This window comes from Heptranchias perlo, chromosome 1, assembly GCF_035084215.1.
Source record: "Heptranchias perlo isolate sHepPer1 chromosome 1, sHepPer1.hap1, whole genome shotgun sequence".
In the NCBI taxonomy this organism is placed as follows: Eukaryota; Metazoa; Chordata; class Chondrichthyes; order Hexanchiformes; family Hexanchidae; genus Heptranchias; species Heptranchias perlo.
The window spans coordinates 50831006-50975184 of record NC_090325.1 but is presented as its reverse complement, the minus strand read 5'-3'; the positions used below and the strand labels follow the sequence as shown (position 1 = coordinate 50975184).

Below are 144179 nucleotides of genomic sequence, written 5' to 3'. Positions count from 1 at the left end.
AACCCAGAAGTAGGTGAATTGGAGCCAGGATGTGGTCCTGCTCCAAAGAGCTGTTATTTTAACCTCCCACCTCCCAAAGCTTGCCAGCAGTAAAACACCGATGAATTAGGCAGGTGACAGATGCCTTGTTCATCACAGCAACTTCCTTCATTAATTTCCCCATAGAAACCAACCAGCAACACGAGGCAGCCCTGTTCTCTTACCACGTGGCATATTTCCCCAAAGTGCAGAGCATTGTTAAAGACACACATAAGACCACACAAGCCTCACTGCCCAATCACATCACCTTCGTGAACAGAAAGTGATTCCACTCCATTAATATACAGCTGGCCTGTGATCATTGGTGCAGAATCATGCACATCAACGAATGTTACCTTGGTTTATTATTGATATATGGCAGGCTCCCAGCGAGGTTCCTGCCATCAAGAGGGAAGCTGCCATTGGCCCCGAGTGAAATGCTGGCAGTGCTGCAGTCCCACAAGAGGTGGGGATGAAATTAATGGGACAGAAGTGCCCCGAATATGACAGGAGCTGCAGTTTCGTAGCCTTATCAAAGATCAAGATCTACACAGGTAAGTTAGTGGGAGTGCAATGGAGGGAGGGGAGGCTACTACAAGGCCCTCTCTGTCTTTTAGGGGCACCTCAGAGTCATTTCCACCGCTTTCTGGGATTCCGCTAACTTCCCCATTGCTGTCTCTGGAAGCAGCAGTAACACGGGTGGGTTTAAAGGAAATCTGCTGGGAACCCAGGATCTGCCTCTCGATTCCCCCCCCACTGATACTTAAGGAGCATCCAGCAGTGGTCCATGTAGGGAAGGGCAAAGGAAATCCTGGTCGGGGTAATGCAGTAAGCCTCACTGTCTGAATTTTCCTTTTCTCTCCACCTTTTCAGGCAGGATCACGGAAGATAATTCCGGACTACAAGTCCTGAGCTTATGGTGACTTCTAACTCCTCCCTCCTGCACTCTTTCTTTTCCCTCTGGCTGCATAATTGGAAGGGCCCTTTTCTCTTTTGGGAATCATTGGATAGGGAAGCCCCCTTTTGGTGTGTACCTGCTTGTGCCTGTTATGCGTGGGCTTCTCATGTTTAAAATGAGGAAGAGCAAAGGCTAGGCTCAATTTTCCTCTTGACCTCTATGCTAATGCAACTTTGGCGAGATGGGACTTCTGCTGCCATCCCATGCCTGTACGATGATACCAACTGATGTCATGTTAATAAATTCAGTGCGCTCCTGGCAAGATTCCTATGTACACCGGTGAGCCCACCTCGGGGAAGAGAAAGAAATCTCGGCTGTGGTCCTCGGGAACTCGTAACTACATATCCTGGCTTCCAGCCTCCAAGCCAACCAAAGTAAATCAAGTGGGGCCAGAGGAGAGAGAGCCCCGTGATTGATTACGCACCCTTGGGGAGATTTCAATTTTAAATCCCCCTCTGTACACCACTGCAACTTTGTACACCAGGAATGCATGGTGTTACTTGAGTCCAGAGTTGCTATGGTGCAAATGACAGGTACCATCATGTCATAAGTTGAGGAAGGCCATCTTAATTCATCCATCCAGAAAGACTCTACACTCCCGCCATTTCAGCATCCAATTGTTTCTTAAAAGGTTCCAGGGTTTTTGATTCTGCTACTTTTCCTGGATATCTATTCCATTTGTTAATTACTCCAGGCTTAAAAATCCACAGAACCAACAGCAAGTCGGGCACAACAGGCCTGGCAAAGACAAGAATCCTGGTGGAACCCGAAAAGACTGGGGCACTAAATTGGGCCATGTAGCGTCTGTTGTTTCGGCGCTACGCGGCCTCTCAAACATCCAAGATGGCATCTTGGCTGTGCACATACTTTTCTGGCATGACGTGCGCCGGATGCCATCTTGGTATAGGAGTTAGCGCCTGCGCAAATACTGAATGCCGGAAGCATGTAAAGTAAGGACAAAATGGATGCAATCAGTGTGCAAAGCTGATTTAAAATGATAGACACCATTTTGGACCTTAACGCTCAACTCAACACACAGTCTTAACCCCGACCATCTGAACGTGTCTTACAGTGCCTGGAGGAGCCCCCCTACCAGTGCTATTCAAAGGGAATAACCTGCAGGTGTTGCAGGTTTGTTGCTGGATTATTGCTTCTGGCTGTAGGTGGAATGGGAAGTGTTTTTGAAGCTCCCTACAGTTACTGAGAGTTTCTGGAGTACATTTGAGAGTGGTTTGGCAGGTACTGCCTTACGGTTCGGAAAGTTACAACCGTGGTTGAACAACATTCCTGGCAACCGTGGTCTGCTAGGGCTCCCGTTGGGCATTGAGCACGACTGGGAGCATGCAGAGAGGCCACGCATAGCAGATCAAGCTGCAAGGAAGAGGGAGGATGAGGAGGCGCAGGGCACTGAGCAGGAGGCCATATCCAATGACGGCTTTCCGGGAACAATTCTCTTACCTTAATATGACTGAGGAGGATTGCATCCGACGCTTGAGGTTCACCAAGGAAGCCGAGATCTGTCAACTGGTGCGGCCACAACTGCAGCCTCAGAGCAGGGCGAGGGCAGCATTGCCTGTGGCTGTGAAGGTCATCGTGGCGCTGAATTTCTACGGCTCAGGAGCATTTCAGGCCTTTGCCGGCGACATGTGCAACATTTCGCAGAATGCGGTGCACTGCTGCATAAGGGAGGTCACAGACCCACAGTACAAGATGAGGAACAGGTTCATCACCTTCCGTCTCGACAGAGACAAGCAGAACAAGCGAGCACAGGGGTTCGCCCACATTGCTGGCTTCCCCATGGTGCAGGGTGCCATTGACTGCACCCACATTGCCCTGCGTTCCCCGCATATTAACTCAGCCATCTTCGTCAACCAAAAGGGCTTCCACTCCCTCAATGTGCAGCTGGTGTGCAACCACACGCATCAAATCATGGAGGTCGATGCCCGCTACCCTGGGAGCAGTCATGACGCCTTCGTCGTGCGGCAGTCCAACGTGCCAGCTATCTTTCACCCGCCTCGGCAAGTCAAAGGCTGGCTACTGGGCAACAAGGGCTATCCCCTCTCGCCGTGGCTCGTGACTCCAGTCAGGAACCCACGCACACATGCACAGCAGGCCTATAATGAGAGCCATGCTGCCACACGCAACATCGTGGAGCACACCATAGGCCTCCTCAAACACACATCCACTGCCTGGACCATCTGGAGGAGCCCTGCAGTACTCCCCTGAGCAGGTGGGCAGATTTGTGGTGGTATGCTGCATGCTGCAGAACCTCGCCATCATGAGGGACCAGCCTTTGCCAACAATGATCGGAGAAGACCCTGAGCCAGAGGTGGAGGAGGAGGAGGCTGAGGAGGAAGAAGCGGAGGAGGAGGAGGAGGAGGGGGTGGAAGAGGAAGTGGAGGAAGACGCAAGGGTGCAACAGGGACCACGCGCCTTGTCTGCAAGGGCCCTGCGTGTTCGCCTGATCCGTGCCCCTATCAATAATATCAACTACATCCCCCAACTCACCAACAGTCCTACACTCCCCACCTTTCCGCTCCCACAGGACAATCAATTTGCCCTCCATCTGATTGCACATTGTTTTCCCCCTCAGCTCATTGCACAAATAAAAACCACCACCAAATGCAAATTCAAAGTCACATTTCTGAATGAATAAATGAAATTATGGAAACAGAACAGAACTATTCACCCTTGTGCATTCCCTTAGTGCCTGTTGCTCGTCTGCCTTTACCTATCCTAGTGCTCCTACGAGGTGCTTCCCCAGTGGCTGGAGTATGGATGGTGGGAGGCTGCAGGCCTTCAATTGAGGAGTAGGCAGATGGCCTTGGAGGATGACCTTGAGCAGCTCTGGGCCGGAAGGCCCGGCTTCAGACTGCACCATCTCAGCCTGGGCTGCAGCAGTTTGGCCTGGCTGGCTGATAGGCAACAACAAGGGCACTGGAGGAGTGGCAGGGTGGGAGCAGGAATGCTGTCGTCCTGAGAGAGAATAGCAGGTCCGACGGCCATGGAGCCACTGCAACTCTCCCGGGGTGGCGCCTCGGTAATCCTGGTGATCAGCTGGAGAACGGATTGCTGGAGGGCTGTGACGCCCTGGAAGTCCCGTTCCATAGTGGAACCCAAAGCCATGATAACAGCAGTCTGAGCTTCCATTGCAGCAGTCTGAGCTTCCATTGCAGCAGTCTGAGCAGCAACCATAGTTTGCAGACCATTGATGACGTTGGCTTGTGCTGCAATGGAAGCCGTGACATTGGCCATCAGACGCTGCATCATGGTGGGTTCCACAGGTACGATGGAGGTGACCACCCATTCCATATTGGAAAGGATGGGCTCCAAGCTTTGCGCAAAGTCCTGTGCCAAGTTGGAGCTGGACTTGTCCATGCCCCTTCTCATTGTGCACAGGCTTTCTGGCAGGCTTTCCAGTGCCCCAAGCATTTGTTGGTCTACATCCATCAGCCGTCTTCTGTAGCCTGGCCCATCGAAGTCCTCATCTGACTCCTCTGCAGCAGAACTAGTGAGCGGCCTTGCCCTCCAGTGAGCTGGCACCTGTGGTATCCTTTCCCCCCGCCCCGGCTCCTGCACACTTGTGCCCGGTGTCTCACTCGCGTGCAGATCCCTCCTCTAAACTAGCCTCTAATTGATTTGTAATGTCAGTCTCTGAGCTGGTGGAAGCAAGTGTCAGATCAAGTGATGGTGTGGCTTTAGTGTCCCCCTCCTCATCCCCCTCCTCCTCCTCCGCCTCAGATGGTGCTGCCACGTGTTCTTGGGTATCTGCAATGACAAAGGGAAACAGGTTGAGTTGTGGAGCGGGGAGAGGAACAAGTAAGATGAGCATGCCGACAGCATCTGCAGCACGTGAGTCAGAAAAGATTATGGGAGGAGGGAGATGTGGGAAACGAGAAGGAGCATTAGATATGCAGAGACCTCCTTCATCGGGACCTCCAGCGCGGCATGTTGTCACGGCTGCAGCGATGGCCCGCCCAAAGATCCGAAGAACCGTCTCCTCTAGAGGGGTGAGGACGTGTAAGCATCCCCGTCCAGCCTCAGGTCCCTCCTGCTGCCGGGTGTTATACACCACCTTCTCCTGCAAGACAGAGGACAGTGTGTCAGTGAGTGTCCTGCAAGGTGTGTGGGTGATATGCCTGTCGTGGTCAAATACCAGTGTGTGTGACCTGTGAGTGGTGGTTGTGTGGCCTGCAAGTGTGGTACTATATGTGGGTGAGATGCAGCATTGTGTATGGATGGGCAATGTTTGTTGGTGGGTGGGTGATGGGGGGGTGTGATGCGTGGAGCAGTGGGGCAGTTGGTAGGATGTGCCACTTGACACTTGCAAACACTCACCTTGATCACTCGTGTCAAATCATTGAACTTCTTTCGGCACTGCACCCACGTGCGTGGTGCCATACTCCTGGCGTTCACTTCCTGTGCCACAGCCTGCCAATGCCTGCGAAGCTGCAGTCTGGATGGTCTCCTGCCACCCTACGAGTACATGTTGGCCCTCCTTTTCATCACTCCTTCCACCAGGGCCTCCAGTGCATCATTGGAGAAGCATGTGGCCCTCTCTCGCGTCGCTCCTACCATCCTTGAGGCCATCTTTCCCTCTACCTAGTGGACTGTGCATGTCCCATTTAAAATGTGCACCTGCACCTTTAAGAGGTGCAGGCTGCCGATAACGTGCGCTGCCCATTTCCTCATTCTTACCATGATATCTCCGTGCAGCCAGCACTACCCGTGGTGCTGAGAGGCTGCACGGAGATATCATGGTAAGTAGCAGGCAGTTTGAAATTCACGTGCTGCCTGCGTAGGGGCCATTGGGCGCGGGATAATAGTGGATCACGCTATCCCCGCCCGAAAATAGGCCCTGTCGAATTTTTTCCCCCTGGGTCTCCACCCACAATCCCAGTGGAAGCTAATTTCTGACAGGGACTGGCAGAATCTCCTTCTAACCAAAATATGGTGGGGCTGAGTGGAAGGATTAACCACACTGGGAATTTCCTCATCCTGATCTCCCTACTGCCCAGTGACCTGGACATTGGCATGAATCCAGCATACTGCTCAGGTAAGTGGAGGAAGTGGGGACCATAGCAGGCCAGAGTCATAGTCTGGAAGACCCTGGAATTGCAGCAGTCAAAAGTTTTGATTGGCCCTCCTATCAAAGGGGCTGATCAGTGAGCGAGCCTGTACCTATCGTGGGGGCAGGGGGTTCCTGTCAACAGACTCCCAAGTGATCAATTGGTGCAGCACTTCCCATCCACATCCTTCCCCCACCAACCCCCTCCCTAGCAGTTGCTCAAGATGTGCCCATACTTGCATTGATGCCTACATTACATATGCAGATTACATGACCCCGTCTTAACCCCAGATGCAAGCTTGAACTAGTATCCCATTGTCCTACACTCGCAATTTAACTTGAAGTAATATTCCAGATTAGCCTTTTCTAATGCCTTAACTATCTCATATATAAGATCACCTCTCAGGTGCCTTCTTTCCAGGCTGAAAGCCCAAGTTGGTCCAGTCTTTCCATATAACTCAAACCCTGACTATAGAGAGCAGCCTCGTGGCTCTTCTCTATACAGCCTGCAGCGCTTGAAACTTTCCTTTAACCCTGACTTTAACTCGGGTCGGCAGTTGTGAGGGAGGGGCTGAGGCAGCCAGCAAATCATTCTGACCTTGGCACGGTGAGGCCTGGGAAAGTTTAATTCCCCATGCCTCATCTGCGCAGGCCCCCGTCAGTCTTGTGTCCAAAACTGGCGGGAAGCGACAGCTGGCCAGAGGACGGGAGTGGCATGTTGGGCAGCAGGAGGCCACCGCCGGGGACCAGAGGAGTGGCCCTGGCACTCAGGTAAGTGGCTGGGAAGACATTTGGGAGGGCCTCATGGTCGGGGGAAGGGGGAAGCCCAGGGCATGGGAGGCCTAATCTTTCCTTGTGGGTCCCAGAAAGTCAAAAAGAAGTAAAGACACTGACCTTTTTGGGCTTCTTCTGGCCCCAACTCCTCCTTCCACTAAGTTGGCCGGGAGGGAAACCCACAGCAGCTTCCCCACACAGGCCTCTGGTTAAAATAGCACTCAGGCCCCAATGATGTCACTGGGGCCCGATCTGCATATTTAAAGGAAGACGCCACTGGTTTCCAGTGGGTGTCCCTCTCGCCTGCTTAGAAGAGCGGGTTAAAATTGGAAACTGCTGTAAAAGAGCCGGATCTCAGAGGATAGGTCCAACAGGCGACCACCCGCCTGATTTCTGCTGGGCTGACAGGGTTAAAATTGCACCGTTTTTTGACTCAGTGACCAGAACTGGACACAATACTCAAATTGCGGTCTGACCAGAGCACTTTACAGTTTGGTCACAACTTCTTTTGACTTATATTTTACTGTTTTGCCTATGTAGTTCAACATTCATAGAATCATAGAATCATAGAAAATTTACGCCACCGAAGGAGGCCATTCGGCCCATCGTGTCCACGCCGGCTGAGAAACGAGCCACCCAGCCTAATCCCACTTTTCCGCCTTTGGTCCGTAGCCCTGCAGGTCACGGCTCTTCAGGTGCACTTTTTAAATGAGTTGAGGGTTTCTGCCTCTACCACCCGTTCAGGCAGTGAGTTCCAGACCCCCAGCACCCTCTGGGTGAAAAAAAAATTCCTAATTTCTGCTCTAATCCTTCTACCAATCACTTTAAATCTATGCCCCCTGGTTATTGACCACTCCGCTAAAGGAAATAGGTCCTTCCTATCCACTCTATCTAGGCCCTTCATAATTTTATACACCTCCATCAAATCACCCCTCAGCCTCCTCTGTTCCAAGGAAAACAACCCCAGCCTATCCAATCTCTCATCATAGCTAAAATTCTCCAGTCCTGGCACCATCCTCATAAATCTCCTCTGCACCCTCTCTAGTGCAATTACATCCTTCCTGTAACGTGGTGACCAGAACTGTGTGCAGTACTCAAGCTATGGCCTAACTAGTGTTTTATACAGTTCCAGCATAATATCCCTGCTTTTATATTCTATGCCTCGGCTAATAAAGAAAAACATTCCATATGCCTTCTTAACCACCTTACCTACCTGTCCTGCTACCTTCATGGATCTGTGGACATGCACTCCAAGGTCCCTCACTTCCTTTACACCTCTCAGTATCCTCCCATTTATTGTGTATTCCCTTGCCTTGTTTGCTCTCCCCAAATGCATTACCTCAAACTTCTCTGGTTTGAACTCCATTTGCCACTTTTCTGCCCATCTGACCATTGATATCTTCCTGCAGTCTACAACTTTCCTCCTAACTATCAACCACACGGCCTATCTTTGTGTCATCCGCAAATTTCTTAATCATGCTCCCTACGTTTAAGTCCAAATCGTTAATGTATACCACAAAAAGCAAAGGACCTAGTTCCGAGCCCTGCGGCACCCCACTCGAAACAGCCTTCCAGTCGCAAAAATGCCCGTTGACCATTACCCTTTGCTTGCTGCCACTGAGCCAATTTTGGATCCAATTTGCCACATTCCCTTGGATCCCATGGGCCTTTACTTTATTGACCAATCTGCCATGTGGGACCTTGTCAAAAGCCTTGCTAAAATCCAAGTAGACTATTTCAATTACACTACTCTTATCGATCCTCCTTGTCACCTCCTCGAAAAATTCAATCAAGTTAGTCATACATAACCTCCCCTTAACAATCCATGCTGACTGTCTTCGATCAGTCCGTGCCTTTCTAAGTGACAGTTTATCCTGACCCTCAGAATTGATTCCAATAATTTGCCCACCACCGAGGTTAGGCTGACTGGCCTGTAATTACTCGGTCTATCCTTCACTCCCTTTTTAAACAACGGTACAACGTTAGCAGTCCTCCAATCCTCTGGCACTACGCCTGTATCCAATGAAGTTTGGAAAATGATTGTTAAAGCCTCCGCTATTTCCTTCCTGGCTTCTTTTAACAGCAGGGATACATTTCATCCAGCCCTGGTAATTTATCCACTTTCAAAGATGCAAATCCCCTTAATACTTCCTCTCTCACTATATTTATCCCATCCAATATTTCACACTCCTCCTCCTTAACTTCAATCCCTGCATCATCCATCTCCTTTGTGAAGACAGATGCAATGTATTCATTTAGAACCATACTCACATCTTCCGCCTCCACACATAGTTTACCTTTTTGGTCTCTAATATGCCCTACTCTTTCCTTAGTTATCCTCGCTCTTAATGTATTTATAAAACATCTTTGGGTTTTCTTTGATTTTACCTGCTAATATTTTTTCATGCCCTCTCTTTGCTTTCCAAATTTCCTTTTTATCTTCACCCCTGCACTTTGTATACTCCTCTAAGCTTTCTGTAGTATTGAGTTCCCGGTGTTTATTATAGGCTTTCTTTTTCTGCCTTATCTTACCCTGAATGCTTCTTGACATCCGGGGGCTCCAGATTTGGCAGCCCCTCCCTTTTTCTTTGTGGGAACATGTTTACCCTGAACCCCATGAATCATCCCTTTGAATGTCTCCCACTACTCTGACACTGATTTTCCTTCATGTAGCTGTTTCCAGTTTACTTCTGCTGAAGTAAAATTGGCCTTTCCCCAGTTGAAAACTTTAACTCCTGCTCTGTCTTTGTCCTGTTCCATAACTATGCTAAAACTAACTGTATTATGATCACTACCACCAAAATGCTCTCCCACTGCTACTTCTTCCACCTGCCCCTCTTCATTTCCTAGAACTAAATCCAGAACTGCACCATCCCCCTCTCGTTGGGCTTGCTATATACTGGCTAAAAAAATTCTCCTGTATGCAGTTTAAGAATTCTGTGCCCTCTATACCATTCACTCTGTTTGTATCCCAGTTAATTTTAGGGTAGTTGAAATCCCCTACTATTACTGCCCTATTGTTTTTGCGCTTCTCAGAAATTTCCCTACATATTTGTTCCTCTATCTCCCTCTGACAGTTTGGGGGCCAATAGTACACTCCCAGTAGTGTGACTGCCCCTTTTTTGTTCTTTAGCTCAACCCATAAAGCTTCATTTGATGCTCCTTCTAAAATATCATCCCTCCTCACAACTGTAATTGTTTCCTTAACCAAAATTGCCAACCCCTTCCTTTTTTATCCCCCTCTCTATCGTGTCTGAAAACCCTGTAACCAGGGATGTTGAGCTGCCAATCCAGCTCCTCTTTAAGCCATGTTTCTGCAATAGTTAAGATATCATACTGCCACGTATTGGCTTTGTTGGTTGCTGCTCTGCATTGATTGGACATGTTGAGCATTGAGTCTACCAAGACTCCTCGGTCTCTTTCAGGTTTGTCCTTAGCTATTTCAACACTGTTCATGAAATAGGTTTGTCAATTATTTTTTTTCTTTCTACATGCAGTACTGTTCACTTTTCTGCATTAAATTTCATTAGACATTTTTCTGCTCAATTACATATTCCATCTTGCCGTCCGTATCCTAACTCACACTAAGTCCTGTTCACCCATCATCCCTGTGCATGCCGACCTATATTGGCTCCCGGTCCGACAATGCCTCGATTTTAAAATTCTCATCCTTGTTTTCAATCCCTCCATTGCCTCGCCCCTCACTATCTCTGCGACCTCCTCCAGCCCTACAAACCTCTGAGATCTCTGCGCTCCTCCAATTATGGCCTCTTGCACACCCCCGATTTTCATCACTCCACCATTGGCGGATGTGCCTTCAGCTGCCTAGGCCCTAAGCTCTGGAATTGTCCCCCTAAACCTCTCCACCTCTCTACCTTTCTCTCCTGCTTCAAGACGCTCCTTAAAACCTACATCTTTGACCAAGCTTTTGGTCATTTGTCCTAATATCTCCTTATGTGGCTTGGTGTCAAATATTGTTTGATAACACTCCTGTGAAGCTCCATGGGTCATTTTACTACGTTAAAGTGCTATATAAATGCAAGTTGTTGTTGTTGCTATTCCCCTTCGTGCCTTTAAGCTCCTCAAAACCTAACTCTTTGATTTTGTCTTCGGTCTTTGGTCAATTTTCCTCAAATATTTCTTTACCGCTCAGCTCATCTCTCTCTTCACTTTGAAGCAACTTGGGATGATTTATTATATTAAAGACTAGTAGAAATGCACATTGCCGGGTTCCCCCTGCGCTACCACGCTCCCCACAAACTCCCCACCTCCCTGTAAATATGTTGTTGATGTGGGATTTCCAATTAGGAATCAAAATCACTGCAGGGCATGAAGCACTGAGCTAGCTCTTGAATAGATCTGCACCAATAGAAAGAGAGCCAGAAGCCACCTGCCAATCTCTCTGTCTTTATTTTCTTCATCATATACCAGTTCTCGTGTTCTGAAATGTTCTGTTGCTGATACTAGTACTGAAAATGGGCTTAATTTATGCCTCAACATAACAGTGCAAATAAAAACCTCAGACACAACTGTCATCAACGGAACCAGCAAATCATCACTGTTCATCAGCATTATTGTCACAAGCGCACAATCACAGGTGTTTATAAATACATCTAACCTTGTAGTTTATTGACAGAATACTTATGGAATGTTATTTTCCACAACCCCCTTGCTCCTGCTGCAGTGATTTTGACACCTAATTGGAAATCCCACATCAACAACATATTTACAGGGAGGTGGGGAGTTTGTGGGGAGCGTGGTAGTGCAGGGGGAACCCAGCAAGGCCATGAATGTGGAGGTCTTGCCGAATTTAACGGCAGGACCTCATGATAATACTTTTCTTCCGTTTCCCACCCGCAACCGGCCAAATTGACAGGCTGGCCGGCCGCCGGGTGGGAAAACCAGTGGCAGGAGGCCACAACTGGGAACCATTGGGGACGGTCCCCGGCAATTGGGAGGGAATCATAGGCTGCAGATCGGGGCTTTGTAGGGTGGCGGGGGTCGATCGTGGAAGAGGCTAGAGAGATGCTGCAATCGGCGGAAGGGAGGTCGAAGGCTTCCTTGAGGGGCCAAGCGGAGTACTCCTGCTCCTCCTGGCCCACCAAGGATTGCTATAAAAAGCCAGCTGCTCCCGCCTCACTTTCGCTGCCGGGTTTCCCGAGCCCTGGGAATTCCGGCCGAGAGCAGCTAAATTTAAATCAAGCCTCCAATTGCACTGTGGGAGCCTGATTTAAATATTATGATGAAGTGTCCCGCCTCTCTAAGACGGGACACTCGCACAGCACACTACCCGCCGCCATAAAAATGGCTGCAGGCGCATACACATCAGGTTGGAGTTGCGTTTCGCATTTTTAAGCGTTAAACCCCCCCCCACCCCCCGACCTCCTCCCACCCGTCGAAACCCATAATTTCGGAGGAATTGTAGACAAGCCAAGCAAAGTCAAATTTATCCCCATCTCACCATGCTTTTTCTTATAAAAACACACAGTGAATTCCCAGGGGCCGAAAATCTGTAGGCTGTCCAGCCCACTCCTGCTGTGACTCTGTCAGAAGTGCACTGAAAGGGTCGGGCATTGGGTTGGAACATTCAGTCCCAGTCCTGCACAGGGGTTTCCATGAGCCTTGTAAGGCCAGTGATATAAGAAGGGTCCCTGGGGAACGGGGAGCTCACTATGCCAGGAGTTCCCCTGTACCCCCAGTTTAAGCAGGTGTACCAACTGCTTGAGTGGCAGAAGTGGGACACACCTGGGGATCCAGACTTGAATCAAAGCCTTGATAGGAAAAATGATGCCCCATTACAAGGGGGATGCCAGTCCTGCCCCCCCTCTCCAAAATAGTCAGCATTCAGGTGGCTTTATAGTCCCCAGGGCGAGGTTGACACCCTAGATATGTCTTCAGTGGTGCAGGCCCCCCATTATTTCTAAGCAAATTAAGCAGCCTTCTTTTTTCTGACCCTGGGAACTTGGGCAGGATCAGCGTTTTGTGTCCAGTTGAGGGAACATTCATTATTTCAAAAAATCCCACAATGAAGACCTTTACTGAATGAATGCCAGCAGTCCAAAAGTGAAAGTTTACTCAGGGGCACAGGGCTGGGTGTGTTCCTCCTCACCAAATTCTACTTTAACCACTGAAATTAAAACAAGAATTATCACATTATATCCTTTGATCAGCTTATTTGTCAAATATATTCTTATCTAGATGATGAGTAGGTCATAAACAAGAACTTGCACTGGTTGGTATAATACTTAATTGGCAATTAGGCCAAAATGCTAAATTTCTACAAACAAAGTAATGGGTGAAGAAGGGTCACCTATGGGATGAGTTTTTCATTCTCATGGAACTCTGGTCTCTCATCAGTTTCAAGAAACTAACTCAATATAATATTGGTCTATTATTGGAGGAAGCTCTGAGGGAAGCAAGTGCACAGAATGTACTCTGGGTAGGGGACTTCAATGTCTATCACTTAGAGTGGCTTTGTAGTACTACCACTGGCCGAGCTGGCCAAGTCCTGAATGACATAACTGCTAGAATGGGCCTGTGTTAGATGGTGAGGAAACCAACATGAGGGAGTAACCTACTTGACCTTATCCTCACCAACATAGCTGTTGGCCTTTACAGACACAGATATATAAAATCTATATATAATTAATCGATCTATATATAAAATATAGATAGGTTATTTATATATAGATTTTATATATAGATAGATGATCGATAGACAGATAGACAGGCAGACGGACAGACAGACAGAGGCAATTTTCTCACCCCTTACTTCTCTTCTCCTAAGGGTATTGACTCCAGCTGGGCAGCAGGTATAATCCAATACTTTATGTGTGCGCCTAGACACTAGGTGCTGTCAAGCTATTCAACCAATCTTGTCCTGATCGCTTTCCGGAAACCATTGCTGGAAATGTGCCTGTGCAGATAGCAGGTGAGAACTGGATCGTATTCAACTGTTATGCCCCCTAATGTCAAGTACCCTACTAACACTCATTGTCAAGGTTCACACATGAGTAATAGCTAGTCAAGAAAGGCACCTTGTATCCATGGAAAAGTACTCCAGAAAGGAGTCAACGTTTTCATGAAGAAAGGAGGAAAATTAATGAAAAAGCAAACACTCTGTCAGTGACTGATCAACAGATGGACTATGACAGTCACCTTGGTGAGATCTTTATCTCACTAAATGAGAAAACTTCATCTAACTTCCCCAAAGTGAGTATTTGAGCTACTTTGTAAATGGATTTGGTAGATTTTATTTCATTAAAGAAACCTAGGTAAGGGCCAAGGCCTGTAGCCTAGGACACACCAAAACTGAAGAGAGTGGAAAAGGTAAATCAGGAAGTATTGATTATGATTATAAGAATGAAACAGAGGAGATGTACTGGGGATGAGGGAGAGTGCAAACACCCCAGACTACTGAAACATTCTTGTGGGATTTTTCCTATGTATTTTACTATTTCAAGCAATCCAAGAATAACTACCATCTATTGATGCACCAACCAAATGCCTGAAAGGGTTTTGCACTGTCATCTGATATGTTGAAGAACTCATCCTTATCAAAAGGTGACGTTTAACCGACCTTGGGACAGCCAGACACTAAATTGTTTATTGTCTCTTTTATACTTTGACAACCTCTTCTTTTGAGAACATCCTGTACTTCTGTCCTGCGAAGCAGCTTTGGTAACTGATTTCTACACAGTTCAACCATAATTACTTTACAAACTTTAATAAGATTTGGTATCAACATTCTTTTATTTGTCATGATTTAGCTAAATGCTCTTTTAGTTAATCCCCACCCCTCTCTGTCAACTCACAGTCCATAATTAGCTTTACAATAGAGTTAATTTTCTACTCCAATGGTAGTTGACTTTGGAATTTAGTTATGGTTCATTCACTTGCAAAGCATTTCCATGCATGGCAGAGTTTACATTCTCAGCCTATAATGAATGATTTGGTAAACTTTTGTATATTATTATACTGTATATATTAATTTACAAGCCCTATATACATATAGCTATAAGCACACAGACACAAACAAAATTTCCAATAGTACCTTACAAGAGCTTATCTTATTTACTTTAATAAATGTATTTCAGCCTATTTGGATCAATGTAATAATATAAATAACTAATTCTCTCCATATTGACTTTAGTAACACCACAAGACTAGTACGGTCGCAAGTCTCAGTACATCCAATAGTGTTTATCAGTGGATGCTGCAGCTGTACCAGCTGTTGAATCCTTCCAACATTTTCCTCTTTATGGCAGCAGCTAACTTTTTTTCCAGCGACCACCTTACCTCAGGATCTCAGTGCATAAATAACAGGGCCCCTCAATTCAATGCCTGCCTTCCCAAGAACCTACAATTTATTTTTCCACCCCTTAAGTAATGCACTCTAATCTAACACCTTTATCTCAGCATTTCAGTTTCTTCTTAAAAGTGATTTTGACACCTTGAGCTGATTGTCCTCCTGTTGGTGAGTAAACAGCAGAGCGGGACTACTGCTTGCCCACGTGACTACTGCCCGCCCACGTGACTCCTCTGCTAACCTACTAACGTTTCCTTGTGTGCCTTCATATACAAGCATTGAAACCACTACTGATTGTACCACTACGGCACTGGGAGGGAGGGATGTTCAGTGTTGGCGCTGCCTTTAGAAGGCTGCATTCAGTAAAAAGGTTATATCACTTTTTGAGCAGCTGAGAGTGCAAGATATCTGATGGGGGTCTTGGGGGGCTGGGGGGCCAGGTGAGCAGCAGGTAGGGCTCCCAGATTCTCTGATGCATCCATGGAGGTGTTGCTGGATGAGGTTAGGGCAAAAAAAGGATCAACTATTGGACACTGAGTGTGGGGACCCCATAAGTGGCTGGGTCAGGCTTTATAGAGGGAGATTGCAGAAGCTTTCACCCCAAGAACTGCCGTGCAGTGCAGCAAAAGGTTCAATCACCTCCCAAGGTCAGTCAAGGCACTTTTATCAATGCACACCCTATACCTCTGATAGAACCTTCATTCAACTCCTTATCTTTCTCTATCAACACCCAGTCAGGGAAACTCACTAATGCAAAGGGAAAGCTCTGCCAACATTCAAGCATCATCTGAACTCACAAACACTCTGGAACAGAAATTGCTCGGAGCTGCGAACCAACACTGCTCACCGCTCCATAGATTTATACTAACCCACTAACTTACTGCGGTCTTTTCGACGGCCACTTCCTCAAATAAGAAGCGGAGAAAAGCCCAGCGTCAGTTCAGGTGAAGCTTGGACCCTGGGAGAAACGAGAGGAGCGAGCTCTCCCCTCGACCAATCAGATCGCAGCATTTTTGACACGCTGCGTTCACTGTCTCTGCCGGCTTGGTGCGTTAAACCAGGATGTGAAAGGTACAAAATTAAAATCAATATAGAAACAGTTATAGACAGCAAAAAAAGACAGGTTAAGAAATAATTGAATTAAATAAAAGAGACAGATGGGGAAAGTAAAAATAAATTAAATTTTTTAATTAAAAATTTTTTTTTTGATGACCAAAATCTATTAAAATAAGGACTAATGAGACTCCATATTTTTAAAAGTTAATTTTTAGTTGTTTGGCAGTCATTAGGACTTACCATGGTGTTACGGCTTAGTTTAGACCTGTATTTTTAAGCGTACCATACCTATTTTGTAACATAATTAGTTGCTTTCCAGCTGGGCAGATAAGCAAGTTTGCACTTTTTCAATGATTTCTCTGATTGCAGTGTGCGATGGCCCTTTAATTCGAAACTGTCATATTACCAGTGAATCAGTAGGAGCGAGTTCCGGATTTCTGCGTTTCACTGCACAGAACTTGCTCCTCCATTTCGCCACTAGCAACGAGAGTGTTGTTGAGCTCTCTGTTATTTCGCCAGTGATTTCTGCCCCTCTGTCAACTCACAAGGGGGTCTGCTAGTCATCACAGACACTTCATTTAAAGGGAACATGCACTTGTACCTCTTATTATCATGGGATGATTGCACTCGTATGAAGAAAAATAAGTCTCCATATCACTCACAGTACTTCAACAGTGTCATCTCTCCACACAAAGGAACGGTGGTATGCACCCACTGACAGTGAACAGCAACTGTGAGAAGAACACGAAGACTGAAAATCCTGAGCCTGCATGATCAGGAAGCTCGACAAATAATAGGGAGACAAACAGAAGAGGCCGTAGAAATTTGGTGAAGGCAGGGCAACGTGCCTCATAAGTTGTGTTAGATTCATGTGCTTTTCAAAGTATTGCAATGCCCTTACATCCATCTGCTATTTCTTCAAAGACAAATGTTACAGTGTGCACAGCGAAACTCGCTCTTCCGTGTTACACATCATAGAGGGTGCTGTGGAGGAAGAAGCTGGCCACTCTGATGACCACCCAGGCACTCTCAGAGACACTGCAACTGACACTTCCAGATCTGCAATTCCTGCCACTTCATCACTAACTCTGTCATGGCATCTTACCTGTACAAGCAGCAGGTCAGAGACACTCACTGGGGAGGAAGTATTAGGAGCTTTCACCGGATGAAGCACTGAGCAGTAGTAAGAATAAGAATGGAAGTGGAAGAGAGAGAGAGAGTGCCGTTCCTCGGTGGAGGGTAGAGAAACGATTGGCCTCAGCTGAGGAACCTAGAGACCCAGATCTCAGGGGCACAGTCTTCAAAAGAGCTATGATTCGAAAGCAGCAATCTGATGTGGAGTCAATGGAAACAGTTTCCATTCAAAAGGCTGACATGATAGAAAAGTTGGGTGAGTCCATTATCCACATCTGCAACACATTACAAGTAGTTTCTCACAATCTTTTTTTATTCATTCATTCATGGGATGTGGGTGTCGCTGGCAAGGTCAGCATTATTGCCCATCCCTAATTGCCCTTAAGAAGGTGGTGGTGAGCTGCCTTCTTGAACCGCTGCAGTCCGTGTGGTGAAGGTTCTCCCACAGTGCTGTTAGGTAGGGAGTTCCAGGATTTTGACCCAGCGAAGGAACGGCGATATATTTCCAAGTCAGGACAGTGTGTGACTTGGAGGGGAACGTGCAGGTGGTGTTGTTCCCATGTGCCTGCTGCCCTTGTCCTTCTAGGTGGTAGAGGTCGCGGGTTTGTGAGGTGCTGTCGAAGAAGCCTTGGCGAGTTGCTGCAGTGCATCTTGTAGATGGTACACACTGCAGCCATGGTGCGCCGGTGGTGGAGGGAGTGAATGTTTAAGGTGGTGGATGGGGTGCCAATCAAGCCGGCTGCTTTGTCCTTTATGGTGTCGAGCTTCTTGAATGTTGTTGGAGCTGCACCCATCCAGGCAAGTGGAGAGTATTCCATCACACTCTGACTTGTGCCTTGTAGATTGCAAAAAGGCTTTGGGGAGTCAGGAGGTGAGTCACTCACCGCAGAATACCCAACCTCTGACCTGCTCTTGTAGCCACAGTATTTATGTGGCTGGCCCAATTAAGTTTCTGGTCATTGGTAACCCCCAGGATGTTGATGGTGGGGGATTCGGCGATGGTAATGCCATTGAATGTCAAGGGGAGGTGGTTAGACTCTTACTTGTTGGAGATGGTCATTGCCTGTCACTTGTCTGGTGTGAATGTTACTTGCCACTTATCAGCCCAAGCCTGGATGTTGTCCAGGTCTTGCTGCATGCGGGCTGCTTCATTATCTGAGGGGTCACGAATGGAACTGAACACTGTACAATCATCAGTGAACATCCCCACTTCTGACCTTATGACGGAGGGAAGGTCATTGATGAAGCAGCTGAAGATGGTTGGGCCTAGGACACTGCCCTGAGGAACTCCCGCAGCAATGCCCTGGGGCTGAGATGATTGGCCTCCAACAACCATTATCATTTTCTTTTGTGCTAGGTATGACTTCAACCACTGGAGAGTTTTCCCCCTGATTCCCATTGACTGCAATTTTACTCGGTCTCCTTGATGCTACATTCGGTCAAATGCTGCCTTGAGGTCAAGGGCAGTCACTGTCACCTCACCTCACCTCTGGAACTCAGCTTTTTTGTCCATGTTTGGACCAAGGCTGTAATGAGGCCTGGAGCCGAGTAGTCCTGGCGGAACCCAAACTGAGCATCGGTGAGCAGGTTATTGGTGAGTAAGTGCCGCTTAATAGCACTGTCGACAACACCTTCCATCATTTTGCTGGTGATTGAGTTTAGGCTGATGGGGCGGTAATTGGCCGGATTGGATTTGTCCTGCTTTTTGTGGACAGGACATACCTGGGCAATTTTCCACATTGTCGGGTAGATGCCAGTGTTGTAGCTGTACTGAAACAGCTTGGCTAGAGGCGCAGCTAGTTCTGGAGCACAAGTCTTCAGCACTACAGCTGGGGTGTTGTCGGGGCCATAGCCTTTGCTGTATCTAGTGCACTCAGCCATTTCTTGATATCACGTGGAGTGAATCGAATTGGCAGAAGACTGGCTTCTGTGATGGTGGAGATCTCGGGAAGAGGCCGAGATGGATCATCCACTCGGCACTTCTGGCTGAAGATGGTTGCAAATGCTTCAGCCTTGTCTTTTGCACTCATGTGCTGGGATCTGCCATCATTGAGGATGGGGATGTTCACAGAGCTTCTTCCTCCTGATAGTTGTTTAATTTTCCAACACCATTTACGATGTGCAGTACACCCTGGAGAAAGTGACTACCCTGGAGAGTTCTTCAGCAACAAGGCACCAGGAGAAGGTACTGTGATGGCTTCTGAAGTGGCAGCTACCATTGCTTTATTAGATGCTTTGAACAAAACATTTCCATCTCCTCATTCGCCTCCTCTTCATAACAATGGATTAGAAGCATACCCATTGGGAAATCCATGTTCCCATTTCAAAACTATACTGTTGGCAGAGCTGACTAAAAGTATCCATTTTCACTGCAATAAGCACAGATGGATATGGTAGCCTAATGGTTATGGTATGATACTAATCAACCAGAGGTCATGAGTTCCAGTCCCACCATGGCAAGTTGGGAAACCGAATTCAATAAATTTGGTAATTTGTAGGTTAACACCAGAAAATAATGAACATGAATGTTGCCAGATTTTTGTAAAAATCCAACTGGTCCACTTATGTCCTTCAGGGAAGGGAACCTGCCATCCCTATCTGGTCTAGCCTACCAAAGGGGGCCAGAGACATTGCTTTAGTCTTCCCAATGTTTATCTGGAGGAAATTGTGGCTCATCCTAGGCTGGATGTCGGACAAGCAGTCTGACAACACAGAGGTAGTAGAAAAGTGGTGGAGAGATAGATCTGGGCATGGTCAGCATAAAACTGGAAGCTGACCACATCTGTAGATGATGGTGTTATGGAGTAGCGAGTAGTTGGGAGGGGGGAGGTAAGAAAACCTTTAGCCGGAGATATTCTGGCCAAAATTGGATAGGTAAGAGTGGAACCAACCAAGGGCATCCCACTGAACTGGGCAAACGATGAGAGGCATTGGAGGAGGATGGTGTGGTCAACTGTGTCAAAGGCTGCAGTGAGGACAAGGAGGATGAGGATGGATATTGTACCACAGAGGATGTCATTTGTAACTTTGATTAGGGCTATGATAGAGATAAAACCTGATTGGAGGGATTGAAATAGGGTGTTCCAGGAAAAGTGTGCACAAATTTAGGAGGCAAGGACCTTGGAGAGGAAAGGGAGGTTGGAGATGGGGTGTTGGTTTGCAAGGGCAGAGCGGTCCAGGGTGTTTTTTTTGAGGACGGGGTGGTGACAGCAGTATTGAAAGGGAGGGGGAGAATTGCTGAGGAGAGGGACCTATTTACTTGTCTGTTTACCTCAGAATCTTCACTCCTATCCTAGTTTAGCTCACTACCATGGATACTTTAGGTACCATGTTACCGTAAGTAACATTCGCACCAGACAAGTGCCAGGCAATAACCACCTCCCTTTGACATTCAACGGCATTACCATCGCTGAATCCCCCACCATCAACATCTGGGGGTCACCATTGACCAGAAACTTAACTGGACCAGCCACATAAATACTGTGGCTACAAGAGCAGGTCAGAGGCTGGGTATTCTGTGACGAGTGACTCACCTCCTGACTCCCCATAGCCTTTCCACCATCTACAAGGCACAAGTCAGGAGTGTGATGGAATACTCTACACTGGCCTGGATGAGTGCAGCTCCAACAACACTCAAGAAGCTCGACACCATCCAGGACAAAGCACCCCATCCACCACCCTAAACATTCACTCCATCCACCACCGGCGCACCATGGCTGCAGTGTGTACCATCCACAGGATGCACTGCAGCAACTCGCCAAGGCTTCTTCGACAGCACCTCCCAGGTGATGGATATGATCACTATCAAGTACTCCCTGGTTATGTACAGCAGAAGGCAGAAGAACTACTCATTTTAACAATGCACCTCCACTTTATGCAGTGATCAACCATTCCCAAATTTGGTACACCGCAGGCGAGATCCAAAATAGGGTTTCCCCACCAATGTTTAACATAATAACGTCCCCTATTTTGCACTTAACAATTCTTATATCCATGCCAGGTGTAGGGTACATCAGATCAGAGCACTTTCTACATTACTTAATATATCTGAACTACCCAAGCTCATTCTTACTATCCCACACCCGATTGAATTCCTAGAAGGACAAGGGCAGCAGGCACATGGGAACAACACCACCTGCACGTTCCCCTCCAAGTCACACACCATCCCGACTTGGAAATATATCGCCATTCCTTTTTAGCTGGGTCAAAATCCTGGAACTCCCTACCTAACAGCACTGTGGGAGAACCTTCACCATACGGACTGCAGCGGTTCAAGAAGGCGGCTCACCACCACCTTCTCGAGGGCAATTAGGGATGGGCAGTAAATGCTGGTCTCGCCAGCGATGCCCACATCCCATGAACGAATAAAAAAAACTTTAGGTACCTGCACATTACCTCAGGACCATGATCCCTTACTTTCATATGTCAAATATTATTTATAAAATAGTAATTAAATTACCAATGACTAACTAAAAAAACCACTTACTGACTCTACCTAGCTTTATGACATGACCAAGTTAATGAGTTAACAGCTTAAAAGTTTCTTATTCAAGTAAATTATCCTTCTTATTTCCTGCAACCCCAATGACCGTTCCATTACAAATTTCTGCCTAATTTTCCAATTCTCACACTTGATCCACATAGCAGATTCCAAATCTTCTTCCAGCTATACCATCCGCCTGTGTGCCTTGCTGTTGCTGGTCTACCTTCTCCGTCTCTTCCAGTTCTGGATCCTTCCACTGCTTTCTCCTCTTGCTCTACTTCAGCAAGTTTACCCTCTGGGGCCTAGGTAATTCCTTTTTGGTCAATCAGGATCAAAAGACCTATTCTGTCAAGATAATCACAAATTCCATGTTTACTCCCACTTGTCCTTTGGTATCAAAGTGAAATTTTAGTCTGGACCCTGCTGATGCTGAGGTGACCCTTGAGATCCTGGTTTCGGTGCTAAAAATATGATTTTTGGCACCTGGACACATACAAATGTACAAAAATATGGGTAAGAAGAGCCAATCAGTGCTTTCCATATCTTGTGCAGCATTATCACCAGAAATGCTAACTGCTGGAGCTCCAAAAATAGAGAAAACAGCTGGTGGCCAATTTCACGAAAAACTAGCATGTTTAAGATAATTGGCAAAAGGACCAGAGGGAAGATGAGGAGAATTTTTTTTTACACAGCGAGATGTAAAGGGCTGGAATATTTTATTATGTTAAAGGTACCATATAAGTACAAGTTGTACTGTCAGGAAGAGGAAACATCACTTACGGTCCTTGCTTCTGATTGTAGTCCAGTGACCTTTGCTGGAATGTGCTATATATGGACATTGGGTGAGATACACTGTGCTGTGTTGCCCTCCATTGTTGAGTAGGTTGCCAACATTCAGGCCAGGATGACTGTATGTCAGGACTCTCACTGGAGTGCAAATTGGATGGGTAATTTGGTTGACCTTCTTTCACTTGTTGAATGGAGCTGCATGCAAGTCTTGTGGAGACAAACAGGATTGCCAACAAAATCTGCCTCGATCCAGATACACTGGAAAGCAGCCCAGTTGGAGCAGATTTAGCTCAGTCAAACCTAATGCCTGCAGGTTTAGGCATACTGCCTGCAACAGACAGCAGGGTTCTGGATATTATCTGAATGCCTTCCTATAGGGAGTTACTGGTTTATAGAAACACAGTGACCCTTTGGATTTCTCTTTCACTCAATATCAGCCTTTTCTATTCCTAATTCTATTTCTAGAATTTCACCCTCAATCCACTCTGCTTTACCTTAGCTCCAGTCGCAATGCTTTTTTTCCCTTTGATTTACTTACTCTGTTTGTGAGCTGCCCACATCTGCCTTGTCCTTGGCCAGACACCCGACTGGACTGATATCTGACCTTCCACAGTGAGGACCCTTTTGAAGTGTTCTCCATTCGATGGGACTGAGGATTGCTTCCCCCGCCACCACACCCCCACCTTTTAGTTTCTTATTCAGCCCTTTCGTTTGTTATACATTCCTCAGTTTTCCTGAATACACTGGACCATTTAGATCCCCTCCAGGCCCCCATGTCAGTTGACATTGTTAACAGTTCACTTTAATCAGGCACTGTCACTCTCCCTTTCAAAACTACCATCATCACACCCCTCCTCAAAACACCCACCCTTCACCCATCTATCCTCTCCAGCTATCACCACATGTTTATCCTCCCTTTCCTTTCCAATTTCCTCGAACATGTTGTTGTCTCCCAGCTCCATGCTCATCTCTCTGTTTGAATCCCTTCAGTCTATTCATAGCTCAGGCCAAAGTCACACGTGACATCTTTTGTAACAGTGACCGTGTTGCATTATTGCCCCTTGTCCTCCTCGACTTTGATATGGTACAATATGCCATCTTCCATCACATCTCTTCCATTGTTCCGATCTGTGAGATTGCCCTTGCATGGTACCCATCCAAATGTGGCCAGCGCGTATACAGCAATGGATTCTCTTTCTGCCCTTACACTGTCATTCCTAAAGTCCCCCAATAATTGATCCTGATTTTCTCCTCTTCCTTATCCACATGCTGCTCCATCATCCTCACACATGGGTTAGCTTTTATATGTATGCTGACAACATCTAATTCTAACTCTCCAATACCTCTCTCAATTCTGGAATGACCTCCATGCTGTCAGATTGCCTGTCAGAAGGGACTATTTTATCATTTGGGCAGATAGCTGCTGGAACGGGGTGGTCAGCTGCCTGGCAGGTGCTACAGGAGGCCTGCACCATTTTGAGGGCTGGACCTCATTTGAATGGCGAGCTGCCCACCCCAAATTGGCAACCCACTGCAGCTCGCAGCAGCCCAGATTATTTTTGTGGGCCTCAGAGGAGCATTCCTGCAGGTGTTCTACCCAGTTGGCTGTAAAAATGGCTTTGAGGTCTTATCTATGTAATAAGACCCCAATTTAAATGTATTCCTGAGGCCCCTGCCTGAATCAGGCGGGCATCTCAGCTGCTTATTAAACCAGGGGCAGGAAGATGGCGGCAGGGCAGAAAACCAGCAGTAAGTCTACTGCCTTGAGTTTAACTCCCGTAGGGGGCGGAGGGAGTTAAATTTTTCCCATAAATGTTTAATGAGTTACAACTTCCTCTAACTGAACATCGGGTAGTCGGCAATGTTGCGCAGATGGAAATGCTGCAAAGCTATGGATTTGGGCTCTTGCAATAAATATCACTTCCGTGCCCCTGACTCCATTTCCCTCCACTCACTCAAGCTGAACCAGACGGTGCAAAACATCAGTGTTCTATTCAACCCAGACCTGAGCTCCAAACCCCACATACTAATCCACCACTAAGACCGCCTATTTTCACCTGCTCACATCCACCCCTACCTCAGCCTCTATGCCCCTGAAACCATTAACCATGCCTCCGTCATCTCTCATCTCGAATATGCCAATGTTCTCCTTTCTGGCTCCCTTTCTTCACAAATTTTAACTTACCAAAACTCGGCTACCTGTATCCTGTCCTACCACCTACTCCAGCTTTATATCCCCTCCTGTACCCTTTAATCCTCTGACTCTGTGTTTTTGTGAGTCCCCCCTCCCTTTGTCCCACCATTAACGGGGGAGCCCTCTGCCAGGCTCTCTGGATCTCCTTTCCTGAGTCCTTTTCCTTTGCACTGTTTTCTCCTCTCTTATCTTTTTCACCGATCTTTCAGCCTCCTAATCACTCTCTGCTTGGCTCATTGTCTGAATTCTCTATCTATTTTCATTTATGAATCGCCTTAGGACTTGTTTTTTTTACATTAATCATATTCAAAGGATATTTTATTAAACTAATTGCTATGACATTGCTTTATTGCAGCACATTCATTAACAATTTTTAAAATGTTAATGAAATGAATCAGCAGGACAAGAAAGTCTGCTGTTGCTCTTTAAGCCAGCCTACACTAGAAAATCACCTTTAATCCTGCACTTTGTTCCCACCACTGCATCAGTGTTACACAGCATGTGGGATCACATTACATTCTGTGGCTCTCCAGCAAAGGCTTATTTTCTGTCTGGCAAAAAAATGTAATGTGGACACAAGGACGGACTATCACCTTTAATTTTTAGTAGGTATTTAAGACAGCATGCCATTCACTTGACGTTGAACTCAGAAAACATTAGAGGAGACAGAGTCACTGAAACAGACCTTCAAAGGGCAGGTTACTGGAGTTCTTAATGCCAGTGAGACCACAAATTGGCTGAATAGATTTGGAAGAACCACAGGAGTTTGTGGAGAGCTCACTGGAGGCTTTTTATACTAAGGCAAAAACGTAGAACTCCTAATATAATGCAGAGATTATTGTTTCTGATACTGGCTCAGCTTTTAACTACTGGTACATGTGATACAAATCCAGGTCCTGAACATGCAGAAAAGCGTGAAGGTAAGATAATTTGTTCTAAAGATAGGCAATGTTATATCATTGATTGATTTATACACTCGTACGAGGGAGACAATTTGATTTCCAGTATTTGCTTGGGCGATCTTAGAAATGTACTTTAAGCAGCTAGTTGTTTACTTACAAACCAATGTCAAAGTATTCAACCTATTTAAATAAGGAAAGGATTGAAAATTTAATGATATCATTAATTTTTAGATTACATTTAGTACATTTTAACAAGGGGTTTTGAAGTACTCAGTTACCAAGCTATCCGGTTGAATGCTGTATTCAAAAGCTGTCTGATATCTAAAGGATATAGAACAGTCTGACAGGACCTTTGTATATAGTTTTTCACATTGTAATCATTCCAGTTGGTTGAGGCTCAAATATCATGCTCTAGAATGTAAATTGAACCTGCAAGTTTGAATGGATTTAGACATGCTTTTAGGACTGTTAAGAGACTTTTCTGTACGCAGGAAAATATATGGAAAGATTAACAAGTTCAAGTGCATAGTATACAGAAAGAGTAACCTACTTTTCCTTTTTCGTCATTATATATACAAAGTAATATAGATAGTAACCTTGCTTTGCATAAAAAGAGAGACAACAAAGGAAAAATAGAATACTACAGTTCTATGTACATGTGTATATATATATATATATATTATATATAATATAGATTGATAGATAGATATGCAGAACTGAGGGAGTAGTAAATTGTCAGAGGTACCATTTTTTGGATGAGATGTTAAATCAAGTCTACCCTTTCAGGCGGGTGTAAAAGATCCCACAGCACTACTTGAAGAAGAGCAGTAGAGTTCTCATGGTGTCCTGACCAACATCAGTAAAACAGATTTTCTGGTTATTTATCTCATTGCTGTTGGTGGGACCTTGCTGTGCACAAATTCTCTGCCACGTTTCCCTACATTACAACAGTGACTACACTTCAAAAGTAATTCATTGGCTGTGAAGCACATTGGGATGTCTTGAAGTTGTGAAAGGCTCTATATATATATATATATATATATATATAAGATCTAAGTATGTATATATAGTATGCACTGCACATAGCATCCATTTCTTTTTTTTTGTCTTTCATCTTTCCTTCTTCCTTAATATTGTTTCCTTTTTTTTGTGCTTTCTCTGCACGAGAGTTTCTTTGTTGTCTTTGTCTTTATATGCAAAGCAAGGCAAATCTGTAATCTTTTTTGAAATTGCACTTCCTCAGTGAATCTTTAAAACTCTCAGTAGCTGTTCTGGAACCCGATAGGATGGTAGCCCAAACCTTCGATGACTTATTTTCCATTTCTCTGTCCTTGTTTAGCTCTCTCCTAAGTGTAGTATCTTCCATTGACATTTGAAGGCTGGGATGTTGACATAGAGGGGTTGATTTTAACAGTGGGCGCATTTGGGGTGAGCAGAGGTGCGATGCGGGACAGAAACTCCTGTGGGAAGCTCAGCGTGAGGCCCGAGACATTTTAACTCCTGGGCCTCATTTGTATAAGGTGGGACAGCCTCCCGCCCGAAATGAGGAGTGACGTCAGGGTCGGGCCGGCGATCAGGAGCTCAAGATCGCCGGGGACCCAAGGGAATGGTTCCTGGCATAAAGTTAGCACTGGGGAAGGGGGTTCGCAGCTGATACCGGAGCTGGGAGGGAGAGGCAAGTCCTGAGCTGGGGAGGCCCAATGACCCCTACCGGGTTCAGGGGGAGCACTCCTGCTCCTCCTGGCTCACAATGATTCCACAGGAAAGTTACATTTTGCAGTTATCTAGGCTTCTTCTGACCACTCCGCAACACCTGCCATGGTTTGCCTGTCGTAGTTGGCCCTGAGCTGGCCTCCCAAATCCGGAAGTTAAAATGCTGTAAAGCCTCCAAAGACATCATCGCTTTGTGAATTTCTAATGTAAAGTAGGCTCCTACCTGCCAGGAGCAGGCGGCCCTCCCGTGCCTGTTCTCAGGTATGTTAAAGAAGTTGGGGGGTGGTGGGAACTCGTCAGAAACTGCCGTGCAACCACGCTCCCCGCTACTATCTTAAATCCCACCCCCCACCTCACCCACACTGTTCCCGCCGGGCATTGGAGGTTAAAATCTACCCCAAAGTTTCAAAGTACAGAAAAGAAGCTGCAAACTTAACAGAGTTACACAGTGCCAAAACTAAAATTATCAAAATTTGTAATAGATTTTGCCTGAACCTTTCCTGAACATTCTGCAGAATTTAATTTTTCTTTTACTTATAACAGCTGTTTAAAAGTAATCAATTGATTCTCCTGAACACTCACAAGGTTGTCGTTTTAGCATCAAAACTATGGAACTATCCCATCGTGCATTTTGTAGAGAACCAGAGTAACTGATATAATTATCTCAGTCGGGTCAAGCGTTAAAACCAGCTACCATAATGACAGTAGACAGTATTGTACTTCATTGGCTGTAAAGCGCCATGGGGCGTCTTGAGGTCGTGAAAGGTGCTAATTAAATGCAAGTTCTTTCCTTTCTTTCTTTACCGATGACTGGTCAATGCTGAGTGCCGGGTGGTGGTTAAATAACCTGACCACCTCCAGAAAATGCCAATGGCTTCGGGCGGATGAGCACCTGGAGGAAGGGAGTGGGATGAGTCAATCCTTGAATTAACCAGCTGCTATAAACTGCAGCTGCAGCTTATAACAAGTCAATGAAAGAGCAACCGAAACACAACACCAGAGTTCAGATCTCTGCTTTATAAAGAGATATGGAGGATAGCCACAGGAGCTCCGACGATAGTCAACCGATGATGATAATATAGTTAATAAAACATTGCAGTCTATAAGGTAACTGAAAAATGAACCCTGCTGCTAAAAATGCCACAGGTAAACACTGCAATGATTCCTTTAATTAACAGGAATTACTCTGCATATTAATGAAAATATGATTTTTTTTAAGAGTCAAGTAAAAGTACATGCCTTTCAAAATTCCAATCTTATTAATATCTTTACAGCAGCTCTTTAAAAAAAATCATTTGATTCTGCCTAATATTCATAGGGCTGTCATTTTAGCATAAAGACTCCATAGAACTAAGTTGCCCATAAGCAAATTCAACAAAGATCTGGATAAGTTTCTGGCAAAAAAATTGGTTGACAGATATTGTGGGATTTGATATTTCCTAGACACTGGGCCTGGCCAGATGGACTGCAGTGGTCTTGTCCGATCCTGAACATTCCTATGTTACCAGTAGATAGGTTGGGGCCAAAGTCCTCAGTCCCACTACGTCACAGGAGGTGCAGTGGAGTGGATGGAGTGGACCTCTGCTCCTGACCCTCTCAGAATATCTGGGATCTAAGCGGGGTCACTTAATTTGAATATTATGGTGCCACTTTGAGCGCCCACTAACAGAGGAGGGGCGGAAGCTGGGTTGACAATGGGTACCGGGGTGGGGGGGACTACCGATCCAAGCAGCAGCTTCCAGAATTTCCAGGCCAGTGGGCTCCACATCAACCCCTTGGCAAACCTGTATGCTGAACTCATCTTGGTGTCCAATTCACTGGGCAGCAGGCAGGTCAAAGCTGAGGAAATTCCCAGCATGGGATATCCCACCCTTCATCATCATGGGCCATATATGGGGGGGTGGGGGGCGGGGGCAATGAATGTCCCACCCATCCAAGGCCCAGTTGGAAATTGGAAGCAAATGGATTTCCACCCCCTTGTAATTAACTTCATAATTAAATTGAGAAAGTCTCAAGTACAGCAAACTATAAAAGAATACCCATTGCATTGTAACTATTGCAACAGCCATACTATCTTGTTTTTTGAGGGTAATAATGTGCTTGCGGAAATAAAGTTATAGATCAGTTGAGCGGCAGCTTTTTTCCCGAATGCACTGAAAAGTTCAGCTTTTGCAGTGGGTACAAAATCACAAGGTAAATATGGATCATAGAATCAAAGAAATTTATGGCACAGAGGGAGGCCACTCAGCCCATCATGTCTGTGCTGGCTGAAAAAGAGCCATCCAGTCTAATCCCACTTTCCAGCTCTTTGTCCGTAGCCATGTAAGTTACGGCACTTCAGGTTCATATCCAAGTACTTATTAAATGCGATGACAGTTTCTGCCTCTACCACCCTTTCAGGCAGTCAGTTCCAGACCCCCACAACCCTCTGGGTGAAAAAATTTCTCCTCAACTCCCCTCTAATCCTTCTAGTAATTGCTTTAAATTTATTGACCTCTCTGCTAAGGGAAATAAGTCCTCCCTGTCCATTCTATCTAGGCCCTTCATAATTTTACACATCTCAATTAAATCTCCCCTCAGCCTCCTCTGTTCCAAAGAAAACAACCCCAGCCTATCCAATCTTTCCTCATAGCTAAAATTCTCCAGTCCTGGCAACATCCTCATAAATCTCCTCTGTACCCTCTCTAGTGCAATCACATCTTTCCTGTAATGTGGTGACCAGAGCTGTACACAGTACTCTAGCTGTGGCCTAAGTAGTGTTTTATACAGTTCTAGCATAACCTCCCTGCTCTTATATTCTATGCCTTGGCTAATAAAGGAAAGTATCCCGTATGCCTTCTTAACCGCCTTATCTACCTGTCCTGCAACCTTCAGGGATCTGTGGACATGCACTCCAAGGTCCCACTGTTCCTCTATACCTCTCAGCATCCGACCATTTATTGTGTATTCCCTCGCCCTGATGGCCCTCCCCAAATGCATTACCTCACACTTCTCTGGATTGAATTCCATTTGCCACTTTTCTGCCCACCTGACCAGTCCATTGATATTTCCTGCAGTCTACAGCTTTCTTCCTCACTATCAACTACACGGTCAATTTTTGTATCATCTGCAAACTTCTTAATCATGCCCTGTACACTTAAATCTAAATCATTGATATATACCACAAAAATTAAGGGACCCAGTACTGAGCCCTGTGGAACTCCTTTGGAAACAGCCTTCCAATCATAAAAACACCCGTCGACCATTACCCTTTGCTTCCTGCCACTGAACCAATTTTGGATCCAACTTGCCACTTTCCCTTGGACCCCATAGGCTTTTACTTTCCTGACCAGTCTGCCACGTGGGACCTTGACTACATCAAATGCACTACCCTCATCAGCCCTCCTCAAAAAATTCAATCAGGTTAATTAGACGCAACCTTCCCTTAAAAAATCCATGCCAAGTGTCCTTGATTAATCTGTGCCTTTCTAAATGACGATTAATATGGTCCCTCAGAATTGTTTCCAATAATTTGCCCACCACTGAGGTTAGGCTGACTGGCCTGTAATTACTCAGTGTATCCTTTTCTCCCTTTTTAAACAATGGTACAAGGTTAACAATCCTCCAGTCCTCCGGCATCATGCCTGTAGCCAGAGAGGATTGGAAAATGATGGTCAGAGCCTCCGCTATTTCCTCCCTTGCTTCTCTTAACAGCCTGGGATACATTTCATCCGGGCCTGGTGATTTATCTACTTTCAAATATGCTAAAGATGAGAAAGACCATTCAGTCCATCTTAGTTCATCCATCCAGAAAGATCCTTTAATCACCCCATTTCAGTATCTAATCGATTCTTAAATAAATCCAGTGTTTTTGCCTCCCAGTACTCTATCTGGAAATTTATTCTACACATTGTTTTCTATTTGTGTGAAGAAGAATTTCCTGATAACAATCCTAAAATTACCGTTTACTAGTTTGAACCTGTGTCTGCCAGATCTTCTACAGTTTAAGGTAATATTCTGGATAACTATAGAGTATATAAGATAGTTAACTCCCTTAACTATCTTATATACCTCGATAAGATCACCTCTCAGATGCTTCCATTCAAGGTTGAAAAACACAAGTCGATCTAGTATTTCCTCATAACTTAGACGCCTGAGACTGGGGATCAGTCTTGTAACTCTTCTCTGCACGGCTTCTGGAGCTTGAATGTCTCCCTTGAGTATCAGCGACCAGAACTGGACACAGTGCTCAAGGCGGAGTCTGACCAGAGCACTAAACCGTTTGGGAACAACATCCTTTGACTTATATTCAACTATTTTGCTATGTAGTTCAAGAGTCTATTCGCTTTGTTGATTGTCGCTCTGCATTGGTTGGACATGTTGAGCATTGAATCTACTAATACTCCGGAGTTTTTTTCAATTTCTTTCTAAGCTACTTCAGCAATATTCATGAAGTAAGTGTGTCACCCATTTTTCCTGCCTTTGTGCAATAGAAGAATATGTTGATAGGGCTAGATGAAGAAGGGTGGGAGGAGGCTCACGAGGAGCATTAACACTGGCATGGACCTGTTGGGCTGAATGGCCTGTTTCTGTGCTGTACATCCTTTGTAATTCTTTGTAATTCTTAGGATTAAACTTCATCCACCATTGTTTTTCCCAAAGGCATATTTTGCCCAACTTATTCTGTAATATCTGAGCTGCCTCCTTTGATTCCACTGTCCCTCTTATTTTAGATTCATCTGCAAGTTTGATTAATTTGCAATGAGTTTCTGAAAGTAAAGGGACGATTTTAACCCTGCCCGCCTGGCGGAACTGGGAGGGCTGGCAGTTATAATCGCTCAGGCTACTTACCCGCCGACATACCGCTCTTTTTCCGCAGGCTTTGATTTTAACCTGTTTTTTTTCTGAACAGGCGAGAAGGAAGGCCACCAGAAACTGATGGGGTCCTTCTTTAAATATGCAGACCGGGCTCCAATGATGTTGGGGCCCAGCTGCCATTTTAACCATTAGCTTTAGCAGGGGAGCGGTTGTGACTTTCCTGCCAAGTCAACCTAGTAGGAAAACGAGCCAGGCCAGAAGAGGCCCAAAGTGGAAAGATTATGCCTCCCCTGCCCCAGCCGACTTAACTGAATGCCGAGGACCGTTCCTTCAGTCCCCGGCGGTGGCCTCCTGCCGTCTGACATTACGCTCCCACCCGCAGCCTGACTCCCATTCCGATTTAAATTTGGGCCTTGTTATTAATGTAAATTAGAATAAATCATGGTCTCAACGCTAAGGCTGTATGGCTCAGTACCACACCAACCAATGCATTCACCCACCAACTCACAGGGGAGCTATATCAATTACTTGTGTTACCCTACTTCAATGTGTGATACTGCTGATGCGTCGACGTTATCCTCGACTGATTATGAGACGAAACTCTCATAAGTTTTGGCAATCCCCTTTTCTCTGCTCCCATGCCCACAATGTGCTCGACCATTAATTGCTTTGCATCACTGCTGACTGCAATGACAGAAGCTGACTGATATGTCCGGTACTTGCATATTGTTAACTGAACACTATTGACTCCCCTGATGGGATTAAGCTATTACACTCCAAGGTCTTCTTGTATTGGTTTTGTTATTTTTTGACAGAATATTCTTAAGGGCCTGGAATTAAAAGCAGCTAGTTATTACCACACTAATTTGAGTGTTTATTTGGACACAATACTGATGCCTTGCTGTCACCATGCGCCATTCCATATAGCAGCCCAGCAGATAATGGATGAAATTTGTTTCTAAAAGTAACAGGCAGGCCTGGTACCAACCCACGAGTGTATGATTGAAAGACAGATGTTCTGCTGGGACAAAAAACATTTTATTATAAAATGTCCTTGTGATTCATTATAGAATAACATTAATTATATCTATGCAGTTTCCCTTCTCATTCCCTTCCTTCCCAGCAGCATTTTTGTGAGCACAAGTAGAGATTTAGAACAAGCAATCTGGTCTATCAGAGCCAAGCATGTTTTACTTGCTCACGGAACTATTGAAGATTAGGACTGTCAATTAATTATAGTTAACGTCTGAGATTAATGGGATAATTTTGGGGGGATTAATTTTTTAATGCACTTTAATCGTGGAAGTTATGCAGAGAATGTCTTGGAACCTCCTGCAGCCATCAGTACACTTCGCAATTCCTCACCTTAAGCTTATGCACATTATGTCCTTCTGCACATGTGCATAGGGTTGCCAAACCTTCAGAATTGTCCTGAAATCTCCAGGAATTAAAGATTAATCACCAGCAACGAACAACCCAGGAGAAAAACCATAGGGACATTTAAAAAAAATCGTGTGTTCTTTTTCATTTTCTTTGAACATTTTCGTTTATTAGTTATAAAAATATTGGAAATCGGGAGAAAAGGCTGTTTGACTGGGCAGGGCAGTTGGTGGCAGGAGGTCATGTGATGAAACCTCCAGGAATACATCCAACCAAAGTTGGCAACCCTATCTCCTAGTGAGAGTCCTGTCTCCAACTGGGACCTTGCCTCTGATACCTTGGCAACCTTACATGTGCGCCGTTGCCAAGTGCAGCAGTGCCAGTCAGCAGTGTTCATCAAAAAACCTGAACCCAGCTGCAGACCGCCTCTCCGTCAGCCTTGTGCCCCTGCTGGTCTGTTGCTCCATGGAGCGTCATTCATGACCTGCAGGCTAGAGCGTTGCCGTGGTTCAGATTCAAAGCTGTTCCTGCTCCAGGGCTTTTATGCTGGGCTGTTTTTTGGATGCTAATAATAGCATCAGTAACAAAATAAACATTAACATTTAATTTTCTTATTCGTTTGACCGCCCTACTGAAGATGCTTTATTTGTATATATTAGGTATAATAACAATCGGGTGCCAGAGACAATTGTAACAAGGGCGGATAGCTCATGAATTTGATTGTGGTGGCTGCTAGGAGCAGAGAAAAACTTGAAGAAATTGTTCTGGGGCAGCAACAACAACAACAACTTGCATTTATATAGCACCTTTAACATAGTAAAATGTCCCAAGGTGCTTCACAGGAGCAATTATCATACAAAATTTGAAGCTGAGCCACATAAGCGGATATTAGGACAGGTGACCAAAAGCTCGGTCAAAGAGGTAAGTTTTAAGGAGCATCTTAAAGGAGGAGAGAAAGGTAGAGAGGTGGTGAGGTTTAGGGAGGGAATTCCAGAGCTTAGGACCTAGGCAGCTGATCAACAAGCAAGCCATAGCCTAATCCACACTCTAGTAACCCTGGTTCAGCAACTGATGGTTGAGACTTTATTTGAACTTCTGACACAGATTCAGAGTTACAAACAACATTGTCTGGGAAAAAATTTCAACAGGCAGGAGAAATGGTATGTGAAGCATCGACTCTGAGATTCAGTCAGACCTTTTGGACTGATACAGGATGTAGCAGCGCAGCTGCATAAACATGGAAGTCTTCCTGTCCTTATAACTTATAACTTATGCAAAGGGACAAGAGGGAAGAGAAGCAAAATAAATATTTTTTTCAAATAATCAAACATATCCAAGTACTGGTGAAAGTGTCTCACAGGTCTGTGGGAAGAATTAAATTACTCTATTTGTATACTAGTCCCATCACAATAAATATATAGAGTACCACATTCTCCCATTTAGGGAGGGGAAAATCTTTAGATCACTTAGACTTTCTCACTCGTGAGTTATGTGGCTCTCCTCATTTACTTAATAAAAATAATATTCTAAAGTAACCATTATTTATTCATCAGGGTAATGATTGAAGTCATTGCACAAGGAACATGATCAAGACTTTTCAGGCATTGATCAACTCAAGCATGACTTCAACAAAAGCAATAAATCTTCTTGTTTTCTAAAGGTTTTGTTCCATCCATGTGCATCCAACTGTGGTCATATGTAATAGCTGTAAGTGTCGCTTGAGCTGTTGACCATAATAGATGTAACTGACCAAAGTATGCTGTTCTCTCATTTCTCCTGTTTACGTTTTGTAGTTTTTAAAAAAAAATACCATTATTTTTGTTGTAAAACCTTGGAATATCTTTACACAGAGAGTGGTGAGACTGTGGAACTTGCTACCAGATGGAGTGGTTGAAGCAGATAGCAGTGATACATTTAAGGAGAGGCTTGAAAAATACATGAGGGAGAAGGGATACTGGGGCAGGGTGGGAAGAGGCACTTGGAGTGGGAGGAGGCTCATGTGAAATATAAACACCAGCATAGACCAGTTGGGCTGAATGGCCTGTTTTGGTGCTGTAGATTCTATGTAATTCTACGAAATATGTAATCATCTAATTCTGGACTGTTACCAAATAAGTGCATAGGAATTTTTAGGAACAGGAAAAGGCCATTAGACCCAAAAAGCACATTCCTGTTCACAGGTAAAGTGCACTTAATTGCCTTCTCTCCATTCAGGGATGGAGACCATATGCTTTGAAATTTGTGCCACCCCAGCTCTCCAACCCAGCCATTTTCCTATGTGTACCAACCCAACTGGGCCCCTCGCCTGACATTGTTACATTGGAATACATCATCAGCCAGTGAATAACAGGAGTTTGGGCAAAGTATGTATCACAAAGTTTAGTGTGCCTCCTCCATTAAAAGGCCAAAGGATTGACATAAAGAAGTGTGCTATTTTAACCAGCTTAGTGCCTTTATTCAGATATATCAAACAAAGGAATGTGCTATGCATGGGTTATACATTTGTTACTAATAACGCACAGTACAATTTCAACCACAAGTATTTGAGGTTGAATTGAATAGCTGCCCGTGTAACACCTTGTTAAGAAGAAAATTTGACTTCACTTTTCACTCCTCCTTTCCTAAAAGCATTAACTCTCGTTGGGGTTTGGTCCTACAGACTCTATCCTCTCTCTGGTACCTCACTCAAGAGATCATTTTTTTCAAGTGGGAGCCCAGATAATGTCAGCAGGCTATTCAGCTATTAGGCTAATCATATTGAATCTGATCCTGTCCTCATCTGACATCCAAACACGTGCACTTCCAGTTGGTGTCACTGGATTTTCTTTTTCATTCGTTCATGGGATGTGGGCGTCGCTGGCGAGGCCGGCATTTATTGCCCATCCCTAATTGCCCTTGAGAAGGTGGTGGTGAGCCGCCTTCTTGAACCGCTGCAGTCCATGTGGTGAAGGTTCTCCCACAGTGCTGTTAGGAAGGGAGTTCCAGGATTTTGACCCAGTGACGATGAAGGAATGGCGATATATTTCCAAGTTGGGATGGTGTGTGACTTGGAGGAGAACATGCAGGTGGTGTTGTTCCCATGTGCCTGCTGCTCTTGTCCTTCTAGGTGGTAAAGGTCGCGGGTTTGGGAAGTGCTGTCGAAGAAGCCTTGGCGAGTTGCTGCAGTGCATCCTGTGGATGGTACACACTGCAGGCACAGTGCGCTGGTGGTGAAGGGAGTAAAGATTTAGGGTGGTGGATGGGGTGCCAATCAAGCGGGCTGCTTTGTCCTGGATGGTGTCGAGCTTCTTGAGTGTTGTTGGAGCTGCACTCATCCAGGCAAGTGGAGAGTATTCCATCACACTCCTGACTTGTGCCTTGTAGATCGTGGAACGGCTTTGGGGAGTCAGGAGGTGAGTCACTCGCTGCAGAATACCCAGCCTCTGACCTGCTCTTGTAGCCACAGTATTTATATGGCTGGTCCAGTTAAGTTTCTGGTCAATGGTGACCCCCCAGGATGTTGATGGTGGAGGATTCGCCAATGGTAATGCCGTTGAATGTCAAGGGGAGGTGGTTAGACTCTCTCTTGTTGGAGATGGTCATTGCCTGTCACTTTTCTGGCGCGAATGTTACTTGCCACTTATCAGCCCAAGCCTGGATGTTGTCCAAGTCTTGCTGCATGCGGGCTCAGACTGCTTCATTATCTGAGGGGTTGCGAATGGAATTGAACACTGTGCAAGCATCAGCGAACATCTCCATTTCTGACCTTATGATGAAGGGAAGGTCATTGATGAAGCAGCTGACGATGGTTGGGCCTGGGACACTGCCCGGAGGAACTCCTGCAGCAATGTCCTGGGGCTGAGATGATTGGCCTCCAACAACCACTACCATCTTCCTTTGTGCTAGGTATGACTCCAGCCACTGGAGTGTTTTCCCCCTGATTCCCATTGACTTCAATTTTACTAGGGCTCCTTGGTGCCATATTCGGTCAAATGCTGCCTTGATGTCAAGGGCAGTCACTCTCACCTCACCTCTGGAATTCAGCTCTTTTGTCCATGTTTGGACCAAGGCTGTAATGAGGTCTGGAGCCGAGTGATCCTGGTGGAACCCAAACTGAGCATCGGTGAGCAGGTTATTGGTGAGTAAGTGCCGCTTGATAACACTGTCGACAACACCTTCCATCACTTGCTGATGATTGAGAGTAGACTGATGGGGCGGTAATTGGCCGGATTGGATTTGTCCTGCTTTTTGTGGATAATGACCAGGAATCAGAATTCTGGCTTACTTTCCTCTCCCCAATCCAGGAGTGTTGCGGACAACTGTCGTGTCCCTACTGCCATACCGTCTGATATCAGCTGATATCGGCACAGACTAGGAGTTGAACCTGGGATATTCTTTGTTTGTATGGTTTAGCACATATCAGGCAGTGCATCTATACACTAAGACATTGCTGCATTTCATATACTGTCTTCAATCCATATCTTAAAACTGATCCCAATGCATTTGTATAAATTGGGACCATATCACCATATCCACTCAGCATTTCACCAATGCAGTCTGATTGGAGCATAGGATTTTCCGCAGAATATTACTACAGAATAAGATAACTGACAGAAACATACTTGTTTGGAATTTTATTTTAAGACTTTATGCAGCACGAAGTGAGGTCATTCCCAAGACCATCCATGTGCTGAGTTTCTAATCTCAACCTGTATTCTTGTGGGGAGCCACTGAATGGACGCCATGTGCTATCCTCATGGTAGGAAGGGAAAATGACAAGAGAATAACCCGAATGCTCTCATGCTTGAATAGCAGCCATTTTCAGAGCGGCATCAGCAGAAGTTTGATTGCAAGTCAACCACCGACCATCACAGGGAGTCTCAAGAAAAGGGAGAGCAGAAATTATGTTTAAAAAAACTCACCATCCAAAATAAAAACAGCATAATACCATATCTAACTGATTTAAATGCAAGTGAGGAACAAGTCATAAAACCTCTGGATTTGACTGAGCTGCTATTGATAACTCTATTACTGTCCTTCTCATTCATGATGTGGAATATTTCTTTATGATCATTTTAAACAAAGTGTAAAAGTCAAAGCTTAAAAGCATTGAGAATGTCATTATAGAGCATGAAGTGCACTTGCTTTTGATTTTGAAACCTTTAACTTTAATGTTGCTAAACTCTGTAACTTAATCATCTATAAAATGGTCCAGGTACTTCTTGTTACAAAAACTGTAAACCTGTGGAAGATTGCCAGCTCCGCACACTTTTTTTCATTGAAATATTATGATTAATCATATAGCTTGGAATAAATACACTTTCTTCACCATTCTATTAGAACAGGGCATCTTTTAGTTTAAAAATTGTCCAGTCTATAAGTTTCAGAGTACAAATCAGGATTTTTTTTTCCTGTGGCATCAATTAATTGTTCTTTTTGCGCTTTGTGGAATTCAGCATGAACTAGTGTGCCATTCAATATAAAGCAAATAGAACAGAATGTAAACACACCTTAGCAAATATTGTACAATACGCAATGGTTAAAAGATAACAGTTCACTTGTGGTACCATTTCCATTGGGTATATTGACTGTATTTTCACAATCTCTATGCTTTAAAGTGGTGTAATCTACAAACAGACAACCAGGAATCTTTGTCATTATACAAGAATGTAAAACAGAGTGTGAATGAAATGTTTATCAATTCAAACACATCAGAACTATAAAGAAAGATCTTGCATTTACGTAGCACCTTTAATGACCTTAGGACATCATAAAAGGCTTCTCAGCCAATGAAGTACTTTTTAAGTGTAGTCCCTGTTGTAATGTAGGGCAATTACAACAGCAGTGACTTTGCACAAAGCAAGGTCCCACAAACAGCAATGAGATAAACCATCAGATAATCTGTTTTGGTTGTTTTGGGATAAATATCGCCCAGGACAACTCCCCATCTCTTCTTCAAATATTGCCAAGGGATCTTTTACATCCACCTGACAGTGTAGACAGGGCCTCTGTTTAACATTTCATCCAAAAGACACGACCTCTGACGGTCCAGCACACCCTCAGTACTGCACTGAAATGCCAGCCTAGATTATGTGCTCAAGTTTCTGGAGTGAGCCTTAAACCCACCATCTTCTGACTCAGAGGTGAGAGTGCTACCACTGAGCCAAGGCTGACATCTATAACATAGAATGGATCTGTAAAAATCTGGTAATTTTATTTACTCTAATCAAGTCCAATGTCAGATTAGGTGGTTGAAGGTTATAAAGTATTTTTCGTAGAAGTGAAACTGCTGTGTAGCAATGCAAAATTTAAATTGCATTATGAAATGGATATTGCTATGAAATTGCTTAGTCTCCTAGTTCAACAAAAGGTAATAACCCATCTAATCAAACAGTTAATGCCTTTGTTAAAATAGTGTACAGAGGAATTTCATACAAATACCTCAATGTATGCGTCACTAATAGCACACAGCAAGATTACAACACTAATTTAAATGATGCTGGTCAAAAAAACTACTAGTATATAGGAATGAGTCAAAGCAGAATTAGTCATATTTGAACAAAATTCATTCCATAAAGATTAATTCGGACGTTAGCTCTGCACATCGCAGGTAAGCATGCAGCCAGTTTTGTGACAGCTAAGAAATCCCTATCCAGATGTTGGATTCAGAGTTCCAAGAAACAGTATGCAGAACCAATTCTGTTCAAATTTCCCCAGTGTTCTTCACATTCAGCCACATTTGTACTTGGTAAACTTTTTGCCTGGTAATATTCTTAGACTTATATAGCTAAGGAGGTAATGTTTTCAGTTAAAGTTGCTAAGAATCATGTTATAGTTCAGAATGGCCTGCAATTACTGATCTGTTTTCATGGGTCAGTAATAATCCATTTTCAGACATTTCTAGAAACAGCTTTAAGTCACTTCTTAAATTTATTCAATCACTTTAAGTTAAAAAAATAATCAGCACAGAAAAACAACACGGGTGACCTTTGCAACACTGCAGTCCTAGGAAATACATTTGAGAGGTTGCCCTCCAAGTATTACTGGAATTCAAAGCCAAGGCATCTGAATTTTAAGCAGGAAGTTTACTGATTAATAAGGTAGAAACTATTTGTCGTCTTAAACAAATATTCCAGGACTCCAATTCTAAAAACTAAATTCAAAATTCTGCCTGTTGTAAGATAAGAAGCTGTAGAATAATCAAGTAGCACATGTGCATCAAAATTCAAATGACATTGTCCTGCTGAATCTCGGTTCACTCACCAAGTAGTGAGACGCTCCCTCTGCTGTATACAGGCACAGTTCAAACCACCTCTCATATCAACTACTATAAATCTGATTTGGTGCTAAACAAATCAGGGCCAAAAGGCCTCAGCTCTGCGATTTTGATTGATGTGTAGAAAAAATCTTTTGATATTTTATGCCTTTTTACATGAAATCAATGAAACAAAAAACAAGATTATGCACTAATTTAAAAAAATAAAAAGAGTAAGATGGGGGCAAAAGGTTGGTTTTACTGCTGTTGGGAAACAGCTCTAGTCACTATTGCTGCCTGTGAGCGGTGCTTCAGCCTTCATAGCTTGCCAATCCCATGTAAATGAAGCCCGACCATTAAAATAGCTTTCAACACTTTCATTTATTAGTTAGAAAATATTGGAGTTGAGAGTCTAGAATCATCCAATCAGGTAATGGAGAGTCTGTTCACTTTCCAATTGGCGTGTAAAGGCAGTGTGCTGTGAGAATGGTTGTGTTGGGTGACCAATGGCAGGAGTGTGGGGGCGGGGTGGTTGGAGGCGGAAGGGTCATGTGCTGATACCGCCAGGAATATGTTCAACCAGAGTTGGTAAACCTAGTGCTGATTAGGGAAAAATCATTCAGAGTTCCAGGTCCTGACCAAGGTCCAGAGATCCATGAGGGAAAATGTGCATGTGTAGACAATATGTGAGAACAGGATCAGCTCTGATGTTGTTCACTGTCAAATGGGCTGGCTCGCATATATAAAATGGCCACTTGGACAAGGTTCCCTGAGCAACAAGATACATTCATATGAATATTGAACCATTACTGCTCATGTGGGCACCAGTTTAAAATGGGAGAACAGGTGGAGACCAGATAAATCCATTAGAAAATCAACTTATGCGCCTCAGGGTATGGTAGTGCAGTGTTTAGTTACTAGACTAGTCATCCAAAAGCCTGGACTAATAATCCAGATAAATGTGAGTTCATATCCCACCATGGCAGTTTAAGAATCTGAATCAGTTTTTAAGGAAAGCTGATATCAGTACAAGTGACCATGAAGCTGTTGGATTGTTGTAAAAACCCAACTGGTCCTTACCCATTCTGATCTATGTGTGACTCCAGTCCCATACCAATGTGGTTGACTCTTAACTGCCCTCTGAAGTGGCTTAGCAAGCCACTCAGTTGAATCAAACGCACACCTCATGAACTGCAGTAGTTCAAGTGGAAGGCCCATCAATATCTTCTCAGGGCAACTAGGGATGGGCAACAAAGGCCGGTCTCGCCAGTGACACCCACATCCTGAGAATGAATATAAAAAAAAACAGCAATACTGAAACACTCTTGAATTCCTTGTCTGAAAGAGACCCTCCACTTTGGTCCTATTTCTGTCCAGAGTCACTCTGTTAGTATTTTACAGGAAGCAGCTGCCTAGTCTCTGGACAAGTTTTATTTTCTTCAGGCACTTGTGGGAGCTGATTGTACCTTGGTCAACGCCAGAAAATTACAGTGTTTAGTGAGGTTGACTCTGAACGGGCGGGGTGAGTCGCAATATAGGTGCACCGTTTAAATAATGATCTGTGCACCTAGCAGATTGCAAAAGTCAATTGTATAACCACTGAGGCAGCATTTCCAGCAAATGTAAAGGAATTCATTCGGTCAAATAAAGGGTTGCAAAAGCACCGGGGTCAGATATAAGTTTTGTACTGTATTTTCATTCAGAGTGTAGACTTGCGTCCCACTTATTTGATCCCTGAATGGAACCAGATACGTTAACATAAGCATAAGATTGCAATACTAACTAGAACATTGAGTAATACCTTGCAGGAGGCATTTGTTGACAAAAGAATATTGCTGGGATCTCTTCCACTGTAGGTGCAGTTCAGGTTTACAGAATGTGCTTACTTAAGCTCCATTCTATTTAATTGAGAAGCAGGTTACGGAACATATTGCAGGACACCTCCAAGGTTGGAAAGAGTAGTAGAGAAGCTGAGGTAAATCAATGAACTGTGGTAGGTGATACTAAGCTTTACAATACACAGCATGACAAGTTAAAGGGGAAGACAAATCTGAGGAGTGTATTTCATTCAATGTACTCCTCCACTTTGTAGAAGAAAATTAATTAGGTACAAAATTCAGGTTTGATACTGTTTACAAATGTGTTTTATTGTTAGCTCGTATGGGACTGAATTAATTCTACGTGGCCTGGTCCAATTATGCCCCAGCCTCTAATCTTGGTTCACCTAAAAACTATACTCGGTCTTGACTCCCCACATACAGCATCATGGGAGATTGGCTAGAAATATACTATAGATTTTATTTTCATTCAAATTTTTCCATAAGTTCTTATCTCCACACTTATAATAGAAACTGTCCATGTAAACTTGTCATACTGTAGTTACACCCTCCCCCCAGTGGGGGTGCTGCAGCTCTACAAGTGGCAGGTGTCTGTAATTACAATGTGATAAGTTTACATAGGCAGTTTCCATCATAAATGTTGTCATAGGAATTTATAATGGGAATATAAAACTATGGCAAAATGTAAGAGTTTAAAATGGGGATTGAATTACATCTGTACGCCCTGGCCCAATTATCCACCGTCCTTTAACTGAACCCTGGAGATACACTTGGAACCCCAATGGGAGGTCAACTAGTTTGACTGAATTTTTTGAGGAACTCGCAGATAAAGGGAATATGGTGGATGTTGTATATATGGATTTTCAAAAGGCATTTGATAGGATACCACAAAAGAAAGAATATGCATTTATATAGCGCCTCGTCACATTCCAAGCTGCTGCACAACCAGTGAATTATTTTTAAAGTGCAGTCATTTTTGTTATGTAGGTAAATGCAGCAACCAATTGTGCATGACAAAGATCCCACAAACAGCCTTAATTATATGCTAAAGTCTTGCTGTTAGGCTTGAACTCACAAGCAAGAGATACCAACTGATCCAAGCCAATGCTCAGTGTAAGAAGCTAGTTGTGAGAATTAAGGCACTGGGGTGTAGAGATCAAGAGAAGGTCACCTGAAGACCTTCTCTTGACATGGAGTCAATGGGAGCAGCCTTTTTCAAGATCGAGTAGGTAGGGTTTAAAATGGACTTGGACAAGCTGCACAAGTAGATGAGGAAGAACATCAATCCACCACCCTAAATATTCACACACCATCCCGACTTGGAAATATATCGCCGTTCCTTCATCATCGCTGGGTCAAAATCCTGGAACTCCCTTCCTAACAGCACTGTGGGAGAACCTTCATCACATGGACTGCAGCAGTTCAAGAAGGCGGTTCACCACCAACTACTGAAGGGCAATTAGTGATGGGTAATAAATGCTGGCCTTGCCAGCGATGCCCACATCCCATGAACGAATAAAAAAACCATCGTAATCTACATGGTGATCTAAAATAAACTGGAAAGTAATTGGTTCCACAGTTCAGCGATTTCTTCTGAAGATCGAATTCTCCCTTTCCTTTTCTTCTATTTGTCACTATCATCATCCAGTTCTGTGTTATAAGCCGACAAACTTATGCAGGTTACCATAAAGTGGTGAAACATATCTGAATTTTTTCAGTTTGTACGGAATAACTAAATGAACATGGACATGACACACAGGGATGCTGCTGCGAAAAAATTGATCTGAGAAAATGAAACTAACACTAAGTTCATATTATATTTTAAAATTGTTCTGTCTCTGCAGCTGGATTAATTCCAAGTAATACTTCTCTCCTAGACTTGTATTCCCTGAAATATAAAAGGTTAAGGGGTGATTTGATTGAGGTTTTTAGGCTTTTGAAAGGAATTGATAGGGTGGATACGTCATGTACCCTTCAACTCAATATTCCAGGGTACATGGCGTTTAGAAAATCTTACAGTAAAGGATCCTCTGGGGAAAAGTGATCATAATATGATAGAATTTCACATTGAATTTGAGAGTGACGTACTTAAGTCTGAAACTAGACTCTTAAAAGTTAAATAAAGCCAATTACATAGGTATGAGGGGCCAAGGTAGATTGAGAAATTAAATTAAAGGGTATGATGGTTGAAAAGCAATGGAAAACATTTAAAGAAACATTTCAATATTCTCAACAAATATACATTCCATTGAGAAATAAAAACTCCACGGGAAAAGTGATCCACCCGTGGCTAACTAAAGAAGTTAAGGATAGTATTAGATTAAAAGAAGATGCCTATAATGTTGCCAAGAAGAATAGTAAGCCTGAGGATTGGGAGAGTTTTAGAAACCAGCAAAGGATGACCAAAAAATTGATAAAAAGGAAGAAAATAGAATATGAAAGTAAACTAGCAAGAAATATAAAAACAGATTGTAAGAGCTTCTATAAGTATGTAAAAAGGAAGAGATTAGCAAAAGTGGGCCCCTTAGAGGCTGAGACAGAAGAAATTATAATGGGTAATCAGGAAATGGGAGAGATGTTAAACAAATATTTTGTATCTCTCTTCACAGTAGAAGACACAAAAACCATACCAGAAATAGTGAGGAACGAAGGGGCTAATGAGAGTTAGAAACTTAAAGTAATTAATATCAGTAGAGAAAAAGTACTTAAGAAACTAATGGGACTAAAAACCAATAAATCCCCTGGACCTGATGGCCTACATCCGAGGGTTCTAAAAAAAGGTGGCTGCAGAGATGCATTGGTTATGATCTTCCAAAATTCCCTGAGGGGCAAGACCTCTACTTGCCAAAAAAAACAGCCATGGACAACTAAAGAGGTAAGGGACAGTATAAGACATAAGGGAAGGGCATACAAAAAGGCAAAAAATGGCACAGATCCTGACGCATGGGAAAGATACAAAGATCAACAAAGGGTCACAAAACAGATAGTAAGAGCTACAAAAAGAGAGTATGAAAAGAAACTTGCAAGGGATATCAAAACCAATAGAAGAACTTTTATAGTTATATTAGGAAAAAGAGGGGGTCAGGAGCAATATTGGCCCCTTAAAAACTGAAAGTGGGGATATTATCATTGACAATGAGGAGATGGCGGACATGATGAATAATTACTTTGCGTCAGTGTTTACAGTAGAAAAAGAGGATAGCATGCCGGAAATCTCAAGAAAACTAATATTGAATCGGGGACAGGGACTCGATAAAATTAATATCAGTAAAGCAACAGTAATGAAGAAAATAATAGCACTAAAGAGTGACAAATCCCCAGGACCAGATGGTTTCCATCCCAGGGTTTTAAAGGAAGTAGGTGAGCACATTGCAGATGCCCTAAGTATAATCTTTCAAAGTTCTCTAGATTCAGGAACTGTCCCTCTGGATTGGAAAATTGCACATATAACTCTGTTTTTTAAGAAAGGAGAGAGAGGGAAACCAGGGAATTATAGACCAGTTAGCCTAACATCTGTTGTGGGGAAAATGCTGGAGTCTATAATTAAGGATAGGGTGACTGAAGACCTTGAGAATTTTCAGTTAATCAGAGAGAGCCAACTTGGATTTGTGAAAGGTAGGTCGTGCCTGACAAACCTGATTGAATTTTTTGAAGAGGTGACTAAAGTAGTGGCCAGGGGAATGTCAATGGATGTTATTTATATGGACTTCCAGAAGGTATTTGATAAGGTCCCACATAAGAGACTGTTAGCTAAGATAGAAGCCCATGGAATCGAGGGAAAAGTACGGACTTGGTTAGGAAGTTGGCTGAGCGAAAGGCGACAGAGAGTAGGGATAATGGGTAGGTATTCACATTGGCAGGATGTGACTAGTGGAGTCCCGCAAGGATCTGTCTTGGGGCCTCAATTATTCACAATATTTATTAACTACTTAGATGAAGGCATAGAAAGTCTCATATCTAAGTTTGCCAATGACACAAAGATTGGTGGCATTGTAAGCAGTGTAGATGAAAACATAAAATTACAAAGCGATATTGATAGATTGGGTGAATGGGCAAAACTGTGGCAGATGGAATTCAATGTAGACAAATGTGAGGTCATCCACTTTGGATCAAAAAAGGATAGAACAGGGTAGTTTCTAAATAGCAAAAAGTTAAAAACAGTGGATGTCCAAAGGGACCTAAGGGTTCAGGTACATAGATCATTGAAGTGTCATGAACAGGTGCAGAAAATAATCAATAAGGCTAATGGAATGCTGGCCTTTATATCTAGAGGACTAAAGTACAAGGGGGCAGAAGTTATGCTGCAGCTGTACAAAACCCTGGTTAGACCGCACCTGGAGTACTGTGAGCAGTTCTGGGCACCGCACCTTCGGAAAGATCTATTGGCCTTGGAGGGAGTGCTGCGTAGGTTTACTAGAATGATACCCGGACTTCAAGGGTTAAGTTACGAGGAGAGATTACACAAATTGGGGTTGTATTCTCCAGAGTTTAGAAGGTTAAGGGGTGATCTGATCGAAGTTTATAAGATATTAAGGGGAACAGATAGGGTGGATAGAGAGAAACTATTTCCGCTGGTTGGGGATTCTAGGAGTAGGGGGCACAGTCTAAAAATTAGAGCCAGACCTTTCAGGAGCGAGATTAGAAAACATTTCTACACACAAAGGGTGGTAGAAGTTTGGAACTCTCTTCCGCAAATGGCAATTGATACTAGCTCAATTGCTAAATTGAAATCTGAGATAGATAGCTTTTTGGCAATCAAAGGTATTAAGGGAAATGGACCAAAGGCAGGTATATGGAGTTAGATCACAGATCAGCCATGATCTTATCAAATGGTGGAGCAGGCACGAGGGGCTGAATGGCTTACTCCTGTTCCTATGTTCCTATATACAAGCCCCATCCCCCCCGCCACTCCCTGCACAAAACAGTCCTGCAACTACACATACACCCAATGAGTGACATCAAGTGTCGCTCATGAAAGGGCGCTATCACAAAAGCCAGTCAAGAATGGGCTAGATGTGGCAGCAGTGGTGACTATCATCAAATTTAAAGTGAATATAACAAAAACCAAATATAAATGGAAAACATGACAGTCTGTCAGACACCCTTGTGCAAACCTTTGTGATCACAAATCCTTAGCCTTTCTCTTTCTACTACTTCTACCTGGTGCATCCCCTGTGGCTGCAGCAGAGGTAGTGGCAGGTTGGTCATATTCATGCCCTGACTCCTTAGATGCTTTCAGCCTACGCCCTCTGGGTTTTGGAGCCCATGAGGGCCCCTCCAAATATTGCTCCATCTGCACCTGTGCAGGGGCGGACTCAGCCATCTGGAGAGGAGGCAGCATTGCAGGTACTGGTTGAGAGGGGGGCAACGGGCGAGACGTCGGAGTGCTTTGAATGGGTCCCCACTTCCATGTCCCCTGTCACCATCATCCCTTCCCTGGGCCAGGGCCACATCACTCCTACCACTCTGCTGGACAACAGTTTGGAGAACATGTGTGATGCCTTGTAAGGCAAGTGCTTGTGTATCTGTCTGCCTGTTTAAGGCGGCAGAATGTTGTTCACCCTGAGTCTGAACGACTGTTGTCAGGGCCTGAATGAACTCATTTGTGAGCCGTGCTTGAGCTCAATGGAGGCTGCCATTCTCTCCATTGCAGACATTCCCTCCTGTACCTGTGGCTCCATTCCACTAATTTGGCAGTTGGACTCCTCCATCCTCTGCACTATTGTGGAGAGTGTGCGTGGCACCTGTTCCAGTACCTCGCAAATGTGCTGCTGTCCCTCAATCATTCTCCTTTTAAAGGATGGTCCCCCGGGATTCAGCATCTGCGTCCAGCGGAGCAGAGCCTGGAGAGGAGTGCGCCCACAGACGCGGACTCTCCGCAGCCGCCCCTGCCACCGGTGTCTGCTCGTACTCACTGGTGTGCGGCGGCTCACCCAGTGCCAACCCAACTGACTACTAGGGGCCCACCAAGGTGTGAGTATCTGCGCTGGTGGATGGCTCGCTATGATGTCACGGTGCACCCTCAGATGCCGGGTGCTCCTCTGAGGAATCACCCTCTGCCGTCACTGTGGTCGTTGAAGGCCCTGTAAGAGAACGGAAGGCAATATTAAGCATCATCACAGATGTATCATGTTGTGATGAGCATACTGAGGTGTTCAACATGGCAACCATTGTTAACATCCATTCATGTTGTTTGTGATGAATGTTAAACCAAACGTTTGTGGGGTGCCAGTCTCGGCGTCCCCTACGGACAGGCACTCGAGGGTTCAGCTGATCTGCAGGGCCTACTGCCCCTTGTCTGTGAGGACCACGATTTCTTGTGGCCCCCCTCCATTCCTCGCCCTCTCCCGTGCATTTTGCGCTCTCTTCTCCCAGAAGGAGAGAAAGTACAGACATGTGAGTAAGTGATGGTGAAGTGGTCAGCCGATGAATGCATTGCTTTCGGTGAGGCTGACTGTGAAAGAGATGCATCAGAGGGTGAGTATGAGACAGAGCCATCACATTGTATGAGGATTGGTTTGAGTGGTAGTGGTGGGGTGACTAATGGAGAGGTGAGGAAGTGCTCAGGAAGTGCAGGTAAGTTGAGGATGAGCCTTAAGTGAGTGTGAGGAGTGATGTGATGGAGTAGTCTTGGCAGTGCAGAATGAGTTGGGGGGAGGGGTGATGGAATGCAGGAGAATCAATACGTTTACTCACTTTTGCTGAACTAGTTAGGTCATTGAAGCGCTTCCTGCACTGGACCCAGATGCGGGAGATGTTTCTGCTGTTGGTGACCTCCTCTGCCAACTCGAGCCAGGCCTTCTTGATGGCAGAAGCAGGGCACTTCCTTCTGTCCACAGGGTAAAACACTTCCCTCCTCCTCCTCACCCCGGCCAGTAGTTGCTGTAGTGAGGCATCAGTAAATCTCAGAGCAGCCTTGCCCCTGTGTTGCTCCATTGTGCCTTTTTGGTGTTTGCTGCAGCAAAAGCCTTTGAAGCAATGGCCCTTTAAATAGAGCTCCTCCAGCTGACAGTCTGGTCTTGGTGCACAGTCCGCCCGCTGCACAGCTTTCAGACACAAACCTGGAAGCCGCATTAAGGGCCAACAATTAACTCGTGGTCGCGTGGGAAACAGTAAGATTTTATTAGTCGGGTTACCCGCTCGCCCATTGACCGCCCCCCCCCGCTGCCATCCCGCCATCCGATGAAAATCGAGCCCAAAGAGTCTGCAAAGGGATATTAACAGGTTAAGTGAGTGGACATGAAGGTGGCAGATGGAGTACAATGTGGGGAAATGTGAGGTTATTCACTTTGGTAGGAAGAATAGAAAAACAGAATATTTTTTCAATGGTGAGAAACTATCAAATGTTGGTGTCCAGAGAGACTTGGATGTCCTGCTACAAGAAACACAAAAAGTTTGCATGCAGGTACAGCAGGCAATTAGGAAGACAAATGGCATGTTGGCCTTTTTTGCAGGGGGGTTGGAGTATAAGAGTAGGGAAGTCTTTCTACAATTGTACAGGGCTTCGGTGAGACCTCACCTGGAGTACAGTGTAGTTTTGGTCTCCTTATATAAGGAAGGATATACTTGCTTTAGAGGTGGTGCAATGAAGGTTCACTAGATTGATTCCTGGGATGAGAGGGTTGTCCCATGAGGAGAGATTGAGTAGGTATGTCCTGTCCACAAAAAGCAGGACAAATCCAATCCGGCCAATTACCGCCCCATCAGTCTACTCTCAATCATCAGCAAAGTGATGGAAGGTGTCGTCGACAGTGCTATCAAGCGGCACTTATTCACCAATATCCTGCTCACCGATGTTCAGTTTGGGTTCCGCTAGGACCACTCGACTCCAGACTTCATTACAGCCTTGGTCCAAACATGGACAAAAGAGCTGAATTCCAGAGGTGAGGTGAGAGTGACTGCCCTTGACATCAAGGCAGCATTTCACCGAGTGTGACACCAAGGAGCCCTCGTAAAATTGAAGTCAATGGGAATCAGGGGGAAAACTCTCCAGTGGCTGGAGTCATACCTAGCACAAAGGAAGATGGTAGTGATTGTTGGAGGCCAATCATCTCAGCCCCTGGGCATTGCTGCAGAAGTTCCTCAGGGCAGTGTCCCAGGCCCAACCATCTTCAGCTGCTTCATCAATGACCTTCACTCCATCATAAGGTCAGAAATGGGGATGTTCGCAGATGATTGCACAGTGTTCAGTTCCATTCGCAACCCCTCAGATAATGAAGCAGTCCGAGCCCGCGTGCAGCAAGACCTGGACAACATCCAGGCTTGGGCTCATAAGTGGCAAGTAACATTCGCGCCAGACAAGTGCCAGGCAATGACCATCTCCAACAAGAGAGAGTCTAACCACCTCCCCTTGACATTCAACGGCATTACCATCGCCGAATCCCCCACCATCAACATTCTGGGGGTCACCATTGACCAGAAACTCACCTCCTGACTCCACAAAGCCGTTCCACGATCTACAAGGCACAAGTCAGGAGTGTGATGGAATACTCTACACTGGCCTGGATGAGTGCAGCTCCAACAACACTCAAGAAGCTCGACACCATCCAGAACAAAGCAGCCCGCTTGATTGGCACCCCATCCACCACCATAAACGTTCACTCCCTTCACCACCGGCGCACAGTGGCTGCAGTGTGTACCATCCACAGGATGCACTGCAACGACGCACCAAGGCTTCTTCGACAGCACCTCCCAAACTCGCGACCTCTACTGCCTAGGAGGACAAGGGCAGCAGGTACATGGGAACAACACCACCTGCACGTTCCCCTCCAAGTCACACACCATCCCGACTTGAAAATACATCGCCGTTCCTTCATCGTCGCTGGGTCAAAATCCTGGAACTCCCTTCCTAACAGCACTGTGAGAGAACCTTCACCACATGGACTGCAGTGGTTCAAGAAGGCGGCTCACCACCACCTTCTCAATGGCAATTAGGGATGGGCAATAAATGCCGGCCTCGCCAGGGGGGCCCACATCCCATGAACGAATGAAAAAAAAGAATGGGCCTATACTCTCTTGAGTTTAGAAGAATGAGAGATGATCTCATTTAAACATATAAGATTCTGAGGGGGCTTGACATGGTAGATGCTGAGAGATTGTTTCCCCTGGCTGGAGAGTCTAGAACTAGGGGACATAGTCGCAGGATAAGGGGTCGGCCATTTAAGACTGAGATGAGGAGGAATTTCTTCACTGTTGGGGTTGTGAATCTTTGGAATTCTCTACCCCAGAGGGTGGTGGTTGCTGTGTCGTTAAGTATATTGAAGGCTGAGATAGATAGATTTTTCGACTCTAGAGGAATCAAGGGATATGTGAATCGGGCAAGAAAGTGGGGTTGAGGTTGGAGATCAGCCATGATCTTGTTGAATGGCGGAGCAGGCTCGAGGGGCCATATGGCCTGCTCCTGCTCCTATTTCTTATGTTCTTATATTCTTATAGAGGGAATTTTTTTCCGCTGGTGGGGGAGTCTAGGACAATGGGACATAACCTTAAAATCAAAGCCAAGCCATTCAGGAGAGAAGTTGGAGAAAACTTCTTCAAGCAAAGGGTGGTAGAAGTGTGGAACTCTCTCCCACAAAAAGCAATACCTGCTAGCTCAATTAATAATTTTAAATCTGAGATCAATAGATTTTTGCTAGCCTAGGGTATTAAGGGATATGGAGTCAAGGCCTGTGGCTGGAGTTAGGATACAGATCAGACGTGATCTCATTGAATGGCAGAACAGGCTAGAGAGCCTGAATGGCCTACTCGTGTTCCTATGTTCCTATGTTCTCCCCTTGACTCTGCCACATCCCTTTTAGTTCATCTAAGTGGGGACTGATGCAATGGGCCAATGCTGAGTTCAATAGCACAGTGGGAAAGCACTTGTGACGGGCCACAAACAAATAAATGAAAAATTATTTCCTGAGTTGGAAATTCAGCATAGTATATTTCAGATTTGAGACAATCTAGAATCTATGGTTGCGCTCTCAGATCCCACAACTTTTTATCTGCAACAGGAGAAAACAGGGGGCCAGAAATTGCTCCTGAAATAACGGAGGAGCTCAACAGCGCTCTCTGTTTTTAGTGGCGAATTGAAGGAGCAAGTTCTGGCGTTTGCACATGCGCAGTAAAATGCAGAAATCGTGAACTTGCTCCTAGTGTTTCGCTGGTGATATGACAGCTTCGAATTAAAGGGATATCGCACGCTGCAATCAGAGAAATCATTGAAAAAGCTCCAACTTGCTTATCTGCCCAGCTGGAAAGTAACTAATTATGTCACCAAACAGGTACGCTTAAAAATACCAGGCCTAAACTAAGTTTTAACTAAGTTAGTCTTAATGACTGCCAAACAACTAAAAATTAACTTTTTAAAATGTGGAGTCTCATATTGTGCAACGCTATGGGGATAGGGCAGAGCAGTGGGAATAGCTGGATTGCTCATGCATAGAGTCGGCACGGACTCGATGGGTTGCATGGCCTCCTTCCGTGCTATAACCTTCTATGATTCTATATTACTCCTTATTTTAATCATTTTTGGTCATTAAAAAAAATTAAAAATTAAAAATTATTTTTTTTCTTTTCCCTTCTGTCTCTAATCTAATTCATGATGTGGAGATGCCGGTGATGGACTGGGGTGGACAAATGTAAGAAATCTTACAACACCAGGTTATAGTCCAACAGTTTTATTTGAAAATCACAAGCTTTTTCAAATAAAAATTTTTCAAATAAAACTGTTGGACTATAACCTGGTGTTGTAAGACTCCTTAATTTAATTCAATTATTTCTTTGGCTTTTTATAAAAAAAGATTTTAAATTTTTATTTACAATGACATCCAGAATACTAACTTTAAATGAATGAAGTCTGCTTGGCTGCTTGAGCAATGACGCCTGAATCTGTGGGCGGGACTTCTCTTCCTGACAGATATTGTGGGCGTGTCCTCTCCTCACACTTTTCCGGCCGCGCGGCAACTCACGCTGCTCAGAGGCAGGGTTGATCACGCACAATTTGTTTAAAGTTCGAATTCAAGCAATTCAACACCTACGGTATTTTCGTTAATTAAATTTGCAGGAGCTGCGGTGAGCGTTGCCTCTCCACTCTACGTGATTTCTGGCCCAAGGTGGTTGGAGACAGTCTTGAAAATTACTCCTCCGCTCCACCATGTGGCTGGACCCTGAAATGGCAGGCAGATTCAAAGCAGTTCTCTTTCACACATTTCTCCATCATAGGTCCATGTGTTGCATCTCTGGGCTCAAATTAACATTGGAAATCCCATTAGAACATCACCTACAGGGTTAGGGAGAAGCATAACAGGTAGGTGTGAACACATTTAAAGTGGGAAACTTCATAGGAAGGTTTCTATATAAGACTTTTCAATGGAAGATGTGACAGACATACTGATTTTGATAATACACTGATCGATCTCCTGTGTCATTGCACACAGTAAGTCAGAGAATATGGAGGTCGATAGTAACTTTCGGCAAACATAGGGCAGGCGGTGGTTACCTGTGCTGCTTACCTGATGTCCTCAGCCAGAGGCCCGAGCTATTTTAATGGTTGGGCCTCATTTACATGGGACTGGCGAGCTATGAAGGCTGAAGCACTGTTCATAGGCAGTTGGCCGATGGGCGGGGTGGGGGGGGGACGGGAATCCAGGATTTGGGGTAGGGGTTGCTATCTCCAAATTCGTCTTTGAATAGAAAATCAGACAGACTGTAAAGTGGGCGGCTGATTCACTGTGGCCTGTTTTTGCGCTACTGCCCAAGATAATTTTCACCATTAAATGCTTAGAGGGTTTTAAAAAGCTGCTCTTCATAACCAATCTTAATTATTATCTTTCTCTTCAACAGCTGTTGACTTTTCAATCACATTAATGATTCTTGTCTATTTTTTTCCCAAGGTAATTCACTTGGCCATTGGAGTTATGAAGGTAATAATAGTTGTTTGAATGCACAGCCTGATTCTATGTTGACCTTAACAGTAACACCAAAGATTAATAATGAATGCACAACAGCTGCTTGCTTGACACGAGCTGTCGCTGTCCTGCGATTAAACAGGGCGAACAGCTGCTCACTAAAGAGCTATGCTGGGAATTTCTTCTGGTGGGGGGGGGGGTCCCTTGATCGGCCACTGGTGACTTCAGTGGAAGATCTGTTGAAACCTCGTTCACACATCTATCCGCCAAAGTTACGGTGGCCGATAACCTGAGGAAATTCCCAGCGCAGACTCTGTAGTGCTACACGTCAGCGACATGTACCGATGCTAAACCTGTTTTTTGTGTCTGTGACTTTCTCAAATGTTATTTATTGTCATGGACAAAATATATTTTAAAAAGAAAATGCATTAATGTCATCACAACAGGCTTATTGCAAGAGTATTGACACATTCAGACTGGGGCAGCACTGTAAGCTTTGGTTCTTTTACTTCAATGAGAGTTGGTGTGAGGCCAGTTTGGAGGGGTGCAAAAATGGTGCTACATCCTAAATTTATTTTTTATGAAAAAAATCAAAACAGGATTCCAGTCCTTTATGGAATAACAGTTCAAATCAAAATAATGTTATGTATACAATAAAATGCCCTTAGGGCAGGGGGTGATCAAGCTCTAGATATGTGCGACAATTGAAAGGGGGCAGAGTCTCTGGGAATCGGGTTTCTACACCTCTCTCCTCTTCCTAACACCTCAGAGCCAGGTGCACATGGAGCGTTAGATGGAGGGCTATCAGCCCCAAGATTAAAGACATATGTCCTGAATGTAAGTCTATGACATATGGCAACACTGAACGTGCAATGGGACATGGGCTTGTCATAATTTAAGCTGCAGGTATACCCAATATTCCATCACTTTTATACTGGAAGCTAACGGCAAACATTGCAGAGATTTTCCCTCACTTCTTGAAGAGAAATTGCAGCCTATTGTGGATGTGCACTTGTTCTTTTTGTTGCTAAATCTGATTATTTATACAGTTGTTACACTGACACAGAGGCACTTTCCTTCTCCCTCCTTCCCCCACACGTTTCAGCTTGGTTTAGCTGCTAAGACTCTCTGTGAAGAATCACATGAGGCAGTAAAACATTTCCCATTATTAAATTGCAAAGCATTTGTTTCTTTTCCTGCTGCAAATTGGGTCCTAAGATACACATGCATCGTAATTGTGATGTTATTACGCACATTGCCTACTGTACAAGCTGTCAGTGCCATACATGATACACAGTACACACAGCACGTAAAGCATACAATGTCCATGATAAAGTTATGAATGCAATGCGTATTCGGGATCTCATTTTCGGCAGGAAGAACTGTGAGAATTCAGGGATATTTTAAATATCAGGAGAGAATTTGATTGTAATCCAACCTAAAAAAGAAATTGAACTTATGGTGTAAATCATTTTTTAAAAAATAACTTTCACAATCCTTTTTTGGACGAGACATTAAACTGAGGCTCCTCTCTGCCAGATTCAGTGGTTCAGATGGTTAAAGATATTTGAAGTGGAACGGAGTGTTCTCCTTGTGTCCTGGCCAACATTCCGTGCTCAACCAGCACCACCAAAAAAAATTAACTGTCATTCGTTACATTGTTATAAGAGAATGGCAACCTGTCTACCTACAAAATAGTGACTTAACTACAAAATAATTAATTGGATATGAAGCATTTTGGGATGTTTCTAAGAGTTGTGATAAGGCATTATATACAGTTCTTTCTCGTCCCCCCTCAGTGCACTCTGGCACTCTTCCATAAGGGTCATGTCACTCTCGTGCCAGCAGTCCATGATCTCAGCTGGCATGCATTTTAATTGGCCTCAACGCCCCTGGCTTAGGGAGAGGAAATCATTCAGGTTTCCTGCTGCTGACCTGTATCCAGCAAGGTCTATTGGAAGATTGAATGTTTGGATATCAGATGAGGGCGGGCACTTGCTCAGCTGTGATGAACTCCACAGTTGAATGGCCTGCTGACACTAGGATCATATATAATGTAACAAATGGCCAATTGGGCAAGGTACCAGAGGGCAACTGGTGCCCATGTAAACAGGTGGCAAAGATTCCAAACACCAAACAGTGTTTGCCAGGAGCATGTATTGCAACAAATGCACAGTCCCTGCCTGCAATTTTCCATCCACTAACTTTAATGGACAGATAGTCATAGGCTGGGAGTTATCAATTTTGCAAAATGTTCTTCTGGTGGGCACCAAGGAGCAGCACATCGGAATTTTATTCCTATATTCCAGTTGAGTCAACACCGGCAGGGGAGGGATAAAACTGGTGGAAAAAAGTAAGAGAGAAAAATGCTTTTGTTAAAAAAAATCAGCAGATTGACAAAAATAAATAAAAGGTGTTAAAGTTAGCAATAATGTAACAGTTTTTTAAGAAGGATAATTTTAGCACCTTTTGTTAAAGTAATATAGCACGTGTGAACTATTTAAAATAAGTAGTTCTTGTTCAGGAAAAAGGGTGGTCACCCTATGCATCTATTATAACATATTTCGAAATAATCTAAACTGAACATTGCTCATATGGGTAGAGCTGATTATAAATGGATTAATAGCTGTGTAAACAGGAATGTAGTCTGAATGTGTTGAGCATTTGTATGTGAACTTCTCCGATCGGACGTTCCAGCTATGAAGTCATTATATACAATATATGTAAAACGTTACTGTCAAAAATCCATACAACAGTGATAATACACATCCAGTACATCCAGTGATTTACATTTAGTTAATCACATCCAACGGATGTTTGTGTTTTGCTTTTTTTCAGATCAAGACTGGAGCAAAGGCTATGAGCTTTGTAAGGGCGAATCTCAATCTCCTATCAATATCGACATTAGAAAAACCACGTTGAACAAAAACCTTCCTATAATCACTCTTGAAGGATACAATCTACCAGAAACAGAATCACTCACTTTATCTAATAATGGACACACAGGTATGTGTGAAATTGTGGTATTCCTCTTTGCATGCCAGTTTTTCTATTAATCTTTGAGAGCATCTCCTTGTGAGGATGACATTTCTCTGTAGCTCAATCATGTCCCCCATGCTTCAGATAGAGGCATTATTGATGATGTCCTTATATTAGACGACCAAGAACCTCACATCTCTATCTATCTATATTTATCTAGACTATAATAAAAACAGTGGCTGGGAAATTTGACTTCCACCCACCCTCACAATCCATCGCTGCCTTTGCAACAATGTAACCTCTGACTCATGAGCAATATCACAGGAAATCCGGTGCAAATTTTGCCCATCCCACTTTGGGTGTCACACTTCTTGTGTCACACTGTGCAAATGTGTGCACCATATTTCCTTTGCTATGTTGAAATTCCATATTCATAAAAGAATGGCAAATCATAACTGAGCAAGTATAGAAGATACTAATCAACATGTAGCAAGCAGTAACGAGCAATTTCAGAAATCTAGCAATATATTAGCAAGGAGTAGAAGAAGAACCGATGAAAGTGCTCCAAATAGTCTTGAAAATCATCTGCTAGCTTCTTTTCTAACAAAACCAAGAAATGTAGCACTGGAAGTAAGAGTTGTAAAATAACAAGAACATAAACAATTGCAAACTTTATGAGCTGATGATTATGTAGTTATACAGTAGTATTTTGTGCCTTAAAATGTCTCTAACAATGTTTTCCATCAGAGGCTTCACTGAGAAGCCTATGGCTTTAATTCATGGGCCTTCCCAAAGCTTTCACTCATAACTGAAGAAACTAACAAGGTAATAGATCACTGATCCTGCATACATCAGTGCCTATTATCCTAGATTTTAAAAATGATTAATAGCAATATTGGCCAGAATTTTCTGTTTATACACTCTGCCCCTCCTCTCTTGTTCATTGATGGAGAAGAGCTGAAGAAACTCCAAAGAAGCCATTGTTAGGAGCTAGGAATTAACATTTTCTGTGAAAAAGTATCAAAACAGTGTGAATCATAAACTTTGGAACATTATCTGAGGTAACTTTCAGAAGAAATTGAAGTACGTTGCAAACCCAGATTTTCCACTTAGGCAGAATTGGGGCCCATTGTCATCTGGCAGGATTTTGTCCGCCACAAAGATGTATCCATGAACCCACATGATTTTCCGGCCTTGGGGATAATTTGCATAATATTTGCAGGTTTTCTGGGATTGAGGGTAGAGAATGGCTGTAGAATCCTCAGAGGCCCATCACAGTGTGGCTTTGCTGCCAGCCTCAGTGCTGCTGGTATAAGTTCACACACACAAAAAAATCAGTTTGGTGCCTGAGCCTACGTAACCAATTCAAAAGTAATTGACTACATAGGCATTTTAATTGGCCCATGTGTGGCCTATAACAACGGTGGACACTAGGGACAAGCAGGCATACCTTGCATCCAGCATTGTTATGGTTACACTGAAAGCTAATATGTTGGATAACATATTTGCCTTAAGGTTCATTCTATTACTATATGGGCATCTATAGCCAGATATATTGTACGTTCCCTGGTCACTTCTAATGGGATGTCTCAGAAGCGGCAGGAACTAGTAAATCGGCTACGAGAACATTTCCCACCTAAATTTACTCAAGTTACACGGGTGAGCTGGCATAACTCAAACAGAAGATCTAGGTCATTATATTTAAGGGGATGCTTATTTAGCAAATATACAAGGGTCGCAATTCTGAAAGGTCTGTAGCATTATTCAACCTCGGAGGGAGGTTCTAAATCAAATTCCTGAATTTAAACATGTTGATTTAAGCAGGACATTTTAGTAACAGTGAGTACTGTACCATAGATATTTGGTAAAGAGGGAAAGATTCAAGTTAGTTTAATTTTTTCTTCATAAGTATATAGGAAAAAGAAGTAGGTCATTCAGCCTCTCGAGCCTGATCCACCATTCAAATAGATTATGGCTAATCTGTACCTTAACTCCATTTACCCGCCTTTGCTCCATATCCCTTGATACTCTTACCTAACAAAAATCTATCCATTAGACTTTTAGATTACTATTTGTTTTTCCTGGTTGTGACTAAAAATCCATACCCTAAAAAATGTGACAGTCACTTATTTGATATTGTAGGTAAAGTGCTGTTTATGGAAGGAATTTTTGTTCAAATGATTTTACTGACCCCTCCACCACCACCACTATCACGACCACCCTAAGTGCTGTGCTCCTCACCAGAAGCACTGATATTTCCTGTCTCCGGCCATTAATATGACCCAGAGAGCTAGTGCCTATTTTTCAAACAGTGTGTCCGTTTGATATTGTAGCCAGCAGTGATGGGTTGACCTTGATGAAAGCCTCTTTGTGGCTGAATAAATACAATTGTTTTAACTGCATCCATCTGGCGCCTGCGTTTAATTGTGTTTGAGAGAGATAGAGACATGCCTTTGTACTAAAAATGAATAGAGGAGCTATAGAGACAAAACTCGGACTACCCACATGGAAGGTCAAATGGTCAGTTTATAGTGAAAATAGAAATGCCTTCTCCCACACACCCTATGTCACATGCACAGATTTAACTATTTATGTAACTGTGGGACATGAGGAAAACAAATGTATTTACTTATTTAGACTGCGGTGGGTAAAGAAAACATTATTTATTTTCTATGAACCACTTAAGAATCTTAACTGCACTGTTTCTGACCCCATCTCCTACAAACTTCTTTCCAAATAATTTCAGTGGAGATGTTCACTTCTCCCCTAACCCCAGAAATTCCCCCGCTCCTCCAACTCATCATGAGGAACACCATGTTCTAAAATTGGTGACACCATGCAATGGGATGCACACTTATGATAATCTATAATGTATTAAAAATCTTATTTCTGCACACACGTCCTGGCTACAAAACATAGAAACATAGAGAATAAGACCTGGAGTAGGCCATTCAGCCCTTCGAGCCTGCTCCGCCATTCAGTATGATCATGGCTGATCCTCCATCTCAATACCATACTCCCGCTCTCTCCCCATACCCCTTGATGCCTTTTGTGTCTAGAAATCTATCTAGCCCCTTCTTAAATATATTCAGTGACTTGGCCTCCACAGCCTTCTGTGGTAGAGAATTCCACAGGTTCACCACCCTCTGAGTGAAGAAATTTCTCCTCATCTCAGTTCTAAATGTCCTACCCCATAACCTGAGACTGTGACCCCTCGTTCTGGACTCACCCCCCCAGCCAGGGGAAACATCCTCCCTGCATCCAGTCTGTCTAGCCCTGTCAGAATTTTATACGTTTCAATGAGGTTCCCTCTCATTCTTCTAAACTCGAGTCAATACAGGCTTAGTCGTTCCAATCTCTCCTCATGCGACAGTCCTGCCATCCCAGGAATCAGTCTGGTGAACCTTCGCTGCACTCTCTCTATGGCAAGTATATCCTTTCTTAGGTAAGGAGACCAAAACTGCACACAATACTCCAGGTGTGGTCTCACCAAGGCCCTGTATAACTGCAATAAGACATCCTTGCTCCTGTACTCAAATCCTCTTGCAATGAAGGCCAACATACCATTTGCCTTCCTAATTGCTTGCTGCACCTGCATGTTTGCTTTCAGTGACTGGTGTACGAGTACACCCAGGTTCCTTTGTACATCAACATTTCCCAATCTATCACCATTTAAATAATACTCTGCCTTTCTATTTTTCCTTCCGAAGTGGATAACTTCACATTTATCCACGTTATACTACAATCTGCCATGTATTTGCCCACTCACTCAACTTGTCTAAATCGCTTTGAAGCCTCTTTGCATCCTCCTCACAACTCACGATCCCACCTAGTTTTGTGTCATCAGCAAACTTGGAAATATTACATTTGGTTCCCTCATCCAAATCATTGATATATATTGTGAATAGCTGGGGCCCAAGCACTGATCCCTACAGTACCCCACTAGTCATTGCCTGCCACCCCGAAAAAGACCCATTTATTCCTACTCTCTGTTTCCTGTCTGTTAAGCAGTTTTCAATCCATGCCTGTATATTACCCCCAATCCCGTGTGCTTTAATTTTGCACACTAACCTTTTATATGGGACTTTATCAAAGGCCATCTGAAAATCCAAATAAACCACATCCACTGGTTCTCCTTTAATTATTCTACCAGTTACATCCCCAAAAAACTCCAGTCAAACACGATTTCCCTTACATAAATCCATGTTGACTTTGTCTAATCCCGTTGATATTTCCTGTTATCACATCCAAGATGACAACCAATGCATCCACTATTTCCATGGCTACCTCTTTTAGTACTCTGGGATGCAGATTATCAGGCCTTGGGGATTTATTGGCTTTCAGTCCCATTAATTTCTCCAGCATTATTTTTTTACTAATACTAATTCCCTTTAATTCCTCCTTCTCACTAGTCCCTTGGATCCCTAGCATTTCTGGGAAGTTATTTTTTTTATTCGTGGGCGTCGCTGGCGAGGCCGGCATTTATTGCCCATCCCTAATTGCCCTTGAGAAGGTGGTGGTGAGCCGCCTTCTTGAACCGCTGAAGTCCGTGTGGTGAAGGTTCTCCCACAGTGCTGTTAGGAAAGGAGTTCCAGGATTTTGACCCAGCGACAATGAAGGAACGGCGATATATTTCCAAGTCGGGATGGTGTGTGACTTGGAGGGGAACGTGCAAGTGGTGTTGTTCCCATGTACCTGCTGCCCTTGTCCTTCTAGGTGATAGAGGTCGTGGGTTTGGAGGTACTGTCGAACAAACCTTGGCAAGTTGCTGCAGTGCATCCTGTGGATGGTACACACTGCAGCCACGGTGCACTGGTGGTGAAGGGAGTGAATGTTTAGGGTGGTGGATGGGGTGCCAATCAAGTGGGCTGCTTTGTCCTGGATGGTGTCAAGCTTCTTAAGTGTTGTTGGAGCTGCACTCATCCAGGCAATTGGAGAGTATTCCATCACACTCCTGACTTGTGCCTTGTAAATGGTGGAAATGCTTTGGGGAGTCAGGAGGTGAATCACTTGTCACAGAATACCCAGCCTCTGACCTGCTCTTGTAGCCACAGTATTTATATGGCTGCTCCAGTTAAGTTTCTGGCCAATGGTGACCCCCAGGATGTTGATGGTTAGGGATTCGGCGATGGTAATGCCATTGAATGTCAAGGGGAGGTGGTTAGACTCTCTCTTGTTGGAAATGGTCATTGCCTGGCACTTGTCTGGCACGAAAGTTACTTGCCACTTATGAGCCCAAGCCTAGATGTTGTCCAGGTCTTGCTGCATGCGGGCACGGACTGCTTCATTATCTGAGGGGTTGCAAATGGAACTGAACACTGTGCAAACATCAGCGAACATCCCCACTTCTGACCTTATGATGGAGGGAAGGTCAGAATTTGAAGACAGAACCAAAGTGTTTGTTTAATTGCTCTGCCATTTCCTTGTTCCCCATTATAAATTCCCCCTTTTCTGACTGTAAGGGACCTACATTTGTCTTCACTAATCTTTTTCTTTTTTCATACTTGTAGAAGCTTTTACAGTCCAATTTTATGTTCCTTGCAAGTTTACTCTCATACTCTATTTTTCCCCTATTAATCAATCTCTTGGTCCTTTTTTGCTGAATTCTAAACTGCTCCCAATCCTCAGGCTTGCTACGTTTTCTGGCAACTTTATATAACTCCTCTTTGGATCTAATACTATCCTTAATTTCTTTTGTTAGCCATGGTTGGGCCATTTTTTTCTTTTGTGTTTTTGCGCCAGAAAGGAATGTATAATTGTTGCAATTCATGCATTCGTTCCTTAAATGTTAGCCATTGCCCATCCACCGTCATGCCTTTTAATGAAGCTTCCCAATCTATCATAGCTAACTCACTCCTCATACCATCATAGTTTCCTTTGTTTAGATTTAGTTTTGGATTGGACTACTTCACTTTTCATCTGAATGAAGAATTCTGTCATGTTATGGTCACTCTTCCCTAAAGGACCCTGCACAACAAGATTATTAATTAACTCCTTCTCATTGCACAATACCCAATCTAGGATGGCCTGTTCCCTGGTTGGCTCCTCAATGTACTGGTCTAAAAAACCATCTCGTAGACACTCCAGGAATTCATCCTCCATGGTATTATTGCTAATTTGTTTGGCCAACCTATATGTAGATTAAAGTCACCCATGATTACTGTACCCTTGTTACATGCATCTCTGATTTCCTGTTGGTCCCATCCCCTACATTACCACTACTGTTTGGAGGCCTATAAACAACTCCCAACAGTGTTTTCTGCCCCTTGGTGCTTCTTAACTCCACCCAGACTAATTCTACATCTGAGCCAATATCCTTTCCCACTATTGCTCTGATTCCATCCTTTACTCGCAACGCCATCCCACCTTCTTTTTCTTTTTGCCTGTCCTTCCTAAATATCAAATAGCCTTGGATATTCAGCTCCCAGCCTTGATCACCTGTAGCCATGTCTCCGTAATCGCAATTATATTGTATCTGTTTACATCTATTTGCGCTGTTAATTCATCTACCTTATTACAAATGCTTCTTGCATTCACATACAGTGCCTTTAGATTTAACTTTTTAACATTTTTAGACATCTGAACATTTTTTTGCACTATGGCCCTATTTGTCTTATTGCCATTTTTCTTACCTGGACCCTATTTGTTAGTGCACTCTTTTGTTTGTACGCTCTGTCGACTTCCTGACAAAATCTGGTTATCCTTACCCCAGTCACTTTCCTGCACTGCTTCCATGTCTTTTCTCTATAGCAGTCTAGGTTTCTTTCCACCGAGACCCTCCCCCCACCTTATTTAGTTTAAAGCCCTATCTGCCTCCCTAGTTATTCGATTCGCTAGAACTCTGGTCCCAGCATGGTTCAGGTGTAGTCCGTCCCAACGGAACAGCTCTCTCTTTCCCCAGTACTGGTGCCAGTGCCTCACGAATCGAAACCCACTTCTCCCACACCAATCTTTGAGCCATGCATTCATCTCCCTGATCCTATTGATCCTGTGCCAATTTGCTCGTGGCTCAGGTAATAATCCAGAAATTATTACCTTTGTGGTTCTGCTTTTTAATTTAGTCCCTAGCTGCTCAAACTCTCTCAGCAGAACCTTTTTCTTAGTCCTACCTATGTCGTTGGTACCTACGTGCACCACGACAACTGGATCCACCCCTCCCACTTCAAGTTCTTCTCCAGCCCAGAGGAGATGTCCTTAACCCTGGCATTGAGTAGGCATCATAGTCTTCAGAACTCAGGGTCCTGGCTGCAGAGAACAGTGTCTATCCCCATAACTATACTGTTGCCTACTACAACCACTTTCCTTTTTACTCCCCCCACTTTAACGGCTTCCTGTACCACAGCGCCGTGGTCAGTTTGCCCGTCCTCCCCGTAGTCCCCGCACTTGTCCACAAGGGTTGCCAGCACCTCGAATCTATTGGACAAGCACAGGGGCTAAGGCTCCTGCAATATTACCTCCTGGATCCCCGTACCTGCCTCACTCGCAGTCACACCCTCCTGTCCCTGTCCACGTGTCAATTCTAAAGTATCTAATCTAAGCCTTACTTGTTCTTGTTAACTTTTCCCAGGCTAAATTCCTATGTTCACATTTATAATGGTAGCTGCCTAAGTAAACGTGTCACGCTGTTATTACACCCTCCTGTCAGTGGTGGCGCTGTAACTGCTCAGTTTTATGTCTCTCAACTCCTCAGCCTGTATTGCAGACAGCCTGTGTTGAGGTCCAATCAACTCTACTTCTCTGCTGTAAGTTTTGCTATTTAGCTATGAATTGTCATATAAAACCAAAGCATTATACAATATAAGGAGAGAATGTAGAAGTTTAAAATGGGGATAGCGGCCTTTCCTGATCCAATTATCCACTGCCCTCTAATCCTGCTTCACCTGAAGGCTACACTTGGTCTTCACGCCCCATGAGTAACACCACTGGAGGGGGACTAGTAAATAAACATTTTTACAAATTAATGATGTATTTGTCACTGATATATGGTGTATATCACAGTATCTTTTGAAGGAAATCTATTTGAATTGTAAATTTAATCAAGCCACTGCATATTGAATAAAAATTGGGTACAGTGTTATAAAAACTATAACACATTCAAGAGTCTGCAAAATGGCTCAAAATATGAGAATGAAAATGGAGCAGTTGGTGAACATTTTATGAATTCTGTGTTACACCTCTTACTCCAATGCAGCAATCATCTTGTTTATTTTTTTTCTGATAACATACACTCTAGCCTTTCTCAAAACACCTACAATACCAAGCCTGAAGCAGATGCATGGTCTAATTCTAGGCTTCCATCAATACTGCTACATAACTTCGTTAGGAAGTGTGCAAGAGCAGTCAGGTATGGTTTCAATCTGGTTTTAGTAGCAAAGGGTGATAACATTGTTTTGTTTTTGTTTCTCCTCAAGTTAAACTTTCACTCCCAGATTCAATGAGCATAAGCAGTGGTTTCTCACAGAAATACGTAGCCGCTCAGCTGCATTTTCACTGGGGTTCAGGAACCATTCCAGGATCAGAACACACAGTGGATGGTACCCAGTACTCTGCTGAGGTAATACTATGAGCGTTTGTTTGCAAAAGTCAGTGACTATTTTGTTAATCATTATTGGAGGTGAGATGGATTTCACGTTGCATTCATTTTTTTCAAAAAAATAATACAAGGAAAATTGATCTATAATTGAAATCATGATCCGGTGAAATAATGCTTACAATTTTGTGCTAAATGCAATTTAAGTTGTATATACTTAGTAGTATAATTGCACCAAGCAGTTTGCTAATTTGCTAAAATTGGAGGGAATATTAAAAGGAGTTCCAGTAGAGATTGGTAAGGTTTTTTCTGAATATAGATGTTCTACTGAGTGTGAAGCTAGTCTATTCATCTCACAATGTAAAAATCACCACCTGTGACCATTCAACCTCCAGTGGGCCAGCATTATATAGGTGAATAAAAAAGCAAAATACTGCAAATGCTGGAAATCTGAAATAAAAGCAGAAAATGCTGGAAATACTCAGCAGGTCAGGCATCTTCTGTGAAGAGGGAAACATCCATAGATGCTACCTGACTTGCTGAATGTTTCCAGCATTTTATTACGTAGATGATACCAGGTCACTAGTCACACCTCAGATTTTCAGAGTGTAAACCTTGCATTAAGGAGCATCTGATGCACCAGAATTTGTGGTAAAAGCTGCTTTTACACTATAGCGTGCAGTTTACTGCAAATACAGGGTCTCCTTCAATTTGGAAGATATTAGCATATGGTTCTGCCAGCAGGATAAGGAAACCAGTATTAGTTATGTAAATACAGGGAAAAGTTTGCTTTCTGGCTCCAGTTAAAAGCAGATACCACAGTGCCTATGGATAGTGGCTCCCTGGTCTAAAAGTGAAAACAGGAAACCATGCACATATGCTGCACTCCTCAAACAGGATGCAGTGTAAAATACAAGTTTATGGCCCCAATTTTAGCTCCCCTGCCTGGCGGAAACCGGGCCGGAGGCGGGGTGGGGGGGGGGGGGGGGTCGGTGGCAGTTAAAATAAGGCCAGTCATTTACCTCCTCTGAGATCTTAACCTGCTCTTAACCTGAGCAGGCGAGCGGGACACCTGCAAGAAGGAACTGAGGTCCTTCCTGAAATATTCAGAGATTGCAATATCAGTTGAAGGCCTGATCGGGGAAGCAGTGACAGCCTTCCCATCAGGCCAGATCGTCAGCTAGAAGAGGCCCAGCAGGTAAGTTTGAAAAATGTAATTTTATGTTTCCTTGTGGACCAGGAGGAGCACTCTTCCAGGCCTCACAAGGAAGCCTTGGGCCTCCCTTGCCCCAGGCTGCCACTCTTCCCCTCCAATTGCACCTCGAGTCCATCCCTCAACTGACGGCCAGGGATTGCTCCCATGGGTCCCCAGTTGTGGCCTCCTGCTGCCGAACTCCCACTCCCACCTGCTGGCCCGGTAGTGGATCTGGCCGGATTCAGGTGGGACTCCGGGAAAATTTATTCAAATGAGGCCTGGCCATTAAGATGGACTCCCCTGGTTCGCCTTCCACTTTGAGGATCACACGCTCCGTTCTTGTCCCCACTTTAAAATCAGGGCCTACGAATCTTGAGGTGAAATAGTCCATGTAAGTAATAAGAGGCTGCCTGAACAAGAACACCATGAGGGTCATGGCTTATCTGACACTCATCAGTGAGCGAATACTGGAATGGCCCTATGGCAGGTTATAAAAAGCATGTACTTGTGTATGCAGATAAAAGAATAACAGGAGAAATTGCTGGCTAGGCTTGGACATGAGATAGCAGTTCATCAGAATTTGCAGCTGCACAATACAGCCACTCTTTTTAGACCCAATGATGATCAGACCTCCTGAATCAAACACACACATTACATTAATATGCATTAACCCAATAACTAGAATCTTCGCAGTGGTAATTTGTACCTATTATTGCTCCAGATGCACGTTGTTCATTATGCTGCTAAATATGGAAGTTTGAAAGACGCAGCAGAGGAAACTGATGGTCTTGCTGTGCTGGCAGTGCTTTTTCAGGTAAGGTGTCATCAACATGCCAAGGCTGGGCTTTGCTCATTCTTTTTAACAGATTCCTTTTTATCAATAAATTTTTTAATCTCTCCCTCTCCCCCCATCTGCTCCATTTATTTTGTGCTTATTATCAGTCTCTTGAACTTTATTATCTCTTTTTCCTGCAATCTACAGGCTTTTAAAACCTACGCTTGGCTACATTTAACTACTGCATCCCTCCCTCACTACTTTCAATCTTGGTGGTGCTCTTCACCAAGGGTCTTGATTTTAACCTTGTTTTCTCAATAATAGTAAAAAAGTACCCACTTCTGGTCCCACATAGTTGTGAATTAACTCTTGGTACAGTCTCATTTATGTGTGCATACTGAAAAATATACGACCAATACATTTTTTTAATGACCAAAAACTAATAAAATAAGAAGTAATATGAGACTCCACATTTTTAAAACTTAGTTTAGACCTGGTATTTTAAAGTGTACCTGTTTGGTGGTGTAATTAGTTACTTTCCAGCCGGGCAGATAAGCAAGTTGGAGCTTTTTCAATGATTTCTCTGATTGCAGCGTGTGATGTCCCTTTAATTCGAAGCTGTCATATCGATGGTGAACCACGAGGAGCAACTTTCGGATTTTCGCGTTTCACTGCGTATGTGCGAACGCTGGAACTTGCTCCTTCATTTCACCACTAACAACAGAGAGCGCTGTTGAGCTCCTCCATTATTTCGGGAGCAATTTGTGCCCCAATGGGTAATGTCATGTTCTATAATGAAAATCTGATAGTAATCTGGGAACACTGATCACAGTGTACATGAGCTCACAAGTTACAGTTTTGGTCACATTTTAGTTATGGTTAATTTAAGGACTGCTGTTAGCAGCACCAGGACTTCCAGTCAAAGACCACAGTGCCCCTGTCTTTTTAAGTATAATCGTGTGGCAAACATCCTGTGGTAATAAATAATTGCTGTAAAATTGTTACTTAAACAGTTAGAAGTCAAGAAGCAATCTTCGCATATTTTACAGAATTCTGGCTAAAATTATACTCAACTTTCTTGTAATTTTATGCTGGTGATGTAAGTAGTATTGAGAAAATATAATTTTACATTTGCCAAGGTAAATCATGTATAACAACAATAACAAACAACTTGCATTTATCTATCACATTTAATGCAGAAAAATGTCTCAAGGTGTTTCACAGAGGATTATCAGAAGTAGATGGATGCCAAGGCAAAGAAGGAGATATTAGGAGGGGTGATGAAAAGCTTGGCAAAGAGGTGGGTTTTAAGGAGAGTCTTAAAGGAGAAGAGGATGGTGGAGAGATTTAGGGAGGGAATTCCAGAACATAGGGCCTAGGCAGTTGAAGGCACAGCTGCCAATGATGGGGCAAAGGGCGGGGGTGGGGGGGTGGGGTTGCATAAAAGGTTAGACACATAGGGCTCGATTTTCGCACCCGCGATCGGGTATGTTCCTGGTGGGGGGGGGGGGCTGCGAAAATCGTGGATTCCCTGGGCAGGTCGGGAGCCCGGATCCAACCCGACCACTTTCCGGGTTCCCCGCTGACGCGCTGACATGCGCACGCAACCCCCGCATGTGGGACTCCCGCCGGCAATTAAAGCCAGCGGGGTGCCACTTAAAGTACTTGAACAGGTACTTCAGCATGTTTACAGATCTGATTGACCTGTTATTTTAGGAGGGCTGGGATTTTGCAACTGACTGAGACCGTTTCCCGTCCTGGGGGAAACATTCCCAGTTGAAATGGACGTGTTGCATCCATCAGCCTGTGGCAGCTGCAAAGGTCCATTTGACAGGTTGGGGGGGGGAGACCCTCACTCATTGCAGGAGGCCACTCTGTCACTTTAGACAAAGTTTGGCCTCCACCACCCTCCTCCTAACAACAAAATTCACCAACTTGCTCAGAGTCACTCGGCATGTAGTCGTGGACATCTGCAGCCTCCTTCATGCCGAGCTGCTCCCGGCTGGCCCGAGCACCATCTTCTTACCTGTCGCTGTCAAAGTCACCACTGCCCTCAACAACTTCTCCTTCGCATCCTTCCAGGGTGCCACTGGGGACATCGCCGACGTCTCTCAGTCGTCTGCACAAAAGAGCCCTGCAAATACACCTACACCCACTCTGCAGTGACACAATGGGTGGCATCAGTTGTGGGTCTTCATTGTGATCCTCAGGAAAGGGCATTATTGCACAAACCAGACAAGATTTGCAAAGACGTGGCAGTAGTGGTGACAATATAATATGTAAAGTGAGTTGATCAGAAATCAAATATAAGTAAAAACCATGACAAACCCTCAAATACCCTTGTGCATCCCCTTCATGTTCACGACACGTTTGCCTTACGCTTCCTACTGCACATATGTGATGCATGCCCTGTGGCAGCAGCACAGGTGGTGGCAGGTTGAGTGAGGCTGTTTGTGAAAGAGATGCATGAGAGGGTGAGTATGAGATAGAGCCATGAGATTGTATGAGGATTGGGTTGAGTGGTAGTGGCGGGATGAGTACTGGCGAGGTGAGTAAGTGCAGGTAAGATGAGGATGAGGTTTGAGTGGGTGTGAGGGGTGATGTGACAGAGTAGTGTTGGCAGTGCAGAAGGAGATGTGGGTTGGGGGCGGTGTTGTGGCAGACGGAGTGTAGGGGAATGAGTAAGTGTACTCACTTTGGCTGACCTACTTAGGTCATTGCAGCGCCTCCTGCACTGTATGCAGGTGGGCGATATGTTGGTGGTGCAGGTGACCTTCTCTGCCACCTCGAGCCAGGCCTTCCTGGTGGTAGAGGCAGGCCGCTTCCTCCCGCCTGCTGGGTGGAAGATCTCTGTCCCTCCCCCTCCTCCTCACCCCATGCAATGATACCTGGAGTGAGGCATCATTAAACCTGGGAGCAGCCTTCCCCCTGGGCTGCTCCATGCTGTAATTTTTCCTATTTCTTGCAGCATCAGTCAGTGGAGGACTGCCCCTTTAAATAGAGCTCCTCCAGCTGACAGACCTTACTGCGCATGCGCAGTCCGCCCGCCGCGCAGCTTAGCAGCGGGGAACCCCGAAGACCAGGTAAGTGGATCCAATCAGCCTGCGATTGCGCGCGGGGCAGACTGATTTCACCGGGCACGAATCGCACCCCCCACCCCCGCCGCGAACCCGCCGCCCTGGTAATATTGGGCCCATAAAATCAGTATGAAAGTGCTATGATAACTTATCCCTGACAGACTAGCTCTACTGCTTTCATGTCACAAAGATAATTACAGATGAGTGCTGCTATTCAACATATATGATTCACCCTTCCATAGAAACCCCATCACAGCATCCAAGTGACACTTGAATGACTCCAGCGTTTTGCATTTTCTACCTTACCCAGACAACCATTCCAGATATTAATTGACCTTTTGTGTGAAGAAATGCTCTGTGATATCAATACTGAATGTGCTTTTATCAGTTTGTAATGTGTGCAATTGCCTTATCGTCATTGTTCAACTTGAAATAGAACTCAGGATCAACCATTTCTATTCCACTTCATACCTGTATAAAGTCCCCTCTCGTCCGCTTTCTTTAAAATGTTAAGAGTCCAAGGTTTTCAAACCTTTTCTCAGTCCTCTGATACTGGGGATCAGCCTTGTGACCATTCTCTGCACTGCTTCTAGGGCTTAGATGTTTCCTTTGTGTCTCAGTAACTAACACTGAATGCAGCCACGCCAGAGCATTATACAACATCAGCATGATGGTCTCAGATTCATACGAGGTGATTCTGCGCTCCCAGTAGGAAGCTGAGCTCACAGGGAATGTGGGTCAGAGAATCAGACCTGCAATGTTGTAGCCCATACTCTGACCCTGTACTTCCTTCAGGTACAGTTCCCCACTGGATCACAGAATCAGCCCTATATATCTAGTATTTTTTCAATATAACTTAGCATTCTGTTGCTTTGTTAGTTGCTGCTTTGAAATGACTGGACGTGATTAGTGTTGAGTCTACTGTATGGGTGGGGTGGGGGGGAGGGGTTTGCACAAAGGGCCGAGTTCTTCAACGGCCGAACTTGAGGAGTGTATAAGCCTGCATTTTCAGAATGTAGACCACATCCCTGAGTCCTCGCAAGCAGTGAGGTACCTCGCGTGCCACGACACATGTCGGAGAATCACGGTCCCTCTGCTTTGTGCAAGACTCGGATAATCTAGCTGTAAAGTTTTATATTGAGTTACGTTGGTTTCCCGGAGGAGTCGTGACTACAGACTGGCATTAGCCCAGTCATATTTGTTTCCTTACCAGATATGGAGATAAAGCTAGAGACAGGAATGTTTCACTGCAACTACTTCCTACACTTAAAAGAGACAATTAAAAATTTGGAAAAAGTACTTGGAACTGAATCCTGTTCAGTCAAGTATAAGTGACGAGATATTCTTGTTCACAATTGTAAGGAATCTTACGACACCAGGTTATAGTCCAACAGTTTTATTTGAAAATCACAAGCTTTCGGAGGCTTTCTCCTTCGTCAGGTGAACGAAGGAGAAAGCCTCCGAAAGCTTGTGATTTTCAAATAAAACTGTTGGACTATAACCTGGTGTTGTAAGATTCCTCACATTTGTCCACCCCAGTCCATCACCGGCATCTCCACATCTTGTTCACAATGACATCACTGTATCTTGAGAAAAATATTAATTTGGTAATGCAGCTCATTTTTTTTACATACAACCTGCTCTTGATATATATTTTCTTACGCTTATCAGAAGTAAATTTTTCATAATATTTCTCCTGATTTGAGGCCACTTCACACAGTGAATTAACAAAATATGAAATCAAACTTAAAAGAAATAAAAAGACGTACATCAAGGAAAAGAAACCCTTTCATGTCTTTGCCGCTGGCACTACACTATGGTTTATTTTCTGTAAGATGTCAGTACCTGACATATATTATCTATTTAACTGATTAGAGCACAAAATAAAATTCTCACAGTGTCCTGTCTGCCAGAGTTTTACACAGTCTCAATGTGTTTATGTTGCAGGTTGGACCACAAGATAATGAAAATTATGATCACATTTTTGGTAAACTTCAAGACATTGCTGAAGAAGGTAATTGATTGTTTACACAATCGACCTATCATGTGTAAAATGAAAAATATTCATCTTCTTACATTGAGGAATGCAAATTCTACGTAGTTGGGATTATCTCTGTATTGTTGCCAAATTAGCAGGTCACATTGAGTTCAACTAATTCTAAGGTCATCAAAGCACCAACACCTTTTTTTGAAATCTTTTGAATGCAGATTCCTGGCAGTGACATGCCCTAATTTGTGCGTGCTGTTATTTAATCAAAAACATGAAAATTTAATTTCTCTTAGTTGGTGGCCTGTCACTGGGCCTGCCAGCAGGTTGTCCTGTCCCCACACTCTCCGTGTGTCTGCACCCAACTTTCCAACTCCTTCGGGTATATACAAAATGCAAAATACTGCAGATGCTGGAAATGTGAGGCAAAAGCAGAAAATGCTGGGAACACTCAGCAAGTCATGCAGCACCTGTGAGGAGAACAGACAATTTAATATTTCAGGTTTGGTCTCTTCCTCGGAACTGGAAGATAGTACAGATGAACAGCATCTTTAAAAGGAACAGAACGAGGGGAAAGGGGAGGGGGGAAAAAGCACAAATATGCATATAGGAAAATAAATGGAATGACCTACAAAGTGTTTAAGTGGAGAAAGATATTCAGCTATGTACTATCCAGAAAAAACAAGATCTATCTAGCCCAGCCAATTAACACCCTATCAGCCTCCTCCCAATCATCAGGTGCATCTGGGTCCTGGCCTAATTCCTGGCCCTTCTGGTGCATTCCTGCCGCTGTTACAGCGGGCGTGTGATGGAAGAGACACAGATTTTTAGCCAAGATATCTTTATGTTCTGCCACTGAGACCTTACTGCCATCACTTACCTAGTTCTGCCAACAATGGTCTTGCTGTTCCCATTCCCTCAGCACTTGTCACCCCAGGCCTTGCTGTTTGCTCTCCTGGGACATGTTGCTTTTCGGCTGGGTTTCCACGTGTTTCTGGTGCCCCTGCTCCCTTGGGCCTTGCTGCCAAGGCTTTTGTTGGCGGCTCTATCTGATCAATTATTGTGGAGTTAGTTCACATTAACTTATCAGAGGTATGTGATAACTTTAGAGGTGTGGGGTGCCATGCAGTGCCACCAGAAAACTAAGAACCAAAACGATTACGGAAATTCTTTAGCATTAGTCAGCAAAGGGAAGACAGCCAACTATGATAAAATCCATTCAGATTCAAGGCATAAATAACGTGCTGCAACTGAAAATTGCTCCATACAATTTTAGTCTATGATACCTACGTTGCAAATCTTTGGGACTCCGATTTTTCAATCAGTGTGGCTGTTTTTTTTCTGATTGGAAGGTTGGGTGCAGATCCATAATATCTGATGTTCACAATTTTCCCCTGTTCTGATTCTGCAATAGTGGTTTTAAACTGCCAGTTTTTAGATGAGAAATTAATAAATAATGATACATCAGATTTTCCGCTCATTTTACTCTGTTTCATTCACCCGCCCAGATAAACTGGGGTTGCTAGGTACTGAGTAGCAAATGGAAATTGGGTTTTAAAAGGCAGTCTATGGCAGCACCAATGTCTGATTCTGAAAAGCAAGTTACAGGGTGGTTCCCAACTGATCCTCTGCAGCCACGGTTCATGACACCTCTGTGCAGTCCATGAACATCTGCAAAGCACAGATGAACTGAGCTGCATGCCTCCACAAGAGTTATCATCAGGCATACCATTCTCATGTTAAAGGCACAGCCCATTGAATTTCCAGGATTATCGCTGTTTGGTGCACAACTTCACCCTGTAAGGTGGTATGGTCATGGAGGTCACAGAGGAGGAAGGGCCCCGGCTGCAGCAATTTGATCAGCAGAAAAGAATCCTTTGTCAGCTGCGAGAGAAATTCATGCAGCTCTTATACAGGGGCCTTTCTTGTCATTTTCAAATGGGCCCACTGTTGAAGAGGTCTCCAAGGCGATCATCTCAGGGGGAATGTAGGATCTGCAAGGACATATGTATGATGAGCGAGTGGGACTTAGTGCAAGATGGGATATATATGGCAGGTTAGATTTGGACAAGTTGGATTTTTCGGAGGGTGGAGGATGGGAAGCCAGTAAGGAGAGCATTGGAGGAATCAAATCTATAGGTGGCAAAAACATGGATAAGGGTTCAGTGTTGGGGGTAAAAACAGAAAATGCTGGAAAAGCTCAGCAAGTCAGGCAGCATCTGTAGAGAAAGAAACAGAGTTAACGTTTCAGGTCGACAACCTTTTGTCAAAACTGGAAGGTGTTAAAGAGTTAATGTTTTAGAGCAAGTACAGAGCCAGGGGAAGGGGGGTGGAGGAGAGGGGAGGAAAGAACAAAAGGGAGGGTCTCTGATAGGGTGGAGGGCAGGAGTGATTAAATGACAAAAGGGATGATGGTGCAAGTCAAGGAGGGTGGTAACGGGACAGGTTAAGAAACAAAATCGGTCGAGTTTTAGAAGAAATCTGATCAAATATGAGAAGGGAAACAGAAAGCAATAAAGGTGAACATGGTAAATGAGACAAAACGGAAATCCCGTCGGAGAGAAGGGCAGAACTTCTTCAAAGTGGGGCATTCCTGGAAGAGATGTGGCCGCGAATTAAACACTAAAGCAAAAGCAAAGTTTGCAGGCTTTCACCACCTCCTTTATGCTGGCAGGCCGTATTTAAAATCGACACCCTCGGATCTTCAGCAATCTAGTTTGTCTAGATTCACCATGCTAGGGAATCATATTGAGGCTAGCATAAAATAAGATTTCAACAACCTCATTATTGGAATATAGTCTGCTCCCACACAGACCTCTGTTCATGCTGAGAGAGTGACCAACAGCTGAAGGAATGGCAGCTCTGTCATGGCCTCCTGGTTAATTGTAGAGTCTGCAAGACCTCCTCAAACATGACAAGGTAGACATACTTTGACAAGTATACATGGTAGGGGTAACTCCTTCTTCAGTGCCTTGCTGTCCATGCCTCCTCTAATCCTCCTCTTCCTCCTCCAGAACTTGCAGTTGGATAGGGACACCCAGAGGTGTTATGTGGGCTTAGTATAATTACCCTTACTTTGGCAAACAACCACAGAAGCAGGCTGGGATACTGATTTAAGAAGGTGTAAAAGCAAAAAAAATAGGGGCATGATTTTGATTCTGAGTGGGAAGGGGGCGAGGGGGTCAAATTGTGGACAGGAAACCTGGAAGTACAGGGCATAGGTTGGCACAGGGCACGGGTTGGCAAGGGGGCATGGGATGGCACAGGGGTCACGGGGAAGTCAGTCATAGAGGGAGGGATCGGGGATCAGTCAAGAGGGGGGTTTTGGGATCGGGAGTCATCGGGGGGTCCGTGATCATTGGGGGTGGATCGGGGACGGGGTTCCGCGATCGTTGGTGGGGGGATCAGGGATCCGGGTCAGGGGTCCGCAATTGTTGGTGGGGGGGGCGGGGATCGGGTTCGGGGGTCTGCGATCGTTGGGCGGGGGTCGGGGATTTGGGTCGTGGGTCCGTGATCGTTGGGGGGGGGGGTCAGGGATTGGGGTCGGGGTTCCGCGATCGTTTGGGGGGAGGGCGGAGATCGGGGGCGCAGGTCCGCGATCATTGGGAGGTCGCTGCCAGAAAGGCACCTGCCTGTTAGTCTCGAGCCTTCTCACCTCCTTTCACGTGGCATGGAAGAGGAGGCCCGGGAATCCCGACCCCCCAGGGTTGAAATCGGAAACTGTGGGAAAATGGATGGTTGGAGGTGGGTTGGGGGTGGGTCTGAAATGGTTGCAATTTTGAATGCCCCCCACGTCCCCAACCCACCCGTTTTTCACTTTTAAAATCGTACCCTAGGAGTTTTATTGATGGCAAAGGTGATCATTTTTAAATCCATTAAGATTTCATATTTATTCTATCATATCTCTGAATAGCCCAGTACATGCACATATTTTTCATAATAAAAGCTATTAAACTGCATCAAAAATTTTCCATTAATTTCTAATTTAAGGCTATTGGCCATGAATTCCCATCATAACTTAGTTTTCAGCCATTCATACTGTTTCTCCAGAGGTTCTGCATATCTCTCACCAAAGTTACGCCTAGAGATCAGGCGAACCCCCATGGAAATTCAGGGCCATTATGTTGAAACTGTAAACTATTTGGTCATATCTGCACTGTATTTATTTCTGGAGCCAGCTATAGACTACCTGCTTTGATGCAATGGCTGCTTAGTCCCATAAACTTTCAGTGAGCCGCACTGTGTGGATGGGATAATTAGGATTGCCATCTTTTTCCAAGTCCAAAAATGAGCAAGAGGGTAAAATAATGTCCAGGTTACATTTTAGAACTTTCACTCAAAAAACTGACTGTCTGCCCTAAAACCTGGCCAAGTGGTCAGATAATGAGACTGAGAAATCCTGCCCGACAATGCACTACTTCCTATTTGGTTGAAGAAGCAGGAGTCCCTTGTGTTGTAGGTGTTAGAGTTAAGCGGGGCAAGCGGGTTCTAAATATACAGGATGTCTGACAGAGGAAACAGATTGGAGAGTGGGGAAAGTAAACTTGTTACTTTTTGTTTTGTGTACACACTGAAACACTGACACAGTTGCTGTGTCAGACATACATTTTTTGATAGTGTCACTCACGCTCCACTGCCTGTGATCAGCTTGCTGTGTGCTAAAAGCAGTTTGTTATTGAGTGCAGGGTAGTTAAGAATGCTGATGGTAAATTCCACATGTTACCTTTGACACAAATAGCCATGAGATGGGGCACTGAATTTCCATTAAGATCAACAGAACTTTTTCTTGTTCAGGTACATTTTGTTTGGTTTGTTGGTTCCTGACAAACTAACTGATGTGCAGCAGATATAAGGGCTTTTAAACAAAGGTTAGATACATTCATCCCAGCTAAATAAGGCTATAGTCAAAACTAACAGGTGCTGTTAGCTGTTAGTTCTGATGTAATATAAAGCATTGACAATGCTGTCCGCGTATATTTTTAAATCTCAATGGCTTTTCCTTGAAATACATCTTATTATTTTATCACATTATTTTCAACCTCTAGTCTTCCTGTGATGCAGATTCCCCAACCAAGAGGCCTGGCTGGAATTTTTTCCTGGCTCTTTGCCTATTCTGGTCTTTAGCCAGCTCTTATGAGGCATTGGGAGTGGTTTCAGGTGACTGGCCTCTGATTCTTCCTTCTTGTGGAGAAAGCAAGTGTCCCTCTATTTTCTGGCTGCTATGTCTCCTCCTCTAACTCCTGCACTTTACATGTTTTCTTTTCTTCCACTTAGTATTGCTTCTCTTTTTTTGTTCTTGGTCACTGTCTCTCCCATCCTCCCCTGAGCAATCTGTGTCACGCCCAATATTTTGGCCCGAAGCACGAGAACAGGAGTTCTCAAGGTACATCTGTGTTTAAATCTCAGGAGATATCTTCTCCCATTCAACACTCGGCACACCTGCTTATAAACCTTTCCATAACCTGGCAGGGATGAAATGTACATAAAGGTGTGAATTTTGGATGAAGTATGTTAACAGACCTGACTGATGTAGTTTATCTCATCAGATTGCATTTTGTAGTCCTATTACAAGTTTATTTCACACAATAAATCAATTTTAAAAAAAATTGTTATGACATTATTTTAAATCATTCTATTTTAGAATTTTTTCAAATTGATTTAAGTTCATTTGATGTGAATAATTTAAAAGCACTTCTAACATTGATTGATTTGAGATGGAAGGTTAGTAATCATTTAAAATGATTATGAAGACAAAATTACTGTGTATTAAAATAAAATCCTATCTTTGATTTGTCCTCGGATTGTACAGACAGTTTCTGACATTTAAATCTTTCTTGAAATGATCCCTGCACAGAACCCACTGTGTTGCTTTGATTCCATTTTAGGTAATAGTGTACACATTCCTGGTTTTGATATAACCACATTGTTACCCCGTCAGCTGCACCGTTTTTTCCGATATAGTGGATCTCTGACAACTCCACCCTGCTTTCAGACTGTCACCTGGACTATATTCAATGACACAATCCAAATTTCTCAAGCACAGGTATGTATACAGCTAATAGGCAATTGGGTGTTAGATTTCTAATAGTGAACCAGTGCCATCAGTGCATTTTATACTCAGGCAATAGTGAATGAGAAGATGTGTGCAAGTCGTGCATTCAGCAGCCCAGTGATCTGACACGAGCACTGCCTCATGTTAAAACAATCGGTGGTGTGGTTACAAATCAAGATGAGTACCTGCTTTCTTCTTCTTTATTATCTTTATATCCTGAAGTATTATTTTAAACATAGCTTAACAATAATAATAATTAATTTTAATATACTATTTAATACCATAATAATCAAATCGCAATGCATCGAACGCAACTACAGAGTGAATTTAACAGACTTCAGGTTTTATTAATACATGGCAGCCACCCCAATGAGTGAAAGTGCCCATTTATCACCAGTTTGTGCTAAACTGTGGGCAGTTTTGTGCTGTGAACCAGTCGTCACTAAGAACTGCAGCCAGATTGATAAAGCAGTTTTCACTTAGGAGCCTTTCATCCAAAAAAGGGAGCTTTTCATCCCAACAGTCTGGGTTGGATTCAAACCCATGACCCAGAAGTGGAACCTGATTTTCCAAAAGACTTATAATGATAATTAGATACACCAGCAGTGGACATATGCTTAAAGGAGGAGCCATTCTGCTGATGTATGTGTAAGGTTCATCAATAAGCAGTCTGAAAACTTATAGACACATCGGGCTCGATTTTCGGACCCCCGAGCCGGCGGGTTCGTGGCGGGGGGGCTCCGAAAATCGGGGATTCCCGGGGCGGGTCCAGAGCCCGGCTCCAACCCGCCCACTTCTGGGTTCTCCAGTGACGCGCATACATGCGTGCGCAGCCGCCACATGCCGATCTCCCGCCGGCAATTAAAGCCGGCGGGATCCCACTTAAACTAATTAAGTAGGTACTTCAGGTCATTTGCAGACCTGATTGACATGATATTTTAGATGGGGTGGGATTTTCCAATCAACTGAAACTGTTTCTTGTACTGGGGGAAACACTCCCAGTTGAATTGGACGTGTTGCAGCCATCAGCCTGTGGCAGCTGCAAAGGTCCATTTGACAGGTGGTGGGGGGAGACCCTCACTCATTGCAGGAGGCCACTCTGTCACTTTCGACAAAGTTTGGCCTCCACCATCCTCCTCCTAACAATAAAATTCACCAACTTGCACACTTAGCCCGGTGTTCAGACACATTTACCTACCTTGCGGACCCCCTCAAACGTACATCTTCCAGATGGGGGCCGCCGTAGCTGCAGTCATGACCTCCTCGGACGACGAACAGCATCACCAGCCTCGCCGGCCACGCCGTCCACCTCTGACACGTGGAGCTCCACAACACAGTGCTGTGACACATCCACCTGCACAGCAGGAGGGAGGGCAACCGCAGAGAGAGATGCGTCGCAGAGGGCACTACCCTCGCCACAGGGTCTACAGACCGAGGCTCAGCTTCCTGGACCTCTCTGAGCAGCAGTGCATATGGATGCTCAGAGTCACTCGGCATGTAGTCGTGGACATCTGCAGCCTCCTTCATGCCGAGCTGCTCCCTGCTGGCTCGAGTACCATCTTCTCACCTGTCGCTGTCAAAGTCACCACTGCCCTCAACAACTTCTCCTTCGCATCCTTCCAGGGTGCCACTGGGGACATCGCCGACGTCTCTCAGCCGTCTGCACAAAAGAGCCCTGCAAATACACCTACACCCACTCTGCAGTGACACAATGGGTGGCATCAGTTGTGGGTCTTCATTGTGATCCTCAGGAAAGGGCATTATTGCACAAACCAGACAAGATTTGCAAAGACGTGGCAGTAGTGGTGACAATATAATATGTAATGTGAGTTGATCAGAAATCAAATATAAGTAAAAACCATGACAAACCCTCAAACACCCTTGTGCATCCCCTTCATGCTCACGACACGTTTGCCTTACGCTTCCTACTGCACATATGTGATGCATGCCCTGTGGCTGCAGCACAGGTAGTGGCAGGTTGAGTGAGGCTGACCGTGAAAGAGATGCACGAGAGGGTGAGTATGAGATAGAGCCATGAGATTGTATGAGGATTGGATTGAATGGTAGTGGTGGGATGAGTACTGGCGAGGTGAGTAAGTGCAGGTAAGATGAGGATGAGCTTTGAGAGGGTGTGAGGAGTGACGTGCTAGAGTTGTGTTGGCAGTGCAGAAGGAGATGTGGGGTGGGGGCGGTGATGTGGCAGACGGAGTGTAGGGGAATGAGTAACTGTACTCACTTCGGCTGACCCACTTAGGTCATTGCAGCGCCTCCTGCACTGTATGCAGGTGCGCGATATGTTGGTGGTGCAGGTGACCTCCTCTGCCACCTGGAGCCAGGCCTCTGTGGTGGCAGAGGCAGGCCACTTCCTCCCATCCGCCGGGGAGAAGATCTCTGTCCTCCCCCTCCTCCTCACCCCATCCAGTAAGACCTGGAGTGAGCTGGGAGCAGCCTTCCCCCTGGGCTGCTCCATGCTGTAATTTTGCCTATTTTCTGCAGCATCAGTCAGTGAAGGACTGTCCCTTTAAATAGGGCTCCTCCAGCTGACAGCCTATGATGCACCTGCGCAGTCCGCCTGCTGCGTAGCTTTCCAGCGCGAAACCCGGAAGCACAGGTAAGTACCTTCAATTAAGCTGCGATTGCATGCGGAGCACCCAGAATTCACTGGGCGCGTTACCCACGCGCCCGGTCGACCCCTCGCTGCCAACCCGCCTCCCTCCTAATATTGGGTCCATGGAATCCATGATCTGATGATGTAGTCACACACTTGTCTGTACAAATCTGGCTCCTTTAAACTATATTGTTGATTCATTGAACATTAAGCCTAAGAAACAATCCATTATAGTGGTCATTACAATTATTTGGGAGAGAGGTCAGTGACCAGGGGGCATAGATTTAAAGTAATTGGTCGAAGGATTGGAGGGGAGCTGAGGAGAATTTTTTTCACCCAGAGGGTGTTGGGGGTCTGGAACTCACTGCCTGAAAGGGTGATGGAGGCAGAAGCCCTCATCGCATTTAAAAGGTGCTTGGATGTGCACTTGAAGTGCCGTAACCTACAGGGCTACGGACCAAGAGCTGGAAAGTGGGATGAAGCTGGATAGCTCTTTTTCAGCCAGTACGATGGGCCGAATGGCCTTCTTCTGTGCCGTAACTTTCTATGATTCTATAATTTATTGTTTCTATACATAGTTTACAAATTAATTTTCTGTTAATTTGTCTGAGAATGGTTACTGAAGCTCTAATTATTTGACAATGGTTACTGAAGCTCTACCCTATCCTTTCTTCAGCTGAACCAATTGGAGACCAGTTTAAAGACAGGCGATCACATGATGGATTCTAACTACAGACATGTCCAACCACTCAACGGAAGGACTGTGTTTGCTTCTTTTTCAGCAATGGCATCGTCACGGAGAATGGGTAAATAAATAACTAGCTAACGATTACGTCTTTTAGTTCTTCACCCCTTCGGTTTGTGTTTCAGCTCTGATCATTTACAGATCAGATGAGACTCACTCACTGGTTTCTGGGAGGAAAAACGATCTGAAAATACTGAATATGGAAATTAGTCACTAGGGAAAAAGAATCAGGAGCGATTTACTCCCAGCTGCCAATCTACAGTTATCTCTGACTCATTGGGGGGAGATTTTCTGAATGTGCTAATTGTGTAATGAAATCATAAACCCATTTAGAAGTTGCCTCAAATTTCAAGAGTTGAGGAAATGACAAATTCTTTGTGCTTCTGTTACAATTTGTCAGAGATTGGGAAAGATAGGGAATACCTGGTAATGTTTGTTATTCTTTTATTCAAATTCAGAAATATGATTTTATACAGAGTATGAGTAAATTCTGAACATTGCAAACCATTTTATATCAGTAAGCTGTAGGTGTGGTTTGTACACTTGAGTTACTGTTTAAAAGGAATACATAAAAAGAGTTTGTTTACCTGGGTATTATATGAGGGGATGAGTTAGAAACTGTAAATCTGTTAAATGGTTATTTTCATTATCAATCTTCTTCAGAATTTCAGAGCTTTTATTAGTACACCCAAAGGTTAATGTTAATCATTTTAGTCACTCAGTCATGAACAAAGTAATATTCTATCTTTATAAAACTCCCAAGCCTAATGAAAGAGTAAATAATGTGTGTATATTATGAACGGGTGAACAGATGTTCTATGTGATTTGTAGTTGTATTTACCTTTGTAACGATTAGTTCAAAATGTACCTTTTATTTTCAAAATGTACCTTTTATTTTTACATCTACCATTTTTGTTTCTTCTGGATCCCTGTCATCCCATGTGTTACTGTCATTCCCAGACTAAGAGAGGAAGCAAATAACCTCCTCCCAGTTTTCTATGCCATTCTGTAATAGGCCTTTAGAAAATACAATGGCTCCGGGGGCCTCACCTTTCAATTTTCCAGGTGGAAGTACACAACTTAATCTTGAACCAAAATCAGGAAAGAGTCTGCTGGAATGGCCATACAATTTCAGCCACATTGTGCTCATGAGCTCTCTCAGATATGGATTTTAACATTATGATATATAGAGAGACTGGGCGATTGTATGGGTTATAACACTCTGAGACCTAGATTTGAATCCAGCCCAAAATAATGCGATAAATGTCTCACTCTAATAGTTGCTAAAAAAGGTACCCGTTTTGGGTCTTTTAACAATCATTAAAGTGAGACATCAACTTATTATTTTGGCCGGATTCAAATTGAAGCCTTCTGAAAGGCCCCAAACCTTACCCAGTCTGTTAGGCCCTGATATTTATGGGGAGACGGGGAGAGTGCAGAGCAGGCTGAATATGGCCGGACTTCATTATCATTTTTTTGATTCGTTTCCCACCCAGCAGCGGCCAAATTGACAGCCTGGCCGGTAGCCGGGAGAGAAAACCAGCAGCAAGAGGCCAAAGACGCTTGGGGCCAATCCCCGGGAATCGTGAGGGGGGAAGGTCAGCGATCGCGGCAGAGTGGAGAGAAAGGCCATCGGGGCAGGGTGGAGAGAGAGGCCATCGGGGCAGGGTGGAGAGAGAGGGCATCGCGGCAGGGTGGAGAGAGAGGCCATCGCGACTGGGGGGGGGAGAGGGCATCGCGGCTGGGGGGAGAGAGTAGCCATCGGGGCTGGGGGGGGAAAGAGGCCATCGCGGCAGGGTAGAGAGAGAGATCATTGGGACTTGGGGGGGAGAGAGAGGCCATTGGGGTTTGGTGGGGGGAGGATGGCAAACACGGCAGGGGGAAGAGAGAGGCCGCGACCGCAGGGGAGAGGCAGAAGGCTTCCTTGAGGGTCCGGGGGTACACTCCGGGCCCATAAGAAGTGCTTGTGGAGCCAGCGGCTTCCGCCTCCCTTTCACTGCCGGGTTTCCTGAGCCCTGGGAAACCCATGCAGCAGCAGTGAATTTTAAACCGGACTCCCAATTGCACTGAGGGAGCCCACTTTAAATATGTTAATGAAGTGTCCCGCCTCTCCAAGGTGGGACACTCTGACGCCACAATATCCGCCGCCATATAAAAGACATGCATGGCGTGTTGGGGACATGTTCCCCATTTTTAAAGCTTTGATCTCCCACCGACCCTCTCTTGCCCATCATGGGGGGGTTAATATTGAGACCATAATCTTTCTGGAGGGGTTCAAATACTTTTCATCTGCAGACAGAATGGCAACATTGGGAGCTGAAAACTTGTACAGGCATTTTTCAATTTGGCTGGGAAGGGCCTCAGGACACCTCAGGCTAATGTTCCCAACTTTGGTTGGAGGCACTCCTGGAGGTTTGTTCGCAAGATGTTCTAACCACATGACATCTGATCATGTGACATCTGACCACGTGACATCTGAACTTCGCATCTCAGGCATGTATGACTTAAGCCCCGATTTTAACTTGGGGCGGGAGTCGTGAGGGGTGGGGGGTCCAGGTGGGTGGCTAACCTCCCGACCTCAGCAGGCCTCATCTGCATAGGCCCAGTCAGGTTCCCGTCTAAATCTGGCAGGAAGCAGCAACTGGCCAGTGGGCGAGGGTGGAATATTGGGCAGCAAGAGGCCGCCGCCGGGGACTGAAGGAACGGTCCCCGGCACTCAGGTAAGTCGCAGTGAGGGGGCTCAGGAGGGCCTTGCAACTGGAAGGGAGGGGAAGCCCGAGTCAGGGGAGGCCTAAACTTTCTTTGTGGGGCTGGAGGAGCACTCTTCTGGAAAGTCTTATGGCCCCAACTCCCCTTCCCGCTAGGTTGGCCTGGCAGGAAAGTGGCAACGACTTCCCCGTGGAGGCCTCTCGTTAAACTATCAGTCAGGCCCCAGTGACACAATCGGAGCCCGATCTGCATATTTAAAGAAGGACTCTGCCAATGGTCCTTCCCACTTGTTCAGAAGAGCCGAGTAAAATTGGAAGCTGCAGGACCTCGGTGGTTAAGTCTCTCGGGTGATTTAACCGCTGGGCGGGCGAACAGTTTATTTACAGTAGTAATAAAGGGAGATTGAATGATACATCAATCATTTAATTTTTGTTCCCATATTAAGGCATTATATCATTTCCACGCCCACTTTCCTAAATCATTTATTTACAGGTACAGTTTATTAAGGTGTGAATGAGAAAATGACCCATGATTCCTACACTTTTACAAAACTGTGACTCACAATCTATAATTTGTATAATACTTATAAGGGACCTGACCTTAACCTTGAAATAACTGGGTGTGTTGCCTGATTTACATACTGTGGTAACAGACTGTGCAAACTGTACTCTGTATCCCATCCTATATTGTACTTGTGTACAAAAAAAATCAGAAAATTCAAACATTTCACAATTCTTGGGTTAGGCTCCTAATCATTAAAGGAGCAGGTGACTCTCCATAGATTTACTATCACTGACCAGTATCTACTTGCACAGTACTTGCCTGGTTTTATCTTACGAAATCTCCTGCATTTACAGTAAAATTCTGTAAATGGCTTTGCTTCATAGCACTCCAGTGGATTCCCTTCATATCCTGCTGCCTGAAGTCAAAAAAAAAAGAATGAGACTTACCCTCTTGGCCCTCCATGGCACTGAGTTTCCCTGGCGAGGCTAACACCAGGCGTCGACCTCACGATGCAAAGTTAAAATAAAGTCAGGGTCTGATTGACGGCAGACTCAATGAGGCTCTCAGCTGCTTGGGGCCAAGGCCTCGCTGACTGGCCAAAACACACCAGCTAAAAAGGCTCTTGGCGCCAGGTCGGCCCGGACTGGGCACTTGGTCAACACCACAATTGGTCCAATATGCTTCAGCGGTTGGGCGGTGATCACGCTATTGCTACAGGTTATGGCAGTTTCATGTTAATGGAGGTGAAATTTACTCGTACTTATTAGTGGGGCCTGCAGCAGCAAACCCCCAATCTGGCTCAATTCCCCAGCGGAGGTCAGGGAGCCTGTCTCCAACATGCTTATGATCCCCAAGGGCAGAGTACAATGGCACCGGGGTCTTACAACATTTACCTTGACATGAGGCAGGTAAAGACACACTCTGGTTCATCGGAGAATCGAGGTCCATTTACGGGAGTTGTCCTTGATACGAAAGCCAACTAGACCAGGGCGTTGAAATGGTGGCAGTGCGCAATTCACCGGGCCCTTGCTAATTTAGCCGGTGTGTTTTGGCCATCCAGCGAAGCTCTGGCCCCGAGCAGCCAAGAGCCTCATTGAGTTTCAAATGTCTGGTGTCAATCAGACTGTGACTTTATTTTAACTTTGCATTGTGAGGTCGATGCCTGGTGCTAGCCTCGCCAGGGAAATTCGATGCCATGGAGGGCCAGGAGGCTAAGTATCATTCTTTTTTTGACTTAAGGCAGCAGATTATGGAGAGAACACACTGGTGTGCTATGAAGCAAAGTCATCTGCAGAGGTTTCCTGTAAATGATGGGGATTTTATAAGAGAATCATAGAATGGTTACAGCACAGAAGGAGGTCATTCGGCCCATCGAGCGCATGCCGGCTCTTTGCAAGAGCAATCCAGTTAGTCCTATTCACCTGCTTCTTCCCTGTAGCCCTGCATATTTTTCCCTTCAAATACTTATCCAATTCCTTTTTGAAAGCCACATTGAATCTGCTTCCACTACCCTTTCAGGCAGCGCATTCCAGATCATAACTACTCGCTCCGTAAAAAAGTTTTTCCTCACATCACCTTTGGTTCTTTTGCCAATCACCTTAAATCTGTGTCCTCTGGTTCTCGACCCTTCCACCAATGGGAACAGCTTCTCTTTATTTACTTTTTCTAAACCCTTCATGATTTTGAATACTTCTATCAAATTTCCTCTTATACATCACTGCTTTAAGGAGAACAACCTCAGCTTTTCCAGTCTATCGACGTAACTGAAGCCCCTCATCTCTGGAACCATTCTAGTAAATCTTTTTTGCACCCTCTCTAAGGCCTTCACATCTTTCCTAAAGTGCGGTGCCCAGAATTGGACACAATGGGCTCAATTTTACAATGGTGGTGGGTTGGCAGCAGGGGGTAAAGGTGCGCGTGGCAAACCTGCATGAACAAAACTTACCGTTTCCAACATGTTGATTGCTGATGATTAATGTCCTCTCCGGGTTTCACGCCCGGCAGACAATCTGATTGACAGGCTGTCTGCCGTCAGGAGCTGCAACGCGAGGAGTGGGGGGGAGCGAGAAAGAGAGAGAGCGAGACGTCATCCGGCACTGGAATGGAAGATCGGGGGGGGTGCAGAATGGAAGATCTGCCACTGGACTGAAAGACCGAGGGTGGGGGGGGGGGGGGGGAGAGGGGAAGATCGGGGGAGAGAGAGGGGAAGATCGGGTGGGAGAGGGGCAGATTGGGGGACATCAGGGGGGGAGAGGGAAGATTGGGGGGGGAGAGGGGAAGATCGGGGGTGGAAGAGGGGGACATCGGGGGGTCATGGGGGTGTTGAAGAGGGGGACATCAGGGGGGTGAAGAGGGGGACATCAGGGGGGTGAAGAGGGGGACATCAGGGGGGTGAAGAGGGGGACATCGGAGCGGGAGACATCGGACATCGGAGTAGGGTGGAAAGGTAGGTTCATTTAGTGTTTTCACTTCCTTCCATGGTTTTTTATTTATTTAGTTTCTTTTTCCCTGATTCGGCCCTTCATGCCTGGTTTCACCAGGTGTGAATCAGAAGCGGTGGGCAAGCCGCCCAGGTAAGTTAAAAATCATTCTAAGTACTTAATCTGTCACAGGTAAAGTGCCTTAAGTACCTCAGTGAGGTACATTTGGCTCTTTAACTGTCATCCCACCGGCTTTAATTGTCGGCGGGACTTCCGTTTTCGGGTCGACTGCACGCACACAGGTGGGTCCCTGGGAAACTCGGAAGTCAGCCCCCAAACAGGATTTCTGCAATTTTTGGAGCCGCCCCGCCCCCAACGCATCTTCAATTGCCTCCTAAAATACCCCCAATACTCCAGTTGTGGCCGAACCAGTGTTTTATAAAGGTTCAACATAACTTCCTTGCTTTTGTACTCTATGCCTCTATTTATAAAGCCCAGGCTCCGGTATGCTTTTTTAACCGCATTCTCAACCTGTCCTGCCATCTTCAAAGATCTGTGCACATATACCCCAGGTCTCTCTGTTCCTGCATCCCCTTTAGAATTGTACCATTTAGTTTATATTCCCTCTCCTCATTCTTCCTACCAAAATGTATCACTTTGCATTTCTCTGTGTTAAATTTCATCTGCCACGTGTGCGCCCATTCCACCAGCCTGTCTATGTCCTCTTGAAGTCTAACACTATCCTCCTCACTGTTCACTACACTTCCAAGTTTTGTGTCATCTACAAATTTTGAAATTATGCCCTGTACACCCAAGTCCGAGTCATTAATATATTTTTTAAAAAGCAGTGGCTCTAGTACCGTCCCCTGGGAACACCGCTGTATCCCTTCCTCCATTCCAAAAAACAACCGTTCACCACTACAACATCAACCGCATTGCTCTCATCAACCCTCATCAAATCTACAGTAAAAGAGGAGGTTCAATTTCAAAATTTGCAGATGACACAAAACAAATCCCACTAAAACCAGGCAAGTGTCGTGTGCGTGGATCCTTGTCAGTGAGAGTAAATCCATGGAGAGTCACCTGCTCCTTTAATAATTAGGAGCTTAACCCAAGAATTGTGAAATGCTTGAATTTTCTGATTTTTTTTGTACGTAAGTACAACGTAGGATGGGATACAGAGTACAGTTTGCACAGTCTGTTACCACAGTATGTAAATCAGGCAACACACCCAGTTATTTCAAGGTAAAGGTCAGGTCCCTTATAAGTATTATACAAATTATAGATTCTGAGTCATAGTTTTGTAAAAGTGTAGGAATCATGGGTCATTTTCTCATTCACACCTTAATAAACTGTACCTGTAAGTAAATGATTTAGGAAAGTGGGCGTGGAAATGCCTTAATATGGGAACAAAAATTAAATGATTGACTTATCATTCAATTTCCCTTTAATTACTACTGTAAATAATCAATGACTTTATTACTTTTAACTACTGATTGGACAAATCTACCCATTAAGGTTATAATAACTGGCAGTAGTACTAGTAGATTATAATGTGCTGAATGGTGATAAATGGCCAGTAACTGAAACCTAAGTTACTTTCTGCTGTAACTTCAAGAATATGCTCACTGATGGCCTACTGAGTAACGGCATTGTCTGGTACAGCACTAAAGGAGTGATTCTCACTGCCTGCCTGCACAGCAGTTAAATCACCCGAGGGACTTGCCCACCGAGGTTCTGCTCTCTTCCTGCAGCTTCTGATTTTACCCGGCTCTTCTGAACAAGTGGGAAGGACCATTGGCAGAGTCCTTCTTTAAATATGCAGATCGGGCTCCGATTGTGTCACTGGGGCCTGACTGATAGTTTAACGAGAGGCCTCCACGGGGAAGTCGTTGTCACTTTCCTGCCAGGCAAACCTAGCGGGAAGGGGAGTCAGGGCCAGAAGTCTTTCCAGAAGAGTGCTCCTCCAGCCCCACAAAGAAAGTTTAGGCTTTCCCTGTCCCAGGCTTCCCCTCCGTTCCTGTTGCAAGGCCCTCCTCAGCCTCTCACTGCAACTTACCTGAGTGCCGGGGACCGTTCCTTCAGTCCCCAGCAGCGGCCTCCTGTTGCCCGATATTCCAGCCGGGCCAACCGGCCAGCTGCCGCTTCCTGCCGGATTCGGGCGGGAACCTTACTGGGGGTTAAAATCTCCCAGGCCTCACGCTGCCAAGGCCAGGATGTTTGCTGCCCACCTGGACCCCCCACCCTTCACGTCTCCTGCCCCAATTTAAAATCGAGGCTTAAGTCATACATGCCAGAGGTGCGAAGTTCAGTTCCTGGTCTGTGCTGAGCCACCTGATTCCAACCACAGCAGTAATTGCTCTAGTCGGCTTCATCACATCAGAGCTAAGGAAGGGAGAAATCCGCCAGGATTTCCATTGCCGATTGCTATCCAGTGACCCCTGTTAGCAAGGGAATGTCTGGACATTGTGTAAGAACAGGATCTGTCATGGCTGCTGATGTTATGTAGCCTGTTGGTGCCTGCTGTTAAGCTCATACCTGAAGATTGGACATTTGGACAAGGAATGGGGGGTAATGGGGGGTGGAAACTGACAGCATTAATGGAACCACACCCCAGCAAGAGTCAGGAGTGAAGGGATGAAAATTTAATTTTAAAAATAGCAGAAACACTATGCCAGCACAAGTGTGATGGAGTGGAGTCCCCATCTGCACATACAGAAAGACACAGACCCCATCTGAAATTGCGGGGACAGGGTCATTTGTACAGCTGGGGCAGGTGCATCGTGCTTGCATGGATACTACAGCAGCGCCTGCCCCCATTCGCCCTTGTAAGGTTTGAGTGGCCCATAGCCACTCCGCCTGAGGTAGGGTTGCCAACTCTCCTGGATTGCCCGGGAGTCTCCCGAAATGGGGCATGATCTCCCAGGCTCTACTGTATTTCCACAGAGCTGGGAGCAGCTGCAGCAATGTGGTAAGTAGGAGCAGCACTGGGAGAGAAGCAGTCAGTAAACGGGTGAGTGAAACGTGGGGACTTTACTGTGGGTAAATAATGAAAGATTGTTTCCACTGGTGGGCAAATGGGGAACAAGAGTATGGAGATCAAGGATTCTCACTGGAAGAACCATAGAGTTATACAGCACGGATAGAGGCCCTTCGGCCCAAGGGGCGAAGGGAGAAGAAAAGGTTTTGAACTGAGGGCTATTAGACCGTGGGATGCTTCACCACAAGTGGCTATTGAGACACATCATTTTAAAGGGAATGGTATAAATATTTGAAAGGGAGGAATATAATAGTTTCTGTGGAGAATGGGGTTATAAACGCCAGTGCTGAATGGCCTCCTGTGCTGTAATTTCTATCATTCTATGAAAACTCTCCTTTATGAGCCCGAGCCCAGGGAGTGATTTAGAAATGTTGACGCTGAGCTGAGTTTAGAACGATGTGCCCTGTGAGAAGTGTCCCGAACAACGAGCCCACCTCCCTTTGGTGAAATTGCTCGGTTTGGTTCAGGTCGGTCGGTTTTGACGTGTGAAGTTCAAGTACAGATTGGCTCTTCACACGGAAGCTAAATCCAAACCAGAGCCCAGGGAGATCGGGAGAGAGATCGGACCTAATAAAAGTGGCATTGACTGGGGAGCCTGACCGCAACTTGTGCAGCGCAGGGAGATTCTGGCTGTAGTTATTGGGTGAATATCAGTGGGTTATAGGGTTGCTACTAGTTACATGTAGTTTATCGGGGTGTTACACCTATTATTACCAGTTTCATATAGACTATCTGTGAGTTATTGTATTACTGTTAGTTATGAGAGGAATCTGAGTGTAACCAGTGTTGCTATTAGTTATCAGTGTAATTTCAGTGAGTTACTATTAGTTATTGGTGGAATCAAAGTTCCTCCCACCTCTAATTCCCCTCTGCGAATCCCTCCTCCACCTTTGGTTTCCCCTCTTCCCCGCCCTCGGTTTCCCCTCTTCCCCGCCCTCGGTTTCCCCTCTTCCCCGCCCTCGGTTTCCCCTCTTCCCCGCCCTCGGTTTCCCCTCTTCCCCGCCCTCGGTTTCCCCTCTTCCCCGCCCTCGGTTTCCTGTCTTCGTCTGCTCATGGGTGGCCTCCTGGCTCTCGGAACTTCTTCCACAACAGTTGCTGACGTGAAACCACAAGCAAAGATACTCAAGTACAGAGGACCCGACTTTTATATGGTAAGTGCCTTTTCCACCACTCCTTGTGGGCCAGGAGGAGCAGGAGTGCTCCCCCCGGTCCCTCAAGGAAGCCTTCTGCCTCCCCCCTGTCGAACGTGATCTCTTTCTTCCCCCCTGCCACGTTTGCCGACCTCCCCTCCACAGCCACAATCGCCTCTCTCTCTCCCCCAGCTCCAATGACCTCTCTCTCCACCCTGCCACGATCACCGACCATCTCCCCTCCCAATTGTTGGGGACTATAGTGTGTCGGGTCCAAAATGCATAAGGGGCCCAGTTGCAACTACAGAATTTCTAAACCGCAGAATGGTAGGAGGGAGCTCCTCGGTCACAATTCTATACTAGATGGGTTCCTTGACCAGGAGGAGGTACTGAGCAAAGGGAGAGAGGGAGAAAAATAGGTAGTTGAGTCTCCCTGAGCTATTCTGGCCCCTCTTCTAGCTGTCGGTTCCACAGTATCATTTGTCACTCACAAGAGATGATATTTTTAACATCTCATTGTCGACTGTAACATGCCACCTTTATATAGTGCCTATATAATTATACAAGTTTCAGAATGACACACTGTTACAGTTTTATGATGCGGTTTATAATGAGTTATTCACCTTGAAAATGCGGCACTCGCTGATATAGATCTTTACATCAACAGTTAGGGGAACAGACAGGCGTTTCTGTGGCTACAGATGTGATTCCAGGATGGTATGTTGCCTCCCTGGTGCCAGGGTCAAGGATGTCACTGAGTGGCTGCAGAACATTCTGGGATGGGGGGAGGGTGAACAGTCAGAGGTCGTGGTCCATATCAGGTACCAATGACATAGGTGGAAAGAGGGATGAGATCCTGAAGGCAGATTTTAAGGAGCTAGGAAAGAGATTAAAAAGCAGGACCTCAAAGGTAGTAATCTCCGGATTACTCCCGGTGCCACGCGTTAGTGAGTATTGAAATAGGAGGATAGAGCAGATGAATGCATGGCTGGAGAGATGGTGTAGGAGGGAGGGCTTTAGATTCCTGGGGCATTGGGACCGGTAGTGGGGGAGGTGGGTTGCACCCCAACAGGACCGGGACCAAAATCCTCGCGGACAGGTTTGCTAGTGCTATTGGGGAAGGTTTAAACTAACTTGGCAGGGGGATGGGAACCTGAGTGTAAATTCAGAAGGAAGAGAAGCAGAGCTGGAAATGGAAGGCAGAAAATTAGTAAGTGAGCTTGGAAGACAGAGGAAACAAAGGCCGGACAATAGACAACAAAGGAGTTTGGCAGTGCTTAATGGTATATACCTCAATGCAAGGAATCTAGTGAATAAGGCAGATGAGCTGAGGGCACAGATAGACACATAGAAGTATGATATCTTAGCTATTACTGAAACATGGCTTAAAGAGGGGCAAGAACGGCAGCTCAACATACCTGATTACAGGATTTTCAGACGAGATAGAGAGAGGGGGATAATAAAAAGTGGTGTGGGGGGGTTGCAATATTGGCTAAAGAAACAATTACAGCCATGAGGAGGGATGATATGTTAGAAGGATCATCAAAAGAGGCCGTATGGGTTGAGCTGAAGAACAAAAAAAGGGAAAGTCACACTGATGGGAGTGTTTTTTCGACCCCCAAACAGTCAGAGGGAGAAAGAAGGGCAAATATGTTTTTTCAGAGAAATGAAAAAACAACAGAGCAGTAATAGTAGGGGATTTTAACTATCCTAATATTAACTGGGATACAAGCGGTGTAAAAGGCATAGAGGGTGCAAAATTCTTAAATTGCATTCAGGAGAATGTTTTTAGCCAGTACGTAGCAAGCCCAACAAGACAGGGGGCTGTTCTGGACTTAGTTTTAGGGAATGAAGCTAGGCAAGTGGAAGGAGTATGAGTAGGAGAGAATTTTGCTGGGAGTGATCATAATTCAGTTAGATTTAGAGTAGTTATGGAAAAGGACAAAGATAGAACAGGAGTAAATGTTTTCAATTGGGGAAAGGCAAGTATTACTAAGCTGAGAAGTGATTTAGCAAAAGTGGACTGGAAACAGCTACTTGAAAGTAAATCAGCGTCAGAGCAGTGGGAGGCATTCAAGAGGGAGATAGTTCAGAGCAAATATGCTCCCACAAAGAAAAAGTGTGGCACTCCCAAATCTAGAGCCCCCTGGATGTCAAGGAGCATACAGGGCAGGATAAGGCAAAAAAGAGAAGCTTATTTCAGATACCGAGAGCTCGATACTGCAGAAAGCCTAATAGAAAGTGCAGGGGTAAAATTAAAAAGGAAATTAGGAAAGCAAAGAGAGGGCATGAAAGAATATTGGCAAATAAAATCAAGGAAAGCCCAAAAATGTTTTATAAATACATAAAGAGCAAGAGGATAACTAAGGAAAGAGTAGGGCCTATTAGAGACCAAAAAGGTAACCTGTGTGTGGAGGCAGAAGATGTGGCTATGGTTCTAAATGAATACATTGCATCTGTCTTCACAAAAGAGGTGGACGATGCAGAGATTGTAGTTAAGGAGGAGGAGTGTGAAATATTGGATGGGATAAACACAGTGAGGGAGGAAGTATTAAGGGGATTAAGGGGATTCTTGAAAGTAGATAAATCACCAGGCCCAGATGAAATGTATCCCAGCTGTTAAGAGAAGCAAGAGAGGAAATAGCGGAGGCTCTGACCATCATTTTCCGATCCTCTCTGGCTACAGGCATGGTGCCGAAGGACTGGAGGATTACCGTTGCTTAAAAAGGGAGAAAGGGATAGACCGAGTAATTACAGGCCAGTCAGCCTAACCTCGGTGGTGGGCAAATTATTGGAAACAATTCTGAGGGACAATATTAATCGGCATTTAGAAAGGCACAGATTAATCAAGGGCAGTCAGCATGGATTTGTTAAGGGAAGGTCGTGTCTGACTAACTTCATTGAATTTTTTGAGGAGGTAACAAGGAGGGTCAATGAGGATAGTGTATTTGATGTAGTTTACATGGGTTTTAGCAAGGGTTTTGACAAGGTTCCATGTGGCAGACTGGTCAGAAAAGTAAAAGCCCATGGGATCCAAGGGAAAGTGGCAAGTTGGATTCAAAATTGGCTCAGTGGCAGGAAGCAAAGGGTAATGGTTGACATGTTTTTGTGACTGGAAAGCTGTTTCCAGTGGGGTTCCGCAGGGCTCAGTACAAGGTCCCTTGCTTTTTGTGGTATATATCAATGATTTGGACTTAATTGTAGTGGGTATGATTAAGAAGTTTGGAGATGATACAAAAATTGGCCATGTGGTTGACAGTGAGGAGGAAAGCTGTAGTCTGCAGGAAGAGATCAATGGACTAGTCAGGTGGTCAGAAAAGTGGCAAATGGAATTCAATCCAGAGAAATGTGTGGTAATGCATTTGGGGAGGGCAAACAAGGCAAGGGAATACACATTAAATGGGAGGATACTGAGAATTGTAGAGGAACAGAGGGACCTTGGAGTGCATGTCCACAGATCCCTGAAGGTAGCAAGACAGGTAGATAAGATGGTTAAGAAGGCATATGGGATACTTTCCTTTATTAGCCAAGGAATAGAATATAAGGGCAGGGAGGTTATGCTAGAACTGTATAAAACACTAGTTAGGCTACAGCTTGAGTACTGTGTACAGTTCTGGCCACCACATTACAGAAAAGATTTGAGTGCACTAGAGAGGGTACAGAGGAGATTTACAAGGATGTTGCCAGGACTGGAGAATTTTAGCTATGAGGAAAGATTGGATAGGCTGGGGTTGTTTTCTTTGGAATGGAGGAGGCTGAAGGGAGATTTAATTGAGGTGTATAAAATTATGAGGGGCCCAGATAGAGTGGATTGGAAGGACCTATTTCCCTTAGCAGAGAGGTCAATAACCAGGGCGCATAGATTTAAAGTAATTGGTAGAAGGATTAGAAGGGAGCTGAGGAAAAACTTTTTCACCCAGAGGGTGGTGGGAGTCTGGAACTCACTACCCAGAAGGGTGGTAGAGGCAGAAATCCTCATCGCATTTAAAAGGTGCTTGGATGTGCACTTGAAATGCCATAACCTACAAGGCTATGGACCAAGAGCTGGAAAGTGGGATTAGGCTGGATGGCTCTTTTTCGACCGGCACAGACACAATGGGCCGAATGGCCTCCTTCTGTGCCATAAATTTATATGATTTTATGATCTATTTTCTGTTGAAGAAAACAAAGTCATAATTTTTTTAATTGATAAATGAATCTTTTGGCAGAAAGTAAATAATCGATTTCCTGTAACGGGTTTGATTTACTTAGAACAATTTTGAAATATGAATTTTTTAAAAATTTAAGCAAGATTTTTTAACAACATAAAATATATCCTGCTCTTTTACAATCATATTTACAATCAATTTACAATCAAATTTTACGGCAGAGATTGATTGCCATTTATTTTTGAAATTTGCAGCAAGAAGATTTTTTAACACCATTTATTTAATATATTTTGCAATATATTTATAGCACCTGCAGCAAAATGTTTTCTTCCTTTCTGAGCCCAGTGTGTTGAAAGTATTACAACAGGAATTTGGATTATAACATAAAAGAATTGTAACAAATTAGTTAAAGGCATTGTATGATTTTTTTCCCAGTAATTCAAATCATCCTCCTAAAACAATAAATATGAGATTTTATTGCACTTTTAGCCAACATTATGAAATCTGACAATGCATGTGTTGCCATGCCAATGTGTTATGCGTAGACTGGCAACACACAATGGTTCTATACTTGGTGATTTCCAATTTCCCATTCTGCAACAGGATAACAGGAGGAGGTGCAGTCACTTCTAAAATTATTTTTTAAGGAGAGAGGAAGAATGCGTCGGGATAGATTTTAACTCATAGTGCGTTTCCAACGGAAAACGGCACTGGCAAGTCAATTTCCCATCCGCCCGCGGCAGAATGAGGCTACAACGGTTTTAACCGCCAGGCCTCATTAACATGCCACTGGCCGACTTCCTGACAGGAAGTAGACAGGAAGCAGTTATCGGCCTCTGGAAAACCGAGCAGCCCTCAGCTGCCTGCTGCATGAAGGTAGGGGTGGGGAAAGAGGTTCTGAGAGGGTCTTGCGGGAGGGAAGGAGTCATCCAGGACAGGGGAGGCCTAAGTTTTCCTTGTGGGTGCCGGAGGAGCATTCCTGCTCCTTCTGGAGTCATAGAATCATAGAATGGTTATAGCACAGAAAGAGGCTATTTGACCCGTCGAGTCCGTGCCGGCTCTCTGCAAAAGCAATCCAGCTAGTCCCACTCCCCTGCCCTTTCCCCATAGACCTTCAAATATTTTCCCTTCAAGTACTTATTCAATTCCTTTTTGAAAGCCACGATTGAATCTGCCTCCACCATCCGCTCGGGCAGTACATTCCAGATCCCAACCACTCATTGTGTAAGAAAGGTTTTCCTCATGTCGCCTTTGGTTCTTTTGCCAATCACCTTAAATCTATGTCCTCTGGTTCGTAACCTTTCTGCCAATGGGAACAGTTTCTCTCTATCTACTCTGTCTAGACCCTTCATGATTTTGAATACCTCTATCAAATCTCCTCTCAACCTTCTCTGCTCTAAGGAGAACAATCCCAGCTTCTCCAATCTATCCATTTAACTGAAGTTTCTCATCACTGGAATCATTCCAGTAAATCTTTTCTGCACCCTCTCCAAGGCCTTCACATCTTTCCTAACGTGCAGTGGCGAGAACCGGACACAATACTCCAGTTGTGGCCAAACTAGTGTTTTATAAAGGTTCATCATGACTTCCTTACTTTTGTACTCTATGCCTCTATTTATAAAGCCCAGGATCCCATATGCTTTTTAACCGCTTTCTCAACCTGCCCTGCCACCTTCAACGATTTATACGCATACACCCCCAGATCTCGCTGTTCCTGAACCCCTTTTAGAATTGTACCCTTTAGTTTATATTGCCTCTCCTCGTTCTTCCTACAAAAACATATCACTTCACACTTTTCTGCATTAAATTTCATCTTCCACATGTCCACCCATTCCACCAGCCTGTCTATGTCCTCTTGAAGTCTATCACTATCCTCCTCACTGTTCACTTCCAAGGTTTGTGTCATTTGCAAATTTTGAAATTATGCCCTGTACACCCAAGTCCAAGTCATTAATATATATCAAAAAAAGCAGTGGTCCTAGTACCGACTCCTGGGGAACACCACTGTACATCTCCCTCCAGTCTGAAAAACAACCCTTCACCACTACTCTCTGTTTCCTGTCACTCAGCCAATTTCGTATCCATGCAGCCACTGCTCCTTTTATCCCATGGGGTTCAACTTTGATGACAAGCCTGTTATGTGGCACTTTATCAAACGCCTTTTGGAAGTCCATATACATCACATCAACCGCATTGCCCCTATCAACCCTCTCTGTTACCTCATCAATGGCCCAACAATGAAACCATAAAACTTACCTTTGGTGGCCTCTTCTTCTGCCCAGTTGGTTCTGACTGGCCTTTACCTGGTGGGAAAGCTGCGCTGGTTTTCCCGCTCAGGCCGGAGTTAAAATTGCAGTTGGGGCTTGATGACATCATGGAACCCCGGATCTGCATATTTGAAGAAGGACCCTGCGGGCTATGGGTGGGCGGTTTAGCCAGGATCCTGAGTAAAAATCGCAGTCAGTCAGATCAGAGTGGTTTTCCAGTGAGTAAGTAAACTGGGCGATTTATAACTGCCCACCTGCCTGGTTGCTGCCAGGTCGGGATGGTTAAAATCACCCAGTTTATTACTTCTAGCCTGATTTTAGGGCAGCCTTAGCAAAACAGTTATCTGCAAGTATAAATTGCTCAAGTGTGGTGCATGACAGGGAAGGAGCAATGCTAAATAAGGATGTGCATGGATCCTGGTCAAGGAATAACTCAAATAGGAGTGGTAAAGGAAAAAAGCCAGAATCAAGCATTTGGTTTTAAGATACTACTTGTTATCGGATGGTGCATTATGACTTAAATTCTGACAAGCCACAAGAAGTGTAGATATTGGGACTGTAACTAGGATTTTTTGCTTTTGGTGATATCCGATGTAAATTTGACATGGTGGGCTTTGCATCTGCCCAATTTCATAGAGTCATAGAGTTATACAGCACGGATAGAGGCCCTTCGGCCCATCGTGTCCGTGCCGGCCATCAAGCCCTGTCTAATCTAATCCCATATTCCAGCATTTGGTCCGTAGCCTTGTATGCTATGACATTTCAAGTGCTCATCCAAATGCTTCTTGAATGTTGTGAGGGTTCCTGCCTCCACAACCCTCTCAAGCAGTGAGTTCCAGACTCCAACCACCCTCCCTGCCATTGATCCCAGTGAGTTTCTTGGGGTCAGCCTAATTAACATGTTTCAGCTGGGCTCCCAGCATGATTCCTACCTGCACCAGGGAACCTGCCTCAAACGAGGTTGCAAAATGACTATGACAGGCTATGACTCCCCGCAGCAATGTACCGAAGCTGGCTGCCTGTGGGGCAGTATTGCCTGAGGGCTCTTTTCTTTAAAAAAAAGTTACATTTCACTGGGCATGGCATGAATTGATTCCAATCCTGGAGAGGGACTTAAATGTTAAAGTGGGTTCACTGGACTTAGCAATGCTGGACACTAGTGGCATTCTTTCCAGGATTTCAGTTCTGAAGAAGGGATAAGTGAGAATAAAGTTCCAGGTAGGAAAAATACAATGAAAATAAGTTGGTGTGTGAGCAGTGCTATGGCGGTAATGACAAGAAATGAGACATAAAACATCAATCAATTATTGCTGCCTAATTCAAATATTTGGATAGGTATATTCACATCCACCATCACTTCCAGCAGGAAATCCAAGTAGTGGTGACGTTAAGCAGATTGGTTCTCCCAGTTTATCTCTCACCCCTGTCTGCCTACCCCAGAATCATCACTAAACTGGCGGAAAGGGAGCAGAAAACCTTCCCTCATCCTCAATTGAGTGTATTGTTCATGGTCTATGGAAGGGGAACAGGCATGATGGGGAATATGACCTTTTTTGTTTTATGTTTTCTTATATCCTTATGGAACAGAGTCAATTGTGATGGAAATGTCAACTGTATAGACTTTGCCTTAAGGCAAATGAACGGGGGAAAGATAAAATGCAAATTTTATAATCTCGTAGCTGTTAGGAGTTTGCCTCAGTTATTTTGACTGGCTGATCCTGGTCCATCAAGACTCAACTAATAAACCAATTGAAAGTGAGCAGATAAGTGACAGTGACTGGGGCTTCGAATAGAACCTTTGCTTATATAATTTCTGCTTAAAGACATTGCTTTACAGATTAAATGTGCTGAATATTCAATCTGATATCAGAAGTCAGGTGCAAAACTTGAAAGTTGAGTGCGCCATCTAGCTCTTCAAATAATACTTTTCTGCCCACAGTTCCTAAGGTGGACTCTGCTGAATCAGGTGGAGATGACAAATCAGGTAAGGTGATTTCTCTTTTTATGGATCAGTCTGACAGAAATAGTTATAGTTGAACTGTGCTTTTCTGGGACTTTTTTTTATATATGTGAATATAACCTGTAAGAAAAATGCATTGCAATTTTATTTCATTCTGAACATTCTTTTTAAACCTTCAAGCACCACCGATAAAATAACTAATTTTGACAGAATCTTTTAGCTGACTACCAAATTGTTTTTTGTTCTGCTGTGTTCCTTCTATTTCTGGTGCAAAAAATATCAAATCAAGTGTGTTGCCTTTAAGGTAGCCTGAGGTCAAACTTTAAAAATCGCCATTTTGATTCGTTGAGATCCTTTAAAACCAGTTTCAGCCAATTAGAAACCCAATGTCAATGGGTAAGTCCCTTGCTCTCCCACAAACTTATTGAGAAAAATGGTGCATGAACGAGTTATAATGGAGGGGTAGGACTTTATTCAGCTGCCCAGGGTGCCAGTTTTGAAGTGGGATCAGTGAGAATAAAGTTCCAGGTAGGAAAAACACATTAAAAAAATAATTAGTGAGTGAGTGCATGTTGGAAGTAAGGGACTGCATGAGGTGTGTATGGTTGCTGGACATTTGCTGTATTTGAACAATTTTTTTAAAAATCAGCTTATTGTTTTGATTTTTGATATACAATTGATATGAAGTTTATTTGCATAAAAAGTTAGAATTGTTAAAAAAGTTATTTTATTGATACATTTTTCACCTCCAGGAACTATAGCTGTAAATACTTTAGGAGGTAGGGGAATGAGGGCAGCATGTCCCACACAAATTTTTTATGGCATGGCTTATGTCTTCCTCTTCCCCTGCTCCAAATCGCAAAATTGCCCCGATCTCTCAGCCCCAACTGTTTAAATGTGGTTGTGCCCCTGACCGTACTATATATTACAGTTATGTAGCCAGATTAAAAATAAGAAGTAACTTACATTTATAAAGCCCCTCATCACATATCTCAGAAACATCCCAAAGTGCTTCACATACAACTAATTATTTTGAAGTGTTGACTGTTGTTATGTAGGGAAATACGGCAGCTAATTTGTGCTCAGCAATTGGATGAATGACCAGTTAATCTATTTTTGTGGAGTTGGCTGAGGAGGAATATTAACCAGGACGCTGGGAGAAATCTTTGCTCTTCTTCGAAAAGTGTCTTATGCAGCCCACCTGAACCACAGGAACAAGCAGACATCTGGTTTAACATCTCGTCTGAAGGACGGCATCTCTGACAGTGCAGCTGGCACATTTTAGAACTTTTAACTATTTGGCCAAGGAAGGATTCTGGGTCAATTCATATTAGGATGATGCTCTTAAATTAAATTCAGTTCACGATAGGTTAAATCCATAACACACTTCTGGGAAATGTTGATTAGATTTAAACGAAGCATCCCGTATATCACATCAGTTTGAGACAATAGATGTTCATTAAGACTTTCCAATAAATACTCATGCATAATTTATTGGAATGGTTTCTCTAATGTGAGCACAGCAGGGTTAGCTGTCTAGAACCCACACCTGGGAGAGCAGTAGGAGGATTACTTGGCAGCTCAACTGGCCAATCTCTGGGCATGGATAGCTGGAAGTGGGCCAGAAGTAAAGCCTTTGGCTTCCTCTCCAGCAAAGAAAGGAAGACTGTCTGCAGAGGAGGTCAGACACATACAAGGAAAGCTCCCTGTCTAAGTTTATTACTGACTAGTTTCAGAAAACTGTGAACTGGAGTTGGCTACCAGGGATAGTGTGATGTGCTTTGTTACTTTATATGTTATGAGGAATGTTATGAAATAGGTTAAAATTCACCAAGTATTATTCTGTTCGCTCACATATTAAATATAAAATAAATCAGCTTAATGATTTAAAATTGGTCTCATCTCAGTAGAGTTTCATTGTTATGACCACTATGTCACGCGATCATATGACTAGATATTGGGCAGTAAAGGTAAACTCCTGAATGTAAGGATGTGGGATCCGCTTATGGGACAGCCATTAATCCTGAGAGAATACCTAGTACAGCCCAGAAATTTATTGCAGCAGCACCCCCTCAATCTGGAGTTTCAGTCCAGATTATGTGCTCATATCCTGGAATGAGACATGAACACATGATCTTCTGAGTCAGAAACAAATTTTAAGATTATATTAGGTCATGGAGTTGTAGTGAATTCTTTCAAAAAATATATCTGGCACGGAGATGGCAGTAGTTTATGAGCTAAAGTAATTACATGTTTTAGAAGTAAACTGTTTACCCAGGGATTCTCAGGTACATGACCAAAGGGTTGGTGAAAGATCAAGGCCAGAACAAGCCTTTTTTTATGAAGGCTATGAAATTTGTGTAGGTTGTTTGCTGCGCCATAGTTGAAGTGAGTGGGAAGTTGTATAAGTTAATTGTGGCAGTAAAACTTACCTTGGACTTTGCCTCAAGATCAACACAGGAGGATGAACGTTTTATGATGTTAAAGCTGTTACAAGTTTGCTGCAGGTGTTTTTTCTGTCCCAGGCTGAGGCTTATTCATCAAGTCAAAGCTAGACTACTGGAGCGAAATAGGTCGATGAGCAAGGGTGACTGGGTTGAGCAAGATTTTCCATGCTGGTCCAGGTGGTGGTGGGGCTGTTGGTAGTGGGAAATGGGCCAGGGAGCCATCTGCTGGGTCCTAGCATCGGCTGCCACCTCTGGGATTTTGTCCAATATAGAATATTTCCAACCATATTTGGGCGGGCGTACACAAATGGTGGTGTGTTCATGGCATCCAGCATTGCGAAAATGGCGGAGGAGCAATCAACTGCATTAGGCAAGGCACAATATGTAATTTTTTTAATTAATAAATAAATGTTGCCCTGGGGTCTGCCAGCCACATGACCCTGCAGCAGGTGGCCAAGGCCTGTGGCAGACATTTTCCTCACCCCTCCAAGACGGCAGCCCTGCGCAGCTGAGAATACTGCCAAGAACCCGCCTAAATTATACAAAGAGCACTGACCTGGGAAAATGGGTCAGGGTCAGTGGTCCATGAGACGGGCAAGTTCTGCCCATGAACCGTGGGATTCAGACTGGATTAGAAAATCCAGCCCATTTTGTCATTATCTTCGTCTGCACAAAGATATTGCAATTATTGGGTGAAATGCTTTTAACGTTTAAACTGGTATCAGTTTTCAAGGCTTCTGTGCCTCCAGTACATTCCCTATCACTTCAGATAATATTCTGTTTTATGTTTTAACAGACTCAGAATCTGGTGAATCACATGTGTACAGTAATAGCTCAGGTAAGAGGATTTTTAATGCAAAGCACATTAGGGAATCTGACGCACAATATTAATTATAGTCAAATTGCGTTTTCCAGGATTGCCTTACTGGCAGAAAAAAATGTGTGAAAAAGTATATGGGGCCAAATTCCCTTGGCTGTTCCACTGGACTTTTGCTGTAGTCCAGTGGGAGTTTGGCAGAGCGGTTTGGATAAAGATCAGGGCCCGGATGCGCCAGGTCCTGACCTTAGTTGAGGAAAGCTCACCCCTTATGAGGGCACTGACACCGAGGGGGTGGGGCTGGTGACCGGGACTCCCTAACTGGGACTTCCCGCTTCCTTGGTCTGTAAGGGACTTTGCGTAACACTGGAGGCTGGAACAAGTGAGCTGAGACTTACTGGCCTCAAAAAGGCACAAGTGGGCCTCACCATTGTGAGTGGGGTGGTGAAAGGAGAGAGCAACCTGGACTGGTGAAGATTAGGAGATTAGGTCATTCTTTCTTTAACTATTATGTGTTATAAGCTGGATGGCCGGGTGGTGAAGGATCGAATACTAGAGTCTGGTCTTCAGTTACTTCCAAGCCTTTATTCACAGAGATCAATATTACACCACCCCACACCCTATATCAGCACTCTTATAAATGGATACAAGAGAGTTCCCAATTGATACGCACCACCTGAATACAATTAACACTAATTGATATAAATCACATGGATACAATTAACATTACAGGGCTCCGACCCCCCGATGACTGACACCCGATGACCCCCGACCCCCAGATGACCCCCGACCCCTAACCCCCCCCCCATCTAAGACTTACCTACTCACATCCCCTTCCTGGTTTCCCGGAGGGGTTTAGGTAAAGTAAATAAAGAGAAACTGTTCCCATTGGTGGAAGAGTTGAGAACCAGAGGACACAGATTTAAGGTGATTGGCAAAAGAACCAAAGGCGATGTGAGGATAAACTTTTTAACACAGCGAGTAGTTATGATCTGGAATGCGCTGCCTGAAAGGGTGGTGGAAGCAGATTGAATCATGGTTTTCAAAAAGAAATTGGATAAATATTGGAAGGGAAAAAATTTGCAGGGCTATGGGGAAAGAGCGGGGGAATGGGACTAACTGGATTGCTCTTACAAAGAGCCAGGACAGGCTCGATGAGCCGAATGGCCTCCTTCTGTACTGTAGCGATTCTATGGTTTACCTGTGGCCATTCACCTCCTTCAAATTAGATAAATTGGATTATCATAGTCTACAGACCAAAAGGTAACAGGATTCAGAACATTTTACATGGTTATTTTTATTTCCAGTTTTGCCTCTGAGTTTCTCCCCTTACCCCCATCTCCCCTGCATTTGTCAATTCTCGCAGATGGTGACGACCAAGCAAGACCTCACCCAGATGGTCTTCTGTCACAGCTGGGTTTGGATAGTGAAGCCTAGATATTCCACTATGGGTGCACTTTACACACGAATAGTTCGAAACGAGTGTTACACTGTCTGCAACTGAACTATGTGACTTTCTGTGGTCAGTTCGTTATCCTAATTATGCACAGCTTCAGGTGCAGATTTTCACATGTGCAGGAAGCGCACCAGTGGTACAAGCAGTAAATTACATATAGGTGAAATTTAAAGGATGTAGACAATTAAAGACAAATGTCAAACAGACAGAGAAATGAACTCCTAACTCCATGGGATAAATTATCCTTACTTTAAACAACAACATTCGCCAGGAAGTGCCAACAAAATTCATTCTTCCTTTCTACAACTACTTCTTAACTTTGTGACTAACCTTGTGCCAGCTTACTTACTCCAGTTCCTAATTTACTACTCCTACAAAGTACTCGCTGAGTGATATAAATTTGAGTGGTGGGTGGCTGAATTGGTTCCCCTGGAGTCTTAGAGACCTGAAGTGACTCTTGACTCAGTGCATCAGAGGGACCAGCTTCCAGCAGCCTGGCACTTGCAGTAGCAAGGGGAACCAGGCCCATATCTGAAGCTCCCCCATGTGAAGGCATTGGAAAGGGTGTTAAGGAAATGGGTTGATTGCCACTCTCTGCAAGACAGCTACATCTGTGCCCACTAAATGCAGCCCACTGGTACTGGGCAGTTTCTGAGATGCTACTAGTCACGGATGGATAGTCCCAGTGAGGTTTTCAAGCACTGTTAGCTGCCACTCTGGAAGCCACCATTGTCCTTAGAAGCTTTTCCTGGTGCCTTGATGCTGCAGCAATCTCACTGGCTGTCAGAGTCTCCAGGTCGTGCAACTGGAGGGGTGTGGAGGGAGCAGAGAGAGCGGAAAGGAAAAGTAGAGGGGTGGTGGGGCCCAAACGTTCTTAGCGTCCAGGACCCCAAGAATTCTTAATGCAGCTCTGGCAGCATCGGAAAATCTGGGGGCCTTCCACCTGCTGATACTCCCAAGGGTGCTGCTCCTTCTACCATCTTGCTGAAAAGTGATGTTGCCCTGTAACTGGCTGGAGCCTTTTAAATGCTGCACCAGAGTTGTACTTTTCTCTTTCCCAACAGTAGTAAGCCAATCTTACTGGTCTGGTTCTGGCCTCCAAAACACCCCGCATGGTTATTGAGAGTTCTGGAAGGAAATTGCCACAAAGTTAGCTATGGTTTCACAATGACGGTTGTTAGGACCACCTCACCAAATGGGAGGAACAGAATCCGGGTTAATGTGCAGACCCGAATAGTGTCAGGGGATCTCTTCCATCTCATCCGAAAGACAGCACCTCCAACAGTGCAGCACTCCCGCAGTACTGCACTGAAGTGTCAGCCTAGATTTTTTGCTCAAGTTCCTGGAGTGGGACTTGAACCCACATCCTTCTGACTCAGAGGTGCAGGAGTTCTACCACTGAGCCAAGGGGTACTGGTGGGTGGGCAGAAAAGTACCTATTGTGCAGCCTGACCCGATATTCTTTCCATAGAACCATAGAAAAGATATAGCACAGAAGGGGGCCATTCAGCCCATCATGTCCGCGCCTGCTCGAAGAACAACCAGGTGCCTATTCTAATCCCACCTTCCAGCACCCGGTCCGTAGCCCTGCAGCTTACAGCACTTTAGGTGCAGATCCAGGTACTTTTTAAAAGAGTTGAGGGTCCTTGCCTCCACCACCAATTCGGGCAGTGAATTCCATACACCCACCACCCTCTGGGTAAAAAAGTGTTTCCTCATGTCCCCTCTAATCCTTCCGCCAATTAGTTTAAATCTTTGTCATCTAGTTCTTGAACTCTCCGCTAGGGGAAACAGGTACTTCCTCTCTACTCTATCTGGGCCCATCATAATTTTGTACACCTCAATTAAGTCACTCCTCTGCTCCAAGGAAAACAACCCCAGCCTATCCGATCTCTCCTCGTAGCTGCAATTTTCAAGCCCTAGCAACATTCTTGTAAATCTTCTCTGCACTCTCTACAGGGCAATTATGCCCTTCCTGTAACGTGGTGACCAGAACAGCACACAATACTCCAGCTGTGGCCTTACCAGCGTATTATACAATTCCATCATTACATCCCTGCTTTTGTATTCTGTACCTCGGCTAATAACGGAGAGCATTCCGTATGCCTTCTTCACAACCTTATCTACCTGTACTGCCACCTTCAGGGACCTGTTACATGCACTCCAAGGTCTCTCACTTCCTCTACCCCTCTCAATATATTCCCGTTTACTGCGTATTCCCTTTTACTGTTTGCCCTCCCTAAGCGCATTACCTCACACTTCTCCGGGTTGAACTCCATTTGCCACTTTTCCGCCCACTCCACCAACCCATTGATATCTTCTTGGAGTCTACAGCTATCCTCTTCACTATCAACTACATGGCCAATTTTTGTGTCGTCTGCAAATTTGCCAATCATGCCCCCTACATTCAAGTCCAAATCATTAATATATATCACAAACAGCAAGGGACCCAACACTGAGCCCTGTGGCACACCACTGGAAACGGATATCCATTCGCAAAGGCATCAATTGACTTTTACCCTTTGTTTCCTGTTACTGAGCCAATTTTGGATCCGATTCGCCACATTTCCCTGTATCCCATGGGTTTTTACCTTTCTGACCAGTCTGCCATGTGGGACCTTGTCAGATGCCTTACTAAAATCCATGGAGACAACATCCACTGCACTACCCTCATCAATCCTCCTTGTCACTTCCTCAAAGAATTCAATCAGATTTTTAAGGCATGGCCTTCCCTGAACAAATCCATGCTGACTATCCCTGATTAAACCATGCCTTTCTAAGTGACAGTTTATCTTATCTCTCAGTATTGATTCTAATAGTTTTCACACCACCGAGGTAAGACTGACCGGCCTATAATTGTTCGGCCTTTCCCTTGTACCCTTTCTAAACAATGGTACTATGTTTGCAGTCTTCCAGTCCTCCGGTACCTCCACTGTATCTAGTGAGGATTGGAAAATGATCCTCAGAGCATCCGCTATTTCATCCCTGGCTTCCTTCAATAGCCTAGGAGACAATCCATCCAGCCCTGGTGACTTATCAACTTTCAAGGATTCCAGTCCCTCTAGTACTTCCTCTCTCGGAATGTTTACCTTATTCAATATTTCACACCTCTCCTTTTTAACTACTATGTCCGGATCATCCCTGTCCTTTCATTGGTCTTCTATTTCCAAACACCTCAGATTGAGGAATTCCCATTGGAAAACCCATTGGTTCTGGTTATGATGCCTGGGGCAAGAATAAGCATTATAACCATTGGGACAAAGGCTTATGAGAATGTGAAGAGCCAGCAGGAAAAAAAGCTATCAAATGAGGAATAATGGTCAAGAAATGGCTGAAATGCATCACCCTATTTGTGCTTGTAAATTGAGTGATCCCAACCAGAAAATCTGGCCCTGAGTGTTAATAGACCCCTGAATGAAGTGTCAAGGCTGAGCCTGATCCTATCCTCATCCCGCATTAGCAGTAATCTTCTAGCAGGAGATGCTGGACAACAACCAGGAACGGGAATCCTAGTGATTTTTTTTGTGCTTTCCCAGTTCTAGTACCCCCACAGCACATGCAGCTCAAATAGCTCAGTGAACACAGACCAGAGAGAAAACCTGGGACTTCTTTGACTGTATAGCTCAGTTATACAATACGTAATACATTTATCCATTGACCACTGGGGGTCTGTTGGAAGTTTTTTTTATAGTAGCCTGCTTCTCAAATAATTAAACATGAAATTCTCAAAACATTGCTATTAATATCTGACAAGTTAATACCTTTAAAATTGTTAAGTTACTGATTTAAATCAGTGGGTCTATAAACTTGGCCAGAAAAAGCTGTTTATTTTTCACTGATTCCTGTCAGGGGTGGGACCTTAAGGATATTACTAGTTTGTGTAATTTACCAGATCCCCAATGTGCTCTCATATCTGAAGTGCTTTAGTTACTTATATCTGTTGTTAGCTGACGTGTTCCAGACCTTTCCTTTCTTATAAAATTGTTGTGTTAAAAAGGTATTATGTTTTCAAAGGTAAAAGCTTGACAAATAACTATTTCTTTGTAGTGTTTATTAATAAGTGGTATATGAACAAGCCATTTCTACACTGTGTAACTTCTGTTTCTTTCTTCCTCTTTCAATTCAGTAGATGGCAACCATGTCACTTTAGGTAAGTATTTTAGACTTCTGTGATTTTATTCTCAGCTTTTGTTTTTGATAGAAAACAATTATTCAGCCCTTGTGGATCTAACTCAGTGCTGGTGATAAAATCATGTTCTGATTTGACTAAAAGCTACATGTTAACAGATGTCTCTTGTTTCCCCTCAGTTCAGATAATGTTTACTCAATGAACTAATAACTAAAGAATCCAGACTTTATACAATCATATTAAACTTGAAAAACTGCACGAACACTTAGCAATAAGGACACAACCTTAAACTGGGCAACCAGGGGTTGTAAAATAAGATAGAACTCTTTTGTTCAAATAACCAAATAGAAATGCACTGGCCATTTTTAATTTCCCTTAATAACAACAGCTTGCATTTATATAGAGCCTCTAACATAAAAACACCCCAAGGCAATTCACTAATGGAAATAGACATCGAGCCATGGAGGAAGAGATTAGGAGGGATGACTGGAAGCCTTATTAAGAAGATGGGTTTTGTGAAAGTTCTTAAAGAGAGAGAGAAGTGGAGAGGAAAAGAAAGAAGTAGCAAGGTGGAGGGGTTTAAGGAGGGAGTTCCAGAGAGTGGGCCCAAGACAGCTAGAGGCTCTGTCACCAATGGTGGGCAAAGAGAGAAGGACTTACAAAAATAGCCCAGAGTCAAAGACCAAAGGGTGTGGGACGAAATGGGTTTGAGAAGGTTTTTAAAGGAGGAGAGAGAAGAGGAGGCAAAGACATGAAGATAATTTGAGACAGGGACAAGGAATTTAAATTTAATACATTGGGGGATGCAGAGGCAGTATAGGTTAGAGTTTTGGACAAGTTAGAATTCGTGGATGGTGAATGATAAGAGACTAGAAAGGATGGCATTGGAATAATCAGGAGGAATTGAACTCCCTCGGCCGGTGAAAACCAAGGTGGAGGGTGGGGGGTAAAATGGTTCGGGTGAAATGCTCACTTTGGTCCTGTTCTGTTCAGACTTCAAAATGCCTGATTTTTCAGGCGTATGAGGCATCAACCTGAGTCAGGCGGAAGCCTCATAAATGTATCCAAATTGGGGTCCCATTACATCAATAGGCTCCTGATGCTATCTTAGCTCAAAGGGGAGCGGTGGGCCCACAGCAGCCGCTCCGGCAGCTACAACCAGGTCAGAAGACCATAGAGGCTTTTGCAGGTAAGTTTAAACCTTTCCTTTGTGGGGCTAGGTGGACAGAAAAATCAGGGGAGAGGGGGGTAGAGGTGTTTTGGTGTAGAATGAAGGATAAGCTGATGCTTGATGCAGAGGCTAATGGAAGAGAGAAGGGAGGACATCTTGGTGAGGAAGTTGACATGGGGATTAGGGTAGGAGGATGGAGCAGGGTGAGTTATTTGAAGGAAAGGAAATTGCCAGAGAAGCAAAGGGATTGGCCAAGATGTGACACTGTAGTGGTTCAGGTGGGGCAAGTGATGGAAGGTATTGCCAGGTGAGGAGACATCAGTGAGGGGGAAGGAATCCGTGAGCCATGTTTTGGTCAGCATCAGAATGTGAATGGAGTCATCCATAATGTGGTTGGTGTTGCTGCTTTGGGGGTTCGAGCAATGGGTGCGATGGCAGGCATGATGGAGAATGCCAGTCTCCTGACCCAAACCCATAATTCTCTGCCTGCTGAATCAAGAATGTGTCCTGTTCTTTTTTTATGCTGAAAGTGAATCACCATTCAGAGCTGGGTAGCAATCTATTCCACAAGATAATACCTGCAGCATATGGCTTCTTTAGATTGTACAGTCATATGGACTGCAGTGGTTCAAGAAGGCGGCTCACCACCACTTTCTCAAGGGCAATTAGGGATGGGCAATAAATGCTGGACTCGCCAGCGACGCCCACATCCCATGAACGAATAAAAAAAAATCATTTCCCCCTGCTAACTATATCCCATTGCCATTCTTATTTTTACTACTTTCTGAAGAGATAGGGGCTTGAGAGTTAGGTTTGTGATTTGCTGCGTTAAAAAATAGAGTAACACAAATATAGTTGCAAATTTCAAACCTTTGAAAACTGGAATCCTGAAAAACCACAGAAGTAATCACTAGGAGCATGTGTGCCACGGAACTCACTGACCCCGCTGAAGTTCATGGGGTGAGGAGGAAGGAGCAGACTTTTGGCGGTTTGGTGCATCTGCGGCAACCCCGGTGAAAATATTGGAAATACCGGCAGATGCTGGCCGGCCCGGGGTGTGCCAGGTACCCCCCAGTAAAACATTCTGACTGTCCCATTGCCCCCTTACAAAGGAAGCTGCCTTAAAAAGTAAATAAACAATTTTGACTCCCGCCCCCCGCCCCCCATCTTTGGGGATCCAGTCGCCGACCTTTTCTTGAATTCCCCAGTGGGCCCTACTTTCACCAGTTTTCACCTGTGCCAATGCTATGCTGGTTCCTCACTGAGGACCGAGGAATAGGATCTCCTGGCCTAAGGAGTCCCTGTCCCCTATTCCATGGTCCCTTGTTGGGTGCAGGTTCCACCCATAAGGCGATTCAGGGAACTCTACCACAAAGCATATCCAGGACCTGGCCGAATTGGCAGCCATCCAGCTGACTCCTGCCAAACCTATAGTAGGAATCCATTCGAATGGCCAAGCAATTTTGGGGCTTAAATCGTTAGAAAGCTCACTTTGTCAACTGGCTCAATGGTAACAGACCCCTTCAATGGGGTTCTAAACAAAGAAACTGAGTGGACTGTGAAGTAAAGCGAACATATTCAGGTACCAACCTCAGGCCCCAAATATCCCACTCTATCACCATAACTACGGCGGATTGGGAATTGTTGACCCTCAATGAGCTGGGAGCCTAACCCTGCCAGAGTTTTCAAGGTCACAGCAGGGATAGGCCAATACCATAAATCTGGTGGATGCCCTTAACAGTATTTGGACATCTTGGGCGGCACTAGGGAGGGCAGGGATTGCAATAAGGTGATTGAAAGCCATACGGGCTCAAAGCTGGCAGGACCGGCTAAAAAGAAAGAGACATTGTGCAATCAACCCTCTTTATCAGAGGGCCTATTTCATTGTGGCTGGCTGTTATCTTCTGGAGTATTCCAGGCCATTACCGCAACCTGCAGCACTCCTGTGAGACCCACTTCCTCCATTCCATTGAACTGGACGCTGGTATCTTGCTGCTGTCCAGCTTGCTTGGGGTCAAGAGGCAGGAGCAGCGGATGATGCGGAACTTCCGCCCACTGTGCCCCCACAGGAAGCTCCTATGGTCCACTGGTCCCAAGGAAATTCGAGGCCTCTCGCTTTAAAACACATCCTTACCTGTTCAGTTCTAATCAATGTATTGTTATGTATCTGTAGGTGAAACGCTGGCCATCATATTTGGGATCCTGTTTGGATGTACTGCTTTGGCCTTTGTAATTTATGTGATGAAGCAAAGGAAAAGACAAAGGTAAGAACACTTGTTATCCATTGCAGAAATAAGTAGAGACCTTTAACAGCATTATAACAGCATATACAGATTTAATCAAATTATTTCAAATATACTAGTCCATTAAGAGATTTTTACTTTTATAAATGCAGAGAATGGTACAGTATCAGCAAACAAGATACTTAAAACTGAACACAGCATTTAATATAAATGTATTTATGAGACAACAAAGAAAGAAAGAAAGCAAAACATGAGGACTCTTCTCAAAGTGAAACCATTTCTATTGTCATTGTTCGAGGGTTGCTCTATTGCTCTTCTCCTTATTTAAATGGGCAGACTATTATTGGACTTTATTTCCAGTTCTGGGCACCGCACTTTAGGAAGGATGTGAAGGCCTTAGAGAGGGTGCAGAAGAGATTTACTCGAATGATTCCAGGGATGGGGGACTTTAGTTACATGGATAGACTGGAGAAGCTGGGGTTGTTCTCTTTGGAAGTTGTTCTCCTCTCCAGAGACGGTTGCGAGGAGAGTTGATAGAGGTATTCAAAATCATGAAGGGTCGAGACAGAGTAGATAGAGAGACACTGTTCCCATTGGCAGAAGGACTGCAGCGTTTCGAGAAGGCGGCTCACCACCACCACCTTCTCAAGGGCACTTAGGGATGGGCAATAAATGCTGGCCTTGCCAGCGACACCCACATCCCATGAACGAATTAAAAAAAGAGGGTCAAGAACCAGAGGACATAGATTTAAGGTGATTGGCAAAAGAACCAAAGGTGACATGAGGAAAATCTTTTTTACACAGCGAGTGGTTAGGATCTGGAATGCACTGCCTGAGGGGGTGGTGGAGGCAGATTCAATCATGGCCTTCAAAGGGGAACTGGATAAGTACTTAAAAAGAAAAAATGTGCAGGGCTGCGGGGATAGGGTAGGACTAGCTGGATTACTCTTGCAGAGAGCCGGCGTGGACTCGATGGGCCGAATGACCTCCTTCCATGCGGTAACCTTTCTATGATTCTATTGTGAACAGGCACTTTTAACAGGTTTGCAATCCTAATTGCGGTTATGGTTCAGACCTTTACCCGATGCTTTTTATTCATGGGCACAGCGACAGTTTACACAGGCAGGCTTGCACCTCCTGGTGAACTCAAATTGATAAACTCATGTGTGGTGTGGACAGATTAGTGAGCCACAGGATTAATGTGCCATAGGCTTAACAATTAGAGTTATTCCACGTGAGTTGCTCAATCATGTTTTTGGTAGGTGGAGAAGCATTGCACTGTTGGACAATGCAGTTCAGACTAAACTACCAGTCAAGTTGATTGCCTGAAAGAAATTCACGCAGGAACAGATGTAGGTCATCCAACCCTCAAGCCTGTTTATAGTCTAGCAATGTTAGACTTGCACACAATTTTCTGAATCTGCCTTGAATCTCAGCCTCTTTCAGAATCTTTAAACTGAGTCATTTGATAGTCCTTTATGTAGGTATACACCTCCACCCACAGAAGTCTGTCACTCCACCATGATGTAGAAATACCATTGAATTAAGTGAACTAAACATCCTAGGGCTGCTGCCCAAACAGTCTCCCCACTTCCATTGAAGTGGAGCTGCTGGTTCTTTGTCAACAGGCTGGTAATCATAATATAACTTATTTCTGTCACCAGAATAGATGGGGACGTTTACTAGGTCAGGCCATCGGGCCTTTCATGTCACAGCTGTTAATTTTGAGACAACTGCTTTCCTTTCTGGAGGGTCAACCATTATAGGCAACAATTTCTGTCTGCTTCCCCAGTTGGCCCTCTTGCTTCTGACCCCTTTCAAAAGCCTGATGTGTTTGGCCAAACAATCTTGATTTGATACAGTTAGTATAATTATTCCCCTCTGGGCTAACTTCCCTAATCCGATTGTCTGCTCTAGCCAGTATTGTATATTCACACTACCTTCAGGTCAAGGACAAAATAATTGTTTTCAGATATGAACTGGGAGTTACATTTAACTTTTGTGGCCCATTGACCAAATCAAAAGTTGAATATACTGCTTTTATAATACGAAGCAGGGTAGAACTTTGTATCTGTCACAACTGCCCCACTGTCACTGTTGAATCGATCAAATCCTATCCTCAGCACTGCAAAATTTTAACTTAAAGGAAATATATTTAAATTATTCTTGAAATATCAGAAAACAATAGAGTTTCTTAGGCTAATGGACCATGTCCCGTGATATTGATGTTTTCAGCAGTAAGCATTCATCATTCAGTTAAATCTTTGTTAGAGAACAGAATGTAGTGTTAATACCATGAAAACAAGCTTTGATATCAATTTTAGTCAAGTACAAAGTCAGCATAGAAATGAACACTCAGAAAGTTGGGCTCATTATGCAGGTGTTATAAGCAGCAATGTTAACCAATGCTAACCTCAATCTCAACAGTGCCACTAGAGAGAAGCACAGTGTGGAGACCAGGCACTTTCCTCACGAGGAGAGAGGGAAATCCAAGGGCCATGACCTGAGTTGCTGACACATCTCCCAGATAGTGGATGGCTAAGGAGCAGAATTGGCAGGAACTTGGAAGCAGATCCTTGGCCCATCTCTTTACCAGGGAAGATGTGAAGTGCAGAGAAACTATAGCAGGAGGCAGAATATTATTAAATAAATTACAAAAATACTGCAGCCCTGAAAATCCATAGCGTTTTTGGAGGATTTAGGGGTAGGTGAAGATTAGTGGGACCGGAAATTGGGGTTGACCTGGTTATGACGGATCTCTGCCCTTATCTGCCAAATGCTGGTGTACAGTACTTCAAAACTGGGTAAGTTGGACCCACAGGACTGTTTCATGGCCAGTTTCAAGGCATGGGATAGTGAAGAAAGAACATTTTTCTTTCTTTAACACTGTTAACACTGCTGCAGACCTTTAAGGTCTGCACAACTTTCCAGGCCTGATTTGAAGTGAGCTGCAGTTCTCAGGCGGTGGTCCCACCCAGCGCTCCGCAGACATATTTATATCAATTCCAAAAACCAAATGGATTCAGCCAAGGGCAAGCTAACTGCTGGTGAAAAGCACACAGCCTGACTGGCTGGGTTGAAGAGAGTGGAGGGGAGGACAATCAGGGCTAGGATGTTGAATGTAATCATAATTTTTAAAACTTACATTTTGAAAAGAATATTTATGATGAGATTCCTCTTTCTCTAATTTTCTTGCCCATTTTCTCTGCTCCTCCCTTTAAGGTACTGACTCTTGCTGGACTACAGTTCCACGGGTAATGACAGGTTTCTGGTATCTTGACCAAGTGGTCATTTTCACATAGGAGCCTAGAAAGTGAATGTCAACAGGCTTTTTGAACATAGAGGGCATCTCACATAACATCCAGCAGGGGTTATCAGATGGCGAGCAGAAGCAAGACCTTTGGCTGATTGTCCCCCCCCTTTCCTAATCCAGAGGCATGGAGGCTGGGTATAGCACTCTAACAAGTCAGCTTCTGCCAGCGGAAGCAGTAATCACACACCAGTAATCGACGGCCTTCAGATCTTTATGGCTTGGTATTACACCAGGCCTTTACCCAAGACTCTTTTAATATAATGTCCATCGATGCTTACGACGCTTATCTACTGAAAGTATTTCTTATGAAAGGGAAATTACGTTCTTTGTGAAAACCTACCAGATTTTCTCTTTCTGAATCCTTTCACGGTGATTTTTCAATTCATATTGCAAACTTTTTTTTTACTTTTTGCAGGTCAAACACTGAAAGAGGACAGAAGGTGATTTACAAACCTGCTGCTACAATGGAGGCATGAGATCGCAGCGAAAAACTTTACCAGTTGGGAATCTGGAATTGAACCTGGGTATTAGAGCAGAAGTTATTGATTTCTAGGGAACAAATTACTTGTTTATTATCTGCAGTCATCGAGACTTCAGATGTGTGGCTCAGTGCAGTTTGAAACTGCTTCTGAATAAAAATTGTTCTGTGCAGTACTAGGAGGAAGTAAACCTTTGATATAATACTGCATTGTAGCAATGAAAATAAATGGGGTACCGAAAGAGTAAAGCAGTACAGCACTAAAGCAATTCCACTGAGGCTATTGATTTTTCATACACTAGAAGGATGTTAAACAAATCTGATCAGTTGTATAAAGCAGTTAATCAACTTTAAGTGAATTAGTAGGTGCTTATCTATGTTTATCCTACATTAAATGTGTTATATAAATGCAAGTTATGTTGTTATCTGCTTTACTGTATGGCACAGGATGTCACACACATACTCGGTGGTGGTGGGAAAAGGAATATTGTTGAAGAGTGCTTGGGCATATTTATTGAATGCGAGCGACACTGATTGCACAAATGGGCCCAATTATATATCTGTGGTGGTTCAAGTGTCATTTTGTGACAGGGAGGGAAAGGAATTACACAAAAAGATATTTGTGCCTCTTAGCTTTGAACTGATATTTTATAAAGTGGCATTAAGTCAGTACTAACCCATGCTGGAAAAAATGGGTGGATTGGCACAGAGAAATCTTTTTAGAAGAATTACTATGAACCATAATTGGCAACAATTGCAACAAAGACATCTTTATTACAGTCTAAATAACTCTTTGGAGTAAAGGAAACATATAATCACAAATCAAGAGAGAAGACCCTGTCCCTCAGGGTAGCACCACAACAACTTGCATTTATATAGTGCTTTTAATGTCAAAAAGCATTAAGTGCTTCACAAATTCAACTAGACATGGACATGAACTCTGAGGAGGGAAGGATTAAGAGGGTTGACCACAAGCCTAATCATAAAGATGGGTATTGAGTAGGCGTTTAAAGGGGGAGGGAGAAGTGGAGTGATGAAGGGTTTTAGGGAGGGAGGTCTAGAGAGTCAGACCATGACAGCTAAAGGTTCTTCCACCAATGGTGGGGCAAAAGGAAGAGGAGCAAACACAAAAGACCTGAGCCAGAGGACCGAAGAAGGTGTGGGGGCGATAAAAGGCTGGAAGAAGTTGCAGAGGTAAGGTGAGGCAAGGCTGTGGAGGGATTTAAAGATAAGGATGAGGAGTTTAAATTTAATATGTTGGGCCACAGGGAGCCAGTGTAGGTCAGTAAAGATTAGCGTGATGGTCTGGGCAGGATAGGAGCAGCTTTAATTAATTATGCTGTTTCCACAATTTGTCACTTTACACGGATTTCAATGCACTGTTTAAAAGAAATATTTCTGAGTACTGCTTCAAAATTGAACAAAGAAATGGTTCCGCTTTCAAGATAAAAGATGTTTCATGACAATGTTAGTGACTTGAACAAAGCATTCAATTAATAAAATCCTCCTCTTTAAAAATGTTTTAAAGTTACTCATTATGCTTGTAATTTGACCTTTACATCAACTAATATGGGTATCTAGGTTATTGATTCTAAATAAAGGGAGAAAACTCCTAAATACTGACACATTAACACTCTATTTGTAATGATCAGAATGAATTCCTTAGTCTTTCTATCCAACGAAAGATGGACTCATCCGATAAATAAAACAGAAGCAGTAAGTTAAATTACCCACTGTGTTTCAGGCTAACTTTTCATTGTGATACAGTAGAAAATGTAAGGGAATGGATTTCCACAGGGGGGGGGTCTCCTGATGGTTCGCATAACTTCGGGCAGGTAAATGGAGTTGAGGTACAGATGAACCATAATCTAATTGAATGGTGCAACAGGCTTGAGGGGCTGAATGGCCTACTCCTGTACCTGGAGAGCTGGAGAGCTCCCCTGCTCTTCTTTATGGTTTTCTTACTGTATTGGCCCTGCACTGTCATAAAACTATGGAGTACATGTGTAAAATGAATGTTTATTTATGAGACAAATTCTTGATTTAATAAATGGTTGATTTTTTTTACCAACAAATTATTTTTTTTGCTAATACGTCCTTTCAAACTGTAGCAGTACAGGGTAAGTGTGCCACTGAGAGCTCTGAACTCACCTCCTTATTGAATCACACTTCTTAGATAGTTACATTTCTCAGCAAAACCAATCTTAAACTTTGAAAAATTCTATTTCCCTTTCAGTCTGTGAACTGATCTGTTAAAATATCAGGTGCCAATAAATAATATCACAAAAGGTTGTTTTTTTTAATGGAAATTATAACTGCATCAATGCAAATTACTGTAAAAGATAAAGACCATAAGACCATAAGAGATAGAAGCAGAAGTAGGCCATTCGGCCCCTCGAGCCTGCTCTGCCATTCAATGAGATCATGGCTGATCTGATTTTTACCTCAACTCCACTTTCCTGCCTTTTCCCCATATCCTTTGACTCCCTTGCTGATCAAAAATTTGTCTAACTCAGCTTTGATTGTATTCAATGACTCAGCCTCCACAGCTTTTTGGGGTAAAGAATTCCAAAGATTCACGACCCTCTGGGAGAAGAAATTCCTCCTCATTTCCATCTTAAACGGGCGACCCCTTATTCTGAGACTATGCCCCCTAGTTTTAGATTCCCCCATGAGGGGTAACATCCTCTCAGCATCTACCCTATCGAATCCCCTCAGAATCTTGTATGTTTCTAAACTCCAATGAGCATCGACCCAACCTGTTCAATCTTTCCTCCCAAGGCAACCCTTCCATACCCTGAATCAACCTAGTGAACCTTCTCTGAACTGCCTCCAATGCAAGTATGTCCTTCCTTAAATAAGGGCACCAGAACTGTATGCAGTGTGGTCTCACCAGCACCCTGAACAGTTGTAGCATAACCTCCCTGCTTTTACATTCCGTCCCCCTAGAAATAAAGGCCAATATCCCGTTTGCCTTCCGGATTACCTGCTGCATCTGTATGTTGACTTTTTGTGTTTCAGGTATGAGGACACCCAAATCCCTCTGTACCGCAGCATTTTGTTGTATTTCTCCATTCAAATAATATTTTGCTTTTTTATTTTTCCTCCCAAAGTGGATGACTTCACGTTTTCCCACATTATATCCATCTGCCAAATTTTTGCCCATTCGCTTAACCTGTCAATATCCCTTTGCAGACACTTTGTGTCCTCATCGCAACTTGCTTTTCCACCTATCTTTGTATCATCAGCAAATTTGGCCACAAGACACTGTTCCTTCATCCAAGTTATTGATATATATTGTAAATAATTGAGGCCCCAGCACTGAGCCCTGCGGCACCCCACTAGTTACAGATTGCCATTTTGAAAAAGACCCTTTTATCCCGACTCTTTGTTTTCTGTTAGTTAGCCAATCCTCTATCCATGCCAGTATATTACCCCCAACACCATGAGCTCTTATTCTTATGCAGTAATCTTTTATGTGGCACCTTATCGAATGCCTTTTGGAAATCCAAATATATTGCATCCATTGGTTCCCCTTTATCCGCCTTGCCCGTTACTTCCTCAAAGAACTCCAATAAATTTGTCAGACATGATTTCCCCTTCATAAAACCATGTTGACTCTCCTTGATTGTATTATGAGTCTCCAAATGTCCTGCTACTACTTCCTTAATAATGGATTCTAGCATTTTCCCAATGACAGATGTTAGGCTAACTGGTCTATGGTTACCTGCTTTCTGTCTCACTCCCTTCTTGAATAGGGGTGTTACGTTTGGAGTTTTCCAATCCGCTGGGACCTTTCCAGAATCTAGTGAATCCTGGAAGATTACAACCAATGCATCCACTATCTCTGTAGCCACTTCCTTTAAGACCCTCAGATGCAAGCCATTAGGTCCAGGGGACTTGTCAGCCTTTAGACCCATTAGTTTACCCAGTATTTTTTCTCTAGTGATAGTGATTGTTTTTAGTTCCTCCCTCCCCTTTGCCCCTTGATTTTCTACTACTATTGGTATGTTATTAGTGTCTTCTACTGTGAAGACAGATATAAAATATCTGTTCAATTTCTCTGCCATTTCCTTGTTTTCCATTATTATTTCCCCAGTCTCATCCTCTAAGGGACCAATGTTTACTTTAGCTACCCTCTTCCTTTTTATATACTTGTAGAAGCTTTTACTGTTAGTTTTTATATTTCTTGCTAGTTTACTCCCATAATTTATTTTCTCCCTCTCTATTATTCTTTTAGTCATCCTTTGTTGGTTTTTAAAGTTTTCCCAATCTTCGGGCTTACCAGTAATCTTTGCCATGTTGTATGCTTTTTCTTTTAACCTGACACCATCCTTGACTTCCTTAGCTAGCCATGGTTGGTTACCCTTTTTGTGGAGTCTTTCCTCCTCACAGGGATACATTTTTATTGCGAGTCATAAAATATCTTTTTAAACGTTTGCCACTGCTTTTCCACCATCATACCATCTAATCTGTTTACCCAGTCCACTTTAGCCAATTCCGCCCTCATTCCTTTATAATTGCCCTTATTTAAGTTTAATACAGTAGTTTCAGACCCAAGATCCTCGCTCTCAAACTTGATTTGAAATTCCATCATGTTATGATCACTGCTTCCCAAGGGATCCTTTACTTTGAGATCATTAATTAATCCTGTTTCGTTACCCATTACCAGATCCAAACTGGCCTGTACCCTGGTTGGTTCCCCGATGTATTGGTCTAAGAAACAGTCCCTAATACACTCTATGAACTCCTCCTCAGGGCTATTTTTGCCAATTTGATTTGTCCATTCTATGTAAAAGTTAAAATCGCCCATGATTATTGCATTACCTTTTTTACAAGCCCCCCTTATTTCCTGATTAATATTTTGCCCCACAGTGTAGCTACTGTTCGGGGGCCTATATACTACTCCCACCAGTGATTTCTTTCCCTTGCTATTTCTTACCTCCACCCAAATTGATTCGACATCTTGATCTTTTTAAGCCAAGATCATTTCTCACTATTATACCAATTTCATCCTTTATTAACAAAAATGCACATAAGTCTTGTAGAATTATTAATTAAAACTGTTTGAGAATGGGGGTGCAGATTGTTCGTCATCTCTGGACCTGGGTTTGACCCAACCCTGACTAATAGGATGAAGGTTTACTCTCTCTGCTCAGTCTAATTGTCCTGTATGAAATATCAATCCCATTCAAATTTCCAATAGGCTTGAGCCCAGACTGCAAAACTGCCCACAGTTCAACAGTGTCCCAGCCACAACCCATTCCAGTTATTGCTTACCTTCTGTGTAAAGAAACCTTCTGATGTCGGTTCTAAATTTGCTTTTCACAACCCTGAATCTTGCCTTTTTGTCCTGTTGTATTATTTCGGGTTTACTTTATCCCATTAAATATCTTTTTTTAAAGCTTTTGCAGCTGAGAACTGGATCCAAAGGCCAAAATCAGTGAGTGGGCGGCATCTGATTAAATTGATTTTTGGGTCAGGTAGAATTATCAGTGAACACCATGTCCAGTATATTTACATAGAATTACATTACATAGAATTTACAGCACAGAAACAGGCCATTCGGCCCAACAGGTTTATGCACGTATTTATGCTCAACACAAGCTTCCTTCCACTTTACTTCATCTCACCCTATCAACATATCTTTCTAGTCCTTTCTCTCCTTTTGAATTACTTTCCTTTTGAATAAACATTTATTGGAGAAGGGGTTCAAAATCATTCGAAACATTATTAGATCTGTGAGTGTTGGCATCACTCTGTGCACCATTTCCTATTGGCGTTCATAGAAAACAAATCAGGACTCCCATACATGAGAAAAATCAAATTGTATGTATAATAAGCCAGGCGGGGGAGCGAGCGTTTGGAGTCAGACCCAGTTCCATCAAGTCTCTGCTCTTTTTTTAATGGTAACTGGCTTGAGTGTGAATTGAGGAAGGAGTCAAGAGAGGAGTTGCCGATTGTGCAATAGGCAGCAGGTGAGAAGAGCATTCTGTTAATGGAAGCAGTGAAAGCAGCAAGCAGTAGGTGAGTGTGTGTTAGGAGTGAGAATAAGAGGTGGTGCAATTTACCTGTCTGATTGTTGGTGAGGGATGTGGTACATGGATGGTAGCTGCTCTGAATGCCGGAAGAGGGAGGAGAGGGACTGTGACCAAGTACAATGCAAGAGATGGGGAAAGGAATGGCTGTGCTCACTTTTGATGTCCTTGTGAGGTCATTAAATCCCTTGCGACACTGTATTCAGGTCTTTGGGGCGATGCTCCTGCAGCTGGCCTGATCTGCCACCTCTAGCCATGCTTTCTTCACCAAACTGTTTGACACATTTTTCCCACATTGTGGGAAAAGCATATTTCTCCCTTACCTCAGACAATAACACCTCCAGGGAGCCATCAGAAATTCTGGGGGTTACCTTTCCCCTCCTTGCAGCCACCTGAAAACTCCAGCAGATTCACATTTTGAAGTTGTCAAAGTCTTGAAAGTAAGTGAATGCAGCCTCCCTTTAAGATGTGCATTCACCCTTTAAGTATGATGGTCCGGGATTTCTGCCAGACAGGTGGACAGACAGCCTGCTGCCGGCACACTCAGCCGACCAGTCAGCCAAGCATGCTAATGAGGCTCCACACTTAAAATAGGCCGGACCTCGCAACGGCGACAAAATTCGGGTCAGCCGTCTAACTTCGACCCCACCCCCGCACCGATCCTGCCTCCGGGGAAAATCGACCCCAATAAATTTTGCCCGAGGCACCACTAATTGATTTATTTGCTCCAGAGTCAAGCTACAACAGATTTCACTGGAAAGAAAATTTTTATATAATATATTTCAAGATTTTTAAGATACATTTTTCAGGCTCTGGATGTTTGTCATGTGGATAGGGGATATGGGAGCACTAGAGATTGTGCTGCATCCTAGTGCTAGCCTTTAGTATTCCTGCTCACCACCTGCAGTTTCCACTGGTACTCCCCACAGCCATACGATTCACAGCCAGGGCCCCTGAACAGGCTAAAATCGATTGCTGATCCAGGTTGGTGGTAGAAGTATTCCATCTGAAGCAGCACAAAATACTGTGTGCCATCTTTCGGATGAGACATTAAACTGAGACTGCATCTGCCTTCTCAGGTGGATGTAAAAGATCCCAGGGCACTATTTCGAAGAAGAGCAGGGAAGTTCTCATCAACATCATTAAAAAAACATTATCTGTATCATTGTTGTTTGTGGGACCTTGCTGTGCGCAAATTGCTCTGCTGCATTCCCTACGTTACAACAGTGGCTACAGTTCATTGGCTGTAAACTGCTTTGGGACGTCCTGAGATTGTGAAAGACGCTATATAAATGCAAGTGTTTGTTTTATTCTCTACTGTAATCTGTCATTTCCTGTAGTTTGTATTTGTTTTGATTGAACTTCCAGAATTCTTTTTTAAAAATTGTATAGTTCACTCCAGATTTTATTATTTGTAATATTTCTAACACTTTCTGTTTTACTGGTTAAAGGAACAGAATGGTGTAGGCAGCATTTGTTCACAGTAGAATCACTAATACTGTGATCCTCCTGCCAGCAATCTGTCCAACGAAGTTTCTGAGATGTCGATGGCAAATTTAAAAGCCAAGGAGGACTGCTGCTACTCGCTGTTTCTGCTATGTGAAATGTGGGAACAGAAGGTGCATGCTCCTAACCACTTGCAGTTTGATTCTATCTTCCAGGGAGCACACCAGCTGGAGATAGACACAATATGGTTTGGCCTCCTCATTTTCAGGTTTTATTTTGCTCCTAAATTCAGGAAGGAAAAGAGAGTGAAATCAACTGCAAGCAAATGCATGTTTTCTCAGCTCAAAAATAAAACAAAACGTTCATAGTCAGAAAGCATCAGATTAGAATGTGTGCATGCAACAACCAATGATTGGGAATGGGAAAGGTGCACTGCCTGCCACAAATCATCCTTTTTGTTTGTGGCAAGAAAGAGGGGAGGAGATTTTACCTTATGCTTCACAGCCAATGAATCATTGAATCATAGAATCGTAGGAAGTTACGACACAGAAGGAGGCCATTCGGTCCATCCTGTCTGTGCCGGTTGAAAAAGAGCTATCCACTTAATCCCACTTTCCAGAACTTGGTCTGTAGCCCTGTTGGTTACGGCACTTCAAGTGCACATCCATATGCTTTTTAAACGAGTTGAGGGTTTCTGCCTCTACCACCCTTTCAGGCAGTGAGTTTTAGACTCCCACCACCCTCTGGGTGAAAAATTTTTTCCTCAGCTCCCCTCTAATCCTTCTACCAATTACTTTAAATCTGTGCCCTCTGGTCACTGACCCCTCTGCTAAGGGAAATAGGTCCTCCCTATCCACTCTATCTAGTCCCCTCATAATTTTATACACCTCAATTAAATCGCCCCTCAGCCTCCTCTATTCCAATGAAAACAACCACCAGCCTATCAAATCACAGGATCTGGTCAGACGAGGAGGAACGCGATGGACACCTAAAGACGCCCTAGTAAGAACGGGATATGACGCTCAACTCGTCGATCGACAATTCCGACGGGCCACAGCGAAGAATCGCATAGACCTCCTCAGAAGACAAACACGGGATGCAACCAACAGAGTACCCTTCGTCGTCCAGTACTTCCCCGGAGCGGCGAAACTACGCCATGTTCTCCGCAGCTTTCAACATGTCATCGATGACGACGAACACCTCGCTAAGGCCATCCCCACGCCTCCACTACTCGCCTTCAAACAGCCACCCAACCTCAAACAGACCATCGTTCGCAACAAATTACCCAGCTTTAAGGAGAACAGTGTCCACGACACCACACAACCCTGTCACGGCAACCTCTGCAAGACATGCCAGATCATCGACACAGATACCACCATCACACGAGAGGACACCACCCACCAGGTACATGGTTCATACTCCTGTGACTCGGCCAACGTTGTCTACCTCATACGTTGCAGGAAAGGATGCCCCGGAGCATGGTACATTGGCGAGACCATGCAGACGCTGCGACAACGGATGAACGGACACCGCGCAACAATCGCCAGACAGGAGGGTTCCCTCCCAGTCGGGGAACACTTTAGCAGTCAAGGACATTCAGCCACCGACCTTCGGGTAAGCGTTCTCCAAGGTGGCCTTTGAGACACACGACAACGCAAAATCGTCGAGCAGAAATTGATAGCCAAGTTCCGCACCCATGAGGACGGCCTCAACTGGGATCTTGGGTTCATGTCACGCTACACGTAACCCCACCAGCGGAAAAAAAAGTTATCTGTTTTTAATACAACTGGACATTCTCTCTCTCTCTCTCTGCCTTTCGGGTCTCTTTCTCTCTCTGGCTTTGTAATCTGACCCATTGTGTATTCAGTATACTGGGATGTAATGTTTTCCGTGGCTAACCTGTCTGAACACCAACGACACCTTTGATTGCTGTGATCGTCTCCCAGCCTAATATATGCTATGCGATTTTAGAACCTTTCACTCACTCACCTGACGAAGGAGGTAAGCTCCGAAAGCTTGTGATTTTCAAATAAAACTGTTGGACTATAACCTGGTGTTGTAAGATTCCTTACATTTGTCCACCCCAGTCTATCATCGGCATCTCCACATCATTAATAAATGTTGGTCAGGTTACTGAAAGAACTTCCTTCTCTTCTTCAAAAGGTGCAATGTGAGCTTTTACACCGATCTGAGAGTTTAATGTCTCCCTCAGCACTGCACTGAAGTGTGAGTCTAAATTATATGCTCCAGTCTCTGGAGTGAGGATTGAGCTCATAACCATCTGACTCAGAGGCAACAGTACTACCAATGAGCCAAATCACGAGCTTGATACGAACTCTGATAAGTAAAACTGTGGGACCAAATAACACTGTGTGTTTATCATTAATCCTTTCACAATGTGGTGAAATCTGTGAGATGAATAACCCCTCAAGTCAAAAACAATACAAGAAAAGTTTATTAGATGTTGAATTTCTGCGAAGGTTCTCCCGATCATCCGCCATAACTCTGGTAGAAGATCTACGGAAACCCTGGAGAAACAACGTAAATGGTGCTTATGCTGTTTCTCCGGGATTTCTGCAGATCTTCCACTGAAGTTATGGCAGACGATAGGGATAACCCACCCGGAAATAAGTGGCATATGAGTACAAGAAAAGAACAATCTGTTCAATAGAACGAATTGACCTGAATACCTCTGCTAGGAAAATAAGCAGCAAGACTCTGAGCCAAGTAGGTCTGGCATGTCTCTCGCATACCGAGGAGAGTCACACAGTGCAAAGGTCGTAATCAAAGCTATTAAAAGGACACCCTCTGTGACATTTTTCTAATGTAAGTATGTTAAATGAAAAGCAAAATTAAACCATGTTTTGACCTGTCATCATCTTGAGATGATTAAGTTGAGTCAGTAAACGCCAACAGCTTTGTCTTGCCTGAATACATTTAGTTGGATTGTCAATAACTGAGATCAAATGTTCTTTTCTCCACCGAGGTCCGTGGACATCCATCTATTGTGGATGTTTCAGGGTTCTTGTACCGTTTGTGCATTTTTAAAATGAAAATTACTGTATGCTTGAACAGTAGCATTCTGCTAGTTTGTGCACAAATGTGGAATGACTTTAAACCTTTTTGAAAAGTTCACATGTATCAGTTAATCTTTGCACATGAGCCAAGTTAAATGGGGGCACAAAAATCACTGCGTGGGGGTGTGAATCGCTCATTTAGTAGTTAGCACAGTCCTTGGAGCTGCTTCATGAGTGAGGCCTACTCTCAGCAGCTTTGAATTCACTGGATTTTAGCATTCATCATTAGAGTCATCAAACTAACATGTAATTCTGATGTTCTCTTGTAATAAATGTGGTTACAGAAACTAATACTAGTGCAGTAAGTTGTTTTCTATATAACTTAGAGGCTCTATTGCATATCGAACCAAGGAATGCTCAGTGATACTACTGAATCAAATTAGGAAGAGAAACGTTATCATAGCACTTTCACCTTTTTTACTCTCGGGGATATATACACAAATAGTTTTGAATTTTATTTTCATCTTTGTATTAGTTGCACATTGGTGTAAATTTTCCATGAACATTGCAAAATGGGAACTAAGCATAGCGGGTCTCCTTAAAGCCCTTCACCCAAAAAAATCCCAGCAATCTAACTGAATAATACGTATACATGTATTCACACCCCCGCATTGTACTGCAGAATGGGCACTTGGGTCTCAAAGAGGGTGGCCCCTGGCACTTCTAACCTCTCAACTCTGAATCACTGCTTACAGGAGAAACCAGCGGATAACAGAAGAGAACAGATAGGGATAGGAGGAAGGCCTCATATCCTTGAGTTCCTCCGAGGCTACATTGGAAATCATTGGCATGGAGGATATAGAGGAAGTGGGGGAGGGTAAAGTTGGAGGCCTCCCCTGAGCTCAAAGCTAGTCACAGCATATTCTTATGTAAGCAATATTTGAAAGGGTGTCATGGAGCCAGCATTCTAACACATGTTCCTCTACTCTTCCTATAAATGTCCCACAAGGAGCATTGCCACATCCAGTAACCCACGAGAAACTAATACCTCACAGCACTTTGCATCACTCATTCCTTCTGGTGCAAAAATAGGTACATCCACCTGGTGGATATAGAGAGTCAGTTTCAGGAAGGTGCACTTGGTGATACACATAGTACGTGAGCAGAAGCAGGTGGTGGTGGCAGTAGATGAGCAAGGATCTGTAATGGGTTTGTAGTCTATTTTAACAATAACACTCAGTAGATGGTTGACTACATGGGGGTGAATTTCCGCAAGGGTTCTCCTGCTCATCTGTGGCAACTTCAGAAGAAGAGCTGGGAAACCCCGATAAAATGGTATATGTTCTCCATGGCTTTAATGTCTTTTCTATAATAGGGACCCAAAACTGCACACAGTACTCCAACTGTGACCTAACCATTGCCTTGTGCAAATTTATCATTACCTGGTTGCCGTTATCCATAAAACTCCTGTAGTAATACTACACCCATTCCTGAACCTCCACTCTTCTACTGAGCTCTGAGATCGATCTCTGCTGGCCCCTGACCCATCCTCCGCTCCTCCAGCAGCTCCTAGATTAACCTCTACTTCTCCTGTAGCTACTGAATGGGGCTTCACTTCCCTGCTGGCTGATAGGCTGATCATCATTGTTGCCAACTCCTATTTATATCCTCTCTCCCATTTCTGCCTCAACAGGATTCACTCTACTGTTGCCTTCGAAGAGATGAAGGAGTTCAGTTACGTGGAGAAGCTGAGGTTGTTCTCCTTAGAGCAGAGAAGGTTGAGAGGAGATTTGATAGAGGTATTCAAAATCATGAAGGGTCTGGACAGAATAGATAGAGAGAAACTGTTCCCATTGGCGGAAGGATCAAGAACCAGAGGACATAGATTTAAGGCGATTGGCAAAAGAACCAAAAGCGACATGAGGAAAAACGTTTTTACACAGAAAGTGGTTATGATCTGGAATGCACTGCGTGAGTGAGTGGTGGAGGCAGATTCAATCATGGCTTTCAAAAGGGAATTGGATAAGTACTTGAAGGGAAAAAATTTGCAGGGCTACAGGGAAAGGGAGGGGGGGGTGTGACTAGCTGGATTGCTCTTACGGAGAGCCGGCATGAACTCGATGGGCCGAATGGCCTCCTTCCGTGCTGTAACCATTCTATGATTCTTCCCAAAGGCTTCCTTGCCCCTTAATTTAGACCCTCTAATAATGGACTGACTATCTCATTTATCAGCTCCAATCCTTCCTCGTCATGCCTAGATCATTCCCAGTAGTCCGCGTAATTTAAGTTTCCCTTTGTGTCCATTCACGTACACACTTTAGTTGCCATGTTGACCCAAGCCCCCTCCCCCTCCCATCTCCCAGAGCAGGAACCCCCAACTGTTCAACCTCTGATCTCAGTGACCATCTCGCACTTTCTATTCCTCAGAGTTTCACCTCCCTAGCCTCCTTATCTCACTCCTTTCTTCATCTACTCACCTTCACCCCATCAGTGGACTTACTACCCTACTCTGTGACACCTTCCGAAATGTTTACTCCCTGGTCAATAACTGCACTAACAGAAACATGGCCAATGAATGGCAATTCCCCCCCCCCCCCCCACCCCTTCTCTCACTGGACCCTCCTCCTGATTATATATTCCATAATCTGCTCCACCCAAATCACCAGGGTGATGCCATAGCCCTAATTGCCAAGTCACACTTTGTCCACTCTTATTCTTCTGGCATCTTTTCCTCATTCAAGCACCTCACTCTGTTCCATCACTCCCACCTCTCATTCAAATTCCAATTGTTTACAGCCTTCCCACCAACTTCCTCACCAAGTACCCCTCCTTTTTTTTCTTGCTTAGCCTTTGCTCCAAGTCGCTCCTTATCCTCAGTGCCTTCATGTACACCTAAGCTCCCCTTGCATCTTTCCTCTGACTTCCTGTATCCTCACTCAAATGTTGACCTACATTGGCTCACTGTGCACCAATGCATCAAATTTAAAATCCTTGTCCTTATCTTCAAATCTTTCCATGGCCTTACTCGACCCTACCTTTGCAACCTCCTCCACTCATACTTCCCAACTCTCACATCCTGTACACTCCACCTCCCTTCATTATACCACTGGTCGCTCTCAGCTGCCTAGGCCCAGCTCTCTGAAACTCCCTTCCTATACCTCTCCACCTCTCTACTTCCCTCTCCTCCATTAAACAACCTTCTCAAGTCTTCAGTTATCTTTCCTAAACTCTAGCCTTGCTCAGCATTCCATTCTCCTTACTATTACGCTGCAAAGTGCCGTGAAAGGTTTTGTATATTAAAGACATTATATAAATGCAAGTTGTTGAAAGTATCAAATCTTACACCTCACCAGCTTGGTCACATTGTAGAATTTCGGCACTAAGGTTTCTGTCACCAGGTACTGCAGTTCTCAAAAACTCCCATTATGTTCATCGGTCCAGTGCTATGCAATGCCTTTTTTTTTAGGTAGTTTTGTTACATCTGAGAAATTAGCAGGAACTCTTGTAAATAGTTCAATATGTCAAGATACCATGATGGGTGATTTTTATTGCTTGGTGTTTTAATGTATTTGATTGCTTCCACTTTTACTCCATTGGTCTTAAGTCCTTCTGCTGTAAGTGTACGCCCGCTGTACTTACAGCTTATTTGTAGTCAGCATTGTTTTGTGATTTTTTTTTTAACTCGTAGGTCTTACTAACCTTTGATCATATTTCTGTTCTCCCCAAATCAGAATATCATCTATACCGTATCAATATTGGTGTGTGCTGACATCTGTCAATATTCCTTATGGTGTTTTCAATATTAGTTGTGTCTAAACCCTGTTACATTTGCCTATGACATATGTAGGCGGCACTCTAATAGGGTTTTTCCATTTAGAGCAGCTATTGTAATCCTTTTTAGTCACAAGCCTGTGACTCTGAAATTCCCTATTAACAAGCTTGGTTTAAGTCTGCCTGCAGTTTACTCTCTGGCCACTGGGTGGTTCTGCAGAAATTTGCTTTCTGAAATTCTCCAGCTGTCAGCCATCTTGATAAAGGTGAGGATAAGATTTATTTCACATACAATAACCATCAGCTTTTCAACCCATGTGCCAGCTTGTCTGTGTTTTACAAGGAAAATCGTTTTTTTTTATTGGTAGTGGAGGTTGTCAATGTTGGCCAATCATTTGGAAGATGGGACTAAAACCAATCAAATGCTACTTTCTCCCATTGCTTGTTGCACACAAACTCGAGTCAGAAAAATTTAAAATGAGCTGTTGGTTTCTGAGAGCTCCAGTCACAGTTGTGTTTATAAATAACAAGTGGCAGCTTCAAAAAACATTTTAGTTTCCTCAATAATATTTTTCTGGGGCATGCCTGGCTGTTGTCTTAAGTGAAGTTTATTTTCTTCAATACTGATTGCAGCTGCTTTTTTGAGATAAGGTGAATGCTCTGTTATGTGAATGCATTAACTGGTCTTATTTGACAATTACTATCACTGCACTTGTGGACTTGTGGAATTGCGACAGTTTGGAAATAGAATAGGGAGTATGGTTGGAGTGCATTTTACAAACTATTAAATTGAGATTCACGCTCAATCACAGTAGGCTCCAAAATGCTGACAAATGCACCACACCAGGTGTCAATAATGACATTTTTCTGGGGGGCATTGCCAGCAAAGAAAATAATTTGCATGCCTCCAGCACTCACTCCTCAGTAATTTCTAAATCACCACTAATGCTAACTGTAATAAAAACAGAAAATGCTGGAAAAGCTCAGCAAGTGAGGCAGCATCTGTGGAGAAAGAAAGAGTTAACATTTCAGGTCAAAGACTAGTGCTAACTGTGCTTTTGTGTATTGCAATAAAAGCGCTGAAAAGTTGGATGTATCTGCAGCTTAGGTTCCAACTAACCCCTGTACGACTGCACTCTCTGTGTAACTCCTTGTCTTCACGTCATAGGTCTATAATTCAGAGCTGTTTTGGAGCTGTCAATTTTGGGGGGCTGTGTCAGCTTTTTTGAAGGTGTTGTTCAGCTTTGGCTGGTTGTCAGGTTGGCATATATGTTATTTAAAGTCTTAATTGTCTTCATGTGCCGTATTTTTAATTTTGTTTTTCCCAAAAGACGATCCTCAACTTGAAATTTAAATCCCACGACCTATATAAATGAGGGTCTACCACCTACTTTCTTACCCCGCTCATATGCCCATGTTCTCCATACAATGGCTTTGCTTCGCCGCACCTAGCCTTAGTTTAGGATGGAGCCTCCCCTACCTGGCCCTGTCGCAGTGTCATCTGAAATTAAGCTGCTCCGCATTGAAGTCACTCTCCCACCCACAATCCCTGTTGCCGCCACCCCACCAACACTGTAACAGTGAAATCGGAGTCGACCTGAGGTGACCTTGATAACAGGATCCACGAAAAATCCCCTGAAACGCTGAGGCCTTTGTGTAACCACATGCATTTGACCTCCTTACATTAAACCGTACAGTCCAGTGCATAGATTCAAATTGACACCAGTAGTGGACCAGTGGGAAGCCCATTCATTCTCTGAATCATCCCTGAAGTTTCAAGCCGCTTTTAGACTTATGTTAATTTAACATGGGTTGTGCTCTCACTTCTTCCCCTCCCCTCCATGATTAGTTATTCCAAAGTCCCCACTCAACCATTTTTCCAGCCCACATATCCAAGATTTCCTGCTATGCATCCCAGACCTTCAAATACATTAGCATACTTCTCTGTCATTTTAGTAATTTATTGTTAGTGACTTCATTGGTTCTTTTGATCAATCCTACTTAGTTGTACTCATTGTTCTAGAATTCTTTTTTATTCATTCATGGGATGTGGGCGTCGCTGGTGATGCCAGCATTTATTGCCCATCCCTAATTGCCCTTAAGAAGATGGTGATGAGCCACCTTCTTGAACCGCTGCAGTCCGTGTGGTGAAAGTTCTCCCACAGTGCTGTTAGGAAGGGAGTTCCAGGATTTTGACCCAGCAACGATGAAGGAACGGCAATATATTTCCAAGTCGGGATGGTGTGTGACTTGGAGGGGAACGTGCAGGTGGTGTTGTTCCCATGTGCCTGCTGCCCTTGTCCTTCTAGGCGGTAGAGGTCGCGGGTTTGGGAGGTGCTGTCAAAGAAGCCTTGGCAAGTTGCTGCAGTGCATCCTGTGGACGGTACATACTGCAGCCACTGTGCACCGGTGGTGAAGGGAGTGAATGTTTAGGGTGGTGAATGGGTTGCCAATCAAGTGGGCTGCTTTGTCCTGGATGATGTCGAGCTTCTTGAGTGTTGTTGGAGCTGCAATCATCCAGGCAAGTAGAAAGTATTCCATCACGTTCCTGACTTGTGCCTTGTAGATGGTGGAAAGGCTTTGGGGAGTCAGGAGGTGAGTCACTCGCCACAGAATATCCAGCCTGACCTGCTCTTGTAGCCACAGTATTTATATGGCTGGTCCAGTTAAGTTTCTGGCCAATGGTGACCCCCAGGATGTTGATGGTGGGGAATTCGGCGATGGTAATGCCGTTGAATGTCATGGGGAGGTGGTTAGACTCTCTCTTGTTGGAGATGGTCATTGCCTGGCACTTGTCTGGCGTGAATGTTACTTGCCACTTATCAGCCCAAACCTGGATGTTGTCCAGGTCTTGCTCCATGCGGGCACGGACTGCTTTATTATCTAAGGGGTTGTGAATGGAACTGAACACTGTGCAATCATCAGCGAATATCCCCATTTCTGACCTTATGATGGAGGGAAGGTCATTGATGAAGAAGCTGAAGATGGTTGGACCTAGGACACTGCCCTGAGGAACTCCTGCAGCAGTGTCCTGGGGCTGAGATGATTGGCCTCCAACAACCACTACCATCTTCCTTTGTGTTATGTATGACTTCAATCACTGGAGAGTTTTCCCCGATTCCCATTGACTTTAATTTTACTAGGGCTCCTTGGTGTCACACTCGGTCAAATGCTGCCTTGATATCCAGGGCAGTCACTCTCATCTCACCTCTGGAATTCAGCTCTTTTGTCCATGTTTGGACCAAGGTTGTAATGAGGTCTGGAGCCGAGTGGTCCTGGCAGAACCCAAACTGAGCATCAGTGAGCAGGTTATTGGTGAGTTAGTGCCGCTTGATAGCACTGTCGACAACACCTTCCATCATTTTGCTGATGATTGACAGTAGACTGATGGGGCAGTAATTGGCCGGATTGGATTTGTCCAGCTTTTTGTGGACAGGACATACCTGGGCAATTTTCCACATTGTCGGGTAGATGCCAGTGTTGTAGCTGTACTGGAACAGCTTGGCTAGAGGCGCAGCTAGTTCTGGAGCACAAGTCTTCAGCACTACAGCCGGGATGTTGTCGGGGCCCATAGCCTTTGCTGTATCCAGTACACTCAGCCGTTTCTGGCTATCACGTGGAGTGAATCGAATTGGCTGAAGACTGGCTTCTGTGATGGTGGGGATATCGGGAGGAGGCAGAGATGGATCATCTACTCGGCACTTCTGGCTGAAGATGTTTGCAAACGCTTCAGCCTCGTCTTTTGCACTCACGTGCTGGACTCCGCCATCATTGAGGATGGGGATGTTTACAGAGCCTCCTCCTCCCGTTAGTTGTTTAATTGTCCACCACCATTCACAACTGGAATTGTAGATTTTGGTATATGTTTTTATATTTATATTTTCATGTAAGCTTGATGTTGTGGCCCTGTACATCAACTTGAATTAGATTGACTCAATTTTGTACTTAGCTTCTTGTTAACTAACTGTGGCACATGGCATTATGCTCCTGTGTCTAGCTTAAAACAAACAGTTCTGTCATTCATCTTCAGATTAACTGTCTATGCAACATCATCTTCCAGTAAAATGAGAGGTTTAGGCTGCAAATGCTGGAGTTTACACAGATCAGTCTGCATCTATAAAGAGAAAAGACAGATTGTGATGTTTTGTGTTGCACCCTTCCTCGAACTGAAGACCGAGGGATAAACAGGCATCATAGTAAAGTTGGCAAAAGAAGAAAAGGCAGAAGGGGGAAGAGAACCAACAGATACACCAATCACAGAGGAGTAAATGTGTCAAATGACCTGCAAACTACTAAATAAAAGAGTTATATGATATAAAAATCACCAGTGAAATACTAGACATACAGAAACAACAAAAATAGTGTGTGTGTGAGAGAGAGAGAGAGAGAGAAAGAAAGAAAGAGAGAAAGAAAGAAAGAGAGAAAGAAAGAGAGAAAGAAAGAAAGAAAGAGAGAAAGAAAGTGTCTGAAAATCCCAGCTAAATAATGCAACTAAAAAAAGCTGTGGATAACTGTCATTTACCCAAGCAAGTTACGTTTAATGGGCAGAAGTAACTCTGGGTGGTACATCCACCCAAATATCAGGAGTTTAGCAAGGTGTGAATAACATGGGCATATAGCCCAATCACAAAATCTAAACGACCATGGTTCCATCAGTATCTGGGTGAGAATCAGAGCTCAATTTCCTGCTCTCCACATACCCAAATCCCTGTAGCTAGGCAGCAAATGAACACCAAACACCTAGATAATATTCCAGCTGAAATATGCTCAAGCCATAGTATTTCATAACCAGACTTTATTATTTAAATGCATTGATAAATGTGACTCATGATAATGTCAAAAAAATGATTTTAAAGAGGAAACTGTAATAAAATCCTGGTACATGAATGGTTCCAGATCCACAATACACCGTATACATATGACCTGGTACACTGAGCACTGCATAAACAAGTTTTATGGAAAGTACCATTTCCAGGTTGTACAAGATGTACATTTCTAATTTATAAAAAGCAATAGCGCATCAGTTACCGCAAAAACTAAAATTTCTCACTCCCAATCATGGCACAAAGCTTTGTAATTGCAAACTTTTCTGTTCAGTAAAAAAAGTTCTCTTGCACACACCCACACACACACAAGTGCGCAGGCAGTCCCATAAGAGTCAAACAGAAGAACGATGGATTACTGTCTTCTATTTAGAATTGTTCCCTGTAATTATCATTTGTTGTGGTATTGCTTCATCTGTGTTCAAGGCTGCTGTTAGTATTCTGTTCATCCAGCACTGTGCAGTTCCTGGCAAGATCTCATCCTGGAACAGTCGTATGTGTTTCTATCAGGAGCCAGCCTGTGTAGCAATACTATTTATTTTCCTTACCTGAAGCAAAGGAGAAAAAATGTTAGCGTGTTCTTAACCTCGAGTGTTAGGTTGGCCCAGTGGTGGCACAATCTCCTCCGAGTCAGACGGTTGTGGGTTCAAGCCCCACCTGAACATAGTGTAGGGTGACATTCAGAGCAATACTGAGGGAGTGCTGCATTCTTGGAGGTGCCATCTTTCATTTGTTTTGAGCCTTTTTACCTTGTCTAAGGCTTCCATCTCATTTATATAATGATTGATTTTGCTTAGGTTATCTCTGTTTGGGAAGGGCATGTTGTTTATATTTTTCCTTGTGAATATTTGGAAGAAATAATTATTCAAAATATTTACTATTTTGTATTCATCCTCACTTTCAAACCTGATTGTATCTTTTAGTGTCCTTTGCAAAAATAGAAACATTTGCTTTCTGTAGCGTGTTCTTAAGCTGTTGCTACAACATGGTGAAGACTATTCTTTAAAACTGGTACAAGTATTCCCTATGTGATTTTCATTTTTAGGCCATGGTTCGAATAAGATGGACTTACACATGAAGAAATGTTGAAGATTTTGCAAAGATCCGCCCGATGTAATGTAAGCCCAAGCTGCCATAAGGACCGTAATCACGTATGCTGGAATAAGGCTGCCTTCATACATTGGATTCAGAAATGTCTGCAGGATAGGAAAGAACAAATACTATAATATAATTATGTCTGATATTATGTCTTGTATAGTTATGACAATTTTCTGGGCTACAAATGCAATATAAAATAATTATATTGCATTATGAAGAAAAAAGACAAACATGCAACGGTACATAAAATAGATACCGAACACCTTGGAATGCTTTAAAGAGAATCTCATCAATGGCTCAATGGGTAAAAGCAGCATGGGGTGTAGCAGTGAGGCAATCAGACCAGGAAGATCCCACAGGTGATCCATGTCTGTGCTGTTAGCTGACCAGGGGCCAAGTGGATACTAAAATTGACCTCACCATTCCTGCCCTAGGGAGAGGAAACCAATATGTGTAATAGTAATTGCTAAACAGAGAATGATCAATTTATGAGGTATTTCAGTATTGGTTATTCAAAGTTATAATTCCATTTAAATGGTACAGTGATTCAATCCTAGATCTTAATTGAGTTAACTGATCGCAGCCAGAAAGGCAGTAGGAATAGTTTAAAACACCTCAGCAGCTTCGAACTATGGAGATGGGGAAAAATATGCTGGGATTCCAACTCATAATTATCAAGTGAACTCTTGACAATCTATGTTGAAATGTGCACCTATATGGATGCCATATGAGAACAGGATCGGACTCAGTTAAGATTGCCCCCAGAGTCAACTAGCCTGTCAAAATTCCTGTCCAATTTCAAACGTGAGGCACTGAAGGGCAGCAGGTGCCCAGTCTTTCCACAGACAGACCATTTTATATGACATGAAGATTATGCGCAGTTTCTGTAATTACAAAGCCATGATAATGAATATATTTGATTATTAAAATTATATAAGGGTATAAATTTCATAAAAAAGAACCCTCAAACCACATATAATACAGGAGGAATTCAGACATACTTTAACATGCATAATATCTGAAACAGATCCAAGAGTAGAAATCTCACCAGTCCTGACACTAGCAAGTGTGTTGCAATAACTGCTACAACAGCCCACCATCGCTTATTCTCAAATCCATCAAAGAATAATACACTCCAGAATGTATGTAGAAGGGTGATGGCCATGGTCATAAAAGCTTCAAAAAAGGAAAGTACAATGAAATGTTGGACTACAACAGAACATATTGCAAGAGGGCATCACAAGGTACTACACATACATGTATCTTGTTAACAGAAACTATTAATTCATCCATAGCAGATCTTTCTTGGCATTGTTCACCATGAGTTGGAGAATGCACTATTTTATAACAATAAAGGTGCCATGTGTAACAAATATGAAGGTTCTATTTTGTCTAGTTTTGGCTTGGTGGCTGTCCCTTTAAATTCAGTCACAACACATAATGAGGTTAAGAGCAGCCAGAATTTAACCAAGCTTAACTCATGTTGCAAGCTTTATACAGTTGTCTGAAAAGCTTGGGGGATGAGCCAACCTAATTTTGAACAAACAGACTATGCAATTTGTTCAGTTATACACAAGATAGCCAGCTATTTTTGAATGTGGACGACAGTTCTAGGTAACTATTTTCTGGGAAATTTAAGGAACTGTAGCTGGTTGGTAGCCAGTTTGAGAGTTGGTTTGGTATTCTCAAAAGGGAATTCTAAGGCTGTATTAGCGCCCTCAGTGGTAAGAAATACAATAGAAACGTTACAAGTATAAAAGTATTCTACAAAAGAATTGCGCAGCATGATATCATGACTTTTTATTTTCACTTTGAGTAGACAGAATTTCTATTAAATACATGTGTATATTATAAAATGCTAGTTTTTCCATTTGTTCATCTTTTGAAAAATATACTTACCAGTTCTGAATACTGGTGAGGGAGAGGGTTCCTCTAGGGAGTGCAGCCAGAGCCAAGTCCACAGCACCAATGGGTGGCTCAGCTGTACAGGAGGGGAGGAGAAAGGTGAGGAGAGCAATAGTGATAGGGGATTCACTAGTTAGGGGAGCAATCTGCGGCCACAGATGCGAGTCCAGGATGTTATGTTGTCTCCCTGGTGCCAGGATCAAGGATGTCACTGAGCAGCTGCAGAACATTCTGAAGGGGGAGGGTGAACAACCAGAGGTCATGGTCCATATCGGTACCAACGACATAAGCAGAAAGAGGGATGAGGTCCTGCAGGAAGATTTTATGGAATTAGGAAAGAGATTAATCAGCAGGACCTCAAAAGATAGTAATCTCCGGATTACTCCCGGTGCCCTGCGCTAGTGAGTATAGAAAAAGGAGTATCGAGCAGATGAATGTATGGCTGGAGAGATGGTGCAGGAGGGAGGGCTTTAGATTCCTGGAGCATTGGGACCAGTTCTGGGAGAAGTGGGACCTGTACAGGCTGGACAGGTTGCACCTCAACAGAGCTAGGACCAATGTCCTTGCGGAGAGTTTTGCTGATGCTGTGGGGGAGGGTTTAAACTAATTTGGCAGGGGGATGGGCACAGGATGTAGCATTGGAAAGGAGAAACAGATTGGTGCACAAAGGATTGGGAGAGACAGATAGCACTAGAGTAAGAAATAGTACGGTATTAGGTGGGATCAGATTAAGAGAGAATACAAGAAGGTCTAAGGTAGGTTTACAGTGCATGTGTGTAAACGCACAAAGCATAGTAAACAAGGTTGGTGAGCTGCAGGCACAATTAGCCACATGGGACCAAGATGTTGTGGCGATAACAGAGACCTGGCTCAAAAAAAGAGCAGGATTGGGTACTAAATACAAGGTGTTCAAGAAAGATAGGGAAGGAAACAAAGGAGTGGAGGGGGTGGGAGGGGGGGTGGCAGTATTGATTAAGGAGAATATTGCAGTGCTGGAGAGAGAGGATGTCCTAGAGGGGTCAAGGACAGAATCTATTTGGTTAGAGTTAAGAAACAATAGAGGTGCCATTACACTACTAGGGGTATTCAATAGGCCACCAACTGGTGGGAAGGATATAGAGGAGCAAATTTGCAGGGAAATTACAGACACATGCAAGAACCATTGAGTAGTGATAATGGGGCACATCAACTCTCCTAATATAGACTGGGATAGTAATAGTGTAAGGGGCGAAGAGGGGGAGGAATTTTTGAAGTGTGTTCAGGAGAACTTTCTTGACCAGTACATTTCTGGCCCAATAAGGAAGGAGGCATTGCTGGATCTGGGGAATGAGGTGAGCCAAGTGGAGTAAGTGTCAGTCTGGGAACATTTGGGAACAGCAATCATAGTATCATAAGGTTTAGATCAGCTATGGAAAAGGACAAGGACCACTCTAAAGTAAAAATACTCAATTGGAGGAGGGTCAATTTAAGTGAGATGAGAACAGATCTGGCCCGGGTAAATTGGAATCAAAGATTGGCAGGCAAAACTGTAATTGAACAATCGGCAGCGTTTAAAGATGGTTCAGGTACATTCTAGGTACATTCCTACCCGGGAGAAAGGTAGGGCAACTAAAGCCAGAGCTCCCTGGATGACAAAAAGAGTAAGATGAAGCAGAAAAAAGGGGCGTATGACAGATGTCAGGTTGATAATACAAGTGAGAACCAGGCTGAAAATAGAAAGTTCAGAGGGGAAGCGAGAAAGGAAATAAGAGGGGCAAAGAGAGAGTATGAGAATAGACTGACGGCTAACATAAAAGGAAATCCAAAAGTCTTCTATTGGCATGTAAACAGTAAACGGGTAGTAAGAGGAGGGGGGGACAGATTAGGGACCAAAAAGGAAATCTACGCTTGGAGGCAGGGGGCATGGCTGAGGTACTAAATGAATACTTTGCATCTGTCTTTACCAAGGAAGAAGATGCTGCCAAAGTCACAGCAAAAGAGAAGGTAGGTGAGATATTGGATGGGCTAAAAATTGATAAAGAGGAGATACTAGAAAGGCTAGCTGTACTTAAATAAGTTACCCAGTTCAGATGGGATGTATCCTAGGTTGCTGAGGGAAGTAAGGATGGAAATTGCGGAGATATGGGCCATAATCTTCCAATCATCCTTAGATACGGGGGGTGGTGCCACAGGACTGGAGAATTGCAAATGTTACACCCTTGTTCAAAAAAGGGTGTAAGGATAAACCCAGCACTACAGGCCAATCAGTTTAACCCCGGTTGTGGGGAAACTTTCAGGAACGATAATCCAGGTCAAAATTAACAGTCACTTAGACGTGTGGATTAATTAAGGAAAACCAGCACAGATTTGTTAAAAGTAAATCATGTTTAACTAACTTGATTAAGTATTTTGATAAGGTAACAGTGAGGGTCGATGAGGACAATGCGGTTGGTGTGGACTTGTATATGGACTTCCAAAAGGCGTTTGATAAAGTGCTGCATAATAGGCTTGTCATCAAAGTTGAGGCCCATGGAATAAAAGGGGCAGTGGCAGCATGGATACAAAATTGGCTAAGTAACAGGAAACAGAAAGTAGTGGTGAACGGTTGTTTCGGACTGGAGGGAGGTATACAGTGGCGTTCCCCAGGGGTCGGTACTAGGACCATTGCTTTTCTTGATATATATTAATGACTTGGACTTGGGTGTACAGGGCACAATTTCAAAATTTGCAGATGACACAAAACTTGGAAGGGTAGTGAACAGTGAGGAGGATAGTGATAGACTTCAAGAGGATATAAACAGGATGGTGGAATGGGCGGTCACGTGGAAGATGAAATTTAATGCAGAAAAGTGTGAAGTGATACGTTTTGGTACGAGGAGAGGCAATGTAAACTAAAGGGTACAATTCTAAAAAGATTGCAGGAACAGAGAGATCTGGGGGTATATGTGCACAAATCGTTGAAGGTGGCAGGGCAGATTGAGAAAGCGGTTAAGAAAGCATACAGGATCCTGGGCTTTATAAATAGAGGCATAGAGTACAAAAGTAAGGAAGTCATGATGAACCTTTATAAAACACTGGTTCAGCCACAACTGGGGTATTGTGTTCCGTTCTCACCACCGCACTTTAGGAATGATGTGAAGGCCTTAGAGTGGATGCGGAAGCGATTTACTAGAATGATTCCAGGGATGAGGGACTTCAGTTATGCAGATAGACTGGAGAAGCTGGGGTTGTTCTCCTTAAAGCAGAGAAGGTTGAGTGGAGATTTGATAGAGGTATTCAAAATCATGAAGGATCTAGACAGAGTAGAGAGAGAGAAACTGTTCCCATTGGCAGAAGGGTCAAGAACCAGAGGACATAGATTTAAGGTGACTGGCAAAAGAACCAACGGCGACATGAGGAAGAACTTTTTTACACAGCAAGTGGTTATGATCTGGAATGCACTCCCTGAAAGGGTGGTGGAGGCAAATTCAATTGTGGCTTTCAAAAGGGAACTGGATAAGTATTTAAAATAAGGGCTGAAGTTGTGATACTCTTATCGCTATCAAAAACAGGGGAAAGACCCTACAGAGGCATAGGATAATTCTAATAGCTAAAGCAACTAATAGAAATTGTTACAAGTAAAAAGAAAGATTGCAAATGCTGGAAATCTGAAAACAAAGAATGCTGGATATACATATCAGATAAGTCAGAATCTGGGTTTAGGATCTCCCTGATTAAACAGAATATCTCCTTTATTGATATTTGTAATCCCCATGTATATTTTAACTGGCAGTACATCACAACTACTGACAAAAGGTAATTAACATCTTCCCAAGTTAACTAAAGAATACAGTATGTTGAAAACATCCACTATGAAACGTCTTACTATATAAATATAAAAATGAATTGTTGTTGGGAAGCAAAAATTGGCCATGTGCTCTCTGTATGAAACAGATTTTTTTTGGAACCTGCAGTATAAACTGCTGACCACCCAACTTCCCTTCTAGGCCCCCATTCTAGCTGACATTGTAAATAGTTCCGTCTCTTTTAAAGCAGTTGTGAACAACTGGAAAAATCCATCCTCGACGCCTCTGTCCTTGCGAACTACTGCTCCATTTCCAACCTGTCCTTCCTCTCCAAGGTCCTTGAATGTGTTGTTGCCTCCCAAATCTGTGACCATCTTTTCTGCAATTCCATCTCCATAATCAGGTTTCCGCCCATTTGCAGCACTGAAACAGCCCTAACCAAAGTGACAAATGACATCCTCTGTACTGTGAACGTGGTGCATTTTTCCACCTCGTCCTCCTTGAACTCTGCAGCTTTTGAGACGGTCGATCACACCATCCTCCTCCAATGCCTCTCCTCCGTTGTCTACCTCACTGGATTCCACTCTTACTGTCAAATCATTGCCAGACCATCTCCAGCAATGGCTTCCCTTCCCACCCAACACTGTTACTTCAGAAAACATCCACTATGAAACGTCTTACTATATAAATATAAAAATGAATTGTTGTTGGGAAGCAAAAATTGGCCATGTGCTCTCTGTATGAAACAGATTTTTTTTGGAACCTACAGTATAAACTGCTGACCACCCAACTGCTGCAAATGGGCGGAAACCTGATTATGGTGATGGAATTGCAGAAAAGATGGTCACAGATTTGGGAGGCAACAACACATTCAAGGACCTTGGAGAGGAAGGATAGGTTGGAAATGGAGCAGTAGTTCGGTGGAGCAGTTTTCAGAAGTCCCCCAAAGATCTATCCTTGGCCCCCTCCGCTTTCACATCCACATATTACATTGAGTCTACAGCACAGAGACAGGCCATTCGACCCAACTGGTCTATGCTGGCGTTTATGCTCCACACGAGCCTCCTCTCACCCTCTCGTCTAACCCTATCAGGATACCCTTCTATTCCTTTCTCCTTCATGTGCTTATCTAGCTTCCCCTTAAATGCATCTATGCAATTTGCCTCAACTACTCCTTGTAGTAGTGCGTTCCACATTCTTACCACTCTTTGGGTAAAGAAGTTTCTCCTGAATTCCCTATTGGATTTATTAGTGACTATCTTATATTTATGACCTCTAGTTTTGGACTCCCCATAAGTGGAAACATTTTCTCTACATCTACCCTATCAAGATGTGGAATTTAGTAGTGCACAACCTTTATTCAATATTTTAAAATAACTCAACAGTTTGTTAGCATAGGGCGGGACCTGCATCTGTGTTTTACATGTGCGATGACTGATCTCCATTCAGACTCCATGCCGACCCCTATCTTATATTTTGCAAATTAGAGGTGCAGACTGCCTTTAAGTAGTGCTAGCCACTCGCGCTATCTGGGCCCCCTGCTGGTGAGCAACCACACAACTAGACCTGGCTCCTTGCAATCAAGTAAATCACCAGGCAG

At 44.0% G+C, this 144179-nt stretch overlaps 2 protein-coding genes across 3 annotated transcripts in view; one reads left to right on the top strand and one right to left on the bottom strand.

The window, feature by feature from the left end:
- Positions 1-25292: 25292 nt before the first annotated feature.
- On the top strand, positions 25293-118237 carry ca9 (carbonic anhydrase IX). Of its 2 annotated transcripts, none has more exons than XM_067985046.1 (13): positions 25293-25702; positions 54523-54552; positions 57376-57543; positions 65928-66070; positions 67963-68055; positions 73041-73107; positions 78966-79123; positions 82417-82546; positions 100643-100687; positions 103907-103948; positions 109513-109533; positions 112857-112947; positions 116655-118237. In XM_067985046.1, the coding sequence occupies exons 1-13, from the start codon at positions 25609-25611 to the stop codon at positions 116713-116715; spliced, it is 1143 nt and encodes a 380-aa protein (XP_067841147.1). In that variant the 5' UTR covers positions 25293-25608; the 3' UTR covers positions 116716-118237. The 2 variants fall into 2 exon arrangements, with proteins under 2 accessions (XP_067841147.1, XP_067841138.1); XM_067985037.1 differs by having other exon boundaries at positions 109510-109533.
- Positions 118238-135766: 17529 nt separating this feature from the next.
- LOC137322015 (gamma-secretase subunit Aph-1b-like) overlaps positions 135767-144179 on the bottom strand; it is a 79369-nt gene continuing 70956 nt past the window's right edge. Inside the window, exons 5-7 of the mRNA XM_067985023.1 lie at positions 137959-138086; positions 136885-137008; positions 135767-136360 (exon numbers count right to left, since the gene is read on the bottom strand). Coding sequence (XP_067841124.1) covers positions 136344-136360; positions 136885-137008; positions 137959-138086 — 269 coding nt within the window. The 3' untranslated portion in view covers positions 135767-136343. The remainder of the gene's footprint in view (positions 136361-136884; positions 137009-137958; positions 138087-144179) is intronic.

Bases quoted from the DNA above. Each gene is read 5' to 3' on its own strand.
- ca9 (XM_067985037.1), top strand. From the start codon at position 25,609: ATGCAGAGATTATTGTTTCTGATACTGGCTCAGCTTTTAACTACTGGT. The intron at 66,071-67,962 runs GTAATACTATGA...TTATTGCTCCAG, and splicing joins GTACCCAGTACTCTGCTGAG to ATGCACGTTGTTCATTATGC. The intron at 109,534-112,856 runs GTAAGTATTTTA...ATGTATCTGTAG, and splicing joins TGGCAACCATGTCACTTTAG to GTGAAACGCTGGCCATCATA.